We start from the raw sequence: 133,371 nt of genomic DNA on the forward strand, positions 1-133,371 counted from the left end.
TGAAGATCTCCATCCCAAGCAGGGCCAAGAGCAGAACGCCAACGATCAGCAGCGCCATGCTCAGCTCGTGTTGACGGCATGCGGGACAGAAGCAAGTGTGAGGCACGTCACGAAGGGCGGTTATTTATATAACTTCTTTACCGGATGTGACGTACACGTTGACGTACCAGCCATCCCTGCCCACTTATTGTCAATCATTGCTAACCACGTGACTCCACGGCCCCGCCCCTAACAGCGCAGCTCCTCCCCCATACTCCTCTTCCGCCTTCCCCACGTGACGCGAAGCGAGCCAATCACGCGAGAGGCGACGCGATGGGCGGTGGGGGGGCGAGATCACTCCACGTCGCGAGCGGGAGGAGGAGGGACTAGGGGGAGGGGCCAGCAGGGACGAGGGGGAGGGGCCAGTTGGAACGAGGGGGAGGGGCCAGGAGGGGCGAGGGGGAGGGGCCAGGAGGAAAGAGGGGGAGGGGCCAGGAGGGACGAGGGGGAGGGGCCAGGAGGGACGAGGGGGAGGGGCCAGGAGCGGGAGGGGGGGTGCCGTGGCGCCGCTCTTGGGCCGCGAGGCCTCCCCCTGGGCCCGCGGCGCCACGCGGAGACCGCGACAGCAGCAGCAGCAGGAGGTGGTGGTGGTGGTGTTTGTGGTTGTAGGCACGGGAGAGGTGGTGGTGGTGTTTGTGGTTGTAGGCACGGGAGAGGTGGTGGTGGTGTTTGTGGTTGTAGGCACGGGAGAGGTGGTCACGGACAGGCGGTGAGTGCCGGGTGATGGAGGGGGGGTGAGGGAGTGGATTGCAGGGTGAGTGAGTTAATGAGGAGAATTAATAGGTGAGGAGGGTGAGTGAGTTGAAGGGTGAGGTGAGTGAGTGGGTGAGTGGTGAGTTCACGACAGGGAGATTGGGGCTGAGTGAGTGAACGCAGCGCACGGTAAAGATCCCCTGAGAGCATTCGCAAGAGTTGGACATTGAGTGCCGCTGTCAGGGTCCACACGTAAATTACTCACTTGGCATGATATACAAATTAACCATTGTAAACGATAACTTTAAAAAGTCCGCTATTTGTCAGAGCTAATGCGATGTGCCTTCAGCATATTTGTAGAACGTTAACCAACGTCAACATCGTCATTTAGAGTAACCATTAGTCCATACGTGTCACTTGCTAATAGTCCCCGGGTCAATCACAACTTTGCCGTGCGTGCAGGCTTTGTCTCTGGCTGCTCGCTAGGGCTGCGATGCCTTTCCATGCCACAAGATGACGTTCATTGCTCCTTCCACACCGCGACAATATTTACTGCAGTGTTCTATAACGCGGTAGTTGCGTTGCTGAATAACACCGCGTTGTGTAAACTCCCTCGTTACAATGACTAATACAGGGTAAAGCACAGTCCGTGATAACAGCGTGAGATGCGTGTGTCGGCTGAACAAAGACTGAGGCGCGTGGGGAGCATCAGGAAGCATCCAGCAGCATCCCAATGCCTCGTGTGACGCTGTGCCCAGGCAGCCGTACAACCGCACATTCCTACTCGCGCGACGTGGTTCTGTTAACTCAATCGCGTTATATCCACTTAGCATCCGCGTTATAAAACGTGTTCCCTAATACATCCATCGTGCCATATCCAAATGGCGTTATGAAAACACGCGTTGAGGCAGAACGAACTCTATAAACTATTTTTATTTTACCAGGTGAGACCCACTGAGCTATGTGGCTGTTTTTCAGAAGCGACCTTTCCACAAATGATAGATCAGCGAAATGGCTAATCACGTTAGAAATGTGTAGCACCAGCCACACATACTCTAGACATGGATCCCCTTTGACAGGGTCAGTGTCTACTTAGATTCACTCACTCCGCCTATTGTCATGTGGCGTGCGCAGCTGCGTCGTGACACTTGGTAGAGTGCTGTCTTTGAGGCAGAGAGCTTTACAACCGTGTGCAGTGGTTAATTTGCTTAACAGCTTTACACCGAACTCATTGCTTGTGGTAAAAAATGTTAACAACCTTTCTGATCGAGAAGGTTGAACTATGTAGATTTAGATTTACAGTAAAATGTACTTGGTGTGAGATGAACTTCCAAACAATTTCCTTTGCTCAACATCTTGGAATTAATGTCTTTTTAAATGGTCAGCTTAAGTGATTCCGTGATGTTTATGTAACTTTACCATTAAGATAACCTATGGAGCACAATTATTTCAGTATTATTTTTCATAAGTAAACTTTAAACTGAACCCATATGTGATATTATATTGCCTGATTATTTTAATTTTTAATGTAGTCTACATGCTCTTCTGGGGATATTACCCCACATTTACCATTCATTGATGTTCCCTTTGACATTGGTAATTGGCATTGTCACACCATAGTAATTCATGGGCAATTATGTAATTCTCTCTGTCTATCTCTCTCTGCATCTGTCTGTGTGGGTATCTCTCTCTGCCGGTGTGTTTTTCTCTATATGCGTCTCTCGTGTGTCTCTTTGTGTGTGCCTCTCTCTGTGTGTGGATGTCTCTCGGTGTCTGTCTCTCTCTTTCCTTTTCCACGATGTGGTGTTGTATTTACATGCAAATTCTACCTCTAGCCCCGCCCACTTACCCTTGGGCTGAGCTTATTTCAAGCCAATATAACTTCGTGTTTCAGCAGCTTTCTCGCTATATTTTTTCACCTGATGATGGTTGCTTGTGATGCGATCGAAACGTCGTGATCTATTATTTTTTTCTACCTACGTGACTTTACCGAAAGAACCAAAGAGTATTGTGATTGTAATTTTGATAGTGATCGTTGTGGTGGAGGTGGTGATATTGATGGTTGTGTTAACGATAGCGGTGATTTTGGTGGTTGTAATGGTGGTATTGATGGTGGTAATGGTGGTTGACTATTACCCCTCTCGTGTCCTTACCTCCACAACCAGTTTTAAAAATCTGCCGGTGTCTGTGCTGGAGATGGACGTCTGGATATCTGTGCGGTCTGGAGCGGTGGACAATAGACTCCTGCAGCTCAACCAGGTGGACGCACTGGGCAGGGAGCAAGATGGTGGTGACCTTAGAGACCCACTTACTCCCACAGAGAGCCATAGACTCACTCAGAGAGAGCACTCACACAGAGAGCCAATGTCTCACTGACACAGAGCCATAGACTCACTCACATGGAGACACATAGACTCACTCAAACAGAGAACCATTGATTAACCCACACAGAGAACCACAGAGTCACTCGCACAGACTCACACAGAGAGACATAGACTCACTGACGCAGAGGACTATATGCAGTACATCCTCGTCTTTTATGTAATGTGTTTCACTTAGTGCACACCACACCCACTATAACTGGAGTAGCACATGACGGACTGCTCTTATGAGTGGTGTGAGTGTTGGCAGCGTTGTTCTGTATTGCTGGGAGCTGATGCTGTACCGGTGCGCGCTGTGTTACGTGGCGTGTCATCCTCTTCCTCAGCCTTTGTTCCAGCATCTGTGTATAGTGTCATCTCACTCACTCCCTTATAGTTTTCACTCATCATATCTCCCTTTCACGTCCTTTGAATGTATATTGATGAATGTAACACAATTTTTATTATTATTTGGCTGCTATAAATTCCCACGTCATAAGCTACTTCATTCATCTATCATTTGTGGCCAGTTCGCTTCTGAAATAGAAGCTAATAGCTTAGAGGGCTTTACTAGGTAAGATAAAAATAGTTTATTTTTATTTTTTTGTGATTTGCTTACCTTTCCTATACTTTTCACTTCGATTGTGTTTTTGCATCGTTTGTTCTTGTAACTTTCTGTACCACCCCAACTGGACATCTGTGAAAAAGGGCTTTTTAGATTCCTCCAGTATAAATAAAGATTATAATATATATCTTCTACATATACACAACACATTTAAAATAAACATAGAAAAGTGTACTGTACTCTCAATTAAAAATTAATAATAAAAGTTACATTGTGCTAAAACAGAGTCCCCCCCTTTACCGTTTTTCCTTGTAGAAAAGTTTTCTGCTTGACGTAAAATAGCTTTAAACAGCAATTTTCGACAACGCAACCCCCGCGTTAAGCAAGGATATGTTGTACTCACTTACACAGAGAGACATAGACTCAAACTTGATTTGGCACTTTTGTGACTGCAGGAATTACTCTTTGGTTATTTCGGTAAAGTCACGTAGACATAGACTTGCACAGAAAGCCATAAACTCACTCGAACAGAGAGACTTGGAGTCAATCACACAGAGCCATCGACTCATTCAAACACAGATGATGATAACAGATACCCATGAACTCACATTGAGACCCATGGACTCACACAGAGACCAGTAAACTTACCAGACCCGTAGACTCACAGAGACGCATAGACTTACAGAGAGGTATGGACTTACACAGAGACCCATAGACTTACAGAGAGGTAAAGACTTACACAGAGACCCATAGACTGGTGAACGAGATTTGAACTCGGATCACCAGATTTGTAGCACAGCACATTCGCCGATACACTACCGTTCACCTTACACACTCACACACGCACTCACATGCTCACTCATTCACGCAACCAGATGCTCACTTCCACATTCAATCAATCACTCAATCACTCACACACTCGCGTTTTATTGCATGTAGCAATATCTTCAGGAGCTAAATGTCAATTATTGAGGTCTGTTAAGATAAGCGAGTGTGTGGATGACATAGCAATAGTGGGTGAGTAGGTGAGTGAAGAGGTGAGCTCAGTAGCATGTTGCAGGTCTTCCCGAGGACAAGGCGGGTCATATTTAGGGTGTGTAACATGTTGATTGACTGGGTTGAGTGTTGTGTTTGTGAGCGAGTAGGTGAGCTCACTCGAATGTCGCAGGTCTCGCCCAGCGTTTTCCAATCAAAGATTAAACAGATGAATGAGTGGTGGGATTTTTGTTATTGTTTTCAGGTGAGCAGCACCACCTTAACACAAATATCTGTATTACACCTTCATCCATGTAATAGCTGTGTCCGTCTTACACCTCCATTTTCTTAGAAGCCTCTGGATTTGACATAGCGCATCTTTTTCTGTGTGTGTGTGTCTGTGTGACCCAGTCCTGAACCTTCCCTCGGTCGACTCACCATCTAAAGAGTACCTGGTGCAGTGTCTATAATAAACATCAGCAATTGGGAGAGACAAAGGTGGCCGCGTGCATGGTGTTGGCCACATCACATTCCCACAGCGGATTTTGGCGAACCATCGAACAAAGGCGGTCGCTGCATCACACTTTCAGAAGCGCTTCTGCGGCCGTCTCGAACGCTCTTCCTTCTGATATTAGAAGCCACTGGAGCTGTGCACTTTTACATCTAGATTGAAAACTCATTTATTTAGAACTACTTTTTGTGCTTACTTTGTTGCCCTTCCCCTGCACCTCCGATTAGCACGGTTGGCTACGTACCGTGCAAAAGAAGTTCAACATACAAAATACATACCACCCCCTCGTGTGTTCCACAGCACAAGGCTCCACAACTTGCCCTAACATGTCTATTGAGGCTACTTTGGTGACCTGTGTGTGTGCATAATTAATTATCATTATTTTATTAAATGGCCTTCATCAACAAAGGACACGAGTCCATTGAGGGACGGGGACAGCGTGGGACCCTTCGTGGAGCCGATTCTCGCAATGGCGGAGGAAGAGTTGGAGGGATGCAGCAGAGGAGGGGGTGGCACCGCACGATGTTCGTGCTGAGAGTGAACGTGGCACTGGGGGAGGCTCCGGAGTTGGGCCTCTTCAGGGCGACTGGCGATAGAGTGGAGAAGTCGAGGTGAGAGTGACTCGGGGAATGGGGGTGAGGTGAGTGGAGGGGTGACTCGGGGAGTCAGATTAGTGGAGGGGTGACTAGGGGAGTGGACGTGCACCTGATTATGCACGAATGTGAGTGGACTGCCCATGCATTCATCATCATTATGGGCATCATCACCAGTGGTAAATCCACTGTTTGATGAAGGCCTCCCCAAACCAACGTCACTTCTCGTGACGCCTGCGCTGTGACAATCGGCCCCAGCACCTCCTGTGCATGAGCTTCCCACCTCCTCCCCTCCAAGTTACTCTTGATCATCAGCCATCGTCACTTCCAGAAACGTTTTCATCTGCGTGTTGCTCTTTCCTTCTCATAATGGTCAACATGAGGAGGGATCTTACCTCTGTGTATGTTCTCTCATCTGCACGTTCCTCTGTCTTGGTGTGATTTCGAGCACGCGTCTCTGCATGCTTCTCTGCGCAGGGTTTGTTCTGTACGTGTTTTTTGAGCTGGTGGCCGCGTCTGAACCGTGTCGTGCCCGTCAGGATGCCACTCAATACAAAACAAATGGAAGGAGTGAAATTATCTTGGGACCACAGCCTTGTCTCAATTCTTCACCCCTGGTGTACAAGTCAGCAGCTGGGACCATCACTGCTATCCATTAATATGTACGGGCTGCTAAGGATTCTCTTCATCTCTGGGTCTCTACCTCTAAATGATGACTCTGAGTATTGACCGCAGTGCATTTCTCAGCTCTATCGAGTACCCGGTAAGATCGAGAAACTCTCAGCTCACACGGTGGCTTCGGGTGATCATCCAATTAATACATCAGGATGTGCACCCTCATGAATAACAAACGTGCATTGCGGAAGGTGCCGACTGACTGCCATGCTGCATACTGCTGTATAAATAACCCACCCACACATGCACAAGCCTGTGTGGGTATGCGTATTATCCGGTAATTGTATAGTGTTTCGCGTATTGCGCGATGAACTTGGCAACACCAGTACCGAGGAACTAAAGTGGTTTTGGGCTAACCCGAGGTCGCCTCAGCCTCAAATGAGAACCTGGTGCACTGTGTAGTGAACATCGCCACTGGGGAGACAATGGCGGCCGGGCGTGTTGGTGCTGGGCACCCACCCCCTCGTGTGCCACAGTGGCGGCCCTCATAGGCACTGCTCGCTAGCAGCACTTGCCCCTACAGTCTTTTACAGGCTATACGGGAGATCTTTGTCTTTGCAGAGTCTACGTGAGTCTAACTCTAAGTGTGTATATATTCATACGCAGACACAAAGGCTCCCCACAGGCTATACACACTCACTCACTCACATACTCACTCACTCACACGCTCACTCGCCCACACACTCACTCACATACTCACTTACACACTCAGTCACTCACACACTCACTCGCCCACATACACTCACAAATTCACACTCAATCACACACTCACTCACTCAATCACACACTCACTCGCCCACAGACACACATTCACCCACTCACACACTCACCCGCACATTCACACTCACACATTCACACTCACACACACATTAACTCACACAAAGTGATTTAGTCACACATTCATTCACACAACAACAACCGCCATTCGCCACTACGTGACGGTGATGTCACCACGACGCTTGTGCCAGGCTATGTGCATGTTAAGGTCACGTGAAGTGGCGAAAGCCTGCTGGGCAGGAGGTCACGGGGCAGACCCAGGTGCCACGGGTCGACTGACTGAGATGAGTGGCCGAAGCACCACCTGTGCCCCCTACTGTGCCAACTTATTCTGCTTTATTCACCCGGCGCTCTGCTCGTTGTTGTGAGCGTCGCTCCTCCCCCTCTCCGTTATTATTGGAGGGCGACTGCCTCCAACTGCCCAGTAGCATCATTCAAGAGCCTCTTCCACAGAGGCTGATCTTGACACCGCTGGTACCAGTCATCGGCAAGTCCACTCAGCTCCACATCTTCCTGTACCATCTCTTCTCTACGTTTCGAAAGCATAGAAAATTGGGCAAATGTATGTGGCCGAGAAGACCTCAGAATTCGTTCAGAGCGACAGACCAGGTAGCTTCCACACAGCATTATGCAACCGATGAAAAGATAATGCTGCACGAATGATTCGGAGTGAGACTTGTGCTGGTTAACCGGAGCCAATCATGAATACACTGCCCAGGTATGGGAAACTCTCCACTCTCTCCACAACTGCCCTATCACCAATTGGGAGTGTCCGATGGTACAAAATACCCAGGCAGGTGCTTAGTTTTGGTGGGGCTGATGGTAAGGCCCCACCTCTTAGCGGAAAGCTGAAGGTTCAGCAGCAGCGCCTTCAACTCCTCCTCTGAGTAAGCAGCAATTACCAGATCATCGGCAATAGGGAGCCATCCCTTGACCACACCTGGGCATTCCTCAGCCTCCCATTGTAGCTGTAGCAGATAGAAGGCTTCAGGAAGTACGTGGTAAAAATAAATGTAAATTAATGTGGGAGCCAGAGGACATGCCTGTCGCACCCGAAGGTGTAGAGGGAATGGCTCCGACTCCCGGCCATGCAGTTTTACCCGGGCGGCAAATAATATGAAATCCTGCAGTCACAAACGCTGTAAGTGAAAATAAGTAATGTAATAATAGGAAGGTGATATTTAAAAAAAAATGGTGTATTTGAACGTGAGTTCACACAATAACAAAGAAGATATTTAACGTGAGTTGACACAAGAATGAAGATGAAAGCAATGGGCAAGTTATGAGCAAAACATATTAGGTGTACGATTTGTATGGTGTGTATGGCATTGTGACAAATGCAACATTTATGAAAATGTTTGTAGCTACGTGACATAACAGGTGAGCTGCCAGACCATTGAAAATAACCCCCTGCCTCGCAACCCTCCGCATTCCCCCTGCCACCCCTCCCCCACGAGCCCCAACATCGATTCCCTACACAACATTCATAAATACAGTTACACATCATCGGAATCACCACGCTCATCAGAATATCGGAGCCGCGTTCACCCTTGGCTTCGTGTGGGGTTCACAGAGAGAGAAAGCTCCCCGCTCATTGTCGTCTCAGTCAGGCTCAGAGTCAGTGCCGGTAATCGGAGCTGTTGAGGTGAAATGCGCCGGGCTGCTGTGCGAGTTGCACGTGGGGCAGCTTCGTCTGTTGCAGGGCCAGCGTCGCTTCTCCGCTTAAATCTACAAATGCAGGCCTCCTCTGTGAATCCATTTGCTCCTCAGCTCCTTCTTCCCCTCCTCACTGAAGTCATTGACATCCACCCTGCAACAGAGAGAGGTTCACGCTAACATGGGTTCACACGGAGTCTCAGGCAGCTCCTCACAGTTCGAGACCCATGCAGCCCCCACAACAACCATTCTGGATGAAGGTCTCCCCATGCCATGAGCGCTGCTTTACAATACTTCACCATGCAGGTCATTGCAGGTCTGTGATGGCAAGGACTGCAGATCTAGGATCGTAGTACTGTCCAACGGTGGATTGTGCTGCACACTGCAGTCTGTTGCCCACAACTTAGCTCTGCTGCCTATAACGCCTGTGGTTATGTGCGGTGGTCACCCATCTAAGCACTATACAGCCTTTAACATGCTTATCTTGCAGATTTAAGATCAGGCACATTCCCAGTCGTTTGGTCATGCTCCTTGGTCTGATAATGAATATTAAATGCACTGGAGTACACTCCACTACTAATCCCACTTCTGGCAATGGCTCATGTTGATAGCACACAAACGTGCTGTCAAGGTCCTTTGCACAAAACGTTGCCTTTTCCATGTTTTATTCTGCTAACGCCACAGTGTTACTGACGAATATAAGTTGTTTTGTCTGTAGCAGTCAGAGCGCGTATGAGACACGAGCAGCTTAACTTACCTGAGCTCCCTCAATGCTTTGTTGGTGATTATGATGTCATGAAGAGCTGGGATCGATTTGTCCGTCAGTGAGCAGTACTGCAGACTACAGGGAGAGAAGAGGCACTGAGTGAGGTGAAACTGGAAAATAAAAAGTGTACACACACACAAGATATGGAGAGGGTGGAAATCTCATAGAATCAGCTAAACAGAGGGAGTAATCATTTCGGACCCAGGAACGCAACCCTATTTGTCTATTATTTGTTTAATGCGGCTTTGTCCAAAATGGCATTTTACAGGAATGTAACCCACCGCATTTGGCGACGTCTGCAATATGTTGTATTAAAAATCGCGTTTGTCCATGAAAGGCCACTAGATATAGGCAGAGGAGCCAAAATCTAAATCTGAATATTAATTAAGAATGGAGAATCCGAAAAGCTGAAAAGCTCTTTTTCACAGATGTCCACGCTACGCATCACGAGGCAAAGGCTGGTTTAAACTGTATATTGGGTAAGGTTAAAATAATGTTCAAATGTATAGGGCTGGCATATAAGACCCATTGGTGATTTATGGCTTTAATAAGAGTTAGGTTGTGGTGTTATTAATGTAAACGTGTGGGTGGGCAATTATGTCAAGATTGCAGCGATTCATTATATAAAATTCTTAATTGTAATCTATGCCGTTAAATACAGATGATCATTGATTATATCCAGAGCATGCCGATCTGGCTTCCAACATCCGGTGAAACCGGTAAAACCGCTCCAAAGGCTGTACCAGTCCGGCGATCGGCACCATGTGCGTGACAAAACAAGTAGCTATGCTTTATTTCCGTGTCAAATAATATATACCGTACATTAAACACTACATACAACAACTTAAATAATTAAAATAATGCACATATATAAATGTTTCATGACTAACAACTACAATCATAGAAACTGAAAATATAAAGTGCGATCTGGCGAAAATTGAGTGCAATTCGGCATTCACCAGAGCACCGGTATGAAGGCTGAATCAGTCCAACGATTGACAAACAAAAGTTATTGTCAAACACAAGTTGTTGTCAAACACAAGTTGTTTAACAAGAGTGTAGTATGCACATCACCCCATGCAGAGTCTTCGATATTGGAGTGGTGAGTGCGGTACAGTAAATAGTCACTTTTTACAGCAGGATATTCATTTTGTCTTTGTATATTTATTGAAGCGATTTTTACATCGCAAACTATTTAATGACACTAAATATATACAGAACACCTAAAAATATAATCTTATTCAAGAATATGCAAAAATCCATTTTTAATGTGATTATCTGGTGTTTTTTTAAAAACCGGCTGCCAGATAATCGATGATCTCCTGTCTTAACATAATATTGTATTAACATAATATTAACATAATTTGAAACAATATCATTGGTTAGAGTAGGTAATGTGACAATTGTAATTGTATTGTTATTTAATAGTGGTTAAAAGTGCTATAATAAGTGTGGTTAATAACTTAATTGACGAGTGCATAAAAACAGCAAGTTATAATAGACGTTAAAATAAAACATTATTATGCTGTACTGAGTATCTTTGTGTTTTGTGTCTATATGTGTGTATATATTTGTTTAGGTGTACTTATATATAAGTGTGGGTGCATCAGGACACTACTCACTCTAACGTCTCCAAACTCCCTTCTCTCCCCAACATCCCGTCCGCCAAAAGTCGGAGACCGCTGTCTCTGATCTTGTTGCCACTCAGCCTAAACCCGGGTGGACGGGAGAAGGGGCAGCGCTGACTTAATGAGCCCATGGTAACCGCGGAGTCAAACACGCGGTGAGTGAGGGACACTCACAATGGCGGTGCACGTGACCAGAGCACACACGTTCATGAGCAAAGATGCTCATTGTTTCATGCTTCTGCGTTAAACATTTTATATATAATAGGTGGCATTCACAAACATCAGTTTACTCACGATCATCCATTCAATTATACTGCACTGTACCTTTTAATATGAAAAGTGTTTGTGTTTATAGAAACACAAAGTTACAGCAGAGGATCACACAAGTACATTTTCATCGAGGAACACAGGGAGATGTTTACAATTAATTAATGTATCTGCTAACAGTATGAATATTATATGCTTAGTTCTTTCGGTAAAGTCACGTTGAAGGGAAACAATAAAATAATACAATATATAAAACAATAAATATATTTTATTATTTTATTATTATGTTTCCCTTCAACGTGACTTTACTGAAAGAACTAAGAATATGAATTACTGCAGTCACGAAAGCTTTAAATAAAAAAGTATGAATATTGCTTTAGCCTATGTGTTAAATTAAACAAATGTGTTAAGATTACAGTAAAACATTTTGCAAGTGGACTTGATTAAGCAGGACAGCAAGATAAAATGTGTTCACATTTAAATGTTTACTTCACGACGCGTTGCACCAATAATCGGCACAGTTTGTGAACAGAGCACATGTGAGAAACGAACAGCAAAGCTTACTCGAGAATCTTCAATCCTGTGTTGGCCTTGAGGATGACACTGAGAGAGGAACCCGACTTGTCCGTCAGTGAACACTGATACAGACTGCAGGAAGAGAAGAGGTGGCTAGTCGGGGCAGAGGGGATGGGTGGAAGGTCTGGGTACAGAGTGGGGGATGGTGAGGGGTGGTGGTGGTGGTTGATGGGACAGTGGTTGAGGGTCGTGTTTGTGGAGGCTGTGCACAAATTCACCTCATGTCAAGTTTAATAGGAGCTTGCAAATAGCAACTGCTGTTTAGGTTTTTGGGTTTAACGTGATGTGTGTGAATGTCTACTATGTGTATATTTGCATTAGTCCATATCTACGCATGTTGGTACTTGTGTATCATAGTGCATGCATATTTGTGTTGTATGCACATGGGAAGTAGTGGTGCAGTGGTTAGCACAGTGAGCCACAAACCTGGTTCGATTGCCGCTCATGGCTAACTTCATTGATGAATATCTAAAACGGCCGTGGACCTCACCTAGGTCGACTCAGCCTTAAATTACTACCTGGTGTAGTAAGTAAACATCAGTTGGCTGAGTGTGGTGCTGGCCTCCCAACCCCTCATGTGCCGTTCTGGCCTTAATTAGGTGTTCCCGAACAGGTTATGACCGAAAAGTCTGCTAAAGGCTCTCTGTAGAATCTCTGTGTATGTATATATAGATCAAATACTCATGATTTACTTTCGATATTGCATCATCCTATAAGCGGTTACATCTAAAAACGTTTAATTGATCATCTCATCACAATGTAATTGAAAGGACACCCCCAGTGGCAACGGTCTGAGCACAAGGTAACTTAGCACATGGCCTGCATATCGGCATTTCCACTACAACACTTCCCATATCCTCTCATTCCTAATTTCCTCAGAAGATCCTCCCATTTCCACGTCAAATAATATATACAGTACATTATACACTACATACAACTTAAACAATGAAAATATTGCACTTATATACATTTTTCATGACTAATAACTAGTCACAGAAACAGAAAATATACAGCGCGATCCGCCGAAAATTGCGTGCAATTCGGCATTCGCCAGAGCACCGATCTGAATCAGTCTGACGATTGTCAAACACAAGTTGTTGTTGTCAAACACAAGTTGTTGTTGTCAAACACAAGTTGTTCTCAAACACAAGTTGTCAAACACAAGTTGTTGTCAAACACAGGTTGTTGAACAATATCTTAGTACGCACATCACCCCATGCAGAGTCTCCGATATTGGAGTGGTGAGTGCGGTACAGTAAATAGTAACTTTTTACAGCAGAATATTAATTTTGTCTTTGTATATTTAGTTAAGCGATTTTTTTTTCGCAAACTATTTAATAACACTAAATATACAGAGCACCTAAAAATATAATCTTATTTAAGAATATGCAAAAATAATCCATTTTAAATAATTATGCGGTTATCTGGTGTTTTTGAAATTCCGACTACCGGATAATCGACGATCTACTGTATTACCATAATATAATTTGAAACAATATCATTGGTTAGAGTAGGTAATGTGATAATTGTAATTGTATTGTTAATAGTGGTTAAAAGTGCTGTAATAAGTGTGGCTAATAACTTATTTGACGAGTGCATAAAAACAAAGTTATAATAGACGTTAAAATACAACATTATTATGTTATACTGAGTATCTTTGTGTTTTGTGTCTGTATGTGTGTGTATATTTGTTTAGGTGTGCTTATATTAGTGTGTGTGCATCAGGACATTACTCACACTAACGTCTCCAAACTCCCTTCTCTCCCCAACATCCCGTCCGCTAAAAGTCGGAGGCCGCTGTCTCTGATCTCGTTCTCACTCAGCCTAAACCCGGGTGGACGGGAGAAGGGACAGCGCTGACTCACTGAGCCCACGGGAACCGCGGAGTCAAACACGCGGTGAGTGAGGGACACTCACAATGGCGGTGCACGTGACCAGAGCACACACGTTCATGAGCAAAGCTGCTCATTGTTTCATGTATAACACAGAAGCATATGATATTTGTGGCATTCACAAATATTTTACTTTTCGATTTAAAGCTTTCGTGACTGCAATGATTCATCTTCTTTGGTTCTTTCGGTAAAGTCACGTAGAATGAGAATAAAATAATAAATTGATAAAATAAAATAACACAATATTTTTTATTGTGTTATTTTTATTGTGTTATTTTATTTTATCAATTCATTATTTTATTCTCATTCTACGTGACTTTACCGAAAGAACCAAAGAAGAAGAGAAATATTTTACTCACAACCATCCATTCATTTATACTGCACTGTACCTTTATAATCTGAAACGTGTTTGTGTTTACAAGGGTCTTGTTTTGCAAGACCTCCTCTACAAAAAAAAACAAAGATCCCCCGTGTAGCCTTAACAGACTGTAGGGGCAAGTGCTGTTAGCGAGCACCTACTGTATGAAGGCCAGAACGGCACACGAGGGGGTGGGTGGCTAGCACCACGCCCGACCGCCTTTGTCTCCCCAGTGATGATGTTTACACACCGCACCAGGTACTCATTTGAGGCCGAGTCGACCTAGAGGGAGGCCTAGGTCCGGTTCAGATAATTGGCACCGGTGTTGGCCGTGAGCGGGAATCGAACCCGGGATGCCGGGTTCATAGCCAAGCGTCGCGCTAATCACGACACTACCGCTCCTCGTCTACACACCTACATACACACACACAGGAACTAAAGTAAATAACTCATGAAATAAACTTGAAATTAAAACCAGCAATAGAAACATGGGAATATATAGTTCTCAGCATAGAAAACAAGCAATTACGTAATGCTACAAAAGGAAAATAATTACGTAATGATATAAAAAAAATACCTTAATTCTGTGAAGCTCGGGCTCGGTGAAGGCGTTTTGGTTTAGGCGGGGCTTAAGCCTCGCTCCGCAGGAGACGACCGCAACCTCAACGCGCTGCACTAGTTGTACTTATGTAATTAACGCTACCATTTCCACACGTTGAATTTTATTACACGATTCATGGGAGCATTTCTGTAAATTCGGATTTCCGTAAATCTGGGACTGCCTGCACATACATGCGTATATTAACTAATTTGTCCATGGTGCACTCAGATCACTGGACGAATTGCGCTTCATGAATGTGAATCCTTATTATATGAAGATTGCTTGCATTCATTTTAATGTAAAAAATACTGTCGCATTAAAACTGCAGACTCAAACAGGGGTGTGTAAAAGTGTGTGTGAGTGTGTAGTAACGTGCACGTATTCGTGTATATGCATATTAGTGTATATGTACATGTGAGTGAGTGTGTGTATATTCATATATGAGTGTGTACATTAGTGTACATGTAAGATCTAATAAATCTGAAAATCTAAATAGGCACGAGCCTGGATGGTGCTTCTACCCATGACTAACATGCATTACAACAGGTGTTGTAGCCTGCGGAGCTGCGTTATGGCAATGGAACAACATTCATCTCTATGCTCTACACCAACCCACACTGACAAGATTGGTGATGTATGGTCAAATAACCCCCAAGACCTGCATGGTGTGGGAGTGCCTTATCCAGCAGTGGAGTGACCAAAGGCTGCATGCACTGTGTACGTTTGTGTGTGTACATGTCTGTGTGTATATACGAGTGTCTTTGATTGTGTTTAGGGGAATGGTGGGAAAGTTGTTGGCACATTACATTACGAACTAAGTGACCTGGGTTTAATATCTGTAAACAGCATCAGTGGTGAGTGATAAAAGAAAATCTAGGGTGACTCAGCCTTAAATGAGTACCTGGTATGTTGTGTAAACATCAGCAATGGGGAGAAAAAGACAGCCAAGGACGGTGCTGGTCAGGGAAGTGCGATCAGCACTTGCCTCAAAAGTGTGTGCAGGCTCCACGGGGAGATTGTCTTTGTGCTCTAAAGTGCAGTGTAATAGTGTGTGCTTGTTCCCTGTCACTGGCTTCACTTTCCCCACCAGTTTATATGGGCTACTTGGGGGATCTTTGTCTCTTTAATACGTTACAACTAAGATTAACACCCATTACCAATCAGCTGTCTCTGTAGTGGTGAGCACAATCACTGACCATGATCCACTGTGAACTAGGGGCTTGAATCGGACACGTGGATCAAACCGTTACCCTCACTCTCCACCGCAGAGTCGCTATCAGGGCTACATTTTCTCAGTGTGGCCTACGGTCACCTCACTTCCTGCACATAGTGTGAGGGCTATCATTATCGCGAATTAAATGTTGCTTAAGATGATGGAAAACTTTACAGCATCCATGCATATGCATAACTTTTTTTCCTTTTGTACTTTAATGTACAGTGAGTGCAGCATTCACTGTGGACCCACCTACTCACTGTACATTTACTCACCCACTCACACTAATTCACTCATTCACCAACCCACTCACACACTAATTCACTCATTCACCAACCCACTCACACACCACTGACCCACCAACTCGCTCACATCCTCACTTAACTCCACATATTCACTCATCGATCCACCCACCAAGTCACCCACCAACTCAAGCAGGCACGCACTCACTCACCGAACCTTATCCCTCAGTGGATGAGTGGGAGTGGGTATGCAGCTGAAGAGTGAAGGTATGGGCAAGGGTGGGGGATGAGTTATGGAAAAAGTGAAGGCAGGAGCAGATTGGGGGGTTAATGGTAGGTATCAGGGGAGGGGTGAGCGTGGCGTGCGGGGAGAGGAGTGAAGTGAGTGAGGACAATGATGGCAGTGGCAAGGGGAAGAATTTGTCAAAATTTGTGTTCATGCTTGGGCTACGCAAGACCGAGTGTTTACGTGAGAATGGAGTTACATTGTACTGTGTGCACAGTTACTAAGTGAGGATTCTTATAGACAAAGATCTGCTGTATAGCTTTAACAGACTGCTGGGGAAAGTGCTGTTAGGGAGCACCTATGAAGGCCGGCATGGCATATGATGGAGTGGGTGGCCAGTATCACGCCCCGGCTGCTTTTGTCTCCCGAGTAGCGATGCTTTACACACCGCACCTGGTACTCAATTGAAACTAAGTTGATATCACACACACACACATGCACACACAATTTGTGAAGTAGAGAAGGCGAGGTGTGCAAGTCTTACAGTAGCTTTTTACATCTGTGCAGTCCAGGCTGAAGTCTCTTCATTTCCTCGGTGCCGATGTCCCAGCCCGACAGATTGAGTGTCTCCACAGGTTCTTCTCGCTGCAACAGGATCCAGGAGATGGCAGAGCAGTCTGGCAGGGACAGCCTTGTGAATGACAGGTCTATCTCAGTCATGGACCGAGTGGCATCACTCAGGGACTTGCGGTCATGCAGCTCGTGCAAGCAGTGCAGGAGAGTGATGAGCCTGTGTCTGTCAACATTCTGAGTCTCCATGCTGTGATTGAGCCACTCGATTATTTCCTTTTGAGAATCAGCAGATGGAGGATCCAAGATACCCTCAAAAAACTTCCATGGAGTGCTTGATGCTAGTCCACAAAAAAAAACTCTGAAACACATCAAACCTCCCATCTTTGCTGTCTTTAATAGCCTTGATGACATCACTCACTGGCCGTGTTGAATGTGACAGATGCACGGCTATCGCTGCAAAAAATTTCTGCATTGTCAAGTGTGAAAATGAATAACAACTCCCTTGTTGAATGCCCTCACATGTGAACACTTTGTTGATGAATGTACTTCCTAGTTCAGAAGAACTAACAAAACACTCTTCTAGATCTTTTTGGCTGAACATCTGGATGTTTTGCTGAACCCCCTTCAGAGCCATATTGGCAAGAGACTTCCTTGGTTCCGCGGCTGCCACGTCCATGGTGTTTTATGAGCCCACACACGTATTGCGTGAAGAGGTCAGTCATTGATTTGAGGATAATCTCAGAATGATCAGACTTTTGTAAATGTTCCTTCAGTGTAATGGCTGCTATATGGCAGAATGAAGGGTTCTGGGACAATGTATTCACCGTTTCATTTTCCTGCAGGAGCTTGAGTGCCCTTTCTGCTAGACTCCTGTCTTGGTAAAATTTGTTTAAGAATGATAGTTTATCGTCATTGGAAAACCCAGTGATTTCAACAGCTCGATCAACATTCACTTCACTCAGCTGCTCCATGGCAATGGGTCTGGTCGTTATCAAGACCGAGGCCTTGGGCAAGAGATTTCCATTCACTAGGGCAGCAATGATGGCTTCTACTGTTGCCGTCTTACGTGGATCAGTGCAAGTATTGGCATAGTGAAGGCGCTTTCCAAACTCGTCCAACCCATCCATAACAAAAAGGGTTCTCTCTTGGTTTGTGAAAACCTCATCCGCTTTGTTTCCCAAACATGAGTGGATCACAGAAAACAGCTCTGCGAGTGACACCTCTCCAACATCATTTATCTCCCTGAACGTGATGAGCACAATGTGCTCAAAGCGTTGTGCAAACACTCTCTCACCTGACAGAAGGCTGTGCACAATGAATTTGCTCAACATGGTTTTACCGCTGCCTGGAGTCCCCACCACAATAACCAGTCGAGGGTGTGTTTTTTTTTTCCAATGGAACTGATGGGATCAAAGAGCTTCTTGTAAGTCATCCCTTCTCTATGTGCTCTCTCCATCGGCTCCTTGTGCTGTTTGCCTCTCGCTAGTAACTCGTGCTCCTTGGTTTCTTGATGGCGGTAGTAGGGAACCAGAATTGGCTTCACCATCCTCTCCAGCAAAAACACTGCAGGTTCTCCAGGTCGTGCGTCGTAGGTTCGTGTTAATGATGTCAGCTTCAGCAAGAATTCTCTGAAATCCTCACCAGGGTTATCTAAATTAAACAGATATTATTTAGCAAACAAATTAGTTTCATTTATACTAAAAAACATTCCTATAGCAGAAAAATATAATTAAATAAACTATGTAATTAAAAAAAGCGTAGCGAATTCGTTCACTATGGATAATGCAGCAACATCATGTACATCACGAATTATTGCGTGGAAGTTTTCACGAAGCGTATTCTACAAATGCATTTTTTATAAACACTGTACCTTTGTAAAATATATTTTTTATCATGACAAAAATGTTCCAAACACTTGTCTTGTTTGTTTTGCCTGTGAAAAGAGAGTACCACCACATTTAGCATTACGATGTACATCAGCATTATCAAAAACGAATTCCATCAATTTGGGTGTAAATTTCAATCCTGCCTTGTCCTACAATTATTGATTTTTGTTGTTTAGGATGTTGAATTTAACTTTTTATATTTTACTAGTATTGGGGCTGTGTTTCCTCTCCCATCTCAAGCTGGCCTATATCACGTAGCACGGGGGCTACACTGTGGTGGAGGAGTGCAGTACACCAGGCACGGTCCTCTGCAGGTAGAGAAGATGCAGTGTTTGCTAACTGGCGGAGCCAGTTGTGGGGAGGGGGGGGGGTGGCACGTGCCTCCCCTGATCCGATCGAAATCCTTAATTTCGATCGATAAATCGGCATTTTGCGATCGCCACTGTGTAGCATATTACTATGTGCCAGAGACTCTATGAGATGATTGGACAATAGTCTGAGTCCATAATTGGCAATAAGTAACGGCAAAGCAGTTATAAGTGATTCACATAAGTGTACGCAGTTGTGTATACAGTGCACGACTTCCCTGAAGGGACACCTTCAGCGAGCGCGATGCCGATCACACACGGTTCGAATTCGACCCTCGATCGTTGGCTGCGCCATCGCCGCACACGCGTCGAATAAAAAGCAAGGGACAAGTCCTTACGTAATAACAACTCCTAGAAAAAAGATTATTGCTGGAGGAGTTACCCCCCTACCTGAAAATCCTGGCTCCGCCATTGTGCTTGCACCTCCACAATAACAGCCACATAAATCACAGAACTCGTAGCATCCCACGTGATGCATCGTAGGTTCACTTGAACTTCAACTAACCTGGCTACTGCATCATCAGCAAGCACTGTGGCATCCCCTAGATTGGGGAGAGTGGAGATTTCCCTAATGACAGATTTGCTCGACATCTTTCATCACAGCTTTTCAAGTTAACATCTAACTCGATGGCTCATAACTTTGATGGTGTTATTTTAATCTCTCCGTAATCTCTCCATAATAAAATACTTGGAGTCATGAGTTAGAGTGGACTTTTTACAAACGATGAGGGCTTAAATATTGACATTTTATTTGGAGGAAGTTTAAACCAATTCAAGTCAGGGTGTAAGAGGAAAGTAGGTTCCGTTATATGAGTCAATGGCAATATAAGGCTGGGTGTCATTAGAAATAGCAGTGATAGTCGATAATAAAAACATATTTTTTCTCAAAACGAGGAGATTGTACTGAGAAGAAAAGATGGCACAGGACTGTGCCATGTGGAACACCACAGAATTAGGGCTTCTGAACAGAAGACAGTGCTTGCATGGAAAAATATTAATCAATTCCAGGGGTTGAAGCAGAACCAGGAAATAAGTTTGTCAGACAACACTTGCATCGCCATGAAGATTCAAGAGGATGGAGTGGTGTCAAAAGCAGCCCAAAGGTCAAGAACTAGAAGCAGCATCCATAGTTTAACAGAAATGGTCATTTGCCCTGCATAGGGGAACAGTTTCAATGACATGGCCTTGGTGGAATCCAGATTGTACCAAGTCATGGAGACCATGGCAGCAGATGGGTTTGCTGCCATTGCTAAACATCTTGGGCTTGACACTTGAAAGAGAGCTTCATAGGTCATTACATTATTACAGCTTAAATACCATGTCTGTGTCTGAAGAGGAGGTAGAAAATCACCATGTTAACGTTTTTTCCAAGGAAAGGGAGGTGTGGGATATGACGAATTAATGAATGTTGGGGTCCAGTGTGGATGTAAGTTTTTGATATTTACACACATTTTCATTATCCATCTATCCTTTCCTCCCAATTGCTGATAAATTGTAGTTTCCCTGCTATGGAATGGAATATTAATGTCCTCCTTCTGAGAGGAATGTTGTCATGCAAGGGTGGTGCAGTTTGCTAATATTAAATGACAATCTCAGTTCAAAGCAATTCCTTCACCTAAACTTGCCAGAGACATGTGAATGGCTATGTGAAGTTTAGCATCACTCATGAGAAGCTGCTCCAGGGATGGCTTTACCCGCAGTTCTGCTCAGATCGACACCGATCACGTTGAGCTGCTGCTCATGCTGTGAGATCCACTGATCCAAGAGAGGGATCTCGGATCTCAGTCGCACGAGCACATCTTCAAGAAATATCATGCAGACTTGTTCTCCCTTTATGAGCACCAGGTTAACCAGACGCCGTGTTTGCACAACGGGGTCATTCTCGCTGTTAAGAGACGTGTATTCACTGTCCAGGACTATCCCTGTTTGATAGGAATGGTCAAGCACTTCTGAAGACTTCGCCTGGAGGTATTTCTGCAGATTCACTTTGTTGGTTTTAATGATCTCATATGCAGGATATTTTGATGCCATCACGACAAATGCATCGAGTCACCTGAAGAAAATGAAAACAAACCACGTGTCACCTGTAAGCATAGTCGTGTAATTTTATCCAGGTACAGGGAAGAATAATTATAAAAAAATAAAATGTTGCTACTAAAATCTGAGAGGTCTCGGTTAGGTACAATTGTGACTTTAGGTATTTGATTGTGAATACACTGACTTATTTAAATTGTAATGAAAGCTCAAAATTGTTATTGGAATATATATAAATACATAAAATTGCATCAAAACACTTTAGGCATCTCAAAACACTCTTCAGTGCAAGTATTTGAACATTCACATCAACACAACACTACGATAAAAAAAGTAAAATGTGAACCTAATTCAAAACGCCACACAGTTTTAGCAGATTAAGCAGCTGCGTGACACCACGTGCTCACTGCCTCGACCATCGTGATGCCACGCAGACGGCAAATTGCGTTGTAATGTGCAATGATCGGGATAGCGTCACCTCTAGTTGAGTGACGATTAGAGGGTGGGAGCCAGGTTTGATCTTGGGTAGTCCCTATGTAGTGGGCACTCCCATGCTCTCAATGTATGGGTAGAGGGTGCTCTGAGGTTGTCTAGCAGTGGTATGACGTCACATACCGCGCTCCCAGCAGCGGCTGGCGGGGCCGTTTGTGAGGGGGCCGGGGGAGCCGACAGATTGAGCCAGGGGGCCGACGGGGCCGGGGGAACCGGTGGGGGGGGGGCGATGGAGCCGGGGGGAGGGGGGGGCGACAGCGCGAGCAGAGGGAGCCGACACTGACTTTCTCATACATCATACACTGACTCACTCACACATCATGCACTGACTCACTCACACAGCATGCACTGACTCGCTCACACATCATGCACTGACTCGCTCACACATCATGCACTGACTCGCTCATCATGCGCTTACTCACTCACACATCATACACTCGCACAACCACTGACCCATTCACTCATCATACATAGGTTCATTCATCGTGTGCTGGTTCACTCGCACATCATACACTCACTCTGCCGCTGACTCGCTCACACATCATACACTGACTCACTCATCATGCGCTGACTAACACATTGTGCGCTGACTCACACATCATATACTCACTCAACCTAATACTGACTCAATCATCATACGCTGACTCGCACATCATACGTTGACTCGCACATCATACACTCACTCACGCTGCTGCTGACTCACTCACACATCATACACTGGGAGTGTCGTGCTGCCAGCTATGGCTGCAGGTTTTGTCGTACATGTTATGTATATCGTTTATTGTTAATTTTAAAATCACAGTTCCTATGATTACTGCTGTTACATTGTTTTTGTAGCTTTATTTTGGTCTGGTTGTGGTTTAATAGTTTTCTGCAATGTAGATTCATATTTTGTTTGTTGCGGTTGCACCCGACTTAAGAGCCGCATGGCTCACAGGGCTATACCTAATAAATTAAACTTGAATACGCTTCACAGAAATGAGTAAACATGCCCTTTTGTGGAGGTAGTGTGTTTGTGTGGGGAAGCCAAAACTTAAAGTACACACATGAGGCAGCGTCAATGTTACTGTAATGTTCATTATGTTAAATAAATCACTTATACAGGACAGCAGTGGTCCAGGTGTCTGTGCAACCACCTTCCTATGCCTTTGAATCTCCACTTGCACTGTCTCTTAGGAATCCTTCAAAATGAGCGGCACGTTACATCATCAGCAGCCATTGTCTCTCTACCGCTGGATGAACGCCCTATATTTGTTTAACATGAGAAATTAATGAAAAAAATTCTTCATTTAACATATTTTATTAGTATCAATAATAATGAAGCATCTGGTCAGTGAGTATGCACCACGTGCATTTACAACAGCATGCAGAGCATGAGACTATAACGAGTTTTGTACATCATGTTTGTAAACCCAAGTAATCCATTCTTTAATATGAGATATTTATACATTTAACTCTTTGTGCATTGAGCTGTGTGTATTGCATTGCTGCAAACTAAATATCTATACTGTACATATACAGGCCGGTCTGACTTAACCAGCGTTCTTTCTACAAGAATGTGCTATAACAAGCAATATTAATTTATCCCTGGGGTGTCATAATATACGTATGATTTTATGAGTAGTCAAATAGTAGGAGGAGATAATGCAATAGGGAGAAGGGGGTGAGGGCGTGGGCTCAGTCGCTTTTTCTCTCATACAGAACACATCTCCACAGGAAATGAAAAAAATAACACCTGGCAAATGGACATACATTGATGTTTACGCCCAAGGCGCAACAACTCTGTTGGTTTCACTATCGTGCAGCTCCACGCTACACACAGCAGACGCGTGCTCCCTACAGAGGATAAACTGTCGAGCGTCTTCTACGCCGACAGCACGAGCTTCAACACAAACATCCCCCATGTAGCTCCACAGACTGGTGGGTCAAGTGCTGTTAGTGAGCCCCTTTGAAGACCCGCACGCAAAGTGGGGTAGAAATGGCCAGCACCACACCTGGCCACGTTTGTCTCATAGGTTATACTGATTACCCATTGCACCAGGCACTCATTTAATGCAGACACAACCTAGAGGACCCAAAACCAGTGTAGATATCACGTGCTATTGATAACTGTGGCTGAGTTTGTTGTGCAGCATGGCTCGCCACAAACACACATAGGCGATGTACACAAACATACAAGATACAAATGAGAAAAATCTCCCATATCGTTTTTTACATTATTGGGATTAGTTCTGCTAGCGAGCACCTAAGAAGGCCAGTACGGCACATGAAGGGGTGGGTACATAAACACAATAACAATAAAAGCCATTCGCCACTCAAAATTGGTGATGTCAACAAAGTGTTTCTGCCAGGCTAAGTGCACATTGAGGTCATGTGGACTGTCGAAGGCTCATGGGCAGGAGGTTACAGGATAGATAAAGGTGTCATGGGTTGAGTGACAGGGATGACTGGCAGATCTACCACCTGTGCTCCCTACTGTTCCACCTTGCTGCATTTTACTTATTCTGCACTCCGCTCGTTGTTGTGAGCATCACTCCTCCGCCCTCCGTTATTGCTGGAGGCGGACATCCTTCACAAAACTCCTCCAGAGACGATGATCTTGAAACCACTGGTCGAGCTGTTGGCAAGCCCAAACAGCTCCACCATCCTTCTGTTACACAGCAGTCAAACTCTTGCCTATAGCGATAAGCCCCTTATATCTGGACAAACAGAAGCTGTTTGGGTACACAGTGACTGGGCATTTGGGCTACATGACCCAGCCAATGCTGCCTCACCTGCCTTAGTATCTCACTGATGGGCATTTGTCCAGATCATTCAAGGATCTAAGCTGCTCACATAATCTAGTTTGTTAAGCCCACGGTGGATCGTAGACAACTTGAATATGCAAAACCAGTGTGGACGTTCCTTTAAAAGGGATCCAAATTTCTCAAATGTAGAGAAGGGAGGGGATATCTGGCTGAGAAGACCCAGAGCTTTACATGGAGCGACAGGCAATGCAGCATTCACAGTGTGTTACACAGCTGAGATAAGTATGTTCAACCGATTCGGAGCATGACCTCTGCTGCCAAACTGGAGCTAGTCACATGCACCCTTTCCAGGTATGGAAAATTGTTCTGCTCTGTCCAAAACTGCCCCACTGCTCATGGGGAGTGGAGGGATGGGAGAATACGATGACACAGAATACCCAGGCAGGTGCTTTGTTTTATGTGGGGATGAACGTAAACCCCATTTCTTAGTAGTACTCTCGAAGTTCAACAAAAGCTTCTCCAGCTCATACTGGATATAATTCTTATGGTGGGGATGGTTGTAATGTGGAGGTGGGCAGTGGTAATGCACGCTCCTGTCTAATGAGGAACCAACAGTTTGGGACAATTTCAAGATTATGTAAACAACGCCGCCAAGACCTGCCCAACAACCTGTTGCAATATTGGAAATGAATGGATTAGTGATTAAACGTGGTGTTTAATTGAAAAAAGAACGTAAAAACTGCTACAAGGGCCTAAGAAGGCAATGCAAAACTCAGATCTGGCATGAACAGAGGGGGCCTGATGGAAAAGCTGCAGCAGTTGAACAATAACTCTCAGTCAAATAAAGAATGACTTTGCAAACTTCAGTCAGCTCAGGGGAGCCTACTTCAATATTTCCTGTGCAATTACAAATTCCAGTGGCAAGCTCCTCAGCAGTTGAAGGCAGAAACTAGCATGCTAGAAGTAATTATGCTCCCAAATGCAGAATCGCTCTTCGTCATATCCCTTTGAAGAGCTCATGCAAGCCACAGCAACCAAAGACCCTACACCTTCTGCATTGAGCCATTTGAGTATAAAGTGAGAGGTACCCTAAGAAAAATGAAAGAAATCACTAGTATCCAACACTTGCAATATCAGAGCAGAAATGCTGACACCCAGAGGCTCAACTATCATCACATGGGTGAGTAAGATCTTTTAACACACGTGGAGGGCAGGCTTGAAACCAGCTTTCAATGATGCAGCCTTTTTGGTTGGACTGCAGGCAGTCTTACTCGTGCCGTGTCAGTCATATAAGTTGTTGGACCATACTTATATTTGCCTCAAGCAAGTCTTGACGAACAAAGTGGGGTATAATCTGCTGAGTAGTGTAGTGGAGGCTGTGAAATGAGAAATAATCAATTAGAGTGCCTTTAAAAAGAGCCTCTGTCAAGGTGATGTGCACATCAGTGAGATACAATCATCATTGGGAACAAGGTGGTGTACATTCAGCCTACATTTCTAAAGAGAGAACATACAGTGATGATCACAGGAGAAATCTGTGGATGGTAAGTGACAGGCCCAAATAATTGCATCAAAAGAAAAGGGAATGAGTGACCTCCGAATGAGTAAAGGTTGATTAGAAGTTCCAACAGGAAGCCTTGGTTGCTGGGCGGAGAATGAGTGAAGGGGAGTAAAGCGAGATGGTAGGGACGATATAGGAGAACATTGGGAGGGGAATGAGATGATGGGAGAGGCAAGCAGGAGCGTGTCCATGGTGGAACTTGAAGACAGCAAAGGGGATATTGTGCTTGATGCAGAAATTAATCGGATACCAGTGGAGGGATCAAACACGATCACAGCTTTACCAATTAAAAACCAGGCAACAGAAACAAACATGAGTACAGTATTACCAAAGACAAGACTGTCACACTATATAAAGTCCCACTCATTTCATGGATCGTTATTAAACAAAGGTGTCGCTTTAATCGACATTGTGAACTCGGGATGTTACGGGACAATGAGTCCCATAGGCAACGCCACGGGCTGAAGGGCACAGTGGGGGCTATCACTCCCTCGACTGACTGTGCGCGAGTAACAGACTTCAGCCTCTATTGACGATCTCTGTGAACAGGGAGGTGGAAGCCAATAGAGTTCATGTCAACAACAAAAACCGTGACCTTTAAAGAGACAATGCTCCTGTTAAAATACGATTGACAGTACATTACCATTTTTACATGCTTCAGAGTACTATACCCATTTTAGAAGCAGCGTTGCTTTGTAGATTGATTTTGTTACTGATGGAGATAGTAAAAAAGCATGTGGCAAGATGAGACGTTCATTCGAATCCGTGTTCTCAATGGCCTAGCCCATTGGCATAGCCCCTAGGCTCGAGCACAAGACACTGATACTATTTTACTCAACACCCACCTCTATAACCCCCCTAATCACTCCCCCTCAATCCCGCTATGTCCCCCTCCCCCCATCGCGATGTTATTTATCTTCCAAAAAAACTTCTTCGATAACACCGCTTTGAAATTAAATGTTTATAGTAAGAGACGATTCAGGCAATGGCCCTTTTGTCACAGCACTTCAGTCTCCTCGACTTGTGACATCGGCACCACTCATGAGGAGGCCGCATTTGTTGCACTCCAAGATGGCTTGGTGAACGCCCCTCCCCTCCACTACCCCGACTTTTCCTTGCCGTTTGTCCTTGATACACATGCTAGTAACACTGGCACTGGAGCTGTTCTGTCTCAAGTTGTCAATGGCGTCGAGTGTTATCGCATAAGGAAGCAGAGTGCTGTCTCCGGCTGAACAGCGGTACTGTGTCACACGCTGATAACTGTTAGCTATCGTGTTTTTCTTGCAACAGTATCTTCCATATTTGTATGGGAGAGACTTTGAGGTGCGCTCGGACCACGCAGCGCTGCAGTACGCGCTGCAGGTTGACCAGCCATCTGGCGAACTTTCACGCTGGTTGGAGGTCCTCCAGGACTACTCTTTTCAGGTTACCTATCGCAAAGGCTCCCATCACACGAACACGGACGCCCTGTCGCAATTACCCACGAACGAGAGTTGCGCAAGTTTTTCGGGCTCCGGTCGCTTTAAGCCGCGCAATGAACACTCGCCCCCTACCCTTACGGCATCGGCCGAGGTTGTAACATCTGAGGGGGCTGGGGATCCAGTGGCGCGTGATGCTGTCATTGGATTGGACCACAAAGAATGGGGGCGCCTCCAGGTTGAGGACGCTTCCCTGCTTAAATTGCGATGCCGTGTCAGAGAGACTGATGGGGGCGAGGATCGATGGGGTGTCACCTCTTTCATTCTCAGAGGCGGATTGATCATGCATTGGGACGGAGAGATGCGATGTTCCAACATTGTTGTGCCCACCGCCCTGCGGGGTAAGGTCATTTGGGCGGTGCACGAGCATCTGTTGCACTTGGGTGTGCATAAACTAGCATTGGCCACACGTAAGTCGGATTTCTTCTGGCCTGGCATGGCTGAGGATGCTGCTAATTTGTTGAAGGGGTGTGTGCAGTGCACGCGGTCCGCTCGTGGGAATAAATATTTTCTGGTGGGAGTCGAGTATTTCTCATGATGGCCTGTGGCCTGGCCGCTTCCCAAACAGTTGGCGGCAAAGATCACTGAGGCATTCCTCAATGGCTACGTAATTGTAGTGGCATGGTTGAACATGATCGCCACTAATCATAGCCGGCAGTACTAGCTTGTGTCAGTAGGGAGCAGAGGGGAGGCTGAACCTGCTGGATTAATGATGACGGGCCGTTGGCCAAGGCAATCCCTGGGGGAGCATCGTGACCAACGGTCGGGACCCCAGATCCCGGGAAGGGGGCTGGGGAGATGATGTCATTCTCCAGACCCTCGGAGACGGTCCTAAAAGGAAGGCGTGGCCAGGGGCGGAGTGAGCCAGGAGCCTATATATAAGTCAGGTCCCTGAGCGGTCCCAGCAGTTGTTGTCCGGCCGAAGACTGAAGAGCATCCTGGAGCCCTGAAGAGAAGAGCCCAATGGGCAGAGCCGAACCCCTGGCTAGGGTCGGCTCGAGCTTGTACCAGTGAAAGCTCCAGCTGATAACCAGTGAAGACTCAAGGGAAGACTCAAGCCCCAGCAGTATAGATGTCGTGATAGCCAGTGAGAGGCAAGCTAGTCTGGAGGGACTACCTCCATAGAGTATCGGGTGAAAGGGGCCATTACCCCATTGTGTAATAACCTGTTAATGTTATAATAAATGTGTTGCCTCAGAGTAAGCTTCCTCCAGTTTATTACCCACTACATAATGGACAAGAGTGCTCCCGAACGTCTTCTGAACAATCAGGGAAAAACATTTTCTTCAAAATTATTGCAAGAGGTGTGCGTTAGTTGTGAACCAAGAAAGTACACATGTCACCGCACAATCCGCAGACGGATGGTATGGTTGAGGTGGCTGCACAGGACTCTGACCTCCATGTTGAGTCATCAGGTCAGCGAGAACACGACCCCCTGATTCATGTTCAGTTACAAGCCGCACCCAACAAGGCTAAATCTTAAATCTCTGACTCCGTGTGCTGTACCCTTCAAAAGCTTTCCGAAGTGCGGGAGACTTCCAAGGTAAATTCTGATTCGTGCCAATTGGCCAATGAATGGCTGAGGGGCTTCCGTACTTCAAAACATGAGTGGGCACCTGGGGACAGAGCTTGGTTGCACTGTCCACAGGTACCGGTGGGTACATCGCCCAAATTGCTCAAACCCTGGAGAGGGCTGGTTGATGTGATTCGGGTCATTCGACCGCAGTGTGTCCAGATCCGCTTGGGGCGGCGGAGTTGGTTTGTACACTCCTCTTGCCCTAAGCCCTTTATTGCTCCCTGTGAGTTTGTTCCATCTCCACACTGTGGGCGCCAAGGGACAGATGTGTCCGGTGAGCTGGCATGTGTGCCCGTTGAGGTTGGTCCTCAGCGGAGTCGTGTGCTTCCTCCCTCAGGTGCCGCGCCCCTGATGTCCCCCGAGCCGCTGCCTGCGCTGTCTTCACTTGATTCGGGAGAGGAGAACCCGTCGACCCGGCCTACTGCTCTTCGTGAGGAGCCGGATTCGACTGGACAGTTGCATATTCCCCCTGGGACCTCCAGGGAGAGTGAGCCCACCTCCACTGGAGGCCCAGCCACGAGGACTCGCTCAAAAACTCTTCGGATTTTGTGACACCCATGCACACACACTCCCACACCATCAGTTGCTTGTCACACTCAGTAGGCCATATCGGTTATTGGCTGAACCTAGCCTTTGTTGTGCTTATGGGTATTGTTACACGGTGAGGATGGGAGTTGTTGGTGATGGAGGGGATTCCGTGCATTCGCGTTTTATATTTTCTCGTGTTGTTCTGTACATTTGTAGGTAGTGTATATATTGTATAGGTGGGCTTGGGTATTTATATGCTATTTGTTATTGTTAATTATTGAAGCACACATAGCGTTTAGTCACTTTTACTCACTTTTTATCACCTTATTCACTTAAGCAACCATTGGAAAGATGTTCTAAATCATACCAAACATTAAACTAATTTTCAATGGTATTTATCCAAATAGTGATATACCAAACTTTCATAGAAGCTTATTTCACTTCACACCTACATTTGTAAACTCCCCGCCCCGTGCCGGTCCTCTACGTTCCACTTCGCACCCGCTCCCCCCGTCTGTGCCGGTCCTCTTGTGCGTTACGGTCATTTTATGCTAATTCCTTTGTCAAAGCATTTTGTTTCCTCCCACACAGCTTAAAAGGACGCGACCTGGGCTGGACTGTCTTCACTCCAACGCTGTCCTCATGACAGTACGGTCCCCTTCACCTGATGAAAGCCACTTGTGTTGTGGCCGAAACGTCATGATTTTTTACCTACGTGACTTTACCGAATAGAACCAAAGAGTATGGATCCTTGCAGTCACGAAAGCTTAAAATCTAGAACTTATTCACTTGGTTAGTTTTAAGGGGGAGTTGACAGCCAGGACGGCTGAATGCTACGAATGGGGGGGGGGGGGGTAATGTAGTGACATCGGGAATGCCACTGTGTAGTGCCGGCCTGAGAGACACGGCGTGCGATGTAATTACATCACCGACACCCCATATATGTGGGTGTAGTACCAGCCCTAGTGGGGCTTGGTGAACGCTGAGTCATGGCGCTGAGTGGCACCACGCGTGGCGTGCAGTGCTGTCCTCTATAGGAGGGGTGTGAAAGTGTCAGCCATGAATGAGGTTAATGTGGGCCATTGCACTCTGGTTGACCCTGGAAGGTACATGACGGGTAAAGTCTACACAGGGGCCCCAAGTTGGGGCTAGTGGGTAGTCACGTGTCAGGGCGAGATCTTGCAATAGGAATCGAGAAGGTAGTCGTGGCCAAGGGCGGAGCCGGCCACGCATGGTGAGCATATAAACCGGGTCCCCAGAGGGACCAGGTTCAGCTTTGCTGTTGTCTTCTGAAAGATCTACATTCAACGTCCGTGAAGAGTCACCAACACATTGGCAGGACTCAAGCTGGAGTCCTGCTCGTTGTAGCTATCCCAGAGTGTTAGCGCAGATAGCCTGGTGGTCCACCATCATAGGTTGTTATCTGGTAAAAGGGAAGTTACCCCTTCGTGTTGGTATAAATAAATTTGTTGCCTCCAAAGAGTATGTCTGCGACTCAATTGAACCGACTACACAATGGTGCAAAGGTCAGTAAAGTGACTGAGGCCACCAGGGGCTGTACCAGTATACCACATCAGATTAACAAGGGGCTCAGTGGTGGCAACAAGTTATCCCCTTCGCCTGGAATGCAGGAGGTCGTGGGTTCGATTCCAACCCCGACGCCTGGATATTTGGAGTTTTCATATTCTCCCCGTGGTGGCGTGGGTTTTTCTCTGGATCCTCGAGTTTTTTTCCCTCCACATTTAGAAATATGCGTTTACAGTATTTGGCTGCTACAAATTTCCACGTGATAAGCCACTTCGTGGAGCTATGATTTGTGGCCAGGTTGCTTTTGAAAAACAGCTATATAGCTCAGTGGTCCTTACTTGGTACAATAAAATAAAAATCTGCCGATTCCTGGAGTTATACTATAGGAAGGCCTGGGTACCCAAGGGACCAGGTTACAGCATCTGTCAGTTCAATGAAAAATCGAATAGCTTAGTGGACTTTGCCTGGTTCATAAAATAGTTTTTAGTGTTTAACCTCACGTGACAAACAATACATCCAACAAACACACCCAGTGCTGAAATGCACTGAAAAACAGTAAATGTACCAGAATGAAGCAGTACACATCTTGTCAAGTTGTATTTATGCAATAAAGATAACTAAAGAAAAATAACCAAATCCACAATTAGATGTGGATGTGATAATAAAGTAAAGCCCTTCTGGATAATGGGCACCCTATGCCCTGTCGGTCGTGTTGATTTTTTACCATATTTCACCACGCCGACTAGTGCGGGTTGGTGAAGCGAGGGGGGCAGAACTGATTCATTTGTCACTCGCCTCTGGATTTAGTCCATGGGTGTGTAGTGATGTGCGCTAAACACTGTGCAATTGGACGACCCCACATGCCCTGGGCACCCTTTCGCATGAGATATTCAAACTCAATCTATTTTGCAGGTGAAATATTTCTGAAATAAAAATGCAATGAAGGAAAAACAGAGAAACTGCCATGACACGGTGCACAGGTGTGAATTAATATATTATAATAATCAGTCACACGACTGACCATACAAGGCAAGCACACCATGGCGGTGCTCGCTTCATCCACCCAGCAACACACTTCAGCGCAATTGTTTCCCAGCGCCTATCTCGTGACTCGGTATGGGAATCGCTGCGGCGGTGTCCGCTCGTGCAGCTCCATGCGACCCACAGCAGACGCGCGCTCCCTATAGAGGATCCACGGTCGCGCGTCGTCTATGCCTACAGCACGAGCTCCGACACAAACATCCCCCATGGAGCTCCACAGACTGGTGGGGCAAGTGCTGTTATTGAGCTCCTATGAAGGCCGGCATAGTACACGAAATGGTAAGTGGTCAGAACCACGCCGGACCGCCTTTGTCTCCCCAATGTGTGATGTTTACACACCGCCCCAGATACTCATTTGCAGTACACACACATTTACCTCCCTACCCCCACCGCACACACACTCACACACTACACCGTCTTCCACAAACACACATTTAAGCACCAATCAAAAATCCCCCGTGTATCCTACACAGGTGGTTTATATTCTGGACCACACCACCCACCGTCCCACATGCACCACGAACTCCCCACACTCACCCACGCTGTGAAGTGTCGAGTCGCACCGCGTCTCTCGCCCCTGACGCGGCCCAGCTCCCCGTGTAGCCTCCTTTGCCGTGCTCTCAGCCTCTGGCCCTGACGCAGCAGAAAGGAGAGGGGTGGAGGGGTGACGGGAGGAGTGAAAGGAGCGTTGAGGGGAGGGTTGGGGGTGGGGTGGGTGGGGTGGGTGGGGTGGGATGGGTGGGGTGGGTGGGTGGGGATGGGTGGGGTGGGGTGGGTGGGTTGGTGGGGTGGGTGGGTGGGGTGGGGTGCCCCTTGCTTTCTTCGGCTCCTCCCCCCACCTCTACGACTTATTTTAAGCCTCTGTCTGTTCATTCCTCCGGCCCCCTTTTTCTTGCTTCTCTGTCCGTCTTTCCTCTTCTTACCTCTTGTGTCCCTGTATATGTATTTCTGCTATCTTATACCTCGTATTTGTTCACTCTGTCTATGCTGGTATGTTCAACCCAGAGGATGAACGCGAAATTTAGCACTCTTCTGAAATTCGTGGTCTGCCAGGCAAGTGTCTAACTGTGTCGTTGGCCGACTGGTTTTGCATCACGTAAATTTTTCTTAGGTTTTTTGAATTCTCGTCTCTCATCTTCTTGTTGTATTTACCTCCGTGCAGTTTAACGCTCTCTATGTGTTGCGCTGATGTCACCCTATGTGCTATTTGTTTTTACACCTGATGAAGATCGCTTGTGTTGCGGTCGAAACGTCGTGCTTGATTTATTTTAATATAATTTTATGGTATTTCTACATACGTGACTTTACCGAAAAAAACAATGAGTTAATCAATGGTTCTCTGTGTGAGTGAGTCTATGTGTCTCCATGTGAGTGAGCCTATAGCTCTGTGTCAGTGAGACTTCGGCTCTCTGTGTGAGTGTACTCTGTGAGTGAGTCTATGGCTCTCTGTGGGAGTAAGTGGGTCTCTAAGGCCACCACCATCTTGCCCCCTGCCCAGTGCGTCCACCTGGTTGAGCTGCAGAAGTCTATTGTCCACCGCTCCAGACCGCACAGATATCCGACGTCCACCTCCAGCACAGACACCAGCAGATTCTTAAACCTGGTGGTGGAAGTAAGGACACGAGAGGGGTAATAGTCAACCACCATTACCACCATCAATACCACCATTACAACCACCAAAATCACAGCTATCGTTAACACCACCATCAATATCACCACCTCCACCACAACGATCACGATCAAAATTACAATCACAATACTCTTTGGTTCTTTCTGTAAAGTCACGTAGGTAGAAAAAATAATAGATCACGACGTTTCGATCGCAACACAAGCAACCATCATCAGGTGAAAAAATATAGCGAGAAAGCTGCTGAAACACGAAGTTATATTGGCTTGAGATAAGCTCAGCCCAAGGGTAAGTGGGCGGGGCTAGAGGTAGAATTTGCATGTAAATACAACACCACATCGTGGAAAAGGAAAGAGAGAGACAGACACCGAGAGACATCCACACAGAGAGAGGCACACACAAAGAGACACACGAGAGATGCATATAGAGAAAAACACACCGGCAGAGAGAGATACCCACACAGACAGATGCAGAGAGAGACACAGAGAGAATTACATAATTGCCCATGAATTACTATGGTGTGACAATGCCAATTACCAATGTCAAAGGGAACATCAATGAATGGTAAATGTGGGGTAATATCCCCAGAAGAGCATGTAGACTACATTAAAAAATAAAATAATCAGGCAATATAATATCACATATGGGTTCAGTTTACTTATGACAAATAATATTGAAATAATTGTGCTCCATAGATTATCTTAATGGTCAAGTTACATAAACATCACGGAATCACTTAAGCTGACCATTTAAAAAGACATTAATTCCAAGATGTTGAGGAAAGGAAATTGTTTGGAAGTTCATCTCACACCAAGTACATGTTACTATTAATCTAAATCTGCATAGTTCTCAATCAGCAAAGTCGCAAACATGTTTTACCACAAGCAAGGAGTTTAGTGTAAAGCTGTTAAGCAAATTAACCACTGCACACGGTTTTAAAGCGCTCTGCCTCAAAGACAGCACTCTACCAAGTGTCACGACGCAGCTGCACACGCCACATGACAATAGGCGGAGTGAGTGAATCTAAGTAGACACTGACCCTGTCAAAGGGGATCCCATGTCTAGAGTATTTGTGGCTGGTGCTACACATTTCTAACGTGATTAGCCATTTAGCTGATCTATCATTTGTGGACAGGTCGCTTCTGAAAAACAGCCACATAGCTCACTGGGTCTCACCTGGTAAAATAAAAATAGTTTATACAGTTCGTTCTGCCTCAACACGTGTTTTCATAACGCCATTTGGATATGGCACGATGGATGTATTAGGGAACACGTTTTATAACGCGAATGCTAAGTGGTTGAGTCAACAGAACCACGTCGCGCGAGTGGGAATGTGCGGTTGCACGGCTGCCTGGGCACAGCGTCACACGAGGCATTGGGATGCTGCTGGATGCTTCCTGATGCTCCCCACGCGCCTCAGTCTTTGTTCAGCCGACACACGCATCTCACGCTGTTATCACGGACTGTGCTTTACCCTGTATTAGTCATTGTAACGAGGGAGTTTACACAACGCGGTGTTATTCAGCAACGCAACTACCGCGTTATAGAACACTGCAGTAAATATTGTCGCGGTGTGGAAGGAGCAATGAACGTCATCTTGTGGCATGGAAAGGCATCGCAGCCCTAGCGAGCAGCCAGAGACAAAGCCTGCACGCACGGCAAAGTTGTGATTGACCCGGGGACTATTAGCAAGTGACACGTATGGACTAATGGTTACTCTAAATGACGATGTTGACGTTGGTTAACGTGCTACAAATATGCTAAACGCACATCGCATTAGCTCTGACAAATAGCGGACTTTTTAAAGTTATAATCGTTTACAATGGTTAATTTGTATATCATGCCAAGTGAGTAATTTGCGTGTGGACCCTGACAGCGGCACTCAATGTCCAACTCTTGCGAATGCTCTCAGGGGATCTTTACCGTGCGCTGCGTTCACTCACTCAGCCCCAATCTCCCTGTCGTGAACTCACCACTCACCCACTCACTCACCTCACCCTTCAACTCACTCACCCTCCTCACCTATTAATTCTCCTCATTAACTCACTCACCCTGCAATCCACTCCCTCACCCCCCCTCCATCACCCGGCACTCACCGCCTGTCCGTGACCAAATCTCCCGTGCCTACAAACACAAACACCACCACCACCTCTCCCGTGCCTACAACCACAAACACCACCACCACCTCTCCCGTGCCTACAACCACAAACACCACCACCACCTCTCCCGTGCCTACAACCACAAACACCACCACCACCTCTCCCGTGCCTACAACCACAAACACCACCACCACCTCTCCCGTGCCTACAAACACAAACACCACCACCACCTCTCCCGTGCCTACAACCACAAACACCACCACCACCTCTCCCGTGCCTACAACCACAAACACCACCACCACCTCTCCCGTGCCTACAACCACAAACACCACCACCACCTCTCCCGTGCCTACAACCACAAACACCACCACCACCTCTCCCGTGCCTACAACCACAAACACCACCACCACCTCTCCCGTGCCTACAACCACAAACACCACCACCACCTCTCCCGTGCCTACAACCACAAACACCACCACCACCTCTCCCGTGCCTACAAACACAAACACCACCACCACCTCTCCCGTGCCTACAACCACAAACACCACCACCACCTCTCCCGTGCCTACAACCACAAACACCACCACCACCTCTCCCGTGCCTACAAACACAAACACCACCACCACCTCTCCCGTACCTACAACTACAAACACCACCACCACCACCTCCTGCTGCTGCTGTCGCGGTCTCCGCGTGGCGCCACGGCTCCCCCCCTCCCGCTCCTGGCCCCTCCCCCTCGTCCCTCCTGGCCCCTCCCCCTCCTCCCGACTCGCGACGTGGAGTGAACTCGGCCCCGCCCCCACCGCCCCCCCCCACCGTCCCCCCCACCCTGAGCGGCCCCGCCCATTGCAAGAATGGCGGGAAGTGGACGCGGGGCCTACCGCGCGCCGCCTCTCGCGTGATTGGCTCCCTTCTCGTCACGTGGGAAAGGTGGAAGAAGAGTATGGGGGAGGAGCTGCGCGGTTAGGGGCGGGGCTGTGGAGTCACGTGATGAGCAATGATTGACAATAAGTGGGCAGGGATGGCTTGTACGTCATAGCGTACGTCACATCCGGTAATGACGTTGTTATAAATAACACGCCCCTTCGTGACGTGTCTCACTTCCTTCCGTCCCGCGTGCCGTCAACACGAGCTGAGCATGGCGCTGCTGATCGTTGACGTTCTGGTCTTGGCCATGCTTGGGATGGGGATCTTCATTTATCTTCTTTTTACGCTTTCCATATCAGACTTTGACCATGAGGTCACGACGCTGTCTACGGAGAGGATGAGCCTGCAGAATGTGGAGCTCTGTCAGAAGAACAAGATGCTCCGTCTGGAGCTACAGCAGCAGCAGGAGGAGTTGATGGAGAACCGAGAGACTCTCCAGAGAGAGAACAGGAGCCTGGTTCAACAGCTTAAAGAGTGCCAGTTGGAGCTGGAGTCCACGAGAGTGCCTTGCAGGGAGAGCAAGTCTCTCCATGCGGATTTTCTCCGAGACTGCAATGCAGCACAGCGGCAAATGTCGCTGCGCTGTGAAAACAAAGATCTCCGGAGGTCGCTGCACGCCCACCTGACGGAGTTGAACTTCCTGGATCCGCAGAGAGGCCAGGAACAGTTTAGGCTACGCGGGAAGCTGGTGCGTCACGAGGACATGTGGCATGGGGAAGAGAGGCTGCATGAAGAGAACCTTCATCTCAGTAGCCAGCTGAAAGAATTGAAATGCGCCGTGTCTCAAATGTACCATGATGCCACCGATGCCCCTTCCACCGCCGCTGCCACAACTTCCACCACCACTTCTGCCACCACCGCCACCAAGCCCAAGAAGAAGAAGAGATTTATCCATTGGGTGCGAAAATTGCTGACGCGCAAGTCGGCCAATGTAAAAACATTGGGGAAATTGTGAAAATGACACCGCCCCAATTAAAACATTACTCAGAAAGACAAACATACCCCATAGAACATCAACATACTATTGGGGAAAGTGCTGTACAATATATATGTATCTATATTTAACTTTCTTTGCATCGTATGTAGTCAACCATACCAATGGAAGGTGCTGTTAGCGAATAGTACAACTTATCGGTTCCGTTCCTGAGAACTGTCCGTAAGCCGAACGGTTCATAAGTCTGAATACAATAGTGTACTGTATTTAAATCCACATACTGTAAGTTTTTTAAGATGTTATCACGGTTCAGCAAAAGATGGAAACATTGTCAAAGTCATATGTAAGACAAAATATCGTACATTTGCATTCAACACTGTAATAAATACTGTATTGTGAGCAAAACATAAAGTTACTTAAATGGAAAAAAAAAATCTGTTTTTATTGTCACTTACCTTTAGTCCGGATGCTGGTCTGCTTGTCGGGAGGGGGCGTAATGAGTCCCTAAAACTGCACACACGGGGGCGGTGGGAGGGGGGTGAACGTCCATACACACACACACAACAGCGACAATCATTCGCCGTATAGCCTTACCAGATTGTTGGGGCAAGCGCTGTTAGCGAGCAGCGCCTATGAAGCTCAGAATGGCACACGGGCCAGCACAACGCACGGCTGCCTCTCTTTCTCTCTCCATACACGAGACTCACAGTCGTACATGCGTCCGTGCACACACGCACAACAACAACGCAACAACCGTCGTTCACCCCCAAGTGGCGGTGACATCACCACTGCAGATTTAAAGCTTTCGCTGTCCTCCAGACAGTCTCGTCCCATCACCTGATGAAGGTCGCTTGTGTTGTGGCCGAAACGTCGTGATTTTTGTTATTTTATTTTTTACCTACGTGACTTTATCCAATAAAACCAAAGAGTGTCACCACAGCACTTGTGCCATGCTCGGTGCATTTTGAGGCCACGTGAAGTGTCGAAGGCTTGCTGGCAGGAGGTCATGTAATAGACGCAGGTGCCATGGATTGACTTAGGAAAATGATCAGCAGATGCAACAGCCGTGCTCCCCACTGTGCCAACTTTATTTGTGTCAGTTGTTTGGCGCTCTGCTCGTTGTTTTGAGCCTCGCTCCTCTGCCATATGCTGTTGCTGGAGGGCGACTGCCTCCACCTCCCCAGCAGCGCTTTTCATGAACCTCCTCCACAGAAGCCGATCGTGACACTGCTGATACCAGTCATCAATAAGTCTAATCAGCTCCATCCTTCTGTACCACATCAGTCCATCTCTTCTCTAGCCCGTACCACGCCCATTTAGCACCATCTATCCAGCCAAATTGAAGCTGCTTGGGGATGCCGTGGCTGTGCATACGGACTGCATGACACAACCAACGCAGCCTCGCTTGCTGGAGGAGCCCACAGATGGGCATTTGTCCAGATATTCCAGGAATCTGAGCTCCTCACAAAGTCCAGTCTGGTTAAACCCTGGATAGATCGTGGGCTAACCAAAATGTTTCAAACCAACGCAGATGTTCCTTTCGAGAGAGATACGGGAGGGCATAACTGCGGTCCAGAAGACATGAAGGTTTGTATGGAGTGACATGCCAGGTAGCTTCCACACAGTGGTCAGCAGCTGATGAAAATATAATTCCGCTCGAATGATTCGAAGTGAGACCTCGGCTACTGAAACAGAGTTGGTCATCAGCACACTGCCCAAGTACGGAAATATCTCCACTCTCTCCACAACTGCCCCAAAATACATGGGGAATTGAGGGAGGGGAGCATTTTGATGATGTAAAATACTCAGGGAGGTGATTTGTTTTTGTGAGGCTGATGGTAACGGCGCATAATTTAGGAGCATGCTCCATGTTTAGCTGTAGTGTCTCCAACTTCTCCTTAGAGTGGGAAGTAATCACCAGATCATCCGCATTCATAATATGGTTTAACAATAGAGAGCCATACCATGACCTTACTGGGGCTTCGATCAGCCTCCCATTATATCTATACCAGATATAAATTCTACTGGTGCGTCCATGGAAATCGTCTCAAACTACGTAGTCAAAAAAAATGTTGTCGTGAAATGGCCAGAGGACATCCGTGTCGCACCTTACTCACATATTCTATCATCCCTTAACTCCATTACGTCGATTTCCCATGTGACGCATCAGTTGTTTTGTATTATTTATATTTACTTTCATTACTGTAACTCTGTGTTTTTATTTAGCTTTGGTCATTTGGGTGATCCAGGTCTCTCTTGCAAATGAGACTCATCCTGGTTGCTTTAGTTCTCACCTTGTTCAACTAAATAAACCGGTACTCACTCACTCCATTATGAACTCACCCACTTCCCTTACTCTATAACTTACATAAATGCTCCCTCTCCCTCCTCATGAGTCATATATTTACCTGATCATTCACACAATCACCTGATCATTCACTGTGTCAACCTCACTCACGCACTTTTTCATGCTCTCAAGAATGACCCACCCATCCTATCACTCACTACCTTAATCACCATCCCCTTATCTCATTGACCCACTGGTAAATTGAAAATACTCTACAGCAACAACACGTGAGATTGTACTCAGGCTTACACTCACATGTGTAAAGAAGCTCTTTTGCAGGTTCCAATTTCATGATTTATTTCACGATAAAGTATTTACAACGCAGGAGTACGACTTTTACGAACCTTCCCCCGTAAAGTACCCTGTACCTGTCTCCACCCATCAACACTGACACCACTATAACCTTTGCCATCGAAGAGAAGGGAAGTAGATGACAATAGAGTTTGCTGATAGAATCTACCGGGGGCAAGTGCTGGAAGTTACCAGGGCGTGGCCGTAGGGGTATATAAGGGGGAGCGAGGCCCGCAAATGGGTTGATTCCTTGGGGACTGAAGAACAACTGCAGGTGGACGACATCGGGGCCGACTGTTGGAGATCTACATGGTGGAAACCATCAAGAAAGAGTGTTCGATATTACTCTATTAGAAACCACCAGGACTGCGGTAGTTATAGCCTTGTGAAACGTGTGAGTCGTACTCTCGCCTGTAAATATGTTATCGTGAAATAAATCATCATGAAAATGTACCCTGCGAATGAGCTTCTTTACACATGTCGGAATAGAGGACATGTTTCAACGCAGGCCGTTTTTTTGTCTACAACAGACCTAAACACACGAAATATGGAAAATGGCATTTGATTAGGATTGCCACCTGCTACCCATTCTGAGATCGCCCAACTAGCAAAACCCTTCTCTCCATTATACCTAAGACTTTAGATTTGTACATTCTGTAATTTCAAGACGACGAGTTGACCAAAGTGGCAATGTTATTTTGTCATTTTATTCACAGTAAAAAAAATGATATAGTTTTTTTTTCCCTGTTAACTTATGTATACGAGTGTAACGGTGGCACAATGGTTTGGCCATTGCAATGTGAATCAGACCACTTTAGTTTGATTCTCAGTCATAGTTACCATCAAGCAAACTGGCCTTGAGCCTTCTCGTCATCAACCCACGTTGACAAGCATGATGGAGTATGGTCAAACAATCTCCACGACTTATCCAGTATGGAAAGACTTCACCCATAAGTGGTATGACAAAGGATAACAATTATTATTGTTGTTGTTTATTACCACCGTAGGAATAACTTCATATCTGTCAGCCAGCCTATATATACTCATAGATAAATGCTCTCCTAAACACCAACATTGGGTTAAAGCTGATTTGGTATCTTCCACTTTGAGATCCTCGCCACAAGGACCATCCTACTCGATCCAGCAGTGTATCAGCGCTTTGTCAGGAGCGAAGCAGTCGGCAGTATTCCGGCTGTGAGACGTGAACAACGTTAGAACGTTAGATCATCCCCATTAATATTTCAGTCATGCTATCAGTCAAGAAGGCATGAAAACAGTAGCCAGGCAGCTCCAAGGGCAGAGCGCGATGCTGGTACTGCCAATATCCTTCATCTGAATCAAGCCAGCTTCCTGTTATTGAGCGACTTCTCTAGTGCAGATATTTCATGGCCTCAGCCAGGTCATCAATGACTGCACAAATAATGAAATTGCATTTGCATCTGCACTTGATCTTACTAAATGTCACATATACGAATAAAACATTGGCTTGCCGATGGTATAATGTGCATTGCTCTCTGTAGCAGCCTGGTTGTGCGTGACATTTTCAACGAGATTCAAGGCAAGACGCATGCTCTTTTGAGCTAAAATTGGACAAAGAATGGAACTGACCAACGGCAAAAAAGTTTTTTTCCGTAAAAAAAATCCTATAAATAAAACTAGCTAGATAATCACCTGCCAACTAGAGTTGGCAGGTGATTATCTAGCACATCAGATGTAAGGTCAACATTAACAATGCAATGGTGGCCAAATTATGGAAGGGAAAAAGGAAGCAGATGAAAAAAATTAGATGAGATGAGAAGATTTAGTGAATTAAGGTTGACAAGAGATTTATGCATTCTCTAAATTATTCATCTGTTGTCTTCAGAAATGCTTCCAGTGTGCAGTTATTCGTTTGAACGATGTCATATTGTTCCAAATGATTTTGATGGCCATTGTCAATAGTTTTTGGAGGGTGAGGGGTCCAATAAGACAGAAAGCTAGCATTAAAGATCATAAGATAATATCTCGATAAGGTACTGAATCATCCTTTCATCCCTCTGGAGTTGATGAGTACCTCTTTGTGGGACATTAACATGAGCTATTCCTTGGAAAGTGCCAACTATGATAGGCATTCATAATTGCCATTGACCTGGTGCCACTGCCGCAGGCTCTTCTAAACAAAGACATTTCATTTTTAATATTTACGAGATGGTTACCCCTCCGATTGCCTTTTTTTTCTCAATTACTGTATTTTACAGTATTGAACTGATACAATGTGTTTTTCTGTTCACTAAAAGAAAGGCCATGACCATCATGAACGTTGTCAGTCGGATGTCAGAAGTCCTCCAACATGATAATGTCAGATTAGACATGAGCCTGAGAACACCATGCATAGTACTGGCTTCCCTCTACTTTAGAAATGGATGAGTTCTGGAAAAAACACGAGTCAAACAAAATTTCGTGATCAGAAAATATTTTCCCATTATATTCAACACGAAAAATTAGGGATGAGTTTCAGACAATCATTCCACCCCACTCCTAACCAAAAATTGTTCACATATTGACAAATCAGAAATAATAAGATAGTACATAAATGTGAAGAAGATTGAATAATAACTAATTTAAGACGAATAATTAATTCTAGATTTCAAGCTTTCGCGACTGCAAGGATCCATACTTTTAAGGGAACTCACCAAACGATCTGCATGTTGGAATGCCTAGAAAGGCGATGTGAGGCGTTACTGGTGAGCTGTAGGGATATACTGTGACAGTGTCGCGGATGGATGACGCATCCTCCTGGGTGCTTCTTCTTTGATGCTTTCATGGCGTGTGCCGTGTAAAATTTCATTAACATGGAAATTCGATTTCGTAAATCGAAAAATGTCCATAATTTGTCAATTGCATGAACGCGAAATTCCGTAATCCGAACATCTGTAAATCTAGGATATCTGTAGAGCCAACATCTGGAATACTCAGAATTTAATTGCTTCATCAGTTGGAGGCACTATCTACTTCAACACCGTAGGAAAAATGTCACTGCTGTATTAAGGTGATGAAATTGCAATGATTATTTGACGGTGGTACCATGGATCCAGGTTGGTGCAAGTGCACAGAGAAATATACAATTATTCATGGCATTTACCTGAACAGGATCAGGAAAATAATTTATCACAACAAGGCTGGGAGAGGGTTTTTCAATGCCAAGTGAGTTGTCGATTGTTGCTTTTTCATCATCACGTTGCTGGTGAGTACGGATTGGAGAATGCAGAAGGAATATATGTGAGAGGATAGAAGATGTGTTGACTATAAGCAGTGACATTGTATTTGTGTAGGGGACTGTAAAGAGAAAGTGCTAGAGCGTACACGTTGAGATAATTAGAAACAGGTGGCCGGAAGGTACTGTATTGATGACAATAAATTATCCAATAAACAACACACTTGCCACAGTGGAGTGGGGGCACTGTCTGATAGGGGCGGGGCCAAGGGGGTATTGGGACAGACTAATTGTGGAGCGATAAGGTGGAAACCATCAGGGCTGACTGATAGCCATAGTAATAACGCTCTAAGTTGTAAATGTATAGTGAGTTCAACTGAGTCGCAGACGTAGACTTGGAGGCAACACATTTATTTAACTCCAACACACGGGATAACTTCCCCTTAACATAATAACAACCTATGGTGGTGACCACCAGGCTAACTACACTAATTACAACGTGACTAGCTACTACAGACCGGGACCAACAGCTCGGGTCCAGGTACACGTGCTGGAGCTCGTTGAATGGAGAACGTAGATCATAGAACGTAGACCGTCGACGAATGTTTTTTCCAGGATGAACAGAAACAACAACAACAACCCTGGTCCCTCTCGGGACCCGGCTTATATTCTCTGCGGCGTGGCTGGCTCCACCCTTGGTCACGACCACCTTACAGAATCCTCGAGCAGGATCTGGATCCCAACCACGTGACCCCCCTAGCCCTCACTTGGGGCCCCTTTGTCAACTCCCCCTTCAATAAAAGAACAAAACAAGCAACCCGTTAGTGTGCACCAATAAATACCAGACAGTCTCGCCCCCTTCACCTGATGAAGGCCGCTTGTGTTGTAGCCGAAACGTCGTGAGAATATTATTGTGTTATTTTATTTTATCAATTTATTATTTTATTCTCATTCTACGTGACTTTACCGAAAGAACCAAAGAAGAATAAATAAACACTTCAACCTATCTATACAATATATAGAAAAAACCGAAGAGTCTTTGATCGAGTCCTTGTGGCCAGGCTCCCAGGAGAGGTGGGCGTACTCTCCTCGCGGGTCGCAGGGAGAATTTCAAAAGGTCCCATCGAGCAAAGAGCAGTTGGCCGGGCAGACGGGCCTTCCGCTCCCGAAGCTTGTGAAGACGGCGCAGGTGGCGGCTTGGGGGATGTTAAACATGCGGCATCTGAGGATGGGATCACATGACTCCCCTGAGGACCAACCTCAGTGGGTACACACCTCAGCTCGCCAGACACATCTGACACTTGGCCCCTGTGTAGTGTAGATGGGATGAATTCACGCAGCGTGATGAAAGGCTTGAGGTGAGAGGGATGTACAAACCAACTCCGCCGACCCAAGCAAATTTTTTTTCACACTGGAGCCAAACGACCCGAATCATGCCAAACGGCCCCCTCCAGGGTTTAAACAATTTGGGTGATGTACCCACCAGTATGTGGGGACAGTGCAGCCAGGCTCTGTCGCCTGAAGCCCACTCATGTCCGGAAAGATGGAGACCCCTCAGCTGCTCATTTGACAATTGGCATGAATTGGAATTTTCTCTGGAAGCCTCGCGTGCTTCTGAAAGCCTCTGAAGAGTAAAGCGCATGGACTCCGAAATTTTAGATTTAGCCCTGTTTAGCTCGGCTCATAATTGGACATCAATCTGGGGGTCGTGTTCTCTTCCATACATTAAAAAAATGGTGGAAAGCCGGTCGATGGGTGAGGGGCCATTCTATAGGCAGCCAGGACCCCGGTAACATGCGAGTCCCAGTCAAGCTTGGACTCGCTGACCTGATGGCTCAACATGGAGGTCAGAGTCCTCTGCAGCCGCTCCACCATTCCATCCGTCTGAGGGTGGTATGGTGACGTGCGTATTTTATTTGGTCCCAACAAGTCGTACACCTCCCGCAGCAATTTTGAAGAAAATTCCTTGCCCTGATCGTTCAGAAAATGCTCAGGGCCCCCCTTGTCCATCACATAGCAATCAAGGAATGCCTCGGTGATGGCCACATCCGATTGGTTGGGCGGCGGCCAAGCCATCGGCCAAAATATTCGACGCCCACCAGTAAATACTTATTGCCACGAGGGGTGGTAGGAAATGGACCAAGGATAACAAGAGCGGCCAGCTCATTTATGCGGGAAACCTGAATGGATTGCAATGGTGGACAGCAGAGTTTGGACGGGGGTTTCCGCCGTGCACACTGCACACACCCATTGAATAAATCTTCCACCATGCCAGGCCAGAAGAAGTCGAGCTTAAATGTGGCTAGCATCTTATGCACCCCAAGGTGCAACAGTCGCTCATGCACAGCCCAGATGACTTTACTCCGTAGGGCAGTAGGCACGACAATGTTGTAACGTGTCAACCCTCCATTCCAATGCATGAGCAATCTGCCTCTGAGGATGACAGAGGCTACACCCCATCGATTCCCACCCCCGTCCACCTCCTTGACACGGCGTTGTAACTTGAACAGGGAAGCGTCTTCCACCTGAAGGCGTCCGAAGTCTGCATGGTTCATGCCAATAACGGCGTCATGCGCCACAGGACCGTCGGCTTTCCTCAGAGATGTCAACCTCAGCCAATGCCGGAAGGGGACGAGGCGAGTCCTCAGCAGGTGCCTTACAGCGCCCCGGCCCGAGAAACACGTTCACCCGTCGCTCATTGGTAATCGCGACAGGGCATCCGCGTTCGTGTGTTGGGTACCTTTACAAAAGGAAACAGTAAAGGAATAGTCCTGGAGGACTTCCAACCAACGTGAAAATTGGTCAGATTGCTCAATATGCAGCGCGTACTGTAGCGCTGCATGGTCAGAGAGCATCTCAAAGCGTCTGCCATAAAGATAGGCGCGATACTGTTGCACAAAAAAAACAGTTGCCAAAAGTTCCGCCGAAGACATCACTCTGCTGCCATATGCTACAACACTTTCCATGCCATAACGACTTGAGACAGAACAGCGCCAATTCCGGTGTTGCTAGCATACGTATCAAGGATGAACGGCAAGGAAAAGTCGGGGTAGTGGAGGGGAGGGGCGTTCACCAAGCCATCCCAGAGCACAACAAATGTGGCCTCCTCCTACTCCCCCCAATGGAACTTCTGACCTTTTTGCCATCAGGGCGTGGAGAGGTTTGGCGATCGTGGTAAACCCGGTGACAAAACGGCGGTAATAGGATGTAAATCCAATGAAACTCCGCACCTCCTTCCCCACCGACGTAGGGGTCAGCCAAGTATGGACACATGTGGTTTTGTTCAGGTCCATCGCTATCCCTGATTTACTGACTATGTGTCCAAGATACCGAACCTATTTTTGGAGCAGGTTGACACTTCTGCAGTTTAAATTTGAGATTCACCGCAGGCATGTTAAGAAAGACAGCACGTAACCATTCCAGATGTTTTTTAAACGTACGGCTAAAAACGATAACATCGTCCAGATATATTAGGCATGAGTCCCACTGAAGGCCTGCCAGAACTAGTTCCGTCAATCGCTGGAACGTATCCGAGTGGAGTGAAGACCCATCGTAAGCTGATTAAATTTAAATAAGCCTTGTGATGTGCGAAAAGCTGTCTTCAATATTAGAGGATTCATCCAAGGGCAACTGCAAAAATCAAGATAAGTCAAGAGTCGAAAAATAATATGCCCCTGCGAGAGCGTCCAAGGAATCGTCCATCTGAGGAAGAGGGTACGGGTCAGCTACAGGGATCTTATTAAGCTTACAGAAGTCAACACAGAAGTGCAAACTACCATCCTGCTTTTAAACAAGAGCAATCGGGGCTCCCCACGGGCTGGTGGAAGGTGAGATAATATCGGCGGCCAACGTTTCATCAACTGCCAGCCGTAGGGCTCAGCCGGTAGGGGTTCTGCTGGATGGGACCGGCGTCGCCCATATCGATGTGGTGACTCTGGGACTCGAACAATTCCGAATTTTCGGAACAAAGCGTATCCATCCACTTTTCATCAGAAACCTGTTGCGGCTTCATATTCAACGTGACCCCCATACCGCCAACGATGTTTCCCTCGTGAAGCATGGACGACACGTGAGCTAGCACGGTGCCCTCCTGAATGACAAACATGTCCAACGCTGCATTCAGGACTTGAATGAGCGGTTCCTGGTCATTGGATATGAGAGTCTGGGCCCCCACCAACGGCAAACCACGAATAGCTTTGTTTGAGGATCCTTGGAGAATTCCCCCCTCAGTCACCTCCTGGTCTAGGAGCTTGCAGAATCATAAAGGAACCAACATTTGCACGCCGGGGGGAATCTTTACGGTCTTACTCGCAAGCGCTTGTACAGTAGCGTTGGCCAAGAACAATCGAATGGGAGAAGGCAAAAAAGCCATATTTGATGGCCCAATGGTAACTCAAGGCAACCTTGAAAAATTTTCAGGGGCATCTTCCCTAAGAAGTCAGTCCTGAGCAAGAAAGAAACAGCAAAGGACGTTGATACAAGAACTGGTCCCGTCAATTTGATATCTCCAATACACACCTCCACTATTATTTTCCCAAAGATGCCCAATGAGCGGCCGTTTGCGTAAAAGCACGGAACCCTGACGAGACATAGGGTACGACATTTATGGGGCAGAATGTTAAAAATCAACTCGGAAATGATAGTCGTGGATGCACCAGTATCAACGAGCATTCTGATTACAACTCCCTCTATCAATCCGATAACAGCGGATGAACCTGCGGTCACAGCAACCGTTCTATGGGCCAACTCCGATCACTGACCCAATCGGAGCGGCCAGTCAGCCCGAGCAAAATCTGAACCCTCATGCACCGACACACGACAGGAATGAAACCGACCGAACGTGATGAGTGAGGTGGATTCAGCGGCCGAAGAAGACTCGCCTTCGGATACAGTGGAGTGGAAGAAGGTCAGGTGGATGACTGCGGTGCCCGCTCTCAGGATGAGGAGAGGTATTTTGCCGTCGAAGTTGTTCATCCTGTCACACCATGCCGTCACCCTGCCAGCCTCCGCCTTGGGTTGAAGCACAGGCTTCGATGGGCTCCACATCTTCGGGTGTATCACGCATCTCATTAGGCACAGTATACGCCACCAACCCCTTATGTCGTTGCAAGAGCAGGTATGCCTGGATGCATCTTGCAATTTTGAGAGAAGACAAGTCGTCTTTGTCGACGGATGGCAGGACGATGTGGAGGTCCTTTGCCAACGTAAACAATCTCTCGAGGCCCAGTGAGTCGACTCCGTTGTGGTCCATCTTCAGGAAGGCAGCCTTTGCTAGCGCCAATAGTGTGCTATGGAAGGTGAGGGGTGTCTCAGCCTCCCCTCTCCTCCGCACAGCGAACTTATGGCGAACATTTGATGGCAGTTCATAGATTGCCACGATTTTAGCAAAGGCTTATTGTAGCATGGCCCTCTCCGATGGCGGGATGGTGAAAAACGCCACTAGGGCATCGTTGTCAAGCACTGCGGGCGGCACTCTCAGCACCTCTGCCTCCGTCCACCCCGCCAAGTCGCAGTTTGTCTGAAACCGGCGCCTGAGGGATGAAATCTTAACAGGTGAACTCAACGCAGTCTCAGATTTTGTGGGCTTTCCGCCCCGCTCGGTGAACAAAATGGCGGCCGGTTACACGGGCTGCACCACGGAGCTTTACCGCTGGCGGGAAATGGCAATGGGATGCTCGACCCTGTGCAGCTCCGGTGCTCTCTCCCCCACCGCTGGCCCTTCGCGGTTGAGCTCAGCGACCATCACCGCCATGGCTTCGAGGAGTTCAGCGAGGCAGGTGCAGAATGTGCTGCACTCTCTCCCTGACGTTGGTGAGCTGTCGCTGAGATGGTCGTCGTGATGCTCCGCCGACGGCACCTCAGTCCCTTATTCCAGGGTCGACATATCCAGGGCTCTCTGAGGAATAACGCCTTCGTCGTCCTCATCGTCCGACGTCCTGGTATGTAGTCTGCATCGCATAAGCATAATCTGACTCGGCCTATCTTACTAACAAAAGAACGTTTGACCATTTCCGACACCAGTTATAGTGGATTAAACTGAGCCGTAGACGTAAAGTTGGAGGCAACACATTTATTTAACTCCAACAGACGGGGTTACTTCCCCTTAACAGAATAACAAGCTATGGTGGTGACCACCAGGCTAACTACACTAATTACAATGTAACTGCTACTATGGACGGAGACCAACAGCTCGGGTCCAGGTCTATGTATTGGAGACTCGTTGAACAGAGAGCGGAGAACGTAGACGAAGGTTTCTACCAGGATGAACAACAACCCTGGTCCCTCTTGAGACCCGGCTTATATTCTCTGCGGCGTGTGCTGGCTCCGCCCGGTACTACACCCACACCCTTGTGGTATCCGTGATGTCGTTACACAGCATGCTGTGCCTCCCTAGGGCCGGCACTGCACAGTTAACATCCCGCGATGTCACTACATATGTATGTGTGAATGGGTGAGTACATGCGTGAGTGTGCATGAGTGTGTGAGTGGATTAGTGTATGAATGTGTGTGTGAGTCTTTTGTGGTTGAGCGTGTGGGTGATGGTGTGTGGTTGAGTGTGTAAGTGAGGGAGCGTGTGTGAGTGTGTGATTGTGTGTGTGAGTGTGTGTGATGAGTGTGTTAATGTGTGTGTGAGTAGGTCAGTGGCTGTGTGGGTGAGTGTGTAGGTGAGCGAGTGTTTGTGAATGTTTGTGATGAGTGTGTTACTGTGTGTATGGGTCAGTGGGTGTGTGAGTGAGTGTGTGGGTGAGAGAGTGTGTGTGAGTGTGTGTGATGAGTGTGTTAATGTGTGTGAGTGGGTGGGTCAGAGGGTGTGTGTGTGTGTGAGTGTGTGGGTTTCAGGAAAGGGCGGTCCTGCACAGATGCCATATTGTCTGTCCGTCTGCTACAGCAGAGGTGTAGGGAATTCCAGCAAGACCTACATCTCTGTATTATTGACCTGGTCAAGGCCTATAATACCATCAGTAGGCCTGGGCTCTGGGTTGTTCTTCGTGCTTTTGGAGTCCCTGACCCTCTGCTCACGAGCATTAAGGACCTTCATGAAGGTAAGCGGGCCCGGGTAAAACTACGTGGCCCGGAGTCAGAGCTATTCCCTGTACACCTTGGGGTGCGACAGGGATGTCCTCTGGCTCCCACATTATTTAACATCTATAATGACCACGTAGTTCGTGAAGCCTTCAATAGCTGTACCGGGGGAATCTCCATTTGGTACAGATATAATGGCAGGATGATCAATGGCCGGGTGCGGTCAAGGGATGACTCCCTATTGCTCAACCACGTTATGTATGCCGATGATTTGTTAATAGCTGCTCATTCAGAGGAGGAGATGGAGACGCTGCTGCGACGGTAGCGTGCCACTAAGAGATGGGGCCTTACCATCAGACCCACCAAAACTAAGCACCTGCCTGGGTACATTGTACCATCGGACACTCCACCCCCACAACTCTCAATTGGTGATGGGGCAGTTGTGGAGAGAGTGGAGAGATTCCCATACCTGGACAGTGTGCTTATGACCGGCTCCAGTTTAACAGCAGAGGACTCACTCCAAATCAGTCGAGCGGCAATATCTTTTCATCAGTTGCATAACACTGTGTGGAAGCCACCTGGTCTGTCGCTCCGCACTAAGCTTCAGGTCTTCTCGTCCACGGTAATTCCCTCCCTTCTCTACACTTGTGAAACGTGGACCCCCCTAATGGAACATCTTCGCCGGTTAGAAACATTTAGGCTAGCCTGCCTACGATCCATCCTGGGTTTAACCAGGCTGGATTGTGTGAGGAACTCACAAATCCTTGAAAGATCTGGGCAAGGTCCCATCGGTGAGCTCCTCCGACAGGCAAGGCTGCGTTGGCTGGGTCATGTAGCCCGCATGCCCAGCCACCGCATGCCGAAACAGCTTTTGTTCGGCCGGATCGAGGGGGCTAAACGGGCGCGGCACGGGCTAGAGAACAGATGGAGTGATGTGGTACAGGAGGACGTGGAGCTGAGTGGTATTGCCGATGACTGGTATCAGCGGTGTCAAGATCGGCCTCTGTGGAGTAGGCTCGTGAAGGATGCTACAGGGCAGTTGGAGGCAGTCGCCCTCCAACAACAACGGAGGGCGGAGGAGCGACGCTCACAACAACGAGCGGAGCGCCGGGTTGCTAAAGCACAGCAGGTTGGCACAGTAGGGGGCACAGGTGGTGCATCAGCCAGTCATCTCAGTCAGTCGACCCGTGGCACCTGGGTCTGCCCAGTGACCTCCTGCCAGCGGGCGTTCGACACTTCACGTGGCCTCACGGTGCACATAGCCTGGCACAAGCGTCGTGGTGACGTCACCGCCACTTAGTGGCGAATGGCGGTTGTTGTTGTTGTTGGTGAGGGAGTTGTTTATTAGCGGGTGAATGTGTTACTGTTAGTGGGTGTAAGAGTGTGAGTGCGTCAGTGTATGTGAGTGTGTGGGTGAGGGAGTGTCTGTAAGTGCGTGAGTGTGTTACTGTGTGTGAGTGGGTCAGTGGCTGTGTGGGTGAGTGTGTGGGTGAGCGAGTGTGTTTGAGTGTGTGAATGTGTGTGAGTGGGTGAGTGTGTGTCAGTGTGTGTAAGTGCGTGAGTGGGGAGAGGTAGTGAAGTGACAGGGTGCCATCTGTTGACCAGGAGGGATAATTACGGGTATGGGTGCATTATACAACATCCAACCATAACGGGGGGCGTAACTGCACTAAAGGTCAGAGGCGGGGATCAGTCGGGAAGCTCCAGGAACCTGCTCGAAGGTTCTAGAAGGGGGCTTGGCCGGAGGCGGGACTTGGCCATGACGAGGAGTATATGATCCCGGGGTACTAAATAATACCAAATGGCCGAGACAAATAAATATTTTATTTCTGGGACACTTTTTTTCCAGGGGTGTAACTTCACTACCCATCAATCCGAAATCAGTGCTACTCCGCGATGTCGAAACACAGCGAGGATGATTGCGCCGAAACCCTGAACGCTCCTACGCACCGTAGTGCGTCATGTACAGCTCGTCGAGATGAGTCGATTCCCGCATCACCGACCATCAACAGACTAAAAATGACTGCGTCACGGACATTATTCGAGAGCAGAGGTACTATGGTACCCCGGGCGACCGCCATAAGGTTCATATAAGCGGGACGTGACCAGAGGTTCGGGGCTGTGGTGGGGGTCCGAGTCCTGGCTGCCATCACTGTCTTCGCCACCATCTCTTCTCCATCGCCCGGCCGCATGGCCGATCCTCTGTACGGCTCCCATCGTCGTTGGCATTGTATCAGTCAGCCAGCTGTGTAGTTTAGACGCTGGCGATGGGGCCGTATGAGTGGGTCAGCAATGCCTAGCCCAGTGTGTATACGTCGCTCAGTGATTGTGCCTGTCAAGTGTGAGGAATAAACAAGGAGCCCTCTACACGTCGCTCCCTGCAGCATTGTAGCTGTTAGCATTGCGCCGTGCTACGAACCCGGTGACCCGAGTTCAATCCCCACTCACGGCTAACACCACCAGTGATGATAATGTGAACCAATCCTGTGCCTCCCCTAGGTCGACTCAGCCTCAAACGAGTACCTTGTGCAGTGTGTGTAGTGGGTTCGAATTAGGTGCACACACGACTCCTTGGGAGGCAACGCTGATTTATTAGAACGGTAAGTAATATAACACTGCACATAAGGTGGTGACCACCAACCTACTCTAGCTAACACATACTTATCAAATACTCTAGCGAGACCCAGCCAGGTGGCTACTGCCAGGTCCGCTGACTGGAGGCTTGACTCCTCTTCGCGTCTTCACGATGCATCTTCGTTCTTGATACGGGCAGCCTCGAACCTCGTGAGGAGGCTGCTTATATGGGCCTCGGCGTGCCCGGGCCCCACCCCGGCCACGCCTCCCTTCGAGAACCCTCTCGAAGCCCCCCTGCTGTCCACGTGCCCTCCGAGGTGCCTCCTAGGCCCCCAGTCACGTGTCCAGCCGGGGTCACAGAGAGTGCCACGGCCTCACACCACCCTCGTGGCCTCCCGGAGCCCAGAACCGGCCCTGACGTCATTCCCGCCTCCAGCCGGGATGACGTCATGCGTGTGTGTAGACCCGCGTGGCCATGACGCTCCCCCGCATAGTGACGTCACGCTTGTGCGTGTGTACACAGTAGTGATTCTACAATCACTACATCACCCTCCCCCATGTAAAAAAAACCAGCCGTCTCGGCTGTGACAATAAAGAAAAAAAACAGTGTGCCTCCAACAACAACGTCAACAAACAACCGGCGACCGACAATAATCACCCCGAGAAACATATGTACACACACCGAGAGGAGGGGAAGGGAAGAATGTATGGAATGAGGGGAACCAACAACAACATGTACACCAAAAGAACTGGTCAACCCACTTATCCCTTAGCACAGCCCATCCGTGTGAATTTGTACGCATGCACCGACATATGAATGTGGCTGCTTGACAACGGTGTAGGCAATCAACAAGGTGTGAGAGTCATGGACAGCGGCCAGTCTTCAAACGAATTCGCGTGGCCGAGCCTCCAGGGGAGGCGAGCACGCTCTCCCTGGAGGTCCTGGGGGAACTTGAAAAAGGCCCAAAAAGGGCACGGCCCCTCCCCAGGAGTTGGGCAACAGGTTGAGCAGGAGTGACGTACGGGCGCTCCACTCTCCCCTTCAAGTCCACATCCGGTCAGCATAACCGGCGACTCCAAGGGCGGCAGGTGCAGGAATCCTGTGACAAGGAGAAACCACCTCCTGAGGCACAGCACCACAAGCCCACGCCTCAGCTCGTCGAACACGACAGCCACCCGGCCCAGGGAAGTGGAGATGATCGTATTCCGCCCGGCGGAAGAAATAAAAACAAAAATACATAGATTCCGACGCGTTGGATGCACAACCAACACCGGTAAATCAAACAAAAACCACACAACCACCCCATAGATGGCAGGGTCTCACACCGCCCTGTTACCGTTCCACCCCACAGGTGGCAATAGGGCGAAGACCGAAAGTCTAACACCCACCTACAAACACCACTTAACATTCCGGACGTCTCCCTACGTCCCAGGTCAAGAAGTCGCACTTCAGGGTCGACCCATGTACTGGCTCAAGGAAGTCACTCTTCAAGGTCGAGCCAGTATGCTGCAACCAAAGGTACAACCGTTGGATGTTGTACAACATCCCGGGTCAAGGAAGTCATGCTTCCAGGTTGACCCATGTACTGGGCAAAGAAGTCGCACTTCAGCGTTGCCTCAGTATCTACATTTTTTGTAAAAAAAAATGTTAAATCGACGTGACAAAAAAAATGCCTGCTCTTGCCCAGAAATGGTTCACACAAATACCCATGCATGTACAAAATGGCGGCCGCATCCCCTGCGGTTTACCGCGCTCGCACAAAATGGCGGCCCCACGCGCATTTTCCGCGCTCGCACAACTCAGAAGCCCTCCCTTGAAGGCCAACCCAGACATCTCATGCCACTCGGTAGCACCCCCCGCCTTTCCGACGCGCACGTGTCGGCCGTATCGGGGGAATTATAACCCAGTCTCTCTCCAAGACTCGCATCGCAGCATGTAGCTGTTCCGACCGAGCTGAGAAGACACAAGAACACCTCTCTCCAGGACTCGCATTGCAGCAATCAGCTGTCCCAACCGGGTTGAGAGGACACACCAACCCCTCTCTCCAAGCCTCGCATTGCAGCATTTAGCTGTACCAACCGAGCTGAGCGAGCAACTCACCACAAGCTCCCTGAGCCTCTGGCTCACTGTCTCAGACGCGCCTCAGAGTGTCTCGATCTCCGGGCCGCCAGGTCAAGCCATCAGCCACAGCATGACGGGACCACACTCTCCGAGCCATGTGAGCGAACTGCCCACTAGGATAGACACGCCACGGAGTGTCTCAATCTCCGGGCTGTCAGGTCAAGCCGTCAGCCACACCATGACGGGACCACACTCGTGTCAACACGCAACAATGACAGGGGGGCATTCTGGTCAGGATCTTTGGCCCAGATTAGCCACAGCCAGCAGCACAATCCAAATCACTGGCACCATGTCACCATCACAATTTAACGATCCGCAACAAGGATCACAACAATGTACGTCACAACCCGTATCAGTGCAGAGAGACAGTCTATGCAGTACACACAGTCCACACATCGCGATCTCGAGAAAAATCCCATACAATCAACACTTCGTTAACAAATGTGGCACAAGCTATATATTAACAATCACGAACAAAGCTCCATACAAAGCATACATTGTTAACACTCACAAGCAAAGTTTCGCAGTCACACATTGACAACATTCACGAGCGAAGCGCCATACTGTATACGCAAAAACAATCGCGACTCCGCAACGGCAATCAAACAAAGTGTCAACAAATCATTAACCCGGCAATTCACTGGAACTTAACAGAGCCCGAGACCCCCCACATAGCCAAATTAATAATTAACTGGCTCCTTAAGATAACAATCCCGACGCCGTACTTAACACTGTTACAAAGCAGACACACGCACGGGCGCCGCGTCAATCCACCACGCACCCAACCCAACTAACACGCTTCGCAACCCAGCGAGTAAAAAAAAACACCTAATCGCAACCCGGCGCACGCAAGATGGGTGAAGTGTGTTTTTAGGGCCGGGTGCATTGTGTCACGACTCGCCTGAGAGGCCGTGAGGAACGGAGGCTGCACTGTGGAACTTGAAGACTCTTGGATGGTGAGCACAGGATGCCACCAAGACGGCCCAAGATCTCCCTCCACAGGCGTTGAGAATGGCGGGAGCGGCGTTTTGGCGGGAACCGCGTCCCGACCGCCCGCCAAGATGGCGGCCGCGCGTGCACCATGCGCGCGCGAATTTCCCGCCCAGGCACCCGCAGCAGCAGCAGCGGCGGCGGCGGCGTCCTCTCTCCTCCAGCTCCGTCGCTCTCTCTCTCGATGGCGGCGAAGCAGCGACGTGATGTGCGTGCTGCTGCCCCGCCTGCAGCGCCATCTCCCTCCTTCACCGAGGCTGCAGAACCCCGGGGCTGCCCCGAAGATGATCGTCTCGCCTCCTCGTCGTGTGAAAGTGAGCAGGTAAGTTGTAGTAATCGTGCACATATTATACTGACTAGGATAACACCTAACGTTATTTATTTTTCCGCAACTTCTGACACCAAATGTAGTGGGTTCGAATTAGGTGCACACACGACTCCTTGGGAGGCAATGCTGATTTATTAGAACGGTAAGTAATATAACACTGCACATAAGGTGGTGACCACCAACCTACTCTAGCTAACACATACTTATCAAATACTCTAGCGTGACCCAGCCAGGTGGCTACTGCCAGGTCCGCTGACTGGAGGCTTGACTCCTCTTGGCGTCTTCACGATGCATCTTCGTTCTTGATACGGGCAGCCTCGAACCTCGTGAGGAGGCTGCTTATATGGGCCTCGGCGTGCCCGGGCCCCACCCCGGCCACGCCTCCCTTCCAGAACCCTCTCGAAGCCCCCCTGCTGTCCACGTGCCCTCCGAGGTGCCTCCTAGGCCCCCAGTCACGTGTCCAGCCGGGGTCACAGAGAGTGCCACGGCCTCACACCACCCTCGTGGCCTCCCGGAGCCCAGAACCGGCCCTGACGTCATTCCCGCCTCCAGCCGGGATGACGTCATGCGTGTGTGTAGACCCGCGTGGTCATGACGCTCCCCCGCATAGTGACGTCACGCTTGTGCGTGTGTACACAGTAGTGATTCTACAATCACTACATGTGTAAAAACATCGCCGATGGGGAGACAAAGGCGGCCGGGCATGGTGCTGCCCACTCACTCCCTCGTGTGCCACATTGCCGGCCTTCATAGGTGCTGCTACTCGCTAACAGCACTTGCCCCAACAGTCTGTTAAGGCTATACGGGGGATATTATTTGCGTGAGAGTGTGAGTGAGTGTGTAAGACTGTGAGTGTGTGTGAGAGTGTGTGTGACGATTATCTGAACCAGTCCTGGGTCTCCCCTAGGTCGACTCAGCCTCAAATGAGAACCTGGTGCAGTGTGTAGTGATCATCGCCACTGGGGAGACAAAGGCTGCCAGGCGTGTAGGTGCTGGTGTTGTATATGCCGGGTATTGAAAATTTGATGAAAATAATGAAAATTAAATGAAATTTTGGAAATATGCATAAGTATCCGAAATTAAGTTAATTAATGCAATTATGCACATAGCAATTATGCACATAGGCCCTGCCTCGCTGACGAGGGTAGTGTCATCAATCGGGATAAGACAATGAATTGTATGAAGTTATGCAAGTTTGCTGTAAGTATGCCAGATTAGGCTCGGCTTCGTTGTCTAGGTTCGTATTATCGATCGGTATGATACAATTATTCTCGCTTTAACATTTACTGATTATGTATTAGTGTGTTATGTCAGGTCTCCAAATTAAAATCTCTCCGCAGGATACAGTTCTTATAATTAAGATTATTACGCATGAACTTAGGAAAGAAACACTCAAACACTTCCGTGTTAAATTTTGATTTAAAGCTTTCGTGACTGCAGTAATTCATATTCTTAGCTCTTTCGGTAAAGTCACGTTGAAAGGAAACAATAAAATAATAAAATATATATAAAACAATTAAAAATTCTCACGACGTTTCGACCACCTGATGACGACCGTTTGTGTTATGGTCGAAACGTCGTGAGAATTTTTTTTATTGTTTTATATATTTTTTATTATTTTATTGTTTCCCTTCAACGTGACTTTACCGAAAGAGCTAAGAATATGAATATACTTCTGTGTTAAGCAATTTTAATTTCTAAACAAATCTAAACACTCTAATATGCAAATTCTTATGCTTTAAATTGTCAACACAGTGCTCCCGGAGATGTTCCCCTAATTGGTCCATACATTTAACCCTCAATGATCACGTTTGTTAACTGGGTAACGTACAATCGATTACTTCCTCACAGTACGCGAGCATACAAGGCGAGAGGAAAAGTCATAAAAAAAATTAATGCAACGATATTCATACAAAAGGCAATAAAAGCAAATTATTATACCCCAAAGGCAAAAGTAAACGTCAATAGATTCATCGGCAAGATTATCCAATAAAAAAAACTAACGACTAAAATACTTCTAAATGACCGTATCTATGTAACTCAATGGGCAGCAATGTTCTTCACGATCAGTTGATATTTAATGCACCACCTTGGAATGGCAACCCTTCTTTAAACACAAAGATAACTTTTTGGAACAATCTTATTTGTCCTGATATGTGTGTTGTGTCTTCTTTGCCACTTGTTCAATTCTTTGCGTAAAGCAGACGCCGGGCGATGCGTCGTGAGGGTGAGTGTGGGGGAGGGTCATACAAACGGCTTCGTTCTCTCTCTTGCTCGGGGTGGCCACAGTTTCGGTCCACAGCTGGGTTGGAAGCGTCGGCACGACGCTCGCCGTCTGTGCGCGATGATCCGTCGTCAGATAGCACCCGCAGCTCGTCCGCTGGCTGCAGTTCCTCACTCTTGTCTTGGTTCCCAGCTGGTGCTGGTCGGTGTGCGTGGGTCGAACCCACGGCGCGCTCGCTGGCGCTGACACTCTTGCTCACGGGCGGCTGGTTAGGCTCTTTCCCCTGCTGGATGAGCCGAGTCCCCTGGCAGCTGTCACCCTTGCTTGGTGGCACTGGTAGCGCTGCTCCGCACTCTCTCTTGCTCCGTCTCTCTCTCTGGCGATGCTCGATTGCACATGCAGCTCTTCACCCTTCTTCCAGGAGGGCTCTTGCTGAGAGCTGCTCGTCGCTGGCTGGATCACTCACTCTCAAAACATAAAAATTGTATTGCACACCTCTTACACAACTCTGATAGCTTAGTACAATACAGCTTATCGCAATCCTCGATTCTGTGAGTCAAAACATCAGGATGAATGTAGAATAAACTTTCAGCGCTCCTCTGTCGGTTCATGCCGAACTCAGCACCTAACGTCACCTCGCCCCTCTTCTCTGCGAGACACAGCACCCATTGCTAATGTCTCGAGGCCATGCCCCGGAGCTGGCTTGCTGTTCTCTTCCGAGCTGCTGTCTCGATGTCCCTTGCCGAGCTTAAATGTGAAATTCTCTCTCCTCTCTCCACGTCTTTTGCGAGAAAAAAAAAACAAATGCCCTATGTCACCGTCCTCCTCCCGTGGCAGCAGCGGCCTGACTGCCTCCCCCCTTTTGACCTTTGACTGTTTTACCATCACATTTTGTTTGTTTGCATTCCCAACCCCTCTCTTCGTGGTTTCTCCTATTAGGGAGGGGAGGCACTCTCACTTCATACGTATTTTATGGCTACCATGTATTTGTGTCAAATTGTTGTAAGACAAAGGCGGCCGGGGAGGCTCTGATTTCATAGAATACATATTATCTGGTCTTGTGTGGTTGACCTATTTTCTTGTACCTCTAATGAATTACCCCAGGTCTAATCTCTTGTGATTATTATTTGGTTTATGTTTAACCAAGATTTGTAATGTACCATTAGATGTTACCTCCGTTATTTCAAGGGTTTTATTAACTTTTGCTCCCTGTCTGCATCCAGGGATCCGTGTTTTTTTATTCTTGAGGTCAGAGATATCCCGAGGCTGGAGATATAACCAAGCCCTCACTTTCTTGACTGCCAGAATTAACATTCCTTGGTTCTCTTGGTGAAGTTACATGGATAGATATATACAATAAGAAACAATGAGTTGAATAAGGGTGAAATAAAATAAGTAATAATAAAGCCTCTAATATAGACTGCAGTCTATCATGTCGACTTTTCTTATAGCCAAGCTTCAACTTTTTCCGTACAAAAAAATTATATCAGTTATGTCATTTTGCCGTGTGCTCTGTGTTCGTGCCTGTGATTCTGGATATTTGTTTGTGAACTGTCAAAAGTGCCAAGCAGGTCATGGTATGTGGTCCTTTGGCAATCTGGAGATTTTGCAGATCGTCGTTAACCTACCTTTGCCCCGGAGTTTATTATTGAATGGCCTTTGACGACCTCCAGCTGCTTGGTGCTTGTGGGAGGTAGCGGGTTTGAGGGTGTTTTATTTATTTATTTTATCGATTACTTAAACAAATTGCAGAATTATTTTTAATATAATTTTTTGGACAAAGGCCTATATTCACAATACTGGGCACCCACAGTGGCGGCCCTCATAGGCACTATTCGCTAGCAACACTTGCCCCTGTCTGTTACAGGCTATACGGGAGATCTTTGTCTTTGCAGAGTCTACGTGAGTCTAACTCTAAGTGTGTGTATATATTAATACACAGACACAAAGGCTCCCCACAGGCTATACACACTCACTCACATACTCTCTCACTCACACACTCACTCACACGCTCACTCGCCCACACACTCACTTACTCACACACTCCCTCACATACTCACTTACACATTCAGTCACTCACACACTCATTCACTCGCCCACAGACACTCACACATTCACACACACACATTAACTCGCACAAAGTGACTTAGTCACACATTCATCCACACACTCATTCACCCAACAACCGCGATTCGCCACTAAGTGGCGGTGATGTCACCACGACGCTTGTGCTAGTCTATGTGCACTTTGAGGTCACGTGAAGTGTCGAAAGCCTGTTGGCAGGAGGTCACGGGGCAGACTCAGGTTCCACGGGTCAACTGAAATGACTGAGATGACTGGCCGATGCACCACCTGTGCCCCCTACTGTGTTAACTTGCTGTGCTTTAGCCACCCGGCGCTCTGCTCGTTGTTGTGAGCGTTGCTCCTCCCCCTCTCCGTTGTTGTTGGAGGGCGACTGCCTCCAACTGCCCAGTAGCGTCCTTCAAGAGCCTCTTTCACAGAGGCTGATCTTGACACCACTGGTACCAGTCATCGGCAAGTCCACTCAGCTCCATATCCTCCTGTACCATCTATTCTCCAAGTTTCGCAAGCATAGATAAGTGAGGGAATGACTGTAGCCGAGAAGACCTCGAAATTAGTTCAAAGCGACAGACCAGGTAGCTTCCACACAGAATTATGCAACCGATGAAAAGATAATGCCACACAACTGATTTGGAGTGAGACCTCTGCTGGTTAACCGGAGCCAATCATCAATACACTGCCCAGGTATGGGAAACTCTCCACTCTCTCCACAACTGCCCTATCACCAATTGGGAGTTGTTTTGGTGGGGCTGATGGTAAGGCCCCACCTCTTAGCAGAAAGCTCAAGGTTCAGCAGCAACGCCTCCAACTCCTCTTCTGAGCAAGCAGCAATTACCAGATCATCGGCAAACGTAACATGGTTGAGCAATAGGGAGCCATCCCTTGACCACACCTGGGCATTAATCAGCCTCCGATTGTAGCTGTAGCAGATAGAAGGCTTCAGGAAGTACGTGGTAAAAATATATGTAAATTAATGTGGGAGCCGGAGGACATGTCTGTCGCACCCGAAGGTTTAGAGGGAATGGCTCCAACTCCCAGTCATGCAGTTTTAACCGGGCGGCAAAGAATACGAAATCCTGCAGTAACGAAAGCTGTAAGTAAAGATAAGTAATGTAATAATAGGAAGGTGATATTAAAAAAATGGTGTATTTGAACTTGAGTTTACACAATAACAAAGAAGACATTTTAACGTGAGTTGACACAAGAATGAAGATGAAAGCAATGGGCAAGTTATAAGCAAAAAAATATCAGGTGTACGATTTGTATGGTGTGTATGGCATTGTGACAAATGCAAAATTTATGATAATATTTGTAGCTACGTGACGTAACAGGTGAGCTGCCAGACCATTGAAAATTACCCCCTTCCCCGCAACCCTCCGCATTCCCCCTGCCACCCCTCCCCCACTACCCCCAACATTGCTTCCCTACACCTCATTCATAAATACAGTTACACATCATCGGAATCACCACGCTCATCAGAATCTTGGAGCCGCGTTCACCCTTGGCTTCGTGTGGGGTTCACAGAGAGAGAAAGCTCCCCGCTCATTGTCGTCTCAGTCAGGCTCAGAGTCGGTGCCGGTGATCGGAGCTGTTGAGGTGAAATGCGCCGGGCTGCTGTGCGAGTTGCACGTGGGGCAGCTCCGTCTGTTGCAGGGCCAGCGTCGCCTCTCCGCTTAAATCTACAAACGCAGGCCTCCTCTGGGAGTCCATTTGCTCCTCAGCTCCTTCTTCCCCTCCTCACTGAAGTCATTGCACTCCACCCTGCAACACAGAGAGAGGTTCACGCTGACACGGGTTCACACGGAGACTCGGGCAGCTCCGCACCGTTCGAGACCCATGCAACCCACAACAACCACTCTGGATGAAGGTCTCCTCATGCTATTAGAGCTGTTTCACCATACTTCACCACGCGGGTCAGTGCAGGTCTGTGATGGCAGGGACTGCAGATCTAGGATCGTAGAATAGTTCAAGGGTGGATTGTGCTGCACACTGCAGTCTGTTGCCCACAACTTAGCTCTGCTGCCTATAACGCCTGTGGTTAGCGCAGTGGTCACCCATTTAAGCACTCCAGGCTAAATCCTGCTTATCTTGCAGATTTAAGATCAGGCACATTCCTCAGTCGTTTGGTCATGTTCACTGGTCTGATAATGAATATTGTCATTGTTTGGAGGAGTGGGGTCAGCTTGGTGGCGTGTTGGCTGTTGTGTTGTTTGGTTCTGTGTTGTGTTGCATTGTGTTTATAAGTTTACTTTTTTTTTCATTCTTACCTGATGATGGTTGCTATTGTTGCAATCGAAACGTCTATTCTATTATTATTTGATTAAATTTTCTACGTGACTTTACCGAAAGAACCAAAGATAATATTAAATGCACTGGAATACACTCCACTACTCACTCCACTTCTGGCAATGGCTCTCATAGCACACAAACATGCTGTGAAGGTCCATTTCCAAAACTTTGTCTTTTTCATATTTTCTCCTCCTAAGGCCACAGTGTTACTGACGAATCTAAGTTGTTTTGTCTGTAGCAACAATCAGAGCGCGTATGAGACACGAGCAGCATAACTTACCCGAGCTCCCTCAATGCTTTGTTGGTGATCATGATGTCATGGAGAGCTGGGATCGATTTGTCTGTCAGTGAGCAGAGCCACAGACTGCAGGGAGAGAAGAGGCACTGAGTGGGTGACACTGGAAAATAAAAAGTGTACACACTCACAAGAAATGGAGAGCAACTCAACATATTTTAGTACAATAAGGGTGGAAACCTCGTAGAATCAGCGAAACAGAGGGAGGGAGTAATAATTTCGGACCCAGGAATGTAACCTTATTTGTCTATTAATTGTTTAATGCGGCTTTGTCCAACATGGAATTTTACAGGAACGTAACCCACCGCATTTGGCGAGGTCTGCAATATTTTGTATAAAAAATCGCATTGGTCCATGAAAGGCCACTAGATACAGGCAGAGGAGCCAGAATCTAAATCTGAATAATTATTTATATTGGAGAATCTGAAAAGCTAAAAAACTATTTTTCACAGATGTCCACGCTACCCATCACGAGGCCAAGGCTGGTTTAAACCGTATATTGGGTAAGGTTAAAATAATGTTCAAATGTATAGGGGTGGCGTATAAGAGCCATTGGTGACTTTATGGCTTTAATAACGGTCAGGTTGTGGTGTTATCTAATGTAAACGTATGGGTGGGCAATTAATGCCAAGATTGCAGCCGTTCATGACAATACATTCTTAATTGTAATCTATGCCGTTAAATACTGATGATCATCGATAATATCCAGTGTGCCCATCTGGCTTCCAACATCCGGTGAAACTGGTAAAACCGCTCCAAAGGCTGTACCAGTCCGGCGATCGGCACCATGTGCGTGACAAAACAAGTAGCTATCCTTTATTTCAGTGTCAAATAATATACACAATACATCATACACTACATACAACTTAAACAATGAAAATACTGCACGCATATAATTTTTTCATGACTAATAACTAGTCATAGGAACAATAAATATACAGCGCGATCTGCCGAAAATTGCGTGCAATTCGGCGTTTGCCAGAGCACTGATCTGAAGGCTGCATCAGTCTGACGATTGTCAAACACAAGTTGTTGTTGTCAAACACAAGTCGTTGTTGTCAAACACAAGTCGTTGTTGTCAAACACAAGTCGTTGTTGTCAAAAACAAGTCGTTGTTGTCAAACACAAGTTGTTGAAAACGAGCATTGTACGCACATCACTGCATGCAGAGTCTTCGATAGTGGAGTGGTGAGTGCGGGACAGTAAATAGTAACTTTTTACAGCAGGATATTTATTTAGTTTATTCTTATATATATTTAAGCGATTTTCATATCGTAAACTATTTAAAATATTAAAAATATAAAGAGCACCTATAACCATAATCTTATTCAAGAACCTGCAAAAATAAGCTGTTTTAAATAATGACGCGATTATCTGGTGTTATTGAAAATCCAGTACTCCCTTCTCCCCGATGCTGCTTGATAATCGATGATCTACTGTATTAACATAATATAGTTTGAAACAATATCATTGGTTAGAATCGGTAGTGACAATTGTAATTGTATTGTTATTTATAGTGGTTAAAAGTGTTGTAATAAGTGTGGTTAATAACTTAATTGATGATTGCATAAAAAAGTTATAATAGATGTTAAAATACAACATTCTGCTACTAGCTTCCTTGCCCATCAAATGATGGAAGGTGTAATATTTACGAACAAAAATGAGCAGAGTATAATTGTTAATTGAATGGTAGTGAATCTTGCAGGAAAGAATGTCATGAAACACATTCCTACGGAGGGAGCTGGTAGGAACGTTGGATTGCTCGGTCAATGGCCAGGGTCAACGGTGGCGTGGTGTATTCCGCAAATATGCCCGACTGTGAGGGCGGGCACAAGCCGGCGTGAGTTGGTTAAACGTTGAGTTTTATAAGGGCACCACGGGGTGATCCCCTCCCTGCCCAGCCTCACCCTCGCTCCCTCCCCGAAGAGCCCCACCCTCCCTCCCTCCCCGAAGAGCCCCACCCTCCCTCCCTCCCTCCCCGAAGAGCCCCACCCTCCCTCCCTCCCCGAAGAGCCCCACCCTCCCTCCCTCCCTCCCCGAAGAGCCCCACCCTCCCTCCCTCCCCGAAGAGCCCCACCCTCCCTCCCTCCCCGAAGAGCCCCACCCTCCCTCCCTCCCCGAAGAGCCCCACCCTCCCTCCCTCCCCGAAGAGCCCCACCCTCCCTCCCTCCCTCCCCGCCCAGCCCCACCCAGCCCCTCCCCACTCAGCCCCTCCCCATCCTCCCCTCCCTACCCTCCCCACCCAGCCCCTCCGTCCCCACCCAGCCCCGACCCTCCCTCCACACCCAGCCCCTCCCCACCTAGCCCCTCCCCACTCAGCCCCTCCCCCCCTCCCTTCCCCACTCTCCCCACCCATCCCTCCCCATCCAGCCCCTCCCGAACCTCCTCACCCAGCCCCGCCCCACTCAGCCCCTCCCCACCCTCCCCTCCCAGCCCCTCCCCACCCTCCCCACCAAGCCCCTCCCCGCCCTCCCCACCCAGCCCCTCCCCACTCTTCCCACCCTCCCCTCCCCATCCAGCCCCTCCCCAACCTCCCCACCAAGCCCCGCCCCACTCAGCCCCTCCCCTCCCCACTCTCCCCACCCAGCCTCCCTCCCTACCCAGCCCCCCCCCACCCTCCCCTCTCCACCCAGCCCCACACCTCCCATTTTTGTATGCACGACGGACGGACACAATAATCCCCTGTTGGCTGGTGTAACCAGAGGTTCCTACCAGTAACACTTCACTGCATTTCACCTTAGCACTGTATATAACTGACCTTAAATTTGTTCTAATTCACTGCTCTCTTCTGCTTTCAGTTGCTGGGGTTCAAATAAATTGGATTGCAGTACAATATCTGGAAAATCAACGAGAAATGTCTATTTAACCAAAATGTAGAAGCATAAATTAGACTTACCTTTTGTTTCAAGTGCTGAATAAAAAAATAAAGACCCCAAATCCACTTTGTGCTGCGTATAATTATTTATTAGATTCACTTTCAATAAAGAAACGTCAAATTGAAAGTGAATTTGCGAAAAATATATTTCCGCTCGACCTTCTTCATGACGGGGGGTGCGGCATGTGGAGTGACATCACGCGCGGGACACAACTCCCTCATTAATAATCATGAGCGGATGACGTTACTCCACATGGAGCTTCCCCCCCTCATCAATAATCATGAGATAATGCCATCACTCATGTGGACCACGCCCCCCCACTCCCTCATTAATAATCAAGAGCGGATGACGTCATTCCACATGGAGCTCCCCACCATAAATAATCATGAGCGGATGACGTCACTCATGTGGACCCCGCTGCCACCCCCTCATTAATAATCATGAGCGGATGACGTCACTCCACATGGAGCTCCCCCCCCCGTCACTTTTTGTAAAGAAACGTCTGTGGAGAGTTATTTATTTGGTTAACTTATAATTTAAAAAAACGTCAAATTTAAAGCGAATTTGCGTAAAACAAATTTCTGCTCGACCTGCGTGAGTGTAAAAATCCACCCGCTCATGATTATTTTATTATTAATGACGGGGGGGTGTGGCATGTGGAGTGACATCACGCGCGTTACGCACATTTCTGGGCTATTATAGTAGTAATACTGTATTTTATATCCGCATGTGTGTGTATATATTTGTTTACGTGTACTTATATAAGTGTGTGTGCATCAGGACATTACTCACTCTAACCACTTCAAACTCCCTTCTCTCCCCAACATCTCGTCCGCTAAAAGTTGGAGTCCGCTGTCTCCGATCTTGTTGTCACGCAGCCTAAACCCGGGTGGACGGGAGAAGGGACAGCGCTGACTCACTGAGCCCGCGGGTACCGCGGAGTCAAACACGTGGTGAGTGAGGGACACTCACAATGGCGGTGCACGTGACTAGAGCACACACGTTCATGAGCAAAGCTGCTCATTGTTTAATGCTTCTGTTAGACATTTTATATATAATAGGTGGCATTCACAATTATCAGTTAACTCACGATAATTCATTCAATTATACTGCACTGTACCTTTTTAATATGAAAAGCGTTTGCGTTTATATAAACACAAAGTTGCAACAGAGGGTCACACACAAGTGAAGTACATTTTCATCGAGGAACACAGGGAGATGTTTACAATTAATGTGTCTGCTAACAATGTTGTGAAAATGAATATTGCTTTAGCCTATGTGTTAAATTAAACAAATGTGTTAAGGTTACAGTAAAACATTTTTAAAGTGGACTCGATTAAGCAAGAATTGTGTAAGCCAGCCTCCCGTAAATGTTTAAGTATGATATAAGCATCTTATAGTAATTTTGCTTCCCTGCCCTCTGCTGTCCACAAAGTTTTCCTGTAGCACATAGCACCGAATAATACATGGGGGCCTCCCAATCAGGCTCTATCCAGTCTCAATTCTTATTGGGTTTGGTGCATTCTGCATGATTTGGGCATCGACAAAGATATTGCTCAGCCTTGCCATGTAGAGACAGCAAGATTGCTGTTTTCATATTTCAATGTTTACTTCACAACATGTTGCACCAATAATTAGCACAGTTCGTCCACAGAGCAAATGTGAGAAACGAACAGCAGAGCTTACTTGAGACTCTTCAAACCTGTGTTGGCCTTGAGGATGACACTGAGAAAGAAACCCGACTTGTCCGTCAGTGAGCACTGATACAGGCTGCAGGGAGATAAGAGGTGGTGTGAGTGGTTGCAAAGAGGATGGGTAGAGACTCTAGGCAGATAGTGGGGGATGGTGAGGGGTAGTGAGAGGTGGTGGTGGTTGATGGGACAGTGGTTGAGGGTCGTGTTTGTGGATACTGTGCACAAATGAACCTCATGTCAACTTTAATAGGAGCTTGCAAATAGCAACTGCTGTTTAGGTTTTTGGGTTAATGTGATGTGTGTGTGAATGTCTACTATGTGTGCATTTGCGTTAGTACATCTCTATGCGTGTTTGGTACATGTGTATCTTAGTGTATGCATATTTGTGTGCATGCACGTGGGAAGCAGTGGTGCAGTGGTTAGAACAGCGAGCCACAAACCTGCTTCGATTGCCGCTCACGGCTAACTTCATTGATGAATATCTAAAAAGGCCGTGGACCTCACCTAGGTCGACTCAGCCTTAATTACTACCTGGTGCAGTAAGTAAACATTAGTTGGCCGAGTGTGGTGCTGGCCTCCCAACCCCTCATGTGCCGTTCTGGCCTTCATTAGGTGACCCTTAACAGTAGATGACCAAAAGTCTGCAAAAGGCTCTCTGTAAAATCTCTGTGTATGTATATAAAGATCAAATAATCATGATTTATTTTCGATTTTGCATCTTCCTATAAGCGGTCATATCTGAAAGCGTTTCATTTACCATTTCATCACAACGTAATTGAAAGGAAACCCCCAGTAACAACTGTCTGAGCACAAAGTAAATTAGCACCTGGCCTGCATATTGGCATTTCCACTACAACTTTTCCCATATCTTCTCAATTTCCTCAGAACATCCTCCCATTTCCGTATCAAATAAAAAATATAGTACATTACACACTACATACACCAACTTAAACAATGAAAATACTGAACGTATATAATTTTTTCATAACGAATAACTACAGTCATAGAAAATATGCAGTGCGATCCTCCGTTCGCCAGAGCACCGGTCTTAAGGCTGCATCAGTCCGACGATTGTCAAACAAAAGTTGTTGTTGTCAACCACAAGTTGTTATTGTCAAACACCAGTTGTTGTCAAACACAAGTTGTTGTTGTCAAACACAAGTTGTTGTCAAACACAAGTTGTTGTCATCAAACACAAGTTGTTGTCAAACACAAGTTGTTGTTATCAAACACAAGTTGTTGCTGTTGTCAGACACAAGTTGTTGTTGTCAAACACAAGTTGTTGTCAATCACAAGTTGTTTTTTTCAATCACAAAATGTTGTCAAACACAAGTTGTTGTTGTCAACCACCAGTTGTTGTTGTCAACCACCAGTTGTTGTTGTCAACCACCAGTTGTTGTTGTCAACCACCAGTTGTTGTCAAAGAAAAGTTGTTGTTTTCAAACACAAGTTTTTGTTGTCAACCACCAGTTGTCAAACACAAGTTGTTGTTGTCTAACACAAATTGTTGTTGTCAACCACAAGTTGTTGTCTAACACAAGTTGTTGTTGTCAACCACAAGTTGTTGTCTAACACAAGTTGTTGTTGTCAACCACAAGTTGTTGTCTAACACAAGTTGTTGTTGTCAAACACAAGTTGTTGTTGTCAAACACAAGTTGTTGTTGTTGTCAACCACAAGTTGTTGTTAACCACAAGTTGTTGTTAACCACAAGTTGTTGTTAACCACAAGTTGTTGTCTAACACAAGTTGTTGTTGTCAAACACAAGCTGTTGTTGTTGTCAAACAAGTTGTTATTATCAAACACAAGTTGTTGTTGTCAAACACAAGTTGTTGTTATCAAACACACGTTGTTGTCAAACACACGTTGTTGTCAAACACACGTTGTTGTTGTGAAACACAAGTTCTTGTTGTCAAACACAAGTTGTTGTCAATCACAAGTTGTTGTTTTCAATCACAAGATGTTGTTAAACATAAGTTCTTGTCAAAAACAAGTTGCTGTTGAAAGTTGTTGTTGTCAAACACAGGTTGTTGTCAAACACAAGTTGTTGTTGTCAACCACAAGTTGTTGACAACCACAAGTTGTTGTCAAAAACAAGTTGTCGTCATCAAACAAGTTGTTGTTTTCAATCACAAAATGTTGTCAAACATAAGTTGTTGTCAAAAACAAGTTGTTGTTGTCAAACACAGGTTGTTGTCAAACACAAGTTGTTGTTGTCAAACACAAGTTGTTGTCAATCACAAGTTGTTTTTTTCAATCACAAAATGTTGTCAAACACAAGTTGTTGTTGTCAACCACCAGTTGTTGTTGTCAACCACCAGTTGTTGTTGTCAACCACCAGTTGTTGTTGTCAACCACAAGTTGTTGTCAAAGAAAAGTTGTTGTTTTCAAACACAAGTTTTTGTTGTCAACCACCAGTTGTCAAACACAAGTTGTTGTTGTCTAACACAAATTGTTGTTGTCAACCACAAGTTGTTGTCTAACACAAGTTGTTGTTGTCAACCACAAGTTGTTGTCTAACACAAGTTGTTGTTGTCAACCACAAGTTGTTGTCTAACACAAGTTGTTGTTGTCAAACACAAGTTGTTGTTGTCAAACACAAGTTGTTGTTGTTGTCAACCACAAGTTGTTGTTAACCACAAGTTGTTGTTAACCACAAGTTGTTGTCTAACACAAGTTGTTGTTGTCAAACACAAGCTGTTGTTGTTGTCAAACAAGTTGTTATCAAACACAAGTTGTTGTTGTCAAACACAAGTTGTTGTTATCAAACACACGTTGTTGTCAAACACACGTTGTTGTCAAACACACGTTGTTGTTGTGAAACACAAGTTCTTGTTGTCAAACACAAGTTGTTGTCAATCAAAAGTTGTTGTTTTCAATCACAAGATGTTGTTAAACATAAGTTCTTGTCAAAAACAAGTTGCTGTTGAAAGTTGTTGTTGTCAAACACAGGTTGTTGTCAAACACAAGTTGTTGTTGTCAACCACAAGTTGTTGACAACCACAAGTTGTTGTCAAAAACAAGTTGTCGTCATCAAACAAGTTGTTGTTTTCAATCACAAAATGTTGTCAAACATAAGTTGTTGTCAAAAACAAGTTGTTGTTGTCAAACACAGGTTGTTGTCAAACACAAGTTGTTGTTGTCAAACAAAAGTTGTTGTTGTCAAACACAAGTTTTTTTTGTCAACCACCAGTTGTCAACCACAAGTTGTTGTCAACCACAAGCTGGTGTTGTCTAACACAAGTTGTTGTCATCAAACACAAGTTGTTGTCAAAAACAAGTTGTTGTCAAAAACAAGTTGTTGTCAAACAAGTTGTTGTTGTCAAACAAGTTGTTGTTGTCAAACAAGTTGTTGTTGTCAAACACAAGTTGTTGCTGTTGCCAGACACAAGTTGTTGTTGTTGTCAACCACCAGTTGTTGTTGTCAACCACCAGTTGTTGTCAAACAAAAGTTGTTGTTGTCAACCACAAGTTGTTGTTGTCTTACACAAGTTGTTGTTGTCTTACACAAGTTGTTGTTGTCAAACACAAATTGTTGTTGTCAAACACAAGTTGTTGTCAAACACAGGTTGTTGTTGTTGTCAAACACAGGTTGTTGTTGTTGTTGTCTAACGCAAGTTATTGTTGTCAAACAAAAGTTGTTGTTATCAAACAAGTTGTCGTTGTGAAGCACAAGTTGTTGTTGTCAACCACAAGTTGTTGTCTAACACAAGTTGTTCTGTCAACCACAAGTTGTTGTCAAACACAAGTTGTTGTCAAACAAAAGTTGTTGTCAAACACAAGTTGTTGTTGTCAACCACGAGTTGTTGTTGTCAACCACGAGTTGTTGTCAACCACAAGTTGTTGTTGTCAAACACAAGTTGTTGTCAAACACAAGTTGTTGTCAAACACAAGTTGTTGTCAAACACAAGTTGTTGTCATCAAACAAGTTGCTGTTGTCAAACACAAGTTGTTGTCAAAAACAAGTTGTTGTTGTCAAACACAGGTTGTTGTCAAACACAAGTTGCTGTTGTCAAACACAAGTTGTTGTTGTCAACCACCAGTTGTTGTTGTCAACCACCAGTTGTTGTTCTCAACCACCAGTTGTTGTTGTCAAACAAAAGTTGTTGTCAAACACAAGTTGTTGTTGTCAACCACCAGTTGTTGTTGTCAACCACCAGTTGTTGTCAACCACAAGTTGTTGTCAACCACCATTTGTTGTTGTCAAACAAAAGTTTTTGTTGTCAACCACCAGGTGTCAACCACAAGTTGTTGTCAACCACAAGTTGTTGTTGTTATCAAACACAAGTTGTTGTTGTCAAACACAAATTGTTGTTGTCAAACACAAGTTGTTGTCAACCACAAGTTGTCAAACACAGGTTGTTGTTGTCAAACACATGTTGTTGTTGTCTAACGCAAGTTATTGTTGTTAAACAAAAGTTGTTATCAAACAAGTTGTCGTTGTCAAGCACATGTTGTTGTTGTTGTTGTTGTCAACCACAAGTTGTTGTCTAACACAAGTTGTTGTTGTCAAAAACAAGTTGTTGTTAAAAACAAGTTGTTGTTGTCAAACACAAGTTGTTGTTGTCAAACACAAGTTGTTGTCAAACAAGTTGTTGTTGTCAATCATAAGTTGTTGTTGTTATCAAACACAAGTTGTTGTGGTCAAACACACGTTGTTATTGTCAAACATACGTTGATGTTGTGAAAGACAAGTTGTTGTTGTCAAACACACGTTGATGTTGTGAAACACAAGTTGTTGTTGTCAAACACAAGTTGTTGTTGTCAATCACAAGTTGTTGTTGTCAAACACAAGTTGTTGTCAAACAAGTTGTTGTTGTCAATCATAAGTTGTTGTTGTTGTTGTTATCAAACACAAGTTGTTGTGGTCAAACACACGTTGTTATTGTCAAACATACGTTGATGTTGTGAAATACAAGTTGTTGTTGTCAAACACACGTTGATGTTGTGAAACACAAGTTGTTGTTGTCAAACACAAGTTGTTGTTGTCAATCACAAGTTGTTGTGTTCAATCGCAAGATGTTGTCAAACATAAGTTGTTGTCAAAAACAAGTTGTTGTCAAACACAGGTTGTTGTCAAACACAAGTTGCTGTTGTCAAACACAAGTTGTTGTTGTCAGCCACCAGTTGTTGTTGTCAAACAAAAGTTGTTGTCAAACACAAGTTGTTGTCAAACCACCACTTGTTGTCAACCACAAGTTGTTGTCAAACACAAGTTGCTGTTGTCAAACACAAGTTGTTGTTGTCAACCACCAGTTGTTGTTAACAAACAAAAGTTGTTGTCAAACACAAGTTGTTGTTGTCAAACCACCACTTGTTGTCAACCACAAGTTGTTGTTGTCAATCACAAGTTGTTGTTTTCAATCACAAGTTGTTGTCAAACACAAGTTGTTGTCAAACATAAGTTCCTGTTGTCAAACACAAGTTCCTGTTGTCAAACACACGTTGTTGTCAAACAAAAGTTGTTGTTGTCAACCACAAGTTGTTGTTGTCAACCACAAGTTGTTGTCAACCACAAGTTGTTGTCAACCACAAGTTGTTGTTGTCAACCACAAGTTGTTGTTGTCAAACACAAGTTGTTGTTGTCAACCACAAGTTGTTGTCAAACACAAGTTGTTGTTGTCAACCACAAGTTGTTGTTGTCAACCACAAGTTGTTGTCAACCACAAGTTGTTGTCAACCACCAGTTGTTGTTGTCAAACAAAAGTTGTTGTTGTCAAACACAAGTTTTTGTTGTCAACCACCAGTTGTCAACCACAAGTTGTTGTTGTCAAACACAAGTTGTTGTTGTCAAACACAAATTGTTGTTGTCAAACACTAGTTGTTGTTGTCAAATACAGGTTGTTGTCAAACACATGTTGTTGTTGTTGTCTAACGCAAGTAATTGTTGTCAAACAAAAGTTGCTGTTCTCAAACAAGTTGTCGTTGTCAAGCACAAGTTGTTGTCTAACACAAGTTGTTGTTGTTGTCAAAACAAGTTGTTGTTGTTAAAAACAAGTTGTTGTTGTCAAGCACAAGTTGTTGTTGTCAAGCACAAGTTGTTGTTGTTGTCAAACACAAGTTGTTGTCAAACAGTTGTTGTTGTCAAACACAAGTTGTTATTGTTATCAAACACAAGTTGTTGTTGTCAAGCACAAGTTGTTGTTGTTGTCAAACACAATTTGTTGTTGTCAATCACAAGTTGTTGTTTTGTTCTGTCAACCACAAGTTGTTGTCAAACACAAGATGTTGTCAAACATAAGTTGTTGTCAAAAACAAGTTGTTGTTGTCAAACACAGGTTGTTGTCAAACACAAGTTGCTGTTGTCAAACACAAGTTGTTGTTGTCAACCACCAGTTGTTGTCAAACAAAAGTTGTTGTCAAACACAAGTTGTTGTTGCCAACCAGCAGTTGTTGTCAACCACAAGTTGTTGTCAACCACCAGTTGGTGTCAACCACAAGTTGTTGTCAACCACAAGTTGTTGTTAAACACAAGTTGTTGTTGTCAAACACACGTTGTTGTCATCAAACAAGTTGTTGTTTTCAATCACAAGATGTTGTCAAACATAAGTTGTCAAAAACAAGTTGTTGTTGTTGTTGTCAAACACAGGTTGTTGTCAAACAAAAGTTGTTGTCAAACACAAGTTGTTGTTCTCAACCACCAGTTGTTGTCAACCACCAATTGTTGTCAATCACAAGTTGTTGTCAACCACAAGTTGTTGTTGTCAAACACAAGTTGTTGTCAAACACAAGTTGTTGTCATCAAACAAGTTGTTGTCAACCACAAGTTGTTGTCAACCACAAGTTGTTGTTGTCAATAACAAGTTGTTGTCAAAAACAAGTTGTCAAAAACAAGTTGTTGTTGTCAAAAACAAGTTGTTGTTGTCAAACACAAATTGTTGTTGTCAAACACAAGTTGTTGTTGTCAAACAAGTTGTTGTTATCAAACATCAGTTGTTGTTATCAAACACAAATTTGTTGTTGTCAAACACAAGTTGTTTACGAACAAAAATGAGCAGAGTATAATTGTATATTGTGTTAATTGAATGGCAGTGAATGTTGCACTAAAGTATGTCATAAAACACATTCCTGCGGAGGGAGCTGGTAGGAACGTTGGGTTGCTCAGTCAATGGCCAGGGTCAACGGCAGCATGGTGTATTTCGCAAATATGCCCGACTGTGAGGGCGGGCACAAGCCGGCGTAAGTAGGTTAAACGTTGAGTTTCATAAGGGCACCACTGGGTGACCAGCCCCTCCCTGCTCAACCCCACCCTCCCTCCCTACCCGCCCAGCCCCACCCTCCTTCCCTCCCCTCCCCGCCCAGCCCCACCCTCCCTCCCTCCCGTCCCAGCCCAGCCCCACCCTCCCTCCCCGCCCATCCCCACCCTCCCTCCTCCCTGCGCAGCCCCACCCTCGCTCCCTCCCCGCCCAACCCCACCCTCCCTCCCTACCCGCCCAGCCCCACCCTCCCTCCCTCCCCGCCCAACCCCACCCTCCCTCCCTGCGCAGCCCCACCCTCCCTCCCTCCCCGCCCATCCCCACCCTCCCTCCCTCCCCGCCCAGCCCCACCCTCCCTCCCTCCCCGCCCAACCCCACCCTCCCTCCCTACCCGCCCAGCCCCACCCTCCCTCCCTCCCCGCCTAGCCCCACCCTCCCTCCCTCCCCACCCAGCCCCACCCTCTTTTTTTAACGATCAGAAGAAACAGAAAGATGCTCGGTCTTTCGATACTTTGCTTCGTTCATCATGTCGTCTTTTTTTGTCTTTTTGTTTGCTTATGCGCCCCCTTTTTTAAATAAAAGATATAACACGGTTTTCCCATGCACCATAAATCCCATTGTGTGCCACTGTGTTCATAAACACCAGCAAACAAAAATCACCCTTAAAAATCCATCACCAGATCCCCTGCTTTCGCCACATTACACAAAGCACCCTCGGTAGCCCAACGCATCGAAAAAGATGCGACACCCCTCGTCAACTGAGCGTACCGAAATTCCAGCCAAATTCTGGCAGAAACCAAGGCCTTGAAGATGCGGCAGTGGCTGGGGAAGCCGCTCCCGACAATTGCGCATTTTATGGCCCTATAGATGGCCAGTTTGGTGTTGTTCATGATAAAGTTAATCAACCCCTCTATATCCTTGGTACCCTCGTTCCCCCTATATCCAAAAATAAGAATTGTGGGGGAGAAATGAAGATTTAATTTCAGTATAATATTGTGTACCAGCTTATAGAGTGAGTCTAGGCTTTTGCAGCGTACGTATTGATGTGCCATTTATTCGAGCTCACCACAGAATCTGCATTCAGGATTTGTGTCTGTGAAAAGTGCCAGGAATGTGTTCGTGGTCACAGTCCCATGGGCAATGCTCCAGCTAAGATCACCGTGGCGCTTGTATGATGGATTTGAGTAAAACAGCTCCCAATGAGGCCTCACGCGATCACTGCAGGGCATCGTGTCCCTCCAAGCGTAGCCCTTACGTGACATTATTATTTGTTGGAGGAAATCGACCATTTGGGCGTACAGCTTTTTCCGGTCTACACCTGAGAAGCACCCCTCCTGGTCATTCCCCGAGGTGTGCCCCCCGTGCTGCTGTGAGGAAAAGAGGTGAGTGTGCTCCCGTGCTGGGACGACATTCAGTTTTGGTGGCACTGGGCCACCGCCGGCTGACTCATCACCAACACTCACAGCAGGCGCACTCCCCACTGCTGTTGAGAAGGACCTTCGTATCCCATTCACAAGTTTTGCGGCGAGTCTCACTGAGTGCATTTTGGTCATTGCAATTATCTCAGCAAGGAGAAGCCACTGCCCCTCCGTGCCTGGTTTCACTAAATCGCCCACCCTCGTGAGACGTGCGTCCACCATGCGTTTTTCCATGGCAGGGCCCACAAGAGAGGGTAGTGCCATGTTGGGGTTCCATAACAGCGGCTCGTGAGCGAATTCTGATGGTGACTGGGGTGTATTTAGTCTGGCGGTGACAAGGAAACTCCAGGTATATAGGATACTCCTGTAGAAGTGGGGAATCTGTGCGAATGGAATACCTTTAATGTCCATAAAGAAGAGCTGCTTGCTGTACTGAAGGCCCTCGAGGTTATTCAGAAAAAAAGATGCTGTGGAACCCCACATGGGTGATGGGGCCGTGTAAAGAAACCTCTGTACGGCTTGTAGACGAAATGTAGAGAGCTGGCTCCATACACACACTAGACCGTGCCCGCCCTCCCGCAGTGGTAAGGCCAAGTTACCAGCAGCCACACGGTGCTTCCTCTGCGACCAGAAGAAGGCAGCTATCAGTCTCTGAAGTTTTGCTATGAGGTATGCGGGTGGAGTGAGGGAAAAGAAGTGGTGCCACAAGGTGGATGCAACCAACTGGTTCACCACCAGTGCTTTCCCTCTTAACGTGAGAGACTTGCGCAGGCGCCTCCAAGGCTCCAGTCGTTTCCTCACCTTCTCTTCCAAGAAATCCCAATTTTCCTGCAGTGGTTTTTCTCCAGGCCCCAGGAGCATGCCGAGATGGTGCAGATGCTCTTTGCTCCACGTTATTGTTTTGGCCAACTCTGGGAATTGGTCTTCGTCCCACCTCCCAACAAGCAGCCCACTGCACTTCTCACAGTTCATCCTAGAGGAGGACGCACGGGAGTAAACCTCTTGGCACTCGTGCAGCCGTTCGATGTCATCAAAACTTAGTAAAAAGAGGAGGATGTCATCGGCATATGCTGTGAGGGTCACTCTCATACTAGGCTCTTTTAGTCAATCCGGTGAGTCGGCGTCTGAGTAGATGCAGAAAAGGCTCCACGACGAGGGTGTAGAGCTGTCCTGACTAGTCCAGCCTTGCCTGATACCTCTTCTGAAATTTATAGGAGCAATTAGTCCGCCATTAACTTTAACCAGACACTGGGCCATGTTGTACAGCAGATTAATCAATCCTATGAAGCAGGTCCCAACACCAAACGCTTTCAGAGTGCCAAGAAGATACTGGTGATCAGCCCTTTCAAAGGCTCTCTTGATCAAAGGAGAGAAAGGCAAGTGGGAAGTTCAAATGCTCCGACAGACTGATCAAATCTCTGACCAGGAAAATCCCATCATGGATGGTCCTCCCTGGAACAGTGTATGCCTGATCATCGGCAATAATCTTAGCCAACACCCTCTTAAGCCTTGCAGATGCAGCTTTCGCGAGAATCTTATAGTCTGTGCTCAGCACTTAGACTGGACACCAATTTTTAAGGTATCTGAGGTTGCCCTTTTTCGGAATCAGTGTGAGCACGGCTCTCCTCCAGGACTGAGGCATCATGTTGGTCTCCACTGCTTCATCCAGCACGACTTTGTAGTCTTCACGAATGGAGTGCCAAAAATGATGATAAAACTCGCCCGTCTGCCCATCAATCCCTGGGGATTTGTTCCTGGCCAGGGCACTCACTGCCATGTCCAGGTCGCTTTGTTCGACCTCTTCTTCTTCACTCAAAGTAGGCAGGTCCTTCCAGATTTCATTCTGGGCCACTGTGGATATATGCTCTGGAGAGAAGAGATTCGCATAGTACTGTGCTATTGTTGTAGCTATCTGATTATTGTAGGAAACAAGGACCTCCTTGTCATCAAATAAATGCTCCATGGCTTTGCGTCTACCATTCTGCTTCCCTAATGAGAAAAAAAGTGTCGAGCTAGAGTCCATATCAAGGGTATCTTTAAAACGATAGCGTACAAATGCCCCTTTTGCCTTTTCTTTCTGCAACCCTTATAGACATTCTAGGGTCTCCACATATTCCTGCAGCAGGCCTGGATCGTCCCCAATCTTCCGCTTTTGCTCTAAAATATGGACCCTGTTCTCCAGCTCACAAATTTCTCGGTCAATATTTGTTGTTTCCCCAGGCGTACAACTGACACAGTTTTTGATGTGTACTTTCCTTATGTCCCACCATTGTGCTAAGCTATTAAACCGATCTTTCTTTCCCTGCCACTGCACCCAGAAGACCCAAAAAACACCAGTGAAGGTGGTGTCTTGCAAAAGGGCATTATTGAAACGCCAGTATGCCGATCCCCTTGGGACCCCTCGTATTTTCATTTTAAGTAGTATTAGGCGATGATCGGCCAGTGGTGCCGCCTGAATATTGGACGACACTGCACTATTTTCAAGGTCTTTTGAGATGTAAAACCGGTCAATCCTTGACTGTGACAGTGTTCTGTCAGCCCGGGTTCTTGTAAAGGTGAAACCTTGCTGCTTTGGATGTTGCGTCCGCCACACATCTACAAGACTGTACATGTGGACACATGCCGCAAGGTATTCAGGACACCGCTTTTGCAATGCTCGGTGCCAGTGCGGTCGAGGACATCGAGTGCACAGTTGAAATCTCCTCCCAAAATCAGACACTCGTCATTCGGGATGTTTTTGAGATGGTCCTGTAACTCATTGAAAAAAAAAAAGTTTTTCCGCATCATATGAGGTGGACAGAAATGTCATTAAGTTTGATCGTTACGTCGAGGGCTCTTCCCGGTACCACCTCAACCTGGTTAACTATGGTAGGTGTAAACCCCAGTGCAAATAACGTTACCACTCCTGAAGAATAATGAGTAAGGTGACTGAAAAACAAATCACCTTTCCATTCCGTTTCCCATTTATCCTCCTCGCTGGTTGTAAGATGCGTCTCCTGCACAAAGAACACCGAGGCTTTCGGGTGATCTCCGCGGTGAGGGACCCTCTCCCGAGTCACTTGTTGGGTGTGCTTCTTTAGCACCCTTGTCCACCGTTGCCTCACTGTTGGATTGGGCATTTGCTGTCTTTGGGCAGTGTTTATTAATATGCCCCTCTGCTTTGCATAGGTTGCATTTTAGCACATCCCTGCAGTAAAACAGCCTATGGGCCCTTCCTCCATGCATGACCACAAAGGAGCCCTCCTCAAGCTGCCCATAGGGCACCAGCATGTAGACCTGTCTTCTAAAAGACAAGACATGCCTCAAGGCAGGATTTTTGAGGCCCAAAGGCACACGCTGTAGGTTGGAAGTCAGCGTGCCCAACTTAGCCAGGTTATCTTGGATGTCTTTATCGGGAATGTAGGGCGGACGTTGGATACGATTACGCGTACCGATGGTGATGACAGTGGCTCCAAGGCGAGGTGCCAATTGTCAACCGTCAGCCCCTTCTCCATGGTGGCGTTTGCCACCTTTTTGGGCTCCATGAAGAAAACCACCCTTCCGCTCACCTTGGAGGCATACTTTATCGAGCCTCCAGGCACGATGGCGCCCAGCGCTTCCACGTAGACTTCGAGCGGGACATCGGTGGAAGCCGGGCAGCAGATCCCAGCCTCGCATGGAGGCTCCAGCTGCTGCTGCTGCGGGTGCTTTGCAGGCCCCAGAGACCGGCCTTGCGTAGGCGCGGTAGCTTTCGCGTATGTTGTTGCGGGTCGGGTGGACATATTCACTCGTGTGAGATGTCACACACAACCACTAAAGCAAACCTCTCTATTTTCTAAAGCCAAGAAAAAAATTAACAAAAAAACAACTATAAACGAAAAAGAATGTATATAAAGATGGTCAACCCTGTTTTATGACCACCTTCTCATAATTACTATTACTGCTGTCCACCCAAAGCTCCCCTGGAGAGGGTAAAATTACTTAAAGTCCATGGGTTTTTTTCAAGAGGAGAAGAAATAAAACGAAAATGTAGAAAAAAAGCACACCAATAAAAATAAAAATATGTAAACACGCTGGCAGCACAAACAAAGAGGGGTCTAAAGGGGATGTTAGCACTGCACTCACACCGGCTGGTGTGGTACAGTGTCAACACGTGGTGTGTATAACACGTGGAAGCACACGAGACAAAGGAACGGAAAAAAAACACGAAAAACCACCAAATTCTAAAAATTGCTTGAGGAACAAAGGAACTCAAAATCGAAATAACAACAAAGAAAAGCGTGATTATGAAATCAACTATCAAATCGGATAATGCGGAGAGAAAAGACACCTGTACACTGCAGAGAGCGCAGGCGCGCCCTAAACAGTGAAAAACAACAGAGAAGAACAAAGAAAGAAGGACAAAGGAAGTCTAAACAAACAAATAATCTGATCACAAATTGTGTATGAAGCAAGACACTTACTGTTGGTGAAAATACATCCGATAAAACGGTGAGAAAAATAAAGTTTTAGAGGTAAGGCCAGGAGCTTCGGGTGAAATACCCCCCCCCCGCCCGCCCAGCCCCACCCCCCCGCCCGCCCAGCCCCACCCCCCCCCCGCCCAGCCCCACCCCCCCCCCGCCCAGCCCCACCCCCCCCCCGCCCAGCCCCACCCCCCCCCCCGCCCCACCCCCCCCCCGCCCAGCCCCACCCCCCCCCCCGCCCAGCCCCACCCACCCCCCCCCGCCCTCCCCTCCCCACTTAGCCCCTCTCCACCATCCCCTCCCCACCCTCCCTCCCCACCCAGCCCCCCACCCTCCCCTCTTCACCTAGCCTCACCCCTCCCATTTTTGGATGCACGACGGACGGACACAATAATCCCCTGTTGGCTGGTGTAACCAGAGGTTCCTACCAGTAACACTTCACTGCATTTCACCTTAGCACTGTATATAACTGACCTTAAATTTGTTCTAATTCACTGCTCTCTTCTGCTTTCAGTCGCTGGGGTTCAAATAAATTGGATTGCAGTACAATATCTGGAAAATCACCGAGAAATGTCTATTTAACCAAAATTTTGAAGCATAAATTAGACTTACCTTTTGTTTCAAGTGCTGAAGAAAAAATAAAGACCCCAAATCCACTTTGTGCTGCGTATAATTATTTATTAGATTCACTTTCAATAAAGAAACGTACAATTTAAAGTGAATTTACGAAAAATATATATTTCCGCTCGACCTTCTTAATGACGGGGGGTGCGGCATGTGGAGTTACGTCACGCGCGGGACACAACTCCCTCATTAACAATCATGAGCGGATGACGTCATTCCACATGGAGCTCCCCACCATCAATAATCATGAGCAGATGACGTCACTCATATGGACCCCGCCCGCACCCCCTCATTAATAATCATGAGCAGATGACGTCACTTCACATGGAGCTCGCCCCCCCGTCACTTTCTGTAAAGTAACGTCTGCGTAGAGTTATTTATTTGGTTAACTTTCAATAAAGAAATGTCAAATTTAAAGCGAATTTACATTAAAAAAAAATTCCGCTCGACCTGCGTGAGTGTAAAAATCCAACCGCTCATGATTATTTCATGGAGTGACATCACGCGCGTTACGCACATTTCTGGGCTATTATAGTAGTAATACTGTATTTTATATCCGCATGTGTGTGTATATATTTGTTTATGTGTACTTATATAAGTGTGTGTGCATCAGGAAATAACTCACTCTAACGTCTCCAAACTCCCTTCTCTCCCCAACATCCCGTCCGCTATAAGCTGGAGTCCGCTGTCTCCGATCTTGTTGTGACTCAGCCTAAACCCGGGTGGACGGGAGAAGGGACAGCGCTGACTCACTGAGCCCACGGGAACCGCGGAGTCAAACACGCGGTGAGTGAGGGACACTCACAATGGCGGTGCACGTGACCAGAGCACGCACGTTCATGAGCAAAGCTGCTCATTGTTTAATGCTTCTGTTAGACATTTTATATATAATAGGTGGCATTCACAATTATCAGTTTACTCACAATCATCCATTCAATTATACTGCACTGTACATTTTCATCGAGGAACACAGGGAAATGTTTACAATGAATGTGTCTGCAAACAATGTTGTGAAAATGAATATTGCTTTAGACTGTGTTAAATTAAACAAATGTGTTAAGGTTACAGTAAAACATTTTTAAAGTGGAATCGATTAAGCAAGAATTGTGTAAGCCAGCCTCCCTTAAATGTTTAAGTGTGATATAAGCATTTTATAGTAATTAAGTGTAGGAAATTTGAGATGTCTCTAGATTTTGCTTCCCTGCCCTCTGCTGTCCACAAAGTTTTCCTGTAGCACATAGCACCTAATAATACATGGGGGCCTCCCAATCAGGCTCTATCCAGTCTCACTTCGTATTCAGTTTGGTGCATTCTGCATGATTTGGGCATCGACAAAGATATTGCTCAGCCTTGCCATGTAGAGACAGCAAGATTTGCTGTTTTCACATTTAAATGTTTACTTCACAACATGTTGCACAAATAATTAGCACAGTTCGTGCACAGAGCACATGTGAGAAACGAACAGCAGAGCTTACTTGAGACTCTTCAAACCTGTGTTGGCCTTGAGGATGACACCGAGAGAGAAACCCGACTTGTCCGTCAGTGAGCACTGATACAGGCTGCAGGGAGATAAGAGGTGGTGTGAGTGGGTGCAAAGGGGATGGGTAGAGGCTCTAGGCAGATAGTGGGAGATGGTGAGGGGTGGTTGAGAGGTAGTGATGGTTGATGGGACACTGGTTGAGGGTCGTGTTTGTGGATACTGTGCACAAATGAACCTCATGTCAACTTTAATAGGAGCTTGCAAATAGCGACTGCTGTTTAGGTTTTTGGGTTTAATGTGATGTGTGTGAATGTCTACAATGTGTGCATTTGTGTTAGTCCATCTCTATGCATGTGTGTGTAGTTGTGCATCTTAGTGTATGTATGCACGTGGGAAGTAGTGGTGCAGTGGTTAGCAAACTGCGCCACAAACCTGGTTCGATTGCCGCTCATGGCTAACTTCATTGATGAATATCTAAAACGGCCGTGGACCTCACGTAGGTCGACTCAGCCTTACATGAGTACTTGGTGTGGTAAGTAAACATCAGTTGGCTCAGTGTGGTGCTGGCCTCCCAACCCCTCATGTGCCGTTCTGGCCTTCATTAGGTGTCCCTTAACAGTATATGACCAAAAGTCTGCTAAAGGCTCTCTGTAGAATCTCTGTGTATGTATATATAGATCAAATAATCATGATTTATCTTCGATATTGCATCTTCCTAAAAGCGATCACAGCTAAAAGCGTTAAATTTAACATCTCATCACCATGTAATTGAAAGGAAACCCCCAGTGACAACTGTCTGAGCACAAGGTAACTCAGAACCTGGTCTGCATATCGGCATTTCCACTACAATCCTTCCAATATCCTCTCAATTTCCTCAGAACATCCTCCCATTTCCGTATCAAATACAACTTAAACAATGAAAATACTGCACGTATATATTTTTGTCATGACGAATAACTACAGTTATAGTAAATATGCAGTGCGATCCTCTGTTCGCCAGAGCACCGGTCTGAAGTCTGCATCAGTGCGACGATTGTCAAACACAAGTTGCTGTTGTCAAAAGCTAGTTGTTGTCAATCTCAAGTTGTTGTTGTCAAACACAAGTTGTTGTCAAACGCTAGTTGTTGTCAAACGCAAGTTGTTGTTGTCAACCACAAGTTGTTGTTGTCAACCACAAGTTGTTGTTGTCAAACACAAGTTGTTGTTGTCAAACACAAGTTGTTGTTGTCAAACACAAGTTGTTGTTGTCAGATACAAGTTGTTGTTGTTGTCAAACGCTAGTTGTTGTCAAACTCAAGTTGTTGTCAAACACAAGTTGTTGTTGTCAAACACAAGTTGTTGTTGTCAAACGCTAGTTGTTGTCAAACTCAAGTTGTTGTTGTCAACCACAAGTTGTTGTCAACCACAAGTTGTAGTTGTCAAACACAAGTTGTTGTTGTCAAACACAAGTTGTTGTTGTCAGATACAAGTTGTTGTTGTTGTCAAACGCTAGTTGTTGTCAAACTCAAGTTGTTGTTGTCAAACACAAGTTGTTGTTGTCAACCACAAGTTGTTGTCAACCACAAGTTGTTGTTGTCAACCACAAGTTGTTGTCAACCACAAGTTGTTGTTGTCAAACACAAGTTGTTGTTGTTGTCAAACACAAGTTGTTGTAGTTGTCAAACACAAGTTGTTGTAGTTGTCAAACACAAGTTGTTGTTGTCAAACACAAGTTGTTGTTGTCAAACACAAGTTGTTGTTGTCAAACACAGGTTGTTGTTGTCAAACACAAGTTGTTGTCAAACACAAGTTGTTGTTGTCAAGCACAAGTTGTTGTTATTGTCAAACACAAGTTGTCAAACTCAAGTTGTTGTCAAACACAAGTTGATGTTGTCAAACACAAGTTGTTGTTGTCAATCACAAGTCGTTGTCAAACACAAGTTGTTGAACAAGATCCTAGTACGCACATCACCCCATGCAGAGTCTTTGATATTGGAGTGGTGAATGCGGTACAGTAAATAGTCACTTTTTACAGCTGGATAATTATTTTGTCTTTGCATATTTATTTAAGCGATTTTCACATCGCAAACGATTTGAAACACTAAATATATACAGAACACCTATAAACATAATCTTATTCAAGACTTTGCAAAAACAAGTTATATTAAATAATGATGCGATTATCTGGTGTTTTTGAAAATCCAGCACCCCCTTCCCTCCGAAGCCGCTGGACATAATCGATGATCTACTGTATTAACATAATATAGTTCGAAACAATATCATTGGTTAGAGTAGGGAATGTGAAAATTGTAATTGTATTATTTAATAGTGGTTAAAAGTGCTGTAATAAGTGTGGTTAATAACTTAATTGATGAGTGCATAAAAAATTAAGTTATAATCGACGTTTAAATACAACATTATTATGCTATACTGAGCATCTTTGTGTTTTGTGTCTGTATGTGTGTGTATATTTGCTTAGGTGTACTTATATATAAGTCTGTGTGCATCAGGACATTACTCACTCTAACGTCTCCAAACGTCCTTCTCTCCCCAACATCCCGTCCGCTAAAAGTCGGAGTCCGCTGTCTCTGATCTTGTTGTCACGCAGCCTAAACCCGGGTGGACGGGAGAAGAGACAGCGCTGACTCACTGAGTCCACGGGTACCGCGGAGTCAAACACGCGGTGAGTGAGGGACACTCACAATGGCGGTGCACGTGACCAGAGCACACACGTTCATGAGCAAAGCTGCTCATTGTCTAATGCTTCTGTGATAGACATTTTATATAATAGGTGGCATTCACAAATATCAGTTTACTCACAATCATCCATTCAATTATACTGCCCTGTACCTTTATAATCTGAAACGTGTTTGTGTTTAAAAAGGTGTTGTTTTGCCAGACCTCGTCAACACGCACGCAGTAACTCAAGTAAAAAAACTCATTAAATAAACTTAAGATGAAAACCAGCAATAGAAACATGGGAACATATATAGTTCTAAGCATAGACAACAAGCAATAACATAATGCTACAAAACGAAAATAATTACGTTATGGAATATATTTTTTTTCACCTTAATCCTCGTGAAGCTCGGGCTCGGTGAAGGCGGCGTTTTGTTTGAGGCGGGGCTTAAGCCTCGCTCCGCAGTAGACATCGTCGACCTCAACGTGCTGCACTAGTTGCACTTATGTAACTAATGCAAACATTTCCACACGTTGAGTTTTTTCACATTATTTATGGGAGCATTTCCGTAAATTCGGATTTCCGTAAACCTGGGACTGCCTGCACGTACACGCGTATATTAACTAATTTGTTCATGGCGCACTCAGATCACTGGACGAATTGCGCCTTACGAATGTGAATCCTTATATGAAGATGGCTTGCATTTATTTTAATGTGAAAAATACTGTAACATTAAAACAACTGCAGACTCAAACATGGGTGTGTATAAGTGTGTGTGAGTGTGTAGTAATGTGCAAGTATTCGTGTATATGGATATTAGTGCATATGGATATGTGAGTGTGTATATTCATATATGAGAGTGTGTATATTAGTGTACACGTAAGATCTAATAAATCTGAAAATCTAAATAGGATCGACCCTGGATGGTGCTTCTACCCATGACTGACATGCATAACAACAGGTGTTGTAGCCTGCGGAGCTGCATTATGGCAATGGAACAACATTCATCTCGATGTTCTACACCAACCCACACTGACTTGAGTGGTGATGTCTGGTCAAATAACCCCCAAGACCTGCATTGTGTGGGAGTGCCTTATCCAGCAGTGGAGTGACCAAAGGCTGTACTTGTACATGTGTAGGAGTGTGTGAGTTTATATGTACACTACGTGTACGTTTGTGTGTGTACATGTCTGTGTGTGTATATATATGAGTTTCTTTCATTGTGCATTTTTATGCGTTTATGGGAATGTTGGGAAAGTCGTTTGCACATTCCATTATTAACTAAGTGACCTAGGTTTAATATCTGGTAACAGCATCAGTGGTGAGTGATAAACAATCTGGTCCTGGAACTCCCCTTGGGTGACTAAACCTTAAATGAGTACATGATATGGTGTGTGAACATCAGCAATGGGGAAAGTAAGGCAGCCAAGGGCGTTGCTGGTCAGGGAAGTGCGATCAGCAATTGCCTCAAAAGTGTATGCAGGCTCCACGGGGAGATTGTCTTTGTGCTTTGGAGTGCAGTGTAATAGTGTGTGTACTTGTTCTCTGTCACTGGCTTCACTTTCCCCAATAGTTTGAGAACCAGGGGCTTGAATTGGCTACGTGGATCAAACCGTTAACCTCACTCTCCACTGCAGAGCCGCTATCAGGGCTCCATTTTCTCAGTGTGGTCTACGGTAACCTCACTTCTTGCACCTAGTGTGAGGGCTATCATCATCGCTAATTAAATGTTGCTGAAGATGATGGAAAGCGTTGCAGCAGCCATGCATATGCATAACTTTTCTTCCTTTTGTACTTTAATGTACAGTGAGTGCAGCATTCAATGTGGACCCACCTACTCACTATACAGTTACTCACCCACTCACACTAATTCACTAATTCACCAACCCACTCACACACTAATTTACTCATTCACCAACCCACTCACACACCACTGACCCACCTACTCACTCACATCATCAACCAACTCAACATACTCACTCATCGATCCACTCACCAAGTCACCCACCAACTCAAGCAGGCACGCATTCACTCACCAAATATTATCCCTCAATGGCTGGGTAGGCGTGAGTATCGGGGGAGAAGAGTGAAGGGATGGGAAAGGGAGGGTTGGGTTATGGGAAAAGTGAAGGCAGGAGCAGATTGGGGGTTAAGGGGAGGGGAGAGCGTGGAGTGCGGGGAGAGGAGTGAAGTGAGAAGTGAGGAGTGAGGACAATGACAGCAGTGGCGAGGGGAAATATTTTGTCAAAAGTTGTGTTCATGCGTCGGCTATGCATGTCCGAGTGTTTACGCAAGTGTAGGGGTGCTATGGGGAATAAACACATGGCACGGGAAGGTGTGGTTCACCCACACCTTGGTGGCTACAACAACGTCCGCTAAGGCTCCAGTGGGTATAAAGTGCGGGGAGCCAGGGAGCTCGGGGCAGAGTGTGGGGCCCGAGGCTGAAGCAACCAGTGAAGAAAGAAGGCCAGCTAGGTGAGACCCTGGAACTCCTATGACCGCTGCCCTTTTCAGGGCCGGCACAGCAAGCCAGTGGTGCGGCCCCAGAGCCCCAGAGTCAGAGTCCTTCTAAGGGCCGGTCTGGTCGGCGGGGTGCCGAGATCTGTGCCTAACCAGGGCCAGATCTGATAGCCTCCCTTAGAGCCCTACCAGGAGGAACTGGGAGCCTAGAGCTTAGGCTAGAGAGCCTGGGGTGTGTTCCTGAGTTATACGGGTGGAGGGGCCGCTACCACTTCTAGTGTAACCCTTGTTAAGGTTTAAATAAATAGTGCTGCTTCTATTCTGCCGTCTCCGTGTCCTGGAACCCACTACAACTGGTGTCAGAAGTGGTCTTAAAATGGACACAAGGAGTACAAACCGATCACAGGAACCCCAGGAGGAGGACAGCTCGCCTGGGATTGCGCCAGAGGCCGCGGCCGACGATCCTGGGATGCCCCAGACACCCCAACAGCAGCCGCCGCTGGAGGAGTGGCCGCCGATGGAGGATGGGTTGCAGGCGGCTCACTCTCGACTGGCTGAGCTGCTGTATGCCGCGGCTTCCACGCTGGAGGAAATCAACCACACGGGGCTGCGGGCGCAAAGGCGGCAGAGAGACGAACGCCGTTCAACGGCCATTCCCGCCGAAACACAGCCACCAGATTTCGGATTTGCCGCCATGACAGTGTCCACCACGGCGATTGGAGGGTCGCAGCCCCCCGTGGACGCTGTGGGCCAATCAGCGGTGGTGACGTCATCACCAACGGACGCCCGCTGTCAGGACCAATCGGCGGGCGCTTCGTCATCACCTGCGCGACCGCCGATGGGTGTCCCCAGCCCCTCCAACACTGGCGGAGAGGCCGGAAATGGCGCGCGGCACCTCTCGGAGACGAAGCCATCGTTTCAACAACGCCTGCCGGTGTTGAAGGAGTTCGTTTCAGACGGCGGCGACTGGGGGGCCTTTCAACGCCGCTTTCTTGCTCATCAAGAGATGGCCGGCTGGACGGACAACGAGGCGTTGAGTGCGCTACCGGCCATGCTGGACGATGACGCCCTTGCTACGCTCATCACAGCTCCCAGATCAACGCGATCTATGCTACAGTCGGCGCTCCAGGTCCTCACCATAGTCTACGGGCCATCGTCGGACTGCCGCAAACTCTTCCACGAGCGGTGCAGGGGCCAGAAGGAGCCACCGCTGGCGTATCGCACGGCTCTCCTGGCCCTCGCAAAAGCGGCTTTCCCGCGGATGGACGGCGAAGGGGTGGACACGATGGTGACGGAGAAGCTCCTGGCGTTGGCCCAGGAGCTACAGATCGTCATCGTCGCAGAGGACGATGCGGACATGTGCTCCTTGCGGGCAGCAAGACACATCCACGCGCACCTGATAGCGCAGCGTCGATCACCTCTCGTCCCCAAGGGCGCAGCTATGGTGTGCGCTGGGACGCCGACCATCCCCCCCTCCGAGGAGGTCTTCGCGGCGGGTCGCCCGGTGGAGTGGAGATCCGGAGGGAGGCCGGCTCGGACAACACTGGATCGCCAGGAGCACCCCAAGGCGCTCATCACGTGCTACAACTGTGGCCGCAAGGGCCACGTGGCTGCGGAATGCCGGGCGCCTCGTCAACGACAGCCGGGACAGTCGGACGGCGCTCCAGCCTACAGGCCTCCGCATCGCAATCCGGCAAGTCGCGGCACCCCACATGCTCGGCCTGTGCACACACCTGTCCCCACCTCGCGCGTTTCGGTGTACGGGCCTCGGGGTACGCCCATTGGTTTGTTGGGTGGCGGCGGGGTCGAGAGGGTGCTCGGGCCGGGGCAGTGGACGGAATTGGCCCACCGCATTGTTGCTGCGTCGGCAGGCTCGTCCGTGGTAACGGGTCGCATTGACGGGGTCGAGGTGCGTATCCTCGTCGATACGGGAGCTTCGGCGACCATTGTGTCAGACTTGATTTATAATATTCTTCCCGTTCAAAGCCGCCCCTTGCTCCCAGTCACCGTTCCGTGTTACGCAGCGAACGGGGGTTCGCTGGGTATCATAGGCCAAATTCGAGCACAAATTTGCATTGGCGATATCAAACTCTCCGGGCCGATATTAGTCTCGTCCTCGCTGGCGGTTCCGTGCTTGTTGGGGACGGACTTTTTGGGCAAAATGCCGATTAAAATTCTAATTGATCAGGGTTGCATCGAGCTTCCCTCGGGCCGACGGGTAACATTCCTGCCTTCCCCTGTCACCTCAAGGGCAGCGTGCGCGTCGATACAAGCGTTCGTCACTCGGACGGCGCGTGTACCTCCCGGGGCACAAATGCTCGTGCCCCTTCGCTTGCGTCGGCCTTTCGTGCCCGGTGTTCTGGACCAGGGAATTCTGTTAGGGCCCTCGAGGGCTGGGGAAAACGGGCTGGATCTGGTGGCCGCTCAAACGCTCGTTAAGGGAAGCGATGATCCGTTTATCCTCGTCCTTAACGTTGGCGTACAGACGGCCGTCGTTCCTCAGAAAACTGTGCTCGCGCACGCGACGCCGGTCCCCATGGTAGACACGGTTATGGGTAATGTGGGGACCGATCCTCTGGCTCAACCGCATTCTGAGGGGGACGATAGTTGGATGGACGCACTATGTTCGGGCACGAGTGACTCCCAGCGTGCCGGCCTACGCACCCTTCTGACGGAATTTTCCGATGTCTTTAGTAAACACAAATATGACATTGGGTGCACGAAATTGTTGCGTCACCACATTGACACGGGTGACAATGCCCCGGTACGCCAGAATCCTTTTCGGTTAAGTCCGGCCGAAAAAGATCATGTCAAATTGGCAGTGGATGACATGCTGGCTGCAGACATTATAGCCCCTTCCACCAGTCCATGGGGAGCACCCATAGTGCTTGTCAAAAAGCACGATGGGTCCTTGCGATTCTGTGTGGATTTTCGCCGCCTTAATAAGATCTCCGTGGCCGACGCGTATCCACTTCCCCGGATGGACGAATCTCTGGATGCTCTGGCTGGCGCACGTTTTTTTTCTACGTTGGACTTGTTATCCGGATTCTGGCAACTCCCATTGGATGATGAGTCCAAGCCAAAGACTGCGTTTCGCACACCACACGGCCTATTCCAATTTAACCGGTTACCTATGGGATTACACTCCGCTCCGGCGACATTTCAGCGCCTTATGGAACTGGTTTGGCTGGCATACAGTGGAACGTCTGTTTGATCTATCTGGATGACGTCATCGTGTTCAGCAAGACATTTGACGAACACCTTTTGCGCTTGCGCGCCGTGTTCCTCAAAATGTGTGCTGCGAATTTGAAATTTAAGCCGCAAAAGTGCCACCTGCTACGGGAATCCGTACGCTATTTGAGGCACATCGTCAGCCGCTCGGGCATATCCACCGATCCCGCAAAGACGCAGTGTGTCAGCTCCTGGCCAACCCCCACCTCGGTGGCTGAGGTCAGGAGTTTCATTGGATTTGCGTCTTATTACCGGCGGTTCATCGCGGATTTCGCGACCATTGCTAAGCCCTTACACGCTCTGACGGCGAAGGGAGTGAAATTTCACTGGGGCCAGGAGGAGGAGGTCGCTTTTTGTTCCCTTCGCGACGCTCTCGTGCGGGCCCCTCCATTGAGCTACCCCGATTTTTCGGAACCCTTCCTGCTCGATACAGATGCCAGCAATACGGGCATTGGGGGTGTGCTCTCACAGGTGATCTGTGGTGTGGAACGCGCCGTGGCTTATGGCAGTAGGGTTTTGTCTCCGGCGGAACAGAGATACTGCGTCACGCGTCGGGAACTCTTGGCTATTGTATTTTTTATGCAACAGTATCGCCCATACCTGTACGGTCGGCATTTCACTGTCCGTACAGACCATGCGGCATTACAATATGCCTTGCGGGTGACGCAGCCTTCGGGGCAATTGTCCCGATGGTTCGAAATCCTTCAGGATTATGATTTCACGACCACATATCGGAAGGGTGCTCGGCACACTAATGCGGATGCGCTGTCTCGCCTGCCGCCCGCCTCAGATTGCGCTTGTCTCAGGGGATCGGGACGTTGTAAGCCGCCAGAGGATAGCCCCCCCTTAGATATCCCGGTTCTCGCTGCTGCCACTGAGGACCCCTTGCCTGAGGGTCCTATCGGGGAGGGAGGTGCGGACTCTTTGCTGGGGTTGTCCGTTGCGGAATGGGGGCGCCTCCAGATGGAGGACGCATCCCTCCTCGCGTTGCGTCGTCGCGCAGGGGGTTCCGTGCGGGGGTCGCGGGGATTGATTCATACGGGCTGCTCCAGGGGCTCCTAATGCATTGGGATCGGAGGGCATGCCGTCACAGGCTTGTGGTGCCATCCGCTTTGTGGGGTAAGGCCGTTTGGGCCGCACACGAGCGGCTTTTGCACCTGGGGACCCACAAGACCCTTGCCGTGCTCCAGCTGGATTTCTTCTGGCCGGGTATGGCAAGGGATGTGGATGACCTCCTGGGTGCATGCACTCAGTGCGCCCAACGAAAACCACCAGCGAAAGGCGCCTGCCCACCGCTACAATCTATCACCGTCTCTCGGGTTAACGAACTCGTCGCACTCGATATATTGGGGCCCTTCCCTGCGACCCCTAGGGGTAACAAGTACCTGCTGGTTGGCGTGGAATATTTCACCCGATGGCCTATGGCATGGCCTCTCGCTAACCAGTCAGCAGCAGCCGTTGCCGAGGCCTTTGTCCAGGGCTATGTCCTCGACAAGGGTGCTCCCGAACGGCTGCTGACTGACCAAGGGAACAACTTCTCTGGCGTCCTTCTGCACGAGGTGTGTGCGCTTCTTGGTACGAAAAAGATTCGCACTTCCCCCTATCACCCACAAACCGATGGCATGGTGGAGCGGCTGCATAGGACGCTCACATCTATGTTGTGTCACCAGGTGTGTGACTCCCAGACCGATTGGGACCTTCACATTCCGGGGGTTTTGGCCGTCTATAGAATGGCTCCTCACGCGGCAACCGGCTTCTCGCCGTTCTTTTTGATGTATGGTCGCGACGTTGACCCACCAATTGCGACTCAGCTCCGCGTCTCGGAAACCAGCAGAAAATCGAAATTGGCCGACCACGTTAAATTTAATATCCTGAGGTTGACCGAGGCGCGGGAGGCAGCGGCCCAAAACTCTTCCTCTCAGCAGAAGGCCAACGAGAGGTTGCGATCGCGCCAATCACGCACACATGCGTGGAAGCCAGGCGATCAAGCCTGGCTGCACTGCCCTCAGGTGCCGTTGGCGACCTCGGCGAAATTGTTGCGGCCTTGGAGGGGCCCTGTAGTTATTGTGAAGGTTATGCGGCCGCAGTGCTTTCGTATCCAGTGGGGGAAACGCTGCTGGTACGTACACCCCTCGCGTCTGAAGCCGTTTGTGGTGCCGCGCGTCCCTCCACCACATTACACGGGCCGAGCATGTGATGTGTCCGCTGACTCCCGGACGGCGTCTTCGTCACCTGCCCTTGATGCTTCGCTAACTGTTCCACCTTCAGGCGCCTCAAGAATGACGGCTTCCAGCACGCCTGCGCCACTCGGTGGGGACAGAGTTTGCCCTTCCGGGGTGACGGAAGACGGTGCACCTGCACAGCCGGTGCCCACTGCCGGGCCGACCGGACCCTCCCCCTACGATGGACCCGCAAAACGGACTCGCGCCAAAACGCGCCGCTTGTTGTAATAATGGTTCTTGTTACTCTTGTTGTTCACTGTTAAGTTTTCTTGCTGCGTTGATGGGGGGGGGGGGGGGGGGGGGTACAATGTATATGTGTATATAGTGTAATTTTGTATAGGTGGGTTGGGTTATTTATTGGGGTGTTCGTTCTTATGAGGCACGCACGGGTGGGGGTTTGTTGTGTTTATTGTTCGAGTATTGTTGCAGCCGGGACGGCTGCGGGTTACACGGGAGGGGGTGATGTAGGGGTGCTATGGGGAATAAACACATGGCACGGGAAGGTGTGGTTCACCCACACCTTGGTGGCTACAACAACGTCCGCTAAGGCTCCAGTGGGTATAAAGTGCGGGGAGCCAGGGAGCTCGGGGCAGAGTGTGGGGCCCGAGGCTGAAGCAACCAGTGAAGAAAGAAGGCCAGCTAGGTGAGACCCTGGAACTCCTGTGACCGCTGCCCTTTTCAGGGCCGGCACAGCAAGCCAGTGGTGTGGCCCCAGAGCCCCAGAGTCAGAGTCCTTCTAAGGGCCGGTCTGGTCGGCGGGGTGCCGAGATCTGTGCCTAACCAGGGCCAGATCTGATAGCCTCCCTTAGAGCCCTACCAGGAGGAACTGGGAGCCTAAAGCTTAGGCTAGAAAGCCTGGGGTGTGTTCCTGAGTTATACGGGTGGAGGGGCCGCTACCCCTTCTAGTGTAACCCTTGTTAAGGTTTAAATAAAGTGCTGCTTCTATTCTGCCGTCTCCGTGTCCTGGAACCCACTACACAAGCATGGGGCTACATTGCACTCTGTGCGTGCACAGTTACTAAGTGAGGATTTTTATAGACAAAGATCCGCCGTATAGTCTTAACAGGCTGCTTGGGCAAGTGCTGTTATGGAGCACCTATGAAGGCCGGCATGGCATATGATGGGATTGGTGACCAAAATCACGCCCGGCCGCCGTTTTCTCCTGAGTCGCGATGTTTTACACTCTGCACCTGGTACTCATTTGAAGACGAGTTGATATCACACCCACACATACACATGCACGCACAATTTGTGAAGTAGTGAATGCGAGGTATGCCAGTCTTACCATAGCTCTTTACATCTGTGCAGTCCAGGCTGAAGCCTCTTCATTTCCTCGGTGCCAATGCCGCAGCCCGACAGGTTGAGTGTCTCCACAGGTTCTTCTCGATGCAGCAGAATCCAGGAGATGGCAGCACAGTCTGACAGGGACAGGCTTGTGCCTGACAGGTCTATCTTAGTCATGGACCTAGTGGCATCACTCAGGGACATGCGGTCATGCAGCTCGTGCACACAGTGCAGGAGACTGATGAGCCTGTGATTGTCATCCATATGAGTCTTCATGCTGCGATTGAGCCACTCGATTATTTCCTTTTGAGAATCAGTAGATGGAGGATCCAAGATACCCTCAAAGAACTTCCATGGAGTGCTTGATGCTAATCCACAAAAAAACCTCTGAAACACATCAAACCTCCCATCTTTGCTATCCTCAATAGCCTTGATGACGTCACTCACTGGCCATGTTGAATGTGACAGATGCACGGCTATCGCTGCAAAGAATTCCTGCATTGTCAAGTGTGAAAATGAATAACAACTCCCTTGTTGAATGCCCTCACATGTGAACACTTTGTTGATGAATGTACTTCCTAGTTCATAAGAACTAACAACAGACTCTTCTAGATCTTTTTGGCTGAACATCTGGATGTTTTGCTGAACCCCCTTCAGAGCCATATTGGCAAGAGATGATACAATTTCCTTGGCTCCGCGGCTGCCCCGTCCATGGTGTACTATGAGCCCAAACACGTATTGCGTGAAGAGGTCTGTCATTGATTTGAGGATAATCTCAAAATGATCAGACTTCTGTAAATATTCCTTCAGTGTAATGGCTGCTATATGGCAGAATGAAGGGTTCTGGCACAATGTATTCACTGTTTCATTTTCCTGCAGGAGCTTGAGTGCCCTTCCTGATAGACTCTTATCTTGGTAAATTTTGTTAAAGAATGCTATTTTATCTTTGTTGGAAAACCCAGTGATTTCAACAGCTCGATCAACATTCACTTCACTCAGCTGCTCCATGGCAATGGGTCTGGTCGTTATCAAGACCGAGGCCTTGGGCAAAAGATTTCCATTCACTAGGGCAGCAATGATGGCTTCTACTGTTGCCGTCTTTCGTGGATCAGTGCAAGCATTGGCATAGTGGAGGCACTTTCCAAACTCGTCCAACCCATCCATAACAAAAAGGGTTCTCTCTTGGTTTGCAAAAACCTCATCTGCTTTGTTTCCCAAACATGAGTGCAGCTTAGAAAACAGCTCTGCCAGTGACACCTCTACAACATTATTTATCTCCCTGAACGTGATGAGCACGATGTGTTCAAAGCGTTGTGCAAACACTCTCTCACCTGACAGAAGGCTGTGCACAATGAATTTGCTCAACATGGTTTTACCGCTGCCTGGAGTCCCCACTACAATAACTAGTCGGGGGTGTTTTTTTTTCCCAATGGAACCAATGGGATCAAAGAGCTTCTTGTAAGTAATCCCTTCTCTCTGTGCTCTCTTCATCAGCTCCTCGTGTTGCTTGCCTCTCGCTAGTAACTCGTGCTCCTTGGTTTCTTGATGGCGGTAGTAGAGAACCAGAATTGGCTTCACCATCCTCTCCAGCAAAAACACTGCAGGTTCTCCAGGTCGTGCGTTGTAGTCTCGTGTTAATGATGTCAGCTTCAGCAAGAATTCTCTGTAATCATCACCAGGTTTATCTAAATTAAACAAATAATTTAAGAAATAAATTAGTTTCATTTACACTAAAAAAAACATTCCTATAGCAGGCAAATATGTTTAAAATAAACTATGTAATAAAAAAGTGTAGCAAATTCGTTCGCCATGGATAATGCAGCAACATCATGTACATCACGAATTATTGTGGAAGTTTTCATGATGTGTATTCTACAAAGAAACATTTTTTTTATAAACACTGTACCTTTGTAAAATATATTTTTTATCTTGAAAAAAATGCTCACACCACTTGTCTTGTTTGTTTTTCCTGTGAAAAAGATAGTACCTCCACATTTAGCATTACGATGTACATCAGCATCATCACAACCTAATTCTATCAATCTGTATGCAAAATTTACTGCTGCCTTGTCCTACAGTTATTGATTTTTGTTGTTTAGGATGTTGAATTAAACGTTTTATATTTCACTGGTATTGGGGCTGTGTTTCCTCTCCCATCTCAAGCTGGCCGACATCACCTAGCACGGGGCTACACTGTACTGTGGTGGAGTGCAGTACACCAGGCATGGTCTTCTGTAGCCAGAGAAGATTCTGCGCTTGCACCTCCACAATAACAGCCACATGAATCACAGAACTCATAGCATCCCACGTGATGCATTGTAGGTTCACTTGAACTTCAACTAACCTGGCTACTGCATCATCAGCAAGCACTGTGGCATCCTCTAGAATGGGGAGAGTGGAGATTTCCCTAATGACAGATTTGCTCGACATCTTTCATCACAGCTTTTCAAGGTAACATCTAACTCAATGGCTCATAACTTTGATGGTTTTATTTTAATCTCTCTGTAAGCTCTCCATAATAAAATACTTGGAGTCATTAGTTGGAGTGGACTTTTTACAAACGATGAGGGCTTAAATGTTGACATTTTATTTGGAGGAAGTTATAACCAATCCAAGTCAGGGTCTAAGAGGAAAGTAGGTTCTGTTATATGAGTCAATGGCAATATAAGGCTGGGTGTCATTAGAATAGCAGTGATAGTCGATAATAAAAACGTATTTTTTTCTCAAAACGAGGAGATTATACTGAGAAGAAAAGATGGCACAGGACTGTGCCATGTGGAACACCACAGAATTAGGGCTTCTGAACAGAAGACAGTGCTTGCATGGAAAAATATGAATCAATTCCAGGGATTGAAGCAGCACCAGGAGATAAGTTTATCAGACAACACCTGCATCGCCATGAAGATTCAAGAGGATGGAGTGGTGTGTGATGTCAAAAGCAGCCCAAAGGTCAAGAACTAGAAGCAGCATCCATAGTTTAACAGAAGTGGGCATTCACCCTGCATAGGGGAACAGTTTCAACGACATCGCCTTGGTGGAATCCATATTGTACCAAGTCATGGAGACCATGGCAGAAGATGGGTTTGCTGCCATTGCCAAAGATCTTGGGCTTGACACTTGATAGAAACCTTCATAGGTCATTACATTATTACAGCTTAAATTCAATGTCTGTGTCTGAAGAGGAGGTAGAAAATTACCATGTTTACGTTTTTTCCAAGGAAAGGGAGGTGTGGGATATGACGAATTAATGAATGTTGGGGTTCAGTGTGGATGTAAGTTTTTGATATTTACACACATGTTCATTATCCATCTATCCTTTCCTCCCAATTGCTAATAAATTGTAGTTTCCCTGCTATGGAATTTAATATAAATGTCCTCCTGAGAGGAATGTTGTCATGCAAGGTGGTGCAGTTTGATAATATTAAATAACAATCTCAGTTCAAAGCAATTCCTTCACCTAAACTTGCCAGAGACGTGCGTATGGCCATGTAAAGTTTAGCATCACTCACGAGAAGCTGCTCCAGCGATGGCTTTACCCGCAGTTCTGCTCAGATCGACACCCATCACGTTGAGCTGCTGCTCATGCTGTGATATCCACTGATCCAAGAGAGGGATCTCGGATCTCAGTGGCACCAGCACGGCTTCAATGAATCTCATGCACACTTCTTCTCCCTTGTCGAGCACCAGGTCAACCAGGTGCCGTGTTCGTGCAATGGGGTCATTCTCGCTTTTGAGGGACGCGTATTCACTGCGCAGGACTATCCCTGTTTGACAGGAATGGTCAAGCACTTCTGAAGACTTCGCCTGGAGGTATTCCTGCAGTTTCACTTTGTTGGTTCTAATGATCTCATATGCAGGATCTTTTGATGCCATCACGACAAATGCATCGAGTCACCTGAAGAAAATGAAAACAAACCACGTGTCACCTGTAAGCATAGTCGTGTAATATTAGCCAGGTATCGGAAAGAATAATAATCATTAAAATAAAATGTTGCTACTAAAATCTGAGAGGTCTCGGTTAGGTACAATTCTGACTTTAGGTATTTGATTGTGAATACATTGAGTTATGTAAATTGTAATGTAAGCTTAAAATTGTTATTTTAATATATGGAAATATATTAAATAGCATCGAAACACCTTAAGCATCTCAAAACACTCTTCAGTGCAAGCATATGAACATTCATTTGAACACAACACTACGTAAAAAAAGTAAAATGTAAACCTAATTCAAAACGCCACAGTTTTAGCAGATTAAGCAGCTGCGTGACACCACGCGCTCACTGCCTCGACCACCGTGCTGCCACGCAGATGGCGAATCGCGCTGTAATGTGCAATGATGGAGATAGCGTCACCTCTCGTTGATCTTGGGTGATCCCTATGTAGTGGGCACTCCTATGCTCTCAGTGTATGGGTAGAGGGTGCTCTGAGGTTGTCTAGCAGTGGTATGACGTCACATACACTTCACGGAAATTAGTGAACATGATCTTTGTAGAGGTACAGTGTGTTTGTGTGGGGAAGCCAAAACTTAAAGTACACACATGAGGCAGCGTCAGTGTTACTGTGATGTTCATTATCTTCTTATATATAAAAGTCTCCGCGGGCGCGCTTGCGAGGGATTTGGCTCTCGGACGGTGGGCTTGAGGTCCAAAAAAAATTGCCAGGCAGCATGCCCGAAGTCCCAGGGTGGGAATAGGCTATTCCGTTTTCGCATCCCTAAACTTAAAAGTAGTTTAATCAACAAATTTGTGACATTTTTATTTTAATTATTTACTTATTGCGTCACATCGACCTACCAACTGACGACAATTGCGTGGGGGGGGGCCTGCCAAGTGATGCGCGTACGGTCGAGCTCACGGGGGACATTTCATTTTACGCGTTTAACATGCAATAAATATACACTTCACTTCACGCTGCGGATTTTTCTTCACAGTCTCATGTCCTCTTCGCCCCCCCCCCCCCAAAAAAAAAAACACGTCCAGTTTCTACAACAGAGTCCGTAGATAATAATATAGTGCTTAAATACCATTATTATTGCACGGCCGGGGGGGTGGGTGTGGGGGTAGTGGCCCAGCCTGCCAACGTGCTACCTCCCCCGCCTCGGCAATGTAGGCCAGGACGGGGGCTCCGCACAGGCCTAGGCCTGACCAAGCTTATGGTAAGTACAAATTTCCTTGTTTCTTACTCTAACCACTAGGTTCATTGTTTGCTATTATTAAACAAATAAGTTGACAAATATTACAATAATAATGTTTGTGTGCACATAGGAGCTCTGGTTCATTGCTTACTATTATGAAACTTATAAGTTGCCACGTATTACAATAATTATGTTTGTGTGCAGATAAGAACTCGGGTTCATTGTTTACTATTATGAAACAAATACGTTGCCAGATATTACAATGATAATTGTGTGCACAAAACAAAATTTTAATTATTAGCTTGATAAATATTCCCTTTTTTAGCTGTGCTTTTATCACGCCGCGACGGTGTATTGCCAGTCTGTCATGTGCTCTGCTGCCTGCTGTTAATTAACGTCAGTGCACTGCCACTCTATTATCTACACTGCTAATATTCGTTTTGACCATTATGACTATGCCAGTCTATAATCTGTTGCCTGCTTCTTTACCTCACTCAGTGTACTCCCAGCCTTTCATGTCGACTGTATTCTGCTTTTTCAGCTGCTGCCTGTATTGGCAGCTTTTTATGTCGACTGTAGCAATGCTAATGTCATTGAGTCGGCGTACTGACAGTCTATAATCTAAACTGTAGCCTGCTTCTCAACTTACCTGTGCGTACTGCTGCTCTTTAATTTACACTGCTTTCTCCTTATTTCTTCAATGCATTTGCATTGTTTCCATTGCTCATGTCACGCTATTTACTCATACGGAGTACTGCAATACTGAGAGCTGTGCCATCATCGGGGATTGCTGTGCACGCCGATGTGTGTGTGTTCGAGTCGATGTGTGTGTGTTTGAGTCCATGTGTGTGCACGTGTAGGTCCATGCGTGTGTTTAAGTCCATGTGTGCGTCTGTCTTTTACGATTGGACAACGCCCGATGTGTGTGTGTACGTCCAAGTGTTTGTGTGTCAGTCCAAGTGTGCGTGTCAGTCCATTTGTGTGTGTATCAGTCGCTGTGTGTGTGTGTGTTAGTCCATGTGTGTGTGTACGTCGATGTGTGTGTGTCAGTCCACGTGTGTGTAAGTCCATACATGTGTGTGTGTCACTCGATGTGTGTGTGTAAGTCAATGCGTGTGTGTGAGTCCATATGTGTGTGTTAATCCATGTGTGTGTATCTAAAGTACATGTCTGTGTGACACAGTCCATATGTGTATGTGTGTGTAGGGCAATGTGTGTCAGTCTATGTATGTGTGTGTAAGTCCATGTGTGTGTGTCTTAGTCCATATGTGTGTGTGTAAGTACATGTGTGTCTTTACGTCAATCTGTCTGTGAGTCCACATATATCTGTGTGTAAGGTGATGTGTGTGTGTCGCTGTATGTGTCTACGTCCATATATGTGTGTGTAACTTCATGTGTGTGTATCTAAAGTGGATGTCTATGTGTGTGTGAGTCCATATGTGTGTGTGTGCAAGTCCATGTGTTTGTGTGTGCGAGTCGATATGTCTGTGTGTGTCAGTCCATGGGCGTGTGTGTTAGTCGCTTTGTGTCCGTGGCTCCATGTGAGTCCGTGTAAGTCCGTTTATTTGCGTGTCTGTAGGTCCATGTGTGCGTGTGAGTGAATATGTGTGCTTTATTGACCTGGTCGAGGCCTATGATACCATCACCTGGGTTGTTCTTCATACTTTTGGAGTCCCTCACCCTTTGCTCACGATCCTTAAGGACCTTCATGATGGTGAGCGGCCCCGCATCAAACTACGTGGCCGTCAGTCAGAGCCATTCCCTCTACACCTTGGGGTGCGACAGGGATGTTCTCTGGCTCCCACATTATTTAACATATATTTTGACCACGTAGTTCGTGAAGACTTCAATGGCTGTACCGGAGGAATTACCATATGGTACATATACAATGGGAGGCTGATCGATGCCCGGGTATCGTCAAGGGATGGCTCCCTATTAATCAACCATGTAATGTATGCCGATGCTCTGGTGAATCCTGCTCACTCAGAGGAGGACTTGGAGGCACTGCTGCTGAACCTGGAGCTTGGCACTAAGAGGTGGGGCCTTACCATCAGCCCCATCAAATCTAAGCACCTGGCTGGGTATTTTGTACCATCGGACAATCCACCCCCACAACTCACAATTTCTGATGTGCCAGTTGTGGAGAGATTGGAGAGATTCCCATACCTGGCCAGTGTGCTCATGACCAGCTCCGGTTTAACACCAGAGGTCTCACTCCAAATCAGTTGAGCGCCATTATCTTTTCATCGGCTGCGTTACGCTGTGTGGAAGCTACCTGGTCTCTCGCTCCGCATGAAGCTCCAGGTTTTCTCGGCCACGGTAATCCCCTACCTTCTGTACGCTTGCGAAACGTGCACCCACCTAATGGAACATCTTCGCCGGTTGGAAACATTTAGGCTGGCCTGCTAACGATCCACCCTGGGTTTAACCATATTTGTGTGTGTGTGTGTGCGTCTAAGTCGATGTGTTTCTATGTGTGTGGGTCGATGTCTGTGTGTAAGGCCATGTGTGTGTCTGCCTTTTTTGCCCAGGCAACGCCGGGTACTTCCCGCTAGTGTTAAATAAATCACACATCCAGGACAGCAGTGGTTCAGGTGTCTGTGCAGCCTCCTTCCGCGACCTGGGCTTGACTGTCTTCACTCCAACGGTGTCCTCGTGACAGTACGGTCCCTTCACCTGATGAAGGCCACTTGTGTTGTGGCCGAAACGTCGTGATTTTTGTTGTTTTATTTTTTACCTACGTGACTTTACCGAATAGAACCAAAGAGTATGGATCCTTGCAGTCACGAAAGCTTCAAATCTAGAATTGATAACCTCTACGGGGAGGGCTTTCACCTATCTGTTAAGAGCTTTCAACAGACAACGGGACAAGAAGTCACAGCTCATCGAGATGCTGACCTTCCTCAAAAGATGCCGCGACCACAAGGTAATACCCATCGCCTTCACACTCACTTCTGCTGCATCCTCACCGAATTCAAAAAAGATTCTGTTTAAGGCCAGCCTATCTTTAATCTCAGATTGGATAAGGCTAAATTTCGATTTAAAGCTTTCATGACTGCAAGGATTCATCTTCTTTGGTTCTTTCGGTAAAGTCACGTAGAATGAGAATAAAATAATAAATTAATAAAATCAAATAACACAATAAAATTCTCACGACGTTTCGGCCACAACACAAGTGGCCTTCTTCAGGTGAAAGGAACAGACCTGTCGGGACGACAGAGCTTCAATGAACGTTGTTAAGATTTGTAGCATCTTTTGAAGCTGGTTTAGAGAAGTGAGGCACCTTGACAAAGGGGTTTACATATCAAACAGGAGAATTCAGCATTGAAATAGCTGAGTGATTAGCTTGTGACTGGTCATAGAAATAGCTATGTTAAAGTCAAAACTTACACATCCACAGAGGCACCTAGTACAAATCAAACAGGATAATTTAGCATTGAAATAGCTGAGTGATTAGCTTGTGACTGGTCATAGAAATAGCTATGTTAAAGTCAAAGCCTACCCATCCACAGAGGCACCTAGTACAAATCAAACAGGAGAATTTAGCATTGAAATAGCTGAGTGATTAGCTCGTGACTGGTCACAGAAATGGCTATGTTAAAGTCAAAGCCTACACATCCACAGAGGCACCTAGTACAAATCAAACAGGAGAATTTCAATGTATAGGCTTTGACTTTAACATAGCCATTTCTGTGACCAGTCACAAGCTAATCACTCAGCTATTTCAATGCTAAATTCTCCTGTTTGATTTGTACTAGGTGCCTCTGTGGATGTGTAGGATTTGACTTTGACATAGCTATTTCTATGGCCAGTCACAAGCTAATCACTCAGTTATTTCAATGCTAAATTATCCTGTTTGATTTGTACTAGGTGCCTCTGTGGATGTGTAGGCTTTGACTTTAACATAGCCATTTCTGTGACCAGTCACAAGCTAATCACTCAGCTATTTCAATGCTAAATTATCCTGTTTGATTTGTACTAGGTGCCTCTGTGGATGTGTAAGCTTTGACTTTAACATAGCAATTTCTAAGACCAGTCACAAGCTAATCACTCAGCTATTTCAATGTTAAATTCTCCTGTTTGATATGTAAACCCCTTTGTCAAGGTGCCTCGCTTCTCTAAACCAGCTTAAAAAGATGCTACGGACCTTAACAACGTTCATTGAAGCTCTGTCGTCCCGACAGGTGTGTTCCTTTCACCTGAAGAAGGCCACTTGTGTTGTGGCCGAAACGTCGTGAGAATTTTATTGTGTATTTTATTTAATTAATTTATTGTTTTATTATCATTCTACGTGACTTTACCGAAAGAACCAAAGAAGAGAATAAGGCTACTCCGATATGAACTTGATACTTTAGACAGGACTCTCCTACAAGCTCATTTAATGTTAACATAAAAAATGTCACCTTCTGATTGGAACCACGTAGACAACATGACTGCTTCTTCTGCTGATTCACTATTAGTCAAATGCAAAGCTATTCATAATAAAGGTTTTTGGGTTAGATCGCGTTTATTTATAAATGTGTCGTAACCCTCCACCACCCGACACGGCCAATCAGCAAAAAAAGTGTCAAGTTGACAAAAGACAAATAATTCACTACTTTAGCCCACCGGTGTGTTGAAGAGTGAATCCACATTTACAGTTTGAGTACGACGTTTCGCTGGTAAATACATCCAGCATCATCGGGCAATTCGCCCGATGATGCTGATGCTGGATGCGAAGTAGTGAATTATTTGTCTTTTGTCAACGTGACACTTTTTTTTTTGCTGATTGGCCGTGTCGGGTGGTGGAGGGTTACGACACATTTATAAATAAACGCGATCTAACCCAAAAACCTTTATTATGAATAATATTGGTCGCGAAAGCCTACGTGTTAAACCAAATGCAAAGCTAACCTGATTTCTAAATTCAACCACCTATCAAAGGAGAACTCAGTCCCACATATAACAAAACTAGACGTTAACAAAATCGTCATTAACCAGAGTAGCACCCCGATTTCGGACAATCTGAAAACAGTACTGGCTAGAGGGCAAAATTTTGCTGTCACCCCAAAACATATACCTGTAAATGATATCATCTCTCAGGTCAATGTAGCCCTCAAAGGCGTAGGACACATCCAAGCAGACGTTGTGAGAGCTGAAATAGCCACTATTCTTAAGAATGCTAAGAAACCCATTAGCAACATCAGCAAAAATGAACGCTCTGAACTCGCGAATTTAAAAAACAGAAATGATATAGTCATCCTCTCAGCCGACAAAGGCAACGCTACTGTAATTATGGATAAAGATTCATACAACAACAAAATCCAGAACCTGCTCAGCGATGGAAGTTACAAAAAAATGTAAAATTACCCTACTAATAGCGTAACGATAAAAACCAACAAGATCATCACAAGTTTGACCTCCCTAATCGAACCAACCCTAAAACCTTCAGCTGCAAGACCCCCTAGATTCTATGGTCTCCCCAAGATTCATAAAGAAGGCACCCCACTACGACCCATCGTATCCACGATCAACTCCCCTACCTATAAGCTAGCACGTTTTCTGTCAGATACCTTGCTGCCTTTCACTGGCAAGACCTCCTCAGCAGTACTTAACTCAGCCCAATTGGTCTCTATGGTCAAAGACGTTGTACTGTCCCCTGACGATATACTTGTCAGCTTCGATGTGGTCTCTGTTCACCAAGGTCCCAGTACCTGATACCATTGAAATAATTGAAAATTTGGTACAACATGGACTAGACCCCGATACACCTGCGCTGGTTAGGCACTGCCTCACCAATACCTACTTTACTTGGAATGGCACCTTCTACAAACAAAATGAGGGTACCCCCATGGGTTCTCCCTTGTCACCAGTGATAGCCAATGTTATCATGGAGAACTTTGAATCAGAAGCCTTCCAGACTTCCACCCTCAGACCTTCCCTGTGGAAGAGATATGTAGACGACACTTTCGTCATTTGGCCACATGGCCTCCCAGCTTCGAACCTTTTCCTACACCACATCAATTCCAGACATCCCGCCATCAAATTCACCATGGAAGTGGAGAAAGATGGCAAGCTGCCATTCTTGGATGTTCTGTTTGAGAGGAGACCTGATGGCTCATTGGGACATTCTGTCTACAGGAAACCCACCCACACAGATTCCTACTTGAAACCTAATTCCCACCACCACCCAACTCAAAATAATTATCTCATCAAAACGTTATAACACTGGGCTCATTGCTTTTCGGACCAACACCACCTGACCAGTGAATTAAAACATGTACAATCTAGCCCTCAAGAGAAACGGATACTCTGACCGTACCATCCGCCAAGCTGTTTCTCCCTCCATACAGAAACAACCACTTGATACTCCGATGAAAACATTCACACTACCATATATAGCAGGCGTTACTAAAAAAATCTCCAAAATTCTAAACAAACAGAAGATCCTGGTCTGGTTCAATACAGTAGACAAAATCCGTGACCTGATCCCATCCGTGAAGGATGTCATTCCTAACTTACAGTACCCCGGGGTTTACAAATTGAGCTGCACCTGTGGTGATTGCTATATCGGGGAGACGAAACGACATGTCTCTGACCGAATTCGCGAGCACAAATCAGATTTGAAACACGGCAGAACGAATTCTTCTGCTGTAGCTGACCACTGTTACAACGCTGTGTGTGATCACGATAGAGTTTTCTCCGATACCAAGGTCCTTTGCAAACCCACGGGTTTTCATCAGAGATTTATCCAAGAGGCAATTCAGATTTACAAACACAGACACAATTTCAACCGAGGAGATGGTTTCAAATTAAGCAATCATTGGAAAGATGTTCTAAATCATACCAAACATTAAACTAATTTTCAATGGTACAGTATATTTATCCCAGTAGTGATATACCAAACTTTCACAGCAGCATATTTCCCTTCACACCAACATTTGTAAACTCCCCCCCCCCCCATGCCGGTCCTCTACGTGCTTTACGGTCATTTCCCTTCACACCAACATTTGTAAACTCCCCTCCCCCTCCAACCCCCCCCCCCCCCCCCGTTACGGTAATTTTATGCTAATTCCTTTGTCAAAGCGTTTTGTTTCCTCCCACACAGTTTAAAAGGACGCGACCTGGGCTTGACTGTCTTCACTCCAATGCTGTTCTCGTGACAGTACGGTCCCTTCACCTGATGAAGGCCACTTCTGTTGTGGCCGAAACGTCGTGATTTTTGTTGTTTTATTTTTTACCTACGTGACTTTACCGAATAGAACCAAAGAGTATGGCTCCTTCCTATGTATTTGAATCTCCACCTCAACTGTCTCTTAGCAGCACGTTACATCATCATCAGCAGCCATCGTCTCTCTACCGCAGGATGAACGCCTCCCTATATTTGTTTTACATAATAAATTAATGAAAAAACAATCCTTAATTTAACATTTTAAATTAGTATCAATCATAATGAAGCATCTCCGTAACAGCATCTGGTCAGTGAGCATGCACCACATGCATTTACAACAGCACGCAGAACATGATACTATAACGAGTTTTGTACATGTTCGTAAACTCAAGTGACCCATTCTTTCGTTTAGATATTTCTACATTTAACTCTTTGTGTAGTGAGCTGTGTGTATTGAACTGCTGCAAACTAGAGGCCGACCGAAACTGAATTTCTGGATTTGGCCAAAACCAAAACCAGAAACCGAAAGTAAAAAATTGACTTTCGGCCGAAACCGAAGCCGAAACCGAAAGTTTAACTACATTTTCGACCAAGACCGAAACAGAAAGGTATATAAGCGAAGTTACCGAACACAAGATTTATGAAATACCTGCTTTACTACCCAGCTTCGCCCAGGACTTGGATTCACCACGGCCAGCCGCCTTTGTCTCCCCAGTGGCGATGTTGACACACCACACCAGTTACTCGTTTGAGGCTGAGTCGACCTAGGGGAGGCCCAGGACCGGTTCAAATAATCGTCACCGGCCGTGACGATTATTTGAATGAATCGCTACACAGTCGCTGCCTCACTCCCACACACACAGTACACAAGCTAAAAACAAAGATCCCCCGACTGACCGGCTGATAGACTTAGCATTAGCGTTATATTCTAAAAAGTAGGTCTTCGGTTGACGACTGAAAGTTAAAAATGTATTTCGGCCGAAACCGAAAGTGAACCGAAAGTGGCCAATTCCCAACTTTCGGCGCCAAAACCGAAACCGAATTTTGGTCGGCCTCTACTACAAACTAAATATCTATACTGTACATACAATGAGGGAAAAAAGTATTTGATCCCCTGCTGATTTTGTACGTTTGCCCACTGACAAAGAAATGATCAGTCTATAATTTTAATGGTAGGTTTATTTAAACAGTGAGAGACAGAATAACAACAACAAAATCCAGAAAAACGCATGTCAAAAATGTTATAATTTGATTTGCATTTTAATGAGGAAAATAAGTATTTGACCCCTCTGCAAAACATGACTTAGTACTTGGTGGCAAAACCCTTGTTGGAAATCACAGAGGTCAGACGTTTCTTGTAGTTGGCCACCAGGTTTGCACACATCTCAGGAGGGATTTTGTCCCACTACTCTTTGCAGATCTTCTCCAAGTCATTAAGGTTTCGAGGCTGACGTTTGGCAACTCGAACCTTCAGCTCCCTCCACAGATTTTCTAAGGGGATTAAGGTCTGGAGACTGGCTAGGCCACTCCAGGACCTTAATGTGCTTCTTCTTGAGCCACTCCTTTGTTGCTTTGGCCGTGTGTTTTGGGTCATTGTCATGCTGGAATACCCATCCACGACCCATTTTCAATGCCCCGGCTGAGGGAAGGAGGTTCTTACCCAAGATTTGACGGTACATGGCCCCGTCCATCGTCCCTTTGATGTGGTGAAGTTGTCCTGTCCTCTTAGCAGAAAAACACCCCAAAAGCATAATGTTTCCACCTCCATGTTTGACGGTGGGGATGGTGTTCTTGGGGTCATAGGCAACATTCCTCCTACTCCATACACGGCGAGTTGAGTTGATGCCAAAGAGCTCCATTTTGGTCTCATCTGACCACAACACTTTCACCCAGTTGTCCTCTGAATCATTCAGATGTTCATTGGCAAACTTCAGACGGGCATGCATATGTACTTTCTTGAGCAGGGGGACCTTGCGGGCGCTGCAGGATTTCAGTCCTTCATGGCGTAGTGTGTTACCAATTGTTTTCTTGGTGACTATGGTCCCAGCTGCCTTGAGATCATTGACAAGATCCTCCCGTGTAGTTCTGGGCTGATTCCTCACCGTTCTCATGATCATTGCAACTTCACTAGGTGAGATCTTGCATGGAGCCCCAGGCCGAGGGAGATTGACAGTTCTTTTGTGTTTCTTCCATTTACGAATAATCGCACCAACTGTTGTCACCTTCTCACCAAGCTGCTTGGCAATGGGCTTGTAGCCCATTCCAGCCTTGTGTAGGTCTACAATCTTGTCCCTGACATCCTTGGAGAGCTCTTTGGTCTTGGCCATGGTGGAGAGTTTGGAATCTGATTGATTGCTTCTGTGGACAGGTGTCTTTTATACAGGTAACAAGCTGAGATTAGGAGCACTCCCTTTAAGAGTGTGCTCCTAATCTCAGCTCGTTACCTGTATAAAAGACACCTGGGAGCCAGAAATCTTTCTGATTGAGAGGGGGCCAAATACTTATTTCCCTCATTAAAATGCAAATCAATTTATAACATTTTTGACATGCGTTTTTCTGGATTGTGTTGTTGTTTTTCTGTCTCTTACTGTTCAAATAAACCTACCATTAAAATTATAGACTGATCATTTCTTTGTCAGTGGGAAAACGTGCAAAATCAGCAGGGGATCAAATACTTTTTTCCCTCACTGTATACAGGCCGGTCTGACGTAACCAGGGTTCTTTCTACGAGAATGTGCTATAACAAGCAATTTGAATTTTAAACAATTTTTTAGCAAAATTAGCAAATGTTCGCGTAACGAGCGGAGACGGTTTAATCAACTTGTTTTCTTTGGCAGCAGGGAGCACACGGTGGCCTGCAGTTGTTTGCATCGCGCGATTGCAGATGCGCTTCTGCTGCCGTCTGGAATTCTCTTCCTTCTGATATTAGGAAGCCGCTGGGGCGATGCACTTTATTGAAAACTCAGTCACAGACTGGTGGGGCAAGTGCTGTTATTGATCCCCTTTGAAGTCGGACATGGCAAAAGGGAGTATAAATGTCCAGCACCATACCTGGCCACATTTGTTTAATAGGTTCTGCTGATTACCCATTTTACCAGGCACTCATTTAATGCAGACTCAACCTAGAGGACCCAAAACTAGTCTAGATACCATGAGATACTGATAACTGTGGCTGTGTTGGTTGTGCAGCATAACTCGCCACATACACACATATAGGCTATGCACACAAAGATACACAGATACAAACGAGAAAAATCTCCCATATAGTTTTTGACAGATTATATTATTGGGATTAGTTCTGCTAGCGAGCACTTAAGAAGGCCCGTACAACACATTAATGGGTAGATACATACACACAATAACAGCCATTCTCCACTAAACATTGGTGACGTCAACAAGGTGCTTGTGCCAGGCGAAGTGCACACTGAGGGCATGTGGACTGTTGAAGGCTCGTGGGCAGGAGGTTACAGGATAAAGGTGCCATGGGTTGAGTGACAGGGATGACTGGCAGATCTACCACATGTGCTCCCAACTGTTCCAACTTGCTGCATTTTATTCGTCCTGCACTACGCTCGTAGTTGTGAGCATCACTCCACCGCCCTCCATTATTACTGGAGGTGGACATCCTTAATAAAAACTCATCCAGAGAGTCCGATCTTGACACAACTGGTACAAGCTGTCAGAAAGTCTAATCAGCTCCACATCCTTCTGTTACACAGCAGTAAAACTTTTCCCTATCGCGTTTTGCCCCTTATATTTGGCCAAACAGAAGCTGCTTGGGCGCGTAGTGACTGGGCATTTGGGCTAGATGCCCCAGCCAATGCTGCCTCACCTGCCTTAGAAGCTCACTAATGGGAATTTGTCCAGCTCTTTTAAGGATCTAAGCTGCTCACACAATCCAGTTTGTTAAACCCACGGCGGATCGTAGACAACTTGAATATTCAAAACCAGTGTAGATGGTCTTTTAAAAGGGATCCACATTTCTCAAATATAGAGAAGGGAGGGGATATCTGGCTGAGAAGACCCAGAGCTTTATGTGGAGTGACAGGCCATGCAGCTTTCACAGTGCGTTACGCGCTTATTTGGAGTATGACCTCTGCTGCCAAACTGGAGCTGGTTATAAGCACCCTTTCCAGGTATGGACAAAATTTCCACTCTGTCCTAAACTGCCCCACCACTCATGGGGAGTGGAGGGAGGGGATAATACAATGACAGAATACCCAGGCAGGTGCTTTGTTTTTTTAGATGATCATAAACCCCATCTCTTAGTAGTACGCTCTCAGTTCAACAAAATTTTATCCAGCTCATTCTGGATATAATTCTGGTGGGAATGGTTGTAATGTAGAGCTGGGCAGTGATAACGCATGCTCCTGATGAATGAGGAACCGACAGATTGGGACGAGATTCAGGATTATGTAAACAACGCCACCAACACCTGACCAAGAACCCGTTGCAATATTCGTAAATAATTGATTAGTGATGAAACGTGGTACTGAACTGAAAAAAAACCGTGAAAAACTGTTACAAGGGCCCATAGAAGACTACAAGGACCTAAGAAGCCAATGCAAAACTCAGATCTGGCATGACCAGAGGAGGCCTGATGGAAAAGCTACAGCAGTGGAATAATAACTCTCAAACAGTCAAATCAAAGTTGACTTCGCAAAAGTTCAGTCAGCTCAGGGGAGCCTACTTCAATGTGCCCTGCGTAATTACAGATGCTGGTGAGCAGTTGAAGGCAGAAGATAGTATTCTAGAAATAATTCCTCCCAATTTCAGAATTTATCTCATTATAACCCTTTAAATAACTCATCCAAGTCACAGATTTAGTCATGTTAAACTTGCCATTTTAGATATATTTCTTGTGGAAGAGCAATAATTTTAATTACAGTAAATATAGCCCTGTGTAAACATTAATAAGGATTTTTTTTTTCAAATAGTTACTTGTTAGACATTAGCATGAGTGGTGGCTATAGTATATATGATTGGTATTATACTTAGGATGATATTGGTTATAATTCTGAAAGTAATAACTATTTTAATTATGAAATTTAAAAGTACACACATTTTAATTAAACACATTTAAAATTATTCACTTTGGTTATAACTTTGATGACATTAATTATACTGTTGATGGTTGTGGTTGTCATTTTAGAAAGACATGCTGCATAGCAATTAATTAATTCCCAAAACAATAATAAGAATAAAGTATTTTCGAATGCACTACTGCATGCAGGCAGTCCTCCCTATGCCGTGGCAGTCGTAGAGGTTATTAGACCATAATTCTCCAGTGGTCTGTATTTCACTAGCAAACATTCGCCCTGAGCAAGTCTTGACGTGCAGAAAAGGGCATGACAAATGATCTGCTGATCTGCTGAGCAGTCAAATAGTACGAGGTGAGACTGTAATGGGAGGACAAGGGTGGGGGCGTGAGCTCAGTCGCGTGTGACCTCAAACAGCACACGTCTCACCAAGAATTATGAAAAAAATTACACCTGGCAAATGGACATCCATTCATGTTTACGCCCAAGGTGCAACAACTCTGTTGGCATCTTGCTCGGAATGTGACTCATCCAGCCTTGTCACATACAGGCAGTAGAAAGATCAGCGAGGAAAATATTACAATAAAGAGTGCATTTCTAGAGCATCTCGAATACATCTTCATTTCAAGGCGCTGTGTACAACAGTTAGACAAGCATCATAGGGAACAAAAAGGTATGTATAGACTGCATACGTTCATACAGAGAGAACAGACAGTGATGGACATAGGAGAAGTTGGTTTATGACTAGAGACAGTCTCAGAGAATTGTGCCGGAAGGAGGAAATAAGTGGAATTCTATTGAGTTAAGGTTGCATAAAAGCTCCCTTTGTTGCTGGGCGGAAAGGATGGAGGGGAGTAGAGAGCGATGAGAGAGGCGATAGAGGAGAGAGCACGGCGAGAGGAGTGGAGTGACTTGTTTTTTTATCAGGTAAAGCCCACTGAGCTATTCAGCTCTTTTTGAGAAGCGACCTGGCAACAAATGATAGATCAACGAAGTGGCTTAACACGTGGAAATTGATAGCAGCCAAATAATCTCAACGCATGCTTCCAAGTGTGGAGGGAAAACCCGGAGGACCCATCGAAAAATTAATGCGACCAAACGGAGAACTGCAAACTCCAAATAAACAACAGGCATCAGGGTCGGGAGCGAGCCCACGCCATCCTGCATATAAGGCAAGGGAGATAACATCCCTCCACCACGGTGCCGCATCAGAGGGAGAGAGAGGAAGGCAGGAGCAAGTCCAGGGAGGATCTTGAAGATGGCGAGGGCGATCATGTATTTGATCCACACATTAATCGAGAGCCAGTGGAGGAATCGTAAACAAGACCTCAGCTTTACCAACGAAAACAACAGGTGAGACAGAACAAATGTAGTGTAATATGAAAGACAAGTATCCCAGTTAGATGGCACACTTAATAAAAATCCACTTTCTACTTTCATTTAAACATTTACAGCGAAATAAGTTCAACTCCATTGTATCGTCAATTGTGAACTTGGGCTTCGACGCGAATGAGTCCCATAAGCAGCACCACGGAGTGAAGCGGACAGAGGTGCCAATCGCTCTCTGACGTGACTGAGTTGGCACGAGAAAACAATTCAGCCCCGATTGACAGCTTCTGAACAGGGAAGTAGGAGCCAATCGAGTTAACAATTAACACTGTGACTTTTAAATCGACACATTTCCTGTTAAAATTGGATTGACCGTACATTGCAGTGAGGCAAAGGGCAGTAAAGTGACCAAAGCCACCAGGCCCTGTACCAGTATACCGCGTCAGATTAATATGGGGCGCTACAGTGGCGAGATGTTATCTCAATTGCCTCGTATGCAGGAGGTCGAGGGTTTGATCCAGACCCTGACGCCTGCATATTTGGAGTTTGCAAGTTCTCCCCGTAGTCGCGTAGATTTTTTTCTGGGTCCTCCGGTGTTTCCCTCCGCACTTAGAAACATGTGTTTTGATTATTTGGCTGTTAGAAATGTCCACATGACAAGCCACTTTGTTGGGCTATCATTAGTGGCCAGGTCGCTTCTGAAAGTGCGAATAGCTCAGTGGATTTTACCTGATAAATAAAATCGTTTTGTTTTGAATCTCACGTGACAAACACCAAATCCAACCAACACGCCCAGTGCAGAGACGCACTGAAAAAAAATCAGTGAATGCACCAGAATGAAGCAGGAAACATCTCACCAAGTTGTATATGCAACAAAGAGACAACTATAGACAAATAATCAAATTCACAACCAGACCTGGATATAATAAAGTTAATCCCTGATGGATAATGGGCACCCTATGCCCTGTCGGTCGTAGTTTGTTTTGTTTAGTGATACTTCACCACGCTGGCCAGTACAGGTTGGCGAAGCGAGGGCGCCAGGACCGATTCATTTGTCACTCGCCTCTGATATTCGGCCATGGTTTCGTAGTGCAGTGCGCTCAGGACTGTGCAAATGCTCCACCCGATATGCCATGGGCACCCCCGCGCATGAGACATTCAATCTCAATGGAATTTCTGGGTGAAATATTTCTTGAAATTAAAAAATTACAGTGCAAAGAAAGAAAATAGATCAATTGGAAAGTGCAATGACACAGTGGCCAGGTGTGAGATACAATGGATTCAAATTATGAATCAGACTGAACGTACAAGCCAAGCACACCATGGTGGTGCTCGATTTATCCACCCAGCCACACACTTCAGTGTGATTGCTTTCCAGCGCCTATCTCATCACTCGCGAAGGGAGTCGCTGCGTCGGTGTCTCGCCCATGCAGCTCCACGCTACCCACAGCAGACGGCGCACTCCCTGCAAAGGATCCCGGTCGCGCGTCTACTACGCCTACAGCACGAGCTCCAACACACATCTCCCATATATCTTCTTGGTTCTTTCGGTAAAGTCACGTAGAAGGGAAATATAAAACAAAATAATAAAAAGAAAACATGTTTTATTTGTATTATTTTATTATTTCTCTTCTACGTGACTTTACCGAAAGAACCAAGAAGATGAATCCCTGCAGTCACGAAAGCTTTAAATCGAAATCTCCCATATAGGTCCACAGACTGGTGGGGCAGTTTCAATTGCATTCATTAGGTATAGTCCTGTAAGCCATGCGGCTTTTGACCCGGGTGCAACCGCAACAAACAAAAACACGAAAAAAGAACATTAAAGTGACTACACGCAACAGAAACATCCAGTAATAAACAGCAAAATCTTCCAAAAAAAACATAAACGCTGTGTGCAAAAATCCCATTGTTAGCGCCCCTATGAAAGTCGGCATTGCAGAAGAGTGGTTGGGTGGTCAGAACCACGCCGGACTGCATTTGTCTCCCCTAAATGTGATGTTTACACACCACCCAGGTACTCATTTGAGTGACACACACACTGACCTCCCTACCCTTCACACTCACACGTGCCACTCCATCTTCCGCACACACAGACTTTGATACACAAATACAACATACACCGTGTAGTTCACACAGGCGGCTTACAGTCTGGACCACGCTACCCACGCTGGCCATTATAGGCGCTCGCTAACACCACTTGCCCCAGACTGTGATTATAGCCCCATAACCTCACCCCCTACCCCACACCACAAACTCCCCACATTCACGCACTCTGTGAAGTGTCACACCTCCCACCGTCCCCCACGCACCACAAACTCCCCACACTCACCAATGCTGTGAAGTATCAAAACACCCACCGTCCCACACGCACCACAAACTAACAACATTCACCCACGCTGTGAAGTGTCACACCACCCACCGTCCCCCACGCACCACAAACTCCCCACACTCACCCACGCTGTGAAGTGTTACACCCTTCACCGTCCCCCATGCACCACAAAACTCCCCACACTCACCCACAGTCCCCCATACACCACAAAACTCCCCACATTCACCCACGGTCCCCCATGCACCACAAACTCCCCACACTCACCCACGCTGTGAAGTGTCACACCACCCACCGTCCCCCATGCACCACAAACTCCCCGCACTCACCCACGCTGTGAAGTGTCGAGTCGCCCGCGTCTCTCGCCCCTGACACGCGCAGACGCGGCCCCGCTCTCCGTGTCGCCTCCTCTGCCGCTCTCTCAGGCTCAGGCCCTGACACCAGCAGTGACATCAAGAAGTCTCCTCCAGTAGCAGCAGGAAGGATAGGGATAGGGGGGTGAGGGGAGGGTTGGTGGGAGGGGTGAGGGGGGGTTGGAGGGGTGCCGGGTGTGGGGAGCTGTGGCACCTGCAAGCACTGTTCTCTATGTGTGTTAAGTGTTACGTTTGATGTTTTATTATTATGATTTGTATCTCTCATGGTAATAAGGTTTCTCAAGCGTGGAACATTACGGGGCGGAAAGTAGCTCATCTTTTAGCATGAGAGTCAATGGGGTAACGATGATTGTTCGACGAGTTTTTGCTTATCGAGCATTTTCCACGGAACGTATTTTGCTGGTTAAGCGAGACACGCCTGTGTTACATTGTACTGAGACAATGTTGGTTATTGTGATTGTGAGTTCCTCACCAGGTGACTTGTCATTGGTCCATGAGCTCAACTCACGATAACCATCAATGTGATCAGCTCACCTTTCACGCAACTCGTGTGATGCACTGATGCAGGCCGTGAAACTCATGAAATATCTAAAGTGAGTCATTTGTTCCTAAAATAAGCATTGAGGTGGTGCTTATTTCCTGCTCACAGCCATCTTCCGGTGGTGGTTATAATTCTAATTTTCTATGACGGGAGCGATTTCTATTCTCAATATCGTGTGGCGATTTTTATAGCTGGGTAGACAGTGGCAGTGTAGCAATCATTGCTCAATGATATTTCTATTTTTCTGACCCCGGGCGACTTGCAAATGAAACTGACTTGACTTCACCTGATTGGATTTCCCCACAAAGTCGTGCTGATTTTATCGACCCATTAAGGAGAGTGAGATGAGTCAACCCCAACCAGGGTTTGACCTCAACCTTTTAATTGCAAAGCCGTTTACTCTACTACTGAGATACCAAGGCAGTTAGTTAACATATGAGTATTATCATCCTTAATAGAGATTTTTTGGGTTGGATCGTGTAAATTTATAAATGTGTTGTTGTAACCCACCACCACCCGACACAGTCAACTAGTAAGGGTTGTCACGTAAACAGAACATGCCAATTCGTCACTAGTACAGCACACCGGTGTGTTGGAGAGCCAAGCCTCAACATTTACAAACTGAGTACGACGTTACGCCAGTAATTACAACTAGCTTCATCAGATTTGAGAAGTCTAACTGTTTCGTTCCTTATACAGAGGCGTAGATGTGGCAACTACACTTCTGCTCTCTGCGCAAAGTGAGGGGGGGTGGGGAAATAATGAGCCAACGTACATTATGCATGTGTATTATGCGAGCCCTTTGATCTTGTCCTTTCTCTCTATTGTGTGTATGAAAATAGCCATACCAACTATAATCCCTATTAGAGTATGGTTCCCTTTAAAGGCATGCATTTAAATAATGTATTATTTGATTATTCGCTTCCACGCAGCACTAAGGCGGTAGCTATCCGAACGGTTAAAATATTTTTTACTTCTTTCAATCTCGACATATTCTCTAATTAGTCTTGGCCAGTAGTAGCTAGTTTTGCAAAGGAACTTCAACATTATCAAAAACATTTCAGTATCCTTGTTGGCACGCCTGTTCTGCAACTGCTGACAGTTGTATTTTGGAGTTTTTAATATTTCTCTGACGTTATTTTAGTCTCGTGCTGATCATTCATCCTGTTTGCCCAGTCATAACATTTTCCACAAGTGTAGTTAATCCTGTACAAACCTTCTGTTGATAGCTTCGGTAAAACATCTTTCATACAGATATTAATTTCTGTATTTTATGTACCGTGTCAAATCTGACTTGGATGTTTTGTTTTTCCAAACATCTGGCTAGTTTATCAGTTAGTACCGCAATGTACAGTATTTTTGGTCGTTTTAATTACTTGTGCAGTTTCAATGCTGGTGTTATTTGATTTGGATTTGACATTCGAATGCCTTTGTTGATTTGTGTATCATTGTAACCATTCACTTGAAGCGCTTCTTAGCTCGATTAATGAGCGTCTAGATAAGAGCAGATTTCTGTGTGGGGTCATGGTGTGACTCTCCATTCAGATATGCGTCAGTATGCGTTTTCTTTCAGTAAACACCGTCTTTTATTTTACCATTTTTACCCCGTCCGAGCAGAATATCCAGAAATAGTAGAGTTCTGTCAGCTTCCACTTCCATGGATGAACTGGATGGATGGGTTTTGCGAGTTGAGATAATTTAGAAATGCGTTAGTGTATCTCTGCCGGGTGGCCAGACCACCAATGTGTTATTCACATATCTTAACCAAGCAGAGGGTTTTAGTGTGCTTGAAGCTATTGCTTAAAAATCTTCAATGTACAAATGCGATATCACAGGAGATAAAGGAGAGTCCATTGCTTCTCCTTCCTTTTGTTTATAGAAGTCACCTTGCCGCAAGAAGTATGTGTTCTTTAGAGTGTTCAGCTAGTTCGTTACCAGAGTGTCGAGTAATTAAATTGTACTCAGATTATATTCTTAGCTCTTTCGGTAAAGTCACGTTGAAGGGAAACAATAAAATAATAAAATATATATAACAAAAAAAATTCTCACGACGTTTCAACCATAACACAAACGGTCGTCATCAGGTGTGAAAAACCAACGGCAAGAAGCATTTCAAAGAAGTGTCGGTCCGCATTTTTTTATTTATTTTCAGACGGTGTGCTTATTTATTTATTTAATAAACCGTCTGCGCCATGCGCAGCGATTTGGATTGTAAATGTTGTGGCTTGGCTCTCCAAAACAACCGGTGTGCTGTACTAGTGACAAATTGGCATGTTCTGTTTATGTGACAACCCTTACTAGTTTATATATTTACGCGATCTAACCCCAAAAAAACCTCTTATGGATATTGGTCGCAAAAGCCTACGTGTTAAGCATACTGCAGCTTATTGAAAACATTCTCAAATATGCCAACAAGCAAATCATTACAGTCGTCTAGTCCAGAGTAAATAATGGCGTGTGTTAGCTTCTCAGCATCAGCTAGAGAAAGGCAAGAGCATATATTAGCAATGTTGTGAAGGGGAACGAATGACGGTCTTACAAATTTTCAAATATGTGCTTCAAAGAACTGGGCAAAATGAAAACAGATGCAATATATCAATCAATGCAAACTACCACCATCATCAGATATATAACCAAGCCATCCTCTAAATTATAACTTCCAGAAATGATAATTTATGACAATTAGTTATCATCTACAGCACTGCACAATCCCCAATGCACTGGTGTGAATATTTGTTAAGATGTTTTCAGCAACTTCATTCATTTTATGTCTATAACAACTTCAACTTTAAAATAACACAATGTGCACAGACTCTCAGAGAGAACGATTCTGAGTGCAGGTTGTAAGGAGTAGCTACAGACAAGTGGGAGAGTCACCCACGCGATGAGCCAGCACCAAATCTTTTGCCAGGCTCTGTGGTGAGGCCAAGTGGCTCCGATTGGAGGCACTTGGGCAATGGGTAAACATTGCCACTGGGAAGTAAAAGACAGCCGGGCATGGTGCTGGTCACCCACCCCCTCGTGTGCTGTGCAGACCTTCATCGATGCTCTCTAACAGCACGTGCCCCAAACGTCTATTATGGTTATACGGGGTATCATTGGCGCAGTCTCGCATATGTGTGTAGAGGTGTTAACTACGCGCTGTTGCGTAACCTGCGTTGCCACCAGGGCGGTGCAGCATTACCCCTGGGTACAACGGTTGGGGTCAGTCGAGGTGAAACGGATCGTGGCCAGGGTTTGGTGCGAACCAATCAGACGGTTCCACGTGGGAATGTATGATTGGTTCTACCTGGCCACGAAGGGGTATAAGACGGGTGACCCAACGGACCTCGGGGAGTTCTCTCCCTGCACGAAGACAGAAGACTGGGCTGAAGCCTAGCTAGGACCCTGGACCAGCCTTTCAGCCCTTCTAAGGGCTAAGGCTCGGCATACCCAGTGGTCAGGACCCACCGGGCCAGCGGTGGGTCAGATAGCCTCCCCTAGGTCCTAGCCGGAGGACTAGGATAGCGGTAGACGTGTGAGTCCCGCCAAGTCCGGAGGTTGTACCTCCTTAAGTATCAAGGAGGTTAGCGGTAGACGTGTGAGTCCCGCCAGGTCCGGAGGCTGTACCTCCCTAGGGTATCGGGTGAGGGGACCGAATATCCCTCTGTGTGTGTTAAGCGTTGTATAAGGAAATAATACAATAAACAGAGTGTGCCTCCTAAAGAAGTCTGCTCGTCCTTACAACACTACAACTGGAGTCAGAAGTGGTTGGAAATGTAAACCAGAAGTTCAGCCCACGCGCGGAGCCAGAACGAAGATAACGCTGTCTCACCTGCAAGCACCGCCAGCTCCGCTGAAAACGCTGCCGCGTTGACGGCCGCCCAGCCACCGGTTGAGCAGCCGGTTGCTCCCCCTGCCATGGGGGACGGACTCAGGGCAGCACACGGCCGTCTCGCTCAACTCCTACACGCCGCGGCCTCCATTCTCGAAGAGATCAACTTGGAGGTTGCGGGCAAGCCGAGTCAACCGCTGGCAGACGTTCCCGCCATCGGCCGGGGCAGACATTTTGATTTTCCCGCCGGGGAACCACGTGATTCCGCCGGAAGCGGAAGCCAGGGGCATCCTGGGAACGCGGGGGGCCAATCACAACCCACAACGTCATCAGCACGCGACGCTGCGAATTCAATTTCCTCAGCGGACGCCGCGTCATCACTGTACCGACACGGTACAGTAGACTCTATCGGCCGGGAAATCGCCGATCTCCGGCTCGAGACGGTACAAGCTGAGGGGGAGACGACGTCCGCCCTCCAACAACGCCTGCCCATCTTCCGAGAATTCACATCTGAAGGGGGCGACTGGGCGGCGTTCCAGCGTCGCTTCCTGAGCCACCAAGAGATGGTGGGCTGGTCGGACGCACAGGCGCTCCGAGCACTACCGGCCACTTTGGATGACGACGCTCTCGCCTCGCTCCTCACCATCCCCAGGCAACAAAGGGCGACTCTTCAATCGGCCCTCCGACGGATGTCCGACGTGTACGGGCCTCCATCCGACGTCCGCAGCCGATTTTACGACAGGCAACACCGCCCTAAAGAGTCTCCATTGGCATTCCGGACCGCTCTACTGGCGATGGCAAGAGCGGGTTACCCTCGCATGGACGACGAGGCCATCGATGCCATCGTTCTCCAGAAGATGCTGGAGCTGGCGCGCGAGCTGCGCATCGTCATCCAAGCGGTGGACGACGACAGTATGTGCTCGCTACGAGCCGCTCGGTGCATCCACGCACATCTGCTGCTCCACACGGAATCGACCATTGCCGCCTCGGCTTCGACGTCGGAGCCTGCCAGCAGGTACGCCGAGTTCTCCCCCGACCGGGCCTTCATGGCGACCAGGTCAACGGGCCGGCGATCGTCCGACCACGGTGGTCGCCGCAACGACCAGCAGCGGGGACGGCCTGCTCCACGCGGCGACGTGACGTGTTTCAACTGTGGCCGACGAGGCCACATCTCCTCTGACTGCCGTGCGCCTCGACGACGCCCCTCCGCATCCCGGGGCCAGGACTACAGGACATCCACGGCATCGCGGCAAAACCAGGCAAGTCGCGATGCCTCTCACACTCGGCCCTCATTCACACCATACACACTGCAACGCACCATAAGAAGGGCTCGCGATTCGGCGTGTGATGGGGGGTATTCTGGCGTTTGTTCGCGGCCACTCGGACCTGGGCAGTGGTCTGAGTTGGCCCATAGGGTAGTCGCGGCGACGGCAGGTTCGTCCGTGGTTGTCGGATCAATCGAGGGTGTGGAATTTCGCGTGTTGGTCGATACTGGTGCGTCGGCTACGATCATTTCGGATCTGATTTACAATATACTGCCCGTACGATGCCGCCCCTTGGAACGGGTTTCTATCCCGTGTTTCGCCGCTAATGGCAGTTCACTTGGCATTATTGGGCAAATTCGGGCGCAAATTTCGATTGGAGACATTAAATTGGCAGGGCCTATTTTGGTCTCTTCTTCCCTCGCCGTGCCGTGTTTGTTAGGCACTGATTTTCTCGCGAAAATGCCTATTAAGATCCTTGTAGATCAAGGCTGCATCGAACTCCCGTCGGGTCGACGGATGGCGTTCTTGCCCACACCCTCACATCCGCGCATGGCTAGTGCCTCGGTGCAGGCGTTTGTTGCAAGCACAGTCCGCATTCCGCCAGGGACACAAATGCTCGTGCCCTTGCAACTTAAAAAAACGCTAGCCCCGGAGGCCTCGGCACATGGCATTTTGCTGGGGCCTTCAAACGCAGCTGCTAAGGGGTTAGATTTGGTGGCTGCACAGACCCTCGTAGCAGCCGACAGGGAGCTGTTCTTGCAGGTTTTGAATGTCGGATTGTCCACAACTGTCATTCCGCAAGGAACTGTGCTCGCTCACGCGACCCCGGTGCCGTTGGGGACCGGAGTCGCGGGACACGTGCATGACACGCCGCAGGTCCCACCTCCTTCCGAATCGGATGAGAGATGGTTGGACGCGCTCTGCACAGACACGGGTGATCTGTCTGATTCGCAGCGAATTAAATTGCGCGCTCTTCTGCGAGAATTTTCCGATGTCTTTAGTAAATCAAAATTTGATATTGGCTGCACCAAGCTGCTGCGTCACCACAGTGATACTGGTGACGCTGCCCCGATTCGACAAAACCCGTTTCGGCTTAGCCCGGCAGAGAAACAGCATGTTAAATCGGCTGTGGATGACATGCTGAAGGCCGATATAATTTCTCCCTCCACTAGTCCCTGGGGTGCTCCAATAGTGCTGGTCAAAAAGCACGATGGCAGTCTCCGTTTTTGCGTTGATTTTCGGCGCCTAAATAAAATCTCGGTAGCGGACGCCTACCCTCTCCCTCGTATGGACGAGTCATTGGATGCCCTGGCAGGGGCGCACTATTTCTCCACCTTGGACCTTCTGTCGGGGTTTTGGCAACTCCCCCTCGACGAATCGTCAAAACCTAAGACTGCTTTTCGGACACCACAGGGCCTTTTCGAGTTTAATAGATTGCCCATGGGTCTCCACTCGGCCCCAGCGACGTTCCAGAGGCTCATGGAGCTGGTCCTCGCTGGGCTCCAGTGGGACTCATGTCTCATTTATCTTGACGACGTCATCGTCTTTAGCCGCACGTTCGGCGAACACATCGAACGGTTGCGTGCTGTCTTCTTGAAAATGCGGGCCACTAACTTGAAATTCAAGCCGCAGAAGTGTCACCTTCTGCGTGATTCTGTGCGCTATCTGGGCCACATAGTTAGCCGCTCGGGCATCTCTACCGACCCTGAAAAAACCAAATGTGTTCAACATTGGCCGACCCCTACATCTGCGGGCGATGTTCGTAGTTTTATTGGTTTTGCGTCGTACTACCGGCGGTTTGTTGCTGGCTTCGCGATGATTGCCAAGCCGCTCCACGCCCTTACGTCAAAAGGGGTGGCGTTTCATTGGGGGGACGCAGAACAGGCTGCGTTCGACTCCTTGCGGAACGCGCTCGTGACGGCACCGTCCCTTGCGTACCCCGATTTTTCCGTGCCTTTCGTGTTGGACACCGACGCTAGCAATACGGGGATTGGGGGTGTTCTGTCCCAAAAAGTTGATGGCATTGAAAGGGTTGTTGCCTATGGTAGCAGAGTCTTGTCTCTTGCTGAACAAAGATACTGTGTGACCAGACGTGAGCTGCTGGCCATTGTTTTTTTTATTCAGCAATACAGGCCGTACCTGTATGGTCAGCATTTTACCGTGCGATCTGATCATTCGGCTTTACAGTACGCTCTGCGGGTTGACCAACCGTCCGGGCAGCTTTCTCGGTGGCTCGAAGTCCTTCAGGACTCCGATTTTAATGTCACTTACCGTAGGGGTGCACAACACACGAATGCCGATGCGTTGTCTCGCCTTCCGCCGGCTCAAAAATGTGCGTGTTTTTTGGGCTCAGGCCGTTCTAAGCCGCCACTGCCTGCGCAGGTCGCGCCTCTCACAACGGTGTCAGCCGCACTTCCCGCCGCCTCAGCGCCGATGTTGGATCATGCAGATCCAATGGCCAGTGACGATTTGCTGGGGCTAACTTTGGCCGAATGGGGTCGGCACCAGGGCGAGGACATGTCGTTATTGAGGTTGCGTCGCCACGCGAATAATGCGGTTCCAAGACAGGGCAAATTTAATTCATTTGTCATGAAGCGCGGCTTGTTGATGCATTGGGATGCTGACTCGTGTCAACATAAAATCGTCGTGCCATCCGCCTTGCGATGCAAGGCCGTATGGGCGGCGCATGAGCGTTTATTGCACCTGGGTGTTCATAAGACCATTGGGTTGTTGCGGTTGCAATTTTTCTGGCCAGGCATGCTGCGCGACGTCACTGACATTTTGCTGGGATGCACCCATTGTGCGCAACGTAAACCGCCGGCTAAACCGGCATGCCCACCCCTACAACCCATTTCGGTCTCTCGTATAAATGAGTTGGTGGCTCTCGATATTTTGGGCCCTTTTCCTACGACGCCACGGGGTAATAAGTACCTTCTGGTTGGGGTAGAGTATTTTACACGGTGGCCTATGGCCTGGGCCCTCCCCAACCAGTCGGCGGCGGCCGTTGTGGACGCCTTTGTTCAAGGCTACGTCCTGGACAAGGGCGCACCAGAACGGTTGCTGACCGATCAGGGAAGAAATTTTTCAGGAGCCTTGCTGACTGATGTGTGCCGCCTGTTGGGCACTAAGAAAGTGCGCACTTCGCCCTACCATCCCCAGACCGACGGCATGGTGGAGCGCTTTCATAGAACTCTCACCGATATGTTATGCCATCAGGTCGATGAATCCCACCTCGATTGGGACTTGCAGGTTCCGGGGGTCCTCGCCGCATACCGTATGGCACCTCACGCGGCGACGGGATTTTCCCCGTTCTTTCTAATGTACGGCAGGGATGCCTTTCCTCCCGCCGACGTTCGGCTGGAAATCGAACAGCCACCGCAAAAGTCAAAGCTCGTTGACCACTTGCGATTCAACCTTCGTAAGTTGGCCGAGGCACGGGAGGCCGCCATTGAAAATTCGGCTTCCCGCCAACGGGCGAATTTGCGACTGCGGGACCCTCGGTCGTACACGCATCGGTGGGCACCGGGAGACAGGGCATGGCTCCACTGCCCCCAGGTGCCGGTGTCCACGTCGGCCAAACTCCTCAGACCATGGCGAGGCCCGGTTGAGGTAGTGGAAGTCCTGCGTCCCCAATGTGTTAAAATTAGCTGGGGACGGCATCGCTGGTGCGTTCACCCCTCTCGGTTAAAACCATTCGTCACGCCATGCGTCCCTCCACAACACACACGACATGGGGGCCGAGTGTGCGACGCGTCCGACGAGCCGGATGTTGCCCCATTGGTGCCTAACCCGCAGCGCAGGCGTGTCATTCCTCCTGCAGATGACGCGGGAGTGACGGCTCCATGCAGGCCACGTTCGGCCTCAATGGACCGTGGAGCAGCAGGTGTCCCCGTGGAGATGCCTAAAGGCCCACCGGATGCTCTGGCTCATCCTCCTCCTTCCCTTGTGCCGCTGACAAAGCCTGCCATCCCCTACGATGGCCCCGCGAAACGCACGCGCGCGAAATCTCGCTGGTTGTTATGTTTTTTTTGGCATGTCTAGTGCCTTGTACATACGTTATGTTGTTAAGGGGGGTATTTATAGGGGTTTAATTGTTCTTGTTGTTCGTGAGGCACACTCACAATTCTTCTAGCATTGGTAATTTCGGAGTTTCCCATTGTTGCAGCCGGGACGGCTGGAGCTTCCGAAGGAGGGGGTGATGTAGAGGTGTTAACTACGCGCTGTTGCGTAACCTGCGTTGCCACCAGGGCGGTGCAGCATTACCCCTGGGTACAACGGTTGGGGTCAGTCGAGGTGAAACGGATCGTGGCCAGGGTTTGGTGCGAACCAATCAGACGGTTCCACGTGGGAATGTATGATTGGTTCTACCTGGCCACGAAGGGGTATAAGACGGGTGACCCAACGGACCTTGGGGAGTTCTTTCCCTGCACGAAGACAGAAGACTGGGCTGAAGCCTAGCTAGGACCCTGGACCAGTCTTTCAGCCCTTCTAAGGGCTAAGGCTCGGCATACCCAGTGGTCAGGACCCACCGGGCCAGCGGTGGGTCAGATAGCCTCCCCTAGGTCCTAGCCGGAGGACTAGGATAGCGGTAGACGTGTGAGTCCCGCCAAGTCCGGAGGTTGTACCTCCTTAAGTATCAAGGAGGTTAGCGGTAGACGTGTGAGTCCCGCCAGGTCCGGAGGCTGTACCTCCCTAGGGTATCGGGTGAGGGGACCGAATATCCCTCTGTGTGTGTTAAGCGTTGTATAAGGAAATAATACAATAAACAGAGTGTGCCTCCTAAAGAAGTCTGCTCGTCCTTACAACACTACATGTGCATGGCAAGCAGGACTGGTGTTGTCAGGAATGAAGATCAGTGCTGATAAATTTAGACTCACATTCCGGGGGCGCATTGAGTCAATTGTCACATTCCACTGCTATAAACTTAGCCACGCAAAGCTGTGATTTGTGGAATGTAGGCACAGGAAGACCCCCAATACATAGAAATGCTTGCTATAAAGAGAAGTTCTTGCCCAAACCGTCGCTGCTTAAACATGTTTTATTTGAATGTAGAAGTGTTATTGACGAATGTGAGTTGTTTTGTTCATTGTGTAGCAACACAGATCTGACCCAACTAGTCTTAGAGACACGGGAGGAATGAGGAAATATGTTATGTGAGAGCTCTACAACGCAGCAAGGTCAGTTGTACACACCGGACAATTTTCACAATCATTTCTAAAACAGAGCTTATCAAGTTCAATTACAGGCTGATAACTTGATAAAGATGGATTTTAAATGCTGCTCAGGTTGATGTTGTTGTGAACTTGAAGAGGCAATTTTCCATCTACACCTCCACAACATTATAACCATCATAGCAACAACCTCCGACACCAATAATGTAATCGTCCTCAGAATGGCCACCATCATCACATTGTAGAACATGCTGCCACATTCATGAAACCAATACAGTATTACCACTAGATACGAATGAAGATATGAGTGTATTGACTGCCTTGTTGCACATGTCTGGTGAGGATTACGTGTCAATGGAAACTTGAGGCCGATGTTGGTGGGGATGTACATACACACATGTATACTGCACGTACACATATGTATGTGAATGACGAGCAGGTGCGGTGTAGCCAGGTGTCAGGATCAGTGCGGGTGAATGTAAACATTCACATGCCGTGAGTGCATTGACCAAATGTGCACATTCTGCTTTTATTTGCTCATTCTCACAAAGCTGTGAATTGCATATTGCGGGCAAAGGGAGACTCACTCCACACATGAATCGAACAGTTAACAGATGCAATATATCAATCAATGCAAACTACCACCACCATCAAATCTATAACCAAGCCATCCTCTAAATTATAATTACCAGAAATGATAATTTATGATAATTAGTTCTCATTTCCAAGCACTGCACAATCCCCAATGCACTGATGTGAATATGTATTAAGATGTTTTCAGCAACTTCATTTATTTCGTGTCTATAACAACTTTTAAATAACACGATGTGCACAAACTCTCAGAAAGAGAACGATTCTGAGTCCACGTTGTGAGGAGTAACTACAGACAAGTGGGAAAGTAAACCACGCAGTGAGCCATCACCAAATAATTTGCCAGGCTCTGTGGTCCTCTATACATCAAGGTGTTGTCGACCAATTAATGAGAGTTGGGAAAATCAATACCAACCATTTGTCGTCACAGGCCTGATGACAGCAAGTAATGGAGTTTACATAATCTGCTGTGCACATTTCTCTTAGGAAACACTGGCGTAGATGAGGCATCACTCGCTTTTCACTGCAGATGCAGTTTGTATTCTGACCCTCGTTGAAATGGCCCCACTTTGAGGTTTAATTCGCAATAACCGACACCTGTTTGGTGGCAGTTCAGGAATCGCCGGTTGCCCTTATTTCTCCTGACTCTGGAAGTCTCTGCTGCTCGCAGTCTCATCTTAGCAGGTGTTGGTGTGGCTCAGGCGTGTGTTCTACTCCTTTGAGCTTTATGCTCTCTGTAAATGAGCTGAAAGGTTCCATAGTGGTGGAAAACTCTTACGCGACTTAAGTCTACTGCTTCTTGCAGCAGGTTTATGCTGGTAGAGCAGCTATGTTGAGTCTGGTCTGGCATGACCATTTTGCATGGCTGGCTACCATTCTGATATATGTAGATGCAATGCCAGCCAAGAGGTAGAGGCCGTCTACATTGGTCAGCTTTAGATGTAGAATTTGTTACACAGGATCAATCTTTCTTGCACATACAAACCTCTCCAATGCAGAGGAGGCATATTCCACTTCGCAGTAGCAGAGAGCCAGCGTAGTTGACTTAAGTGGAGATGCATTCGTTGCCCATTTAGTATTTCAATCTTGATTTGAAGCTTTCGTGACTGCAGGAATCCATACTCTTTGGTTCTTTCGGTAAAGTCAAGTAGGGAGAGAAAATAAAATAAATTAATTACTAATTGCATTTTATCTACCTACGTGACTCCTACGTGACTTTACCATTTAGTTTTTGCCAGTTTTATAGAAGATGTTACCTCATGAGCTTTGCCATGGTGTTCTCAACATGTACCTTGTATGTCGGAAATCAGTTTATTGTTACGCCGAGGTACATAGTATTTGAGCAGTGGGCCATTCAATGGATGTTGAGTTTTCACTTCACACACCTGCTTCTTAAATGGAAGGTGCATACTTGGATACTAATGGAGTTTGTTCATAGACGGTTTTCCTCATATAGCTTAGTTAGTATATGAAGTTTAAGCCATCTGGCCAGGATTGCACACAACTTAGCCCACTTTTCACACAGACAAATGGAGAGCAGCACTAATAAAGTGTTTCTAACCCAAGATTTAAACTAACACTTACACATTTAATATTCACAGTTAATAGCAAAAACATATATACTATAAAAAATATAGTATTTTTTTTACTTAATCTCAATGGTCATCATACTATATCGTGAGAACAAACGAATTTATTCTCACAGCTGATATTTACCCACATTTAGCGAAAAGCCAAGTTATATTGTATTTGTTTGATATTGAGCTGAAACCACCAGTACACTTGAGTTCGTAGTTTCATCATAGGGAACTTAAATCCGGATTCTAACTTGAGGTCTCGGGGGCATCTGTGTCACTTGGCCTGGCTCGATTCTAGTTTAGCTCAGGCAGTATCACAGCTCTTGGCTGCACGCACCGTTTTTAAAACACGGGAAGAATGAGGAAGTTGATGATATCTGAAGGCTGTACAACACAACAAAGTCAATCTCGTGTAGGAACAGACATATTTTACAATCCATTCTAAACAAGCTTAGGTTTTTAAGATTTAAAAGATGACAAAGCATGTGTAACATGTTCAAATCTCTTCGATATCGTCTAAACACAAGTCTCTGGGTCCTAAAAGCTTAATGAAAACATCATTAGATACGTGAACAAGCAAATCATTACAGCAGTCGAGAGAGGGCAGGCAATGACGTGTATTAGCTTCCCAGTATCATCTACAGAAAGGCAAGAACATATGCGAGCAATGCTGTGAACGTGAAAAAATGATACTCTTACAACATTGCGGAGATGTGTCTCAAAGGACAGAGTAAGACAACAAAAAAACGTATAAATTCCGAACCACAGGAGGTTTAATGACAGTGCTATCAATAAGTAGTCAAACGATATCACATTCTGGAAGCCGATTTAGAGATCCAATTTTAATATTAAATCGTAAAGCCAAAACACAACACAAACATCAAAGGCCACGTAACGCACTTAAATCTATATCCTCTCAAATGAGAAACCAATTGGGGGCACTTCGGCTCACCGCCCTTCCACCATAAGGAAACCGATCAAGAACATAATTTTATTGGGGGGAGGGGAATACAAGGGAAGAGGGGAACGGGAATAATGCTACCCATACAAAACCGTAAATGCAGTAACATGAATGCCACACCAGAGTTTATCATTCTTGTAATTTCCTAGTAACAATGGTCATTGTATGTTTACAATAATGGTTCAGGGTCAAGTGCATCCCCTATCTCCGGCCACCATTTTCCAGTCATTCATGCTGAGTTGAGCAGTTACTGGGACCACATTGCCTCATTATTTTTCCTTCTATCTCAGTTTATGGCTCAGGTGCTCCATTCTTGCCAGGTCAAGAAGAGTTCTATACCAAAGTCCCCAAGAAGGGGATTCATGGTCTATACAATTCACCAGGATAGTTTTCCTCGCTACAATGTAGAAGGTTTGGAGTAGTGCCTACTGATATTTGATGCCCGTCTTGGCTTCAAGGCCCACATAGTTGAGTCCTCTGTGAGGCTCAGCTCTGTGCCACAAATCCAATTAAAATATTCTGCAAAATCCTGGTAGAATTATGAGATATTTGGGCACGTCCAAATGCATGTAGATATGTCTGTACTGTATCTTGTGGGCATCTATGGTAATCTGGGGAGTAATTGGTGAATTTGTCTCTCCTGTCGTTAGTTAGGTAGGTCCCATGAATGCATTGCAACTGAATGAGTTTCAGCAGAATAGACATAGGGCCTGTGGCCGTGGCCTACCATATCTGAGTCAATTTCGGGTGGGGGATGTTGGGTCCCAGCCGCCTTTCCAAAAGCTTTCTAGTTTTTAGTCTTACCCAGTCCCCATCAATTAGGTAATATGCCTCCACCAGTCTACATTTTTCCCTTTTTTTCGCCCAGCCAATCCAGGATGGGATGAGCGCTATGGTCGAAGCATCCCTTATCTATAGGTATACAAAGAAATGTGTCCATCGGATTTTGTAGTCTGCCCACAACTGCTCGAATGACTTCACTTAGGTCAGGAGGTCCCTGACCCTTTCCAGCTAGGTCAGTTAACCTCTGTGCCTTCCCTGCACATCCCCAAGGTGATAACCTGCATTCATTCTTCCTTAGTCCATCTTGTGGCTACTTCCTGCCCTGGTCCCCCAGCTACGACCTGGCCTACCCCAAATCCTCCTTAACCACTCCCACCTCTGCTCCTGTCACCACAACTACACCACCACGTTTAATAATCCCACTCTCTATTTTAACCACTTTCATATTTCGTACAATTATATGATTACCGTAAAGCGCCTTGGACGAAGGTGGTATGTAAATCTGTTTAGGAGAATATTCAGAGGAGTGGAGCACGTGTGTAGGAGTTACACAATGGAGCTGAATGCATCGCGTGAGAAGCGCGCCCTGAGAGAGGAGACGGACGCCTCGTATATGCTGATCTCCCATCAGTAGATCACAGCCACGAGTAGGTGTGGGTCAGCTGCTCCGTGTTTTCTCACTGAGGCAATGGTTTCCTCATTCTAATTCCCATTCTGTATATGTGTACACGTGTGTATATACGCGTGTACACGTGTGTATATACGCGTGTACACGTATGCAAATATGTACGTGTATGTGTGGCAGTGTGTTTATGATTCCCGCTCACAGTCAACACCAGTAACGAATATCTGAACCAGTCCTGGGCCTCCCAAAGGTCGAATCAACCTCAAAGGGTATCAGTACCTGGTGCTGTATAAAAAAACGCCACTAGGGATACAAAGGCGGCCGGGCGTGGTGCTGGCTACCCACCCCCTCGTGTATTGTTCTGGCCTTCAAATGTGCTCGTGAACAGCATTTGCCCCACAGTCTGTTAAGGCTATAGGGAGATCTTTGTTTTTTGTGTGCATATGTAGTGTGTTGTACGGAGGCACACACTGGAGTTGGAGGCACCACGTTTATTTAACAACTCCACAAAAGGTTAACTCTGAACGCACACTGGTTCAACGTCTAGGTGATAACTACGCAGTTAACTATGTGAGTAGCTGGTTAACTACACGATCGGGTCAGTCAGCTTACATGCTGCCTGACCCTTGATGCCGAGCGAAGACCGAAGAGACGTCGCACCCAGGGTTGTTGATTCCACAGACGAGCCCCGATCACTCGGGGGGCTTCCCCTTTATCCCCCCTCCCCCGAGCCCGGCCTCGCTCCGCCTTGGGCCACGCCCCCTTCTCGCCCCCCCCCCCCCATCACGTGTCCCTCGAGCCCCCTTTGGCTCGCTTGCATGTCAATCTATGCTCTGGTTGCCGAGAGACCTCCCGGCGTTTCCACTCCTGTGACAGTAGCTGGCGCTAAGCGCCATAGTGACATCCATGACGTCACTACACATATATGTAAAAGTCACTATGTTCTTGAGTGTGTGTACATATGTTTGTGTATGTATATATGTGTATATGCGTGTCTTTTCGATTTAAAGCTTTCGTGACTGCAATGATTCATCTTCTTTGGTTCTTTCGGTATAGTCATGTAGAATGAGAATAAAATAGTAAATTGATAAAACAAAATAACATAATAATATTTTTTTTATCAATTTATTATTTTATTCTCATTCTACGTGACTTTACCGAAAGAACCAAAGAAGATGCGTGTCTTTGTTTTGTGTACAGTATATGTATACGTGTGTATGCCTAGCAGGTGTGATATAGTTAGGTGTGAGGATCAGTGCTGGTTAATGTCAATATTCTACAAATGTTCACGTCAAGCAGATTTACACATTCCGCAGATATGAGTTCAGTCACACA

General features: G+C 46.8%; 2 protein-coding genes and 1 long non-coding RNA gene across 9 annotated transcripts; 1 reads left to right on the top strand and 2 right to left on the bottom strand.

Annotated features, from left to right (window-relative positions):
- The first annotated feature begins 2,792 nt into the window (after window positions 1-2,792).
- Window positions 2,793-5,129, top strand: LOC142923183 (uncharacterized). The gene is made up of 2 exons (XR_012940579.1): window positions 2,793-2,991; window positions 5,044-5,129. It is a non-coding gene; the product is annotated as an uncharacterized LOC142923183 (long non-coding RNA).
- A 3,201-nt stretch (window positions 5,130-8,330) lies between these two features.
- On the bottom strand, window positions 8,331-36,864 carry LOC142923182 (ribonuclease inhibitor-like). Of its 6 annotated transcripts, none has more exons than XR_012940577.1 (10): window positions 36,788-36,864; window positions 33,932-34,024; window positions 32,962-33,057; window positions 19,057-19,119; window positions 17,158-18,836; window positions 13,819-13,905; window positions 12,070-12,205; window positions 11,233-11,319; window positions 9,602-9,685; window positions 8,331-8,998 (listed from the first exon to the last, which is right to left on the bottom strand). XR_012940577.1 is itself a non-coding variant. In XM_076064109.1 (10 exons), exons 5-10 carry the CDS (start codon window positions 17,595-17,597, stop codon window positions 8,917-8,919), a joined length of 864 nt encoding a protein of 287 aa, XP_075920224.1. In that variant the 5' UTR covers window positions 17,598-18,836; window positions 19,057-19,119; window positions 32,962-33,057; window positions 33,932-34,024; window positions 36,788-36,864; the 3' UTR covers window positions 8,331-8,916. The 6 variants fall into 6 exon arrangements, 4 of the variants coding, with proteins under 4 accessions (XP_075920224.1, XP_075920226.1, XP_075920227.1 ...); XM_076064109.1 differs by having other exon boundaries at window positions 12,070-12,153; XM_076064111.1 differs by having other exon boundaries at window positions 8,331-9,020; window positions 12,070-12,153.
- A 25,448-nt stretch (window positions 36,865-62,312) lies between these two features.
- On the bottom strand, window positions 62,313-116,782 carry LOC142923159 (NACHT, LRR and PYD domains-containing protein 3-like). Of its 2 annotated transcripts, XM_076064091.1 has the most exons (11): window positions 116,664-116,782; window positions 98,863-99,248; window positions 97,260-97,322; window positions 95,355-97,038; window positions 85,999-86,085; window positions 83,493-83,576; window positions 82,643-82,729; window positions 68,332-68,415; window positions 67,438-67,524; window positions 63,755-63,838; window positions 62,313-62,946 (listed from the first exon to the last, which is right to left on the bottom strand). In XM_076064091.1, the coding sequence occupies exons 2-11, from the start codon at window positions 99,224-99,226 to the stop codon at window positions 62,865-62,867; spliced, it is 2,706 nt and encodes a 901-aa protein (XP_075920206.1). In that variant the 5' UTR covers window positions 99,227-99,248; window positions 116,664-116,782; the 3' UTR covers window positions 62,313-62,864. The 2 variants fall into 2 exon arrangements, with proteins under 2 accessions (XP_075920206.1, XP_075920207.1); XM_076064092.1 differs by lacking the exon at window positions 116,664-116,782 and having other exon boundaries at window positions 98,863-99,952.
- Window positions 116,783-133,371: the final 16,589 nt, after the last annotated feature.

Source organism: Petromyzon marinus, unplaced genomic scaffold (assembly GCF_048934315.1).
Source record: "Petromyzon marinus isolate PM22_M1 ecotype Great Lakes invasive population unplaced genomic scaffold, UKy_Petmar_22M1.pri1.0 PM_Scaffold_31, whole genome shotgun sequence".
Taxonomy (NCBI): domain Eukaryota; kingdom Metazoa; phylum Chordata; class Hyperoartia; order Petromyzontiformes; family Petromyzontidae; genus Petromyzon; species Petromyzon marinus.

Bases quoted from the DNA above. Each gene is read 5' to 3' on its own strand.
- LOC142923182 (XM_076064109.1), bottom strand. From the start codon at position 17,597: ATGTCATCAAGGCTATTAAAGACAGCAAAGATGGGAGGTTTGATGTGT. The intron at 13,906-17,157 runs GTAAGACTTGCA...ACCCGGGTTTAG, and splicing joins CACAGATGTAAAAAGCTACT to GCTGAGTGAGAACGAGATCA. The intron at 12,154-13,818 runs GTGAGTAATGTC...CTCTTCCTGCAG, and splicing joins GGGAGTTTGGAGACGTTAGT to TCTGTATCAGTGTTCACTGA.
- LOC142923159 (XM_076064091.1), bottom strand. From the start codon at position 99,226: ATGGCATCAAAAGATCCTGCATATGAGATCATTAGAACCAACAAAGTG. The intron at 86,086-95,354 runs GTAAGACTGGCA...ACCCGGGTTTAG, and splicing joins CACAGATGTAAAGAGCTATG to GCTGCGTGACAACAAGATCA. The intron at 63,839-67,437 runs GTGAGTAATGTC...CTCTCCCTGCAG, and splicing joins GGGAGTTTGAAGTGGTTAGA to TCTGTGGCTCTGCTCACTGA.